The following is a 144,179-nucleotide window of genomic DNA, read 5'->3' as shown; positions in this document are numbered from 1 at the left end:
GCTCTTGCACCATGTTTATATAAGCAATAAGATCCCTCCTTTCTGAGACATCCTGAATAACACTGCTCTTAAAAAACAGACTGATTTACGAAGGATTATTAACAGTCTCAGGACGTTGCTTCCAAACCATTTCATGCAATTTGGTTTGGATTTGAGAAAAGGCTTGTTGGACAATTAAATCTTTGTTACCCCCAGCTCACTCCACGGTGACATTTGTTCTTTGTTTTTATTCATTTCTTCACAGGATGTGGGTGTTGCCTGCAAGACTACCGTTTATTGGGAATCCGAATAGCTTCTAGATGTTAGAGATCATGGGTTTGGAAGGTGCTGTCGAAAGAACCTTAGTGAGTTTCTGCAGCGCATCTTGTAGATGGTATACGCGGCTGCCACTGTGTCGGTGGTGGAGAGAGTCAACTTTGAAAGTGGTGGATGGGGTGCCAATCGACAGGGCTGCTTAGTCCTGGATGGTGTTGAGTTTCTTGTGTGTTGTTGGAGCTGCAAGTGGGAAGTATTCCATCACACTCCTCCCCTGTGCCTTGTAAATGGTGGACAGGCTTTGGGCAGTCTGGAGAAAAGATTTACCAGGATGTCGCCTGGTATGAAGGGCATTAGCTATGAGGAAAGGTTGGAGAAACCTGGTTTGTTCTCACTGGAACGACGGAGGTTGAGGGGAGACCTGATAGAAGTCTACAAGATTATGAGGGGCATGGACAGAGTGGAGAGTCAGAAGTTTTTTCCCAGGGTGGAAGAGTCAATTACTAGGGGGCACAGGTTTAAAGTGCAAGGGGCAAGTTTTAAAGGAAATGTACGAGGCAAGTTTTTTACCCAGAGGGTGGTGAGTGCCTGGAACTCGCTGCCGGGGGAGGTAGTGGAAGCAGATACGATAGTGACTTTTAAGGGGCGTCTGGACAAATACATGAATAGGATGGGAATGGAGGGATATGGTCCCAGGAAGGGTAAGGGGTTTTAGTTCAGTCGGGCAGCTCGGTGAGTATTATTGTGTCAGGATGTTGCTTGACTAGACCATGTGACAACCTTCTCAATTTGTACACAGGAGCCCAGATATTAGTGAGAAGGACTTTGCAAAGAAGACTGGGAAAGGAGTGCTTTCATCATTTTTTAAATGAAACCCAGGATAAAGTGGGCTTTGGTGAGACCACATCTGGTGTATTAGGTGCAGTTCTAGTCGTTGTATTAAAGGAAATATATAGCTGTACTGGAGGTGGGCGGTACAGCAAAGGTTCACTTGATTGGTCCTTGGGATGAGGGGGTTGTCCAATGATGAGAGACTGAGTAAATTGGGCCTATACTCTCTGGAGTTTAGAAGAAATAGAGGTGATCTTATTGAAAAATGCAAGGTTCCCATCTCCTGTATTCAATGTTCTGACCAATGAAGCCAAGCATGCTGAATGCCTTCTTCACCACTCTGTCCATCTGTGACTCCACTTTCAAGGAGCTATGAACCTGTACCCCTTTGATCTCTTTGTTCTGTAACTCTCCCCAACGTCCTACCATTAACTGAGTAAGTCCTGCCCTGGTTCAATCTACCAAAATGCATCACCTCGCATTTGTCTAAATTAAACTCCATTTGCCATTCATCAGCCCACTGGCCCAATTGATCAAGATCCCGTTGTAATCTGAGATAACCTTCTTCACTGTCCACTATATGCCACCAATCTTGGTGTCATCTGCAAACTTACTAACCATGCCTCCTATATTCTCATCCAAATCATTAATATAAATGACAAATAACAGTGGACCCAGCCCTGATCCCTGAAGCACACCGCTGGTCACAGGCCTCCAGTTTGAAAAACAACTCTCTACAATCACCCTCTGGCTTCTGTCAAGAAGCCAATTTTGTATCCATTTAGATACCTCACCCTGGATCCCGTGAGATTTAACCTTATGCAACAACCTACCATGCGGTACCTTGTCAAAGGCTTTGCGGAAGTCCATGTAGATAACATCAACTGCACTGCCCTCATCTACCTTCTTGGTTACCCCTTCACAAAACTCAATTAAATTTGTGAGACATGATTTTCCACTCACAAAGCCATGCTGACTGTCCCTAATCAGTCTTTGCGTCTCTAAATGCCTGTAGACTCTGTCTCTCAAAATACCTACCAACAACTTACCCCCACAGATGTGAGGCTCACTGGCCTGTAGTTCCCAGGCTTTTCTGCAGCCCTTTTTAAACAAAGGCACATTTGCCACCCATGACCTCCTGACTAAGAGGTGAGGGTGTCAGCAGCTGGGCCAAGGCTGACACTTGTCAGATGCTTCGAAAATCTCCCTCTAGAGCCCTCACCAACGTGCTTGAACTCCATGCCCTCTCCCCCCACCCTATCCCTGCAACCCCATGTTAATCCACCTAACCTACACATCTTTGGACATTAAGGCCAGAATATTACCGCCTCGCCCACCCCAGAATCGCCCGAGCGAGGTCATAAAATCCCACACTCAGGGGCAATTTAGCATGGCCACTCCACCGAACCAGCCCATCTTGGGACTGTGGGAGGAAACCGGAGCACCCGGAGGAAACCCACACAGACACGGGGAGAACATGCAAACTCCGCGCAGACAGTGACCCAAACTGGGAATCGAACCCAGGTCCCTGGTGCTGTGAGGCAGCAGTGCTAACCACTGTGTCACCATGCCGTTGATGTGGATTCAACGCCCACCAAGCTGTTTTGCCACTGCGTTTGGAATTTGCTGAAAGTTTCTAGCTGAGGGGCTGATAAAGAAACACACATGTACTTGTTAGATTTGGGCCAGGATCCCTGAGTCTCTCAGTTTATATTGGCTTAATTTTAATTAAACTTCTCTGTTTGGCCATTAACATTTTATAAACAGCTGTCATGTCACCAGAAGTAAAATCATCTTTATCATATTTTTATTTCTTAGATAAATAATCAACAATTCTTCTGCACTAATTGTTCTTTCCTGTGAGGCTCCTCTGGAAAATGAGTTTTATTGCCAGGTCGTTTTGTTTCTCTGCTTCGGGCTTGCGTGTGTCTGAGCTTCAATCGATTTTGGCAAAAGCTTTGGGTCTTAATTTTATCCTTGTGCTTGGAGAGAAACGGGGACCTCACCTCAAGCCCTCTCACGGAATGCCGTGCCACAGAAGGAGGCCATTTGGCCCATCGTGCTTTTTTTTCTGGCACTTTGAATGGGATGCCCCAAAGCAGTTGCCCTCCTCCCTGCTCTCTCCCCACATCCCTGCGAATATTTCCTTTCTAACTTACCCAACTCCCTTTCGAGAGTTACTGTTCAATCTGCTTCCACCATCCTTTCAGGCAGCGCCTTCCAGATCACAACAACTCGCTGCGTTAAAAAAAACATTCTCCTCATCTCCCTTTCTGAGTCGTTTGCCAAGTATCTTCAAGTTCTGCTCTCTGCTCGCACAGCCTCCTGCCAGTGGAAACAGTTTCACTCCGTGCACGGTGTTCTTATCCAAACCCCTTGTGGGTGCGATCTTACCGCCTCACCGCACCTGTCGATCGGCTTGGTGAACTGGCAAGATAGGGAAAGAGGCGGAAAATCGGCCTTGTGACCTTGCCAAGCCCGGGAAGAGCACAAGGCTGATTTCGCCAGCAGAATCTTAGAAACCCTACAGCACAGAAAGAGGCCATTCGGCCCATCGAGTCTGCACCGACCACAATCCCACCCAGGCCCTACCCCCATATCCTTACATATTTACCCACTAATCCCTCTAACCTACACATCCCAGGACACTAAGGGCAATTTTAGCATGGCCAATCAACCTAACCCGCACATCTTTGGACTGTGGGAGGAAACCGGAGCACCCGGAGGAAACCCACGCAGACTCGAGGAGAATGTGCAAACTCCACACAGACAGTGACCCAAGCTGGGAATCGAACTCAGGTCCCTGGAGCTGTGAAGCAGCAGTGCTAACCACTGTGCTACCCTGGGGCTGACAAGATCGCAAACCCCATTTTGACATATTAATGACATGCTTAGCATGTTGTTTGGGATGCGATTGGAGGGAGAGGGGCTTGGGGCATTGTCTGTTGGGGATGGGGGGGGTGATGTTGTCTGTGGAGGTGGGGGGGATAGTGACGAATTTCCCAGTATACTGCGTACACTGTGTACACACTATACTGGGAGATCGGAGCACCTGCGCAATGACACTTCGAGAACTCAGCAGCCGGCGTCTGGGACAAGCTGAGACTCCACCCCCCCCCCACCCACTGGCGAGATTCACATTACGGCCTCTGCATCACATGGAGTGTTGTGAATTCCCATGACTTACCTCTCTGAAAAAAACAGCAAAGAATCCTCCCGTTTTATACTTAGAATTTCTTTGAGAAAATTCCGCCCATAATTTTTAAGATGTGGAGATGCTGGCATTGGACTGGGGTGGGCAGAGTAAGAAGCCTCACAACACCAGGTTAAAGTCCAACTGGTTTATTTGGAATCACGAGCTTTCGGAGCGCTGCTCCTTCATCAGGTGACTCACTTGGTGAAGGAGCGGTGCTCCGAAAGCTCGTGATTCCAAATAAACCTGTTGGACTTTAACCTGGTGTTGTGGGACTTCTTACATAATTTTTAACACTTCTATTCAATCTCTCCTTAAACCTCCTCTGCTTGAAGGATGTCAATCCCAGCTTCTCCAAGTTGCTGCACATCAAATCTTCCAATTCTGATGCAATGCCCATTGCTGGAAAGTCAATTTGTTCAGTCCCACCCAGCTGAGGAGCAATGTCAGAGAGTGACCCTGTTGTTCCCTCGCACTTCCTTTGTCTAAACCACCGAGAGGGTGTCCAAGCAGAACCTGATGGAGTGCCGTTATAATTGGGTGCTGGTTCTCCTATGGTTAATTGGAGGATATATCGGGGAATGGGGGGTGGTGGGGGTAGGGAGGCTGCAGAGCCAGCTCGTTGGTCTAAGGGTATGATTCTCGTTTAGGGTGCAAGACGTCCCGGGTTCAAATCCCGGATGAGCCCTCGTTTTGAGGGCAGCTCGATAGCACAGTGATTAGCACTGCTGCCCCAAAGACACGGGTTCGATTCCCAGCTTGGGTCACTGTCTGTGTGGAGTTTGCACATTCCCCCCGTGTCTGCGTGGATTTCCTCCGGGTGCTCCGGTTTCCTCCCACAGTCCAAAGATGTGCAGGTTAGGTGGATTGGCCATGTTAAATTGCCCCTTAGTGTCAGGGGGGACTAGCTAGGGTAAATGCATGGGGTTATGGGGATAGGGCCTGGGTGGGATTCTGGTCGGTGCAGGCTCGATGGGCCAAATGGCCTCCCTCTGCACTGTAGGGATTCTATGATTCTATGATCTGTGCTAGTGCACAGAAATTAGCATTGCCCCATGGGCCGTATGCTTGGAATAATATTTGTTCTGTTGTCACTTCCTCAGCCCCCTCTGTTTGATAACGTTCCTACAGAAAGATATTTTTTAAAAACAATTATTTTCACAAGTGGGTGTCAGTTGTCCCTGAACTGAATGGTTTACATGGCTATTTCACAGGGCCAGAATTGTTTTTCCCTTCATGGGATGTGGGCATCGCTGGCTGGGCCATTATTGCCCATGCCTAATTGCCCCTGAACTGAGTGACTTATTAGAGCCATTTTCAGAGCTCATTTATGAGACACATGTAAGGCCAGACCAGGTAAGGACGGCAGATTTCCTTCGCTAAAGAACACTGGTGAACCAGATGGGGTTTTCCGACAATCATTCATAGTTTTACGGTCACTGTTACTGAGAATGGCTTTTAATAATTGAATTTAAATTCCACCAGCTGCCGTGGTGGGACTTGAACTTGTGTCCCCAGAGCATTAGTCTGGGCCGCTGGATTATTAGTCCAATGACATTACCACTGCACAGTCTCCCCATCATTGTAAATATTAAATACATAATTGGCTGTAAATGTGTTTTATATAGAAACATAGAAACTAGAAGCAGGAGGAGGCCATTCGGCCCTTCGAGCCTGCTGCACCATTCACTTTGACCATGGCTGATTATCGAATTCAATATCCTGATCCCCCCTTCCCCCCCATATCCCTTGATCCCTTTAGCCCCAAGAGCTATATCTAATTTCTTCTTCAAATCAGACATTTTGGCCTCAACTACATTCTGTGGTAGTGAATTTCACACATTCACCACTCTCTGGGTGAAGAAATTTCTCCTCACCTCAGTTTATCCCTTATCCTCAAACTATGACCCCTAGTTCTGGACTCCCCCACTATTGGGAACATTCTTTCTGAATCTACCTTGTCTAACTCTGTTAGAATTTTATAAGTTTCTATGAGATCTCCTCTCACTCTTCTAAACTCCAGTGAATATAATCCTAACCGACTTAATCTCTCCTCATATGACAGACCTGCCATCCCAGGAATCAGCCTGGTAAACCTTCGCTATATTCCCTCTATAGCGAGGACATCCTTCCTCAGATAAGGACACCAAATCTGCACACAATACTCCAGGTGTGACCTATAAAATTGCAGCAAACCATCTCTATCCCTGTACTCAAATCCTCTCGCTTTGAAGGCCAACATACCATTTGTCTTCTTTACTGCCTGCTGTACCTGCGCGCTTACTTTCAGCGACTGATGCACGTGGACGCCAAGGTCTCATTGAGTATCCAATGTGTTTTGGGATAGCCTAATTTTGTGAAAGTTTCTATATAATTGTAAATTCTTTCTCATTTTTAACCTTGGATGCTCCCATTCTGGGAATAAATTTGGAAAAAGTCCCCAGGATGCTTGAGAGACATGGGAATGCAGAGTGTTGATCCATTTCTTTATTAAGAGCACATTATTCAGTTAGCAATTTATTAATACATTGACATGCCAGCTTTAAACATGTGGCATCAGCAATTATGCACAATAACGTGGAAAGCGTTATGGCAAAGAAGCAGCCCATTTGGCCCATTGAGTACTGGCCAAAATGGAGCTATCCAGTCGAAACCCACATTCCAGCTCTTGGTCCATATCCTGGAGCTTATGGCACCCCCAGTGCGTATCCAATTGGTTGTTATGTGCAATGAGGTTTGCTGTCTCTCCCACCCTTTCAGGCAGTGGGCGGGATTTTCCAGCCGCGCTCACCCCAAAGCCGGATTCCCTGCCCGAGGTCAACTGGTCTTTGCATGGTCCGCCGTCGCCCACTCCGATTCCCGCGGCGGGCGGGACTGGATAATTCCACCCAATGTGTTACAGATCACTCAACTTCCCTCCAATCCTTCTGCCAATTCCTTTCATTGTCCCAACGACCATTAGTTTATTGGATGCATGTTTCCACTTGTAATAGATCGAGGGCAACTTGATGAAATTTGAAACTAAAAGGCTTTATTGCCCATATTTATATACATGTACAATAGGGGGTAAGACTAGATTACAAGTGTGACTGCTCTTCTGGACACTTGGGCTCCAATTGCCACTGCCTCCTTGACCTGTGGTCCCTGTCCTCCTGCCGATTGGTTCAGCTTCCCACCAGAGCAATCCATAGGGTCCTCGCTGATCATGTGGCCCTCAGAACACACCCCTCCATTCAAGGACCCCTTGTAGGCAAGACCAAAGCTAGATGTCATAAGTATAAGATATCAAAAGAGAAAATGCTGGAAAATCTCAGCAGGTCTGGCAGCATCTGGAAGGAGAGGAAAGAGCTGACATTTCGAGTCCAGATGACCCTTTGTCAAAGGGTCAAAGCCCCAGTAACGTTGACAGAGAATCCAAGCATTAGCTAACCATTCACGAGCCGCTCTCTATTTAATCAGCATAGTGTTCACCACTCTCTCCACCCACTCCCTTTGTCTCTTGCTGCTTAAAGACTTTAATGCTTCAGGAATCTTATTTAAACTCACACGCTCAAGACAGTGAGCACCAATCAGCCAATTCAAACAAGGGTATTCATTGCAAACTGGCCAATGAAAACACAGCCAGGCGCCAGCACTTTCCCAGAATTAGCCAATGGGTGGGGCAAGTCAAGAGGAAGAGCAAAGTAGTTAAGGAAAGTGTTTTAAAGTTATTTCTTTATGAGGGAGGCAGAGGGGTCCAGAATATAAATTCAGGTCCAGAACATTAAGAACAGTAGGCCATTCCGCCCCTCCAGCCCATTCCACCATTCTGGTAGATCATGCCTGACATGTTCCTGAAACCCATTGACCCAACTTTGCTCCACATCCCCTGCTGCCCTTCACCCCATCCAATAAACGTAGCCCAGTCCATCACTCAAACCAGCCTCCAATTCATTGACTCTGTCTACACTTCCCACTGCCTCGGCAGAGCAGCCAGCATAATCAAAGATCCCACGCACCCCAGACATTCTCTCTTCCACCTTCTTCCCTCGGGAAAAAGATACAAAAGTCTGAGGTCACGTACCAACCGACTCAAGAACAGGTTCATCCCTGCTGCCATCAGATTTTTGAATGGACCTACCTTGCATTAAATTGATCTTCTCTACACCCTAGCTATGACTGTAACACTACATTCTGCACTCTCTCCATTCCTTCTCTATGAACGGTATGCTTTGTCTGCATAGCACCCAAGAAACAATACTTTTCACTGTATACCAATACACGTGACAATAATAAATCAAATCAAATCAAATCAAATGAATAAAAAGCCTCTCAATCTCACTCTTGGAAGGTCCAATTGGTCCACAGCCACTTGAGTGGGAGAATCCCAGTTTCCGACTCCTCTTTATGTGAGAGGAAGCTTCCTGATTGCAGTGCTGAAGGATCAGAAGAGCAGATTGTGGTAATGTCATTGGATTAGTAATCCAGAGACCCCGGTTAATGTTCTGATGGGATTTGAATTCAATTAATAAATCTCATCTCCTTACCTGAGGAAGGATGTTTTTGCTATAGAGGGAGTGCAGTGAAAGTTCACCAGACTGATTCCAGGGATGGCGGGACCGACGTATGAGGAGAGACTGACTCTGTTAGGATTGTATTCACTAGAGTTCAGAAGGATAAGGGGAGGGATCTCGTAGAAAGCTATAAAATTCTAACAGGACTAAACAGGGTCGATGCAGGAAGGATGTTCCCGATGGCGGGGCAAGTCCAGAACCAGGGGTCACAGTCTGAGGATACGGAGTGAACCTTTTAGGACTGAAATGAGGAGCCATTTCTTCACCCAGAGAGTGGTAAATCTGGAATTCGCTACCACAGACAGCAGTTGAGGCTAAAACACTGGGACCGAAGCGTTACCACCGTTCACTCCGGCGGGAATTTCCCACCCTGCAGCAGTGAACGGTGATTTGACTGGCCGCCAAATTCTCTGAATTCGCTGCAGCGGGAGCGTGGCGTGAATGGCCGGTTAGATCGCGCCCTGTATGTTTTCAAGAAGGAGTTAGATATCGCTCTTGGGGTGAAGGGGATCAAAGGATTTGGGGAGAAGGCGGGATCAGGCTATTGAGTTGGATGATCAGCCATGATCATAATGAATGGTGGAGCAGGTTTAGTCGAAGGGCCGAATGGTCTACTCTCGTTCATATTTCCTATGTTTCTCTGTTTAATACGGAATTGAAAGGTAGACTCAGTATTGGTGATCTTGAAATGATCCTTGGTTGTTGTAATATCATTGCTCACTAATGTCCTCTAGGGAAGGAAATCTGCCGTCCTTACCCGGTCTGGCCTACATGTGACTCCAAACAACTTGGTTGATCCTTAACTGCCCCTCTGAAATGAGTGAGACACTTAGTTGAAGAGCAGTTAGAGATGGGCAACAAGTGAAGCAAGGGTGGCATGGCGGCACAGTGGTTAGCACTGCTGCCTCACAGCGCCAGGGACCCGGATTCAATTCCGGCCTCGGGTCACTGCCTGTGGGGAGTCTGCACTTTCTCCTCATGTCTGCATGGGTTTCCTCTGGATGCTCCGGTTTCCTCCCACACTCCAAAGCTGTGCGGGTTAGGTGGATTGGCCATGCTAAATTGCCCCTTAGTGTCAGAGGGACTAACGAGGGTAAATAAGTGGAGTTATGGGGATAGGGCCCGGGTGGGACTGTGGTCAGTGCGGACGCGATGGACCAAATAGCCTCCTTCTGCTCTGTAGGGATTCTACAAAGTGCTGGCTTTGCCAACAACATCCCCATCGGATGAAAGAATGAAGAAAGAAATTTCAAGATTGTGACTTGATTCCCTCTCCAGACTCGGTATCCAGACTATTGAATCCTTTCACTGTTCACACAGAGCTACAGGGCCACTGAGGAGAATATTATGTTGGCGGATTACAGGGAAGTATGTGTTAAATGAGGAATCTGGCTGTGTTTCCATGCCCGCACGTTGTGTGAGACCTGATTGCCTGTCTGAGTGAAACACCAGGGGCTGATAGACGGCCATTAACAGAAGTGAACTCCAGCACTGTCAGGTGGGCTGCCGGCAGGGGTCTACGTGCCAAAGGTGGTGATGGGTCACTGCAATTGATTCACATTTGAAAGGCTCAGTGTCTTCATTACAGCACGGAAGCTGCGATCGGGTTACACCCTGAGCAGTGTGAAGTGGGGGGAGAGGTGGCGGCAGAGTTTGGGTATAAACAGACGACAGCTGCAGGCGGGACGAGGGTCCTTACCTTCTGCCCCGGCCCCTTTCCACTGTTTATTTTTAAATTATTCTTCGCATCTTGTCGCTAAAATAAACACCAGCCCCCAACCTTCAGCACTGTGCCCAGGATCTGTTTATTCAAAGGAAAGCAGCCACACAATTCAAAGCAGCCGCTGTTGGTTCAGACTGGGCTCTGGACTGAACAATCTTCTCAAACTCCCAACCCTGCGCCAGCAACAGAAAGAAAATGCCGCTTTGCATTTACATGGCGCCCCTCACCACCCTCCGGATGTCCCAAAGCACCTCACGGCCAATGGAATGTTTCTGAAGTATGGTCACTGTTGTGATGTAGGGCAGTGGTTCTCAAAATGGGGTCTACAGCCCCCCCTACCCCCAACCCCCGGGGGGGTCGTCAGACAGTTTCCAGGGGGTCCACAACTTAATGCCCAAGTGTTTAGGCGGGCAGTCAAAGCGGTGAGCTCAGGGTGGCGGTCTCACCTGGGTGGGGGGGGGGGGGGGCTCGCATGGATGGGAGCATGAAGATGGCTGTGTTTGTAAGCGATCTGCAAGTAAATCGATAAAATAAAGTTTATTTATTACACAAAGGCTTACATTGTCATTTATCTCAAGAGGCTTGGAATACAAAAGCAGGGATGTACTTCTGAGGCTTTATAAAGCACTGGTTAGGCCCCATTTGGAGTACTGTGAGCAATTTTGGGCCCCACACCTCAGGAAGGACATACTGGCACTGGAGCGGGTCCAGCAGAGATTCACACGGATGATCCCAGGAATGGTAGGCCTGACATACGATGAACGTCTGAGGATCGTGGGATTATATTCATTGGAGTTTAGGAGGTTGAGGGGAGATCTAATAGAAACTTACAAGATAATGAACGGCTTAGATAGGATGGACGTAGGGAAGTTGTTTCCATTAGCAGGGGATACTAGGACGCGGGGGCACAGCCTTAGAATAAAAGGGAGTCACTTTAGAACAGAGATGAGGAGAAATTTTTTCAGCCAGAGGGTGGTAGGTCTGTGGAATTCATTGCCACAGAGGGCTGTGGAGGCCGAGACGTTGAGCGTCTTCAAGACAGAAATTGATAAATTCTTGATTTCTCGAGGAATTAAGGGCTATGGGGAGAGAGCGGGTAAATGGAGTTGAAATCAACCATGATTGAATGGTGGAGTGGACTCGATGGGCCGAATGGCCTTACTTCCGCTCCTATGTCTTATGGTCTTATTAACACTGCAATGAAGTTACTGTGAAATTCCCCTAGTCGCCACAGTCTGGAGCCTGTTTGGGTCAATGCACCCTAACCAGCACGGCTTTCAGACTGTAGGAGGAAACCGGAGCACCCGGAGGAAACCCACACAGACACGGGGAGAATGTGCAAACTCCACACAGACAGTGACCCAAGCCGGGAATCGAACCCGGGTCCCTGGCGCTGTGAAGCAGCAGTGCTAACCACTGTGCTACTGGGCTGCAATAAATTGTTCAATTAAAAGCATTTTTAAAACACTCTTTGCGAGCAGCACTTTAAGGCGACAGCGATTATATTACATTCTGATTTCCAAAGCAGGATCTGTGATTACTACACAACAGAAAATGCTGGAAAATCTCAGTGGGTCTGGCAGCATCTGTGGAGAGAGAAACAGAGTTAAAGTTTCACTTCTGGATGACCCTCCGTCAGTGGTTGCTATTCCATTTGAAAATGAATCCTCCCAATGAAAATGTTTGTGAACCAATGCTGTACAAAACTGTTGTGATACAGTGGGTAGTGTCCCAGCCCCTGAACCAGGAGCTCTGGGTTCAAGTCCCAGTCCAGGACTGTGCGGCCAAATTCCCCTCCAACTCAATTTTTAAGTTTGCTGACGACACCACCGTAGTGGGTCAGATCTCAAATAATGACGAGACAGAGAACAGGAATGAGATAGAGAATCTGGTGAACTGGTGCAGCAACAATAATCTCTCCCTCAATGTCAACAAAACAAAGGAGATAGTCTTCGACTTCAAGAAGCGTAGTGGAGGACATGCCCCTGTCTACATCAATGGGGATGAAGTAGAAATGGTCGAGAGCTTAAGGTTTTTAGGTGTCCAGGTCACCAATAACTTGTCCAGGTCCCTCCATGCTGACACTATAGTTAAGAAAGCCCACCAACGCTTCTACTTTCTCAGAAGACTAAGGAAATTTGGCATGTCAGCTGCGACTCTCACCAACTTCTACAGATGCACCATAGAAAGCATTCTTTCTGGTTGTATCACAGCTTGGTATGGCTCCTGCTCTGCCCAAGACCACAAGGAACTACAAAGGGTCGTGAATGAAGCTCAGTCCATCACTCAAACCAGCCTCCCATCCATTGACTCTGTCTACACTTCCCGCTGCCTCGGCAAAGCAGCCAGCATAATTAAGGACCCCACGCATCCCAGACATTCTCTCTTCCACCTTCATCCATCAGGAAAAAGATACACAAGTCTGAGGTCACGTATCAACCGACTCAAGAACAGCTTCTTCCCTGCTGCCGTCAGACGCCAGACTACCGTCAGAATACACGGTAGCACAGTGGTTAGCACTGCTGCTTCACAGCTCCAGGGTCCCGGGTTCGATTCCGGCTCGGGTCACTGTCTGTGTGGAGTTTGCACATTCTCCTCGTGTCTGCGTGGGTTTCCTCCGGGTGCTCTGGTTTCCTCCCACAGTCCAAAGATGTGCGGGTTAGGTTGATTGGCCAGGTTAAAAAAATTGCTCCTTAGAGTCCTGGGATGTGTAGATTAGCGGGTAAAATATGTGGGGGTAGGGCCTGGGTGGGATTGTGGTTGGTGCAGGCTCGATGGGCCGAATGGCCTCCTTCTGCACTGTAGGGTTTCTATGATTCTATGATTCTATGACTTTTGAATGGATCTACCTTGCATTAAGTTGATATTTCTCTACACCCTAGCTATGACTGTAACACTACATTCTGCACTCTCTCCTTTCCTTCTCTATGAACGGTATGCTTTGTCTGTATTGTGCGCAAGAAATAATACATTTCATTGTATGCTAATACATGTGACAATAATAAATCAAATCAAACTTGATAGCCAGGGAAGGTGTGTTTATAACTTGGTCAGTTAGCAACCTGTAAATTCTTCTGATTGTGCCTACGGCAGGTGGTAAAAGCAGCATGTCTCCTGGTCATCTGTACTTGATGTGGACTGGCACCCCTCTGACAACTGGCTGCTGATCTGTTCTGAGAAGCACCAGTTATAACAATCTCACACACCTCTCGGTGCCAGTCGAGAATTGAGAAGGTGTTAGCAATGTACAGCCAATAGGAAAGACATTGATAATCTGCTAAGAGTGCAGAGAAGGTTTAGGGCCTGAGTTACAGGGAAGGGTTGGCCAGGCTAGGACTTTATTCCTTTGGAACGTAGGAGAATGAGGGGTGACTTTATTGAGGTGTATAAAATCAGGAGGGGCATCGATAGGATGAACGCACACATAGGCCGGAACTCTACAACCTCACCCACCAGAATCGGAGCAGGCGAGGGTCCGACAACGGAAATCTCCATTGACCTTGGGCGGGAATTTCCATAAAATCACACCCATAGTCTTTTTCCCAGGGAAGGGGAATTGAAAACCAGAGGGCACAGGTTTAAGGTGAGAGGGGAAAGATTTAAAAGGGACCTGAGGGGCAACCTCTTCACGCAGAGGGTGGTGTGTATATGGAATGAGCTGTGTTGCAGGGTTTTGCAGAGACTTGGTATTGCCACAAACTTCAGCCAATACACAGACTCGCGAAGTCAGTGTCCTGGTTAAAGCCGTATCTTTATTTGACCAACGATCCCTGGGAGAGATAGCATTGGGGGTCCAACACCTCTCTGACAGAGAAAGCCCTGAGCATTCCAACACCACTCTGAAGTCACAATACATCAGACAGGACAATTATACATTTTCGAGTTCGCTTTTTCCGTCTTGCTGTTAGTTATGAACCAATCATCATTAGCACAAATCAATCATTGTTAACAGTTGTCATATACCTTAGCCAATTACATTCTACCCTCTGACATCATTGGTCCATAGAATCCGGATGCTTCTTCCCCTGTCACTTGGCACCCCCTGACGCTTAACTATAGAGTTCAGAGGTTCTGTCCTCGCCAACTCTCAATTACGTCAATGGTCAAGTCAGACAGTTGATATCCCCATGTCTAAGAAGCACTGTCTCATCAGTACAACTTGGACAGCTCTATTCATACTGTGGCTTTGGAAACCCATATTATCCATATCTTAAGCTGATAAGAATATATCAGTGGTTTCATTGTTCCAAAGAATGTGGTTCGTCTCATCCAGTGTCTTCAACCCATCATGCTGTTGGACAGTCTGCTTTTGGCTAAAGTGCACAGACATTTTAAAAATAAATCTGAAATACATTTCAAAATCCAAAATACATGTTTAGATCAGAACTGCTTGTTCAAAACTTATTTATTTAAATCTCTTACTGTGATTATACTGTCTTTATGGATGTGGTAGCTCTGTTAGTCTGTAGGTCTGATCTGGAGTCATTCCACGCAGTGCTGATAGTTTTATTAGTGTCTTAAACCCCTGATTATTTGAAATTTATTTAACAAGCTGCCAGAGAAAGTGGTTGAGGCAGATTCAATAGCAGCATTTAAAAAGCATTTGGATAAGTACATAATTAAGTGTATAATTAAATACATAATTAAGCATAATTAAGGACCCCACGCACCCCGGACATTCTCTCTTCCATCGGGAAAAGATACAAAAGTCTGAGGTCACGTACCAACCGACTCAAGAACAGCTTCTTCCCTGCTGCTGTCAGATTTTTGAATGGACCTACCTTGCATTAAGTTGATCTTTCTCTACACCCTAGCTATGACTGTAACACTACATTCTGCACTCTCTCCTTTCCTTCTCTATGAACGGTATGCTTTGTCTGTATAGCGCGCAAGAAACAATACTTTTCACTGTATACTAATACATGTGGCAATAACAAATCAAATCAAAAACATGGATGGGGAAGGATTAGAGGGATATGGGCCAAACGTGGGCAATTGAGACTAGCTGGGAGGGCACCATGGTTGGCATGGACTGGTTGGGCCCTAGGGCTTGTTTCCGTGCTGTATTGGTCTATGATTCTATAACTGATAATGACCTGGATAATCGGTGTTTGTTTTTAGATATCGCTTCAGGGTTAAGTACCAGCCACTGTACGTCAGGAAGGAATCCTTTAAAAATCTTCAAAGTTTCCTCTGTGGGATCTTCCACAGCCACGTGAGACAGGGCCGTGCATTAACATCTCATCCAAACGGTTCCACCATCTGTCAGTGTCCCTCAGCTCTGCACTGGAATTTCAGCCTCGTTGCTGGGAGATTGGAAGGAATTTTCCCACCACGCCCACCACTGCAACTGTAGCTGGTGGTTTGTGGACAATGTCCATTGACAGTCAGTGGGGAATTTCCTGCTTTTAGACCAATGCGGCTGGAGAATTCCGCCTGTTGTGTTTCCCCCTGTGGGAGAGTCTAGGACGAGAGGGCATCATCTCAGAGTGAGGGGATCGCCTATTTAAGACAGAGATGAGGAGGAATTTCCTCTTTCGGAGGGCAGTGAATCTGTGGAATTCGTTACCACAGAGGGCTGTAGAGACTGGGCCATTACGTTCAAGGCTGAGGTAGACAGATGTTTACTCAGTAAGGGAATCAAGGGTTAGGAGTGGAGTTCAAAGTGGAGTTGAGGGTTATCGTATCAATTCAATCATGATCTCATTGAATGGTGGAGCAGACTCGATGCATCGAATGGCGTACGTCTGCTTCTGTGTGTTTTGGTCTTGTGGCCTAGGTTTTCTGCTGATGTCTCAGGCACAGGAATTGAGCCCACCTTCTGGCTCCGAGGCACGGATACTGCCCACTGGGGGCATGGCGGGACAATTGGTTCTTTGGTGTCCCTGAGCTGTAAGAGAGAATGGATTCAAGGATGGGGCAGGTTTCCTGCTCCTGACCGGTGTTGAGGGATCCAACGCTTGCAGACGTTGGTCAGGTATGGGATTGGGCTCAACAAAGGCAACCCACAGTCAAATAGCCCACTCAAACTGGCAACATGAGGAATGCCTGAGGTAATAAAGATGGCTGCCAACTATCGAGTGGGAGGGTGATACAGGGAGAAAACACAATGTCATTCTAGGTTGGCTTTTTGTTCATTCAATGGTCCAGAATTCTGTGCTTCGATCAGAGTTCAGTTCGATGGCTATGGTTAGCCGTTCTCTGATGGTTAATGAGGCAGAATCTCCCCACTCACTGGAGAGCTTCTCTCCAATGATAAAGATAGAGGAGTGTTTAATCCCAGAATTGCAGAGGGCAGGAGGAGGACACTGTGTTCCTGTTCCACTGTTCACACACCCGCCCTGGCCTTGCCCCATAGCTTTCTAATACTTTCCCCTTCAATATTCATCCAATTCCATCAAATTACAACCAAATCCTCTTCCACCGCCCATTTGGGACTGTGTAGATTATGTAGCAACCAACTCAAGGACAGCTTCTTCCCTGCTGCCATCAGACTTTTGAATGGAATTACCTCGCATTAAGTTGATCTTTCTCTACACCCTAGCTATGAGTACATTCTGCACTCTCTCCTTTCCTCCTCTATGAACGGTATGCTTTGTCTGTATAGCGCGTAAGAAACAATACTTTTCACTGTATGTTCATACATGTAATAATACTAAATCAAATCAAAAAAGATCGCTCATAAAATGTGAATCCACTTTTGCTCCTGTTGCAGTAACTATGGAAACAGTGAGAGGAACTGGTGTGGGATTGCTCTAACATCTGTCGGTGTCCATTCAGGCCTCTCACCACAGGAGGGATCCAACTCATCCATCACCATCCCGGTCACCCTGCTGGACTCTGGACACAGTTCACAAGCTCGGCTCCAAGCGGCTACCATTGCTTTTTTTGATCAAAGGTTGTTCTTTACAACTGAACTTAACAGATGAGCCCTGCGGGTAGCACTTATACAAACATATCTCCTGACCGAGAGAGAGAGGGGGGGGGAGAGAGAGAGAGAGAGACAGAGGGAGAAAGAGGGGGAGGGAGAGTTAGAGAGAGAGAGGGAGTGGGGTAGAGAGAGAGGGGGGGAGAGAGAGAGACAGAGGGAGAGGGGTAGAGAGAGAGAGAGAGGGAGAAAGAGGGGGGAGAGTTAAAGAGAGAGAGGGAGTGGGGTAGAGAGAGGGGGGGAGAGAGAGAGAGACAGAGGAAGAGGGATAGAGAGAGAGAGAGAGGGGGGGAGAGTTAGAGAGAGAGAGCGAGAGGGAGAGGGGTAGAGAGAGAGAGAGGGGGGGGAGGGTAGAGAAAGATAAAGAGGGAGAGGGGTAGAGAGAGGGAGAGGGGGAGAGAGGGGGGGGGGAGGGGAGAGTGAGAGAGAGAGGGGGAGAGAGAGAGTGATGGGGGTGGGAGAGTGACAGAGAGAGGGGGGAGAGTGAGAGGGAGAAGTGTAGAGAGAGAGAGAAAGGGGGGAGGAGAGAGAGAGAGAGAGAGAGAAGGGGGGAGAGGGAGAGAGAGAGGGGGAGAGGGGGGGAGAGAGAGAGAGAGAGAGGGGGCGAGTGAGAGAGAGAGAGTGAGAGAGAGAGAGAGATAGAGAAGGGAGAGAGCGAGAGAGAGAAAGGGAGAGAGAGGGAGATAGAGAGGGAGAGAGGGGGAGAGAGAGAGGGGGGAGAGAGAGAGAAGGGGGGAGAGAGAGCGAGAGAGAGAGAAAGAGAGAAAGGGGGAGAGAGAAGGGGAGAGAGAGTGAGATAAAGGGAGGAGAGTGAGAGAGAGCGGGGGAGAGAGAAGGGGAGAGAGAGTGAGATAAAGGGAGGAGAGTGAGAGAGAGCGGGGGAGAGAGAGCGGAAGAAAGAGGGGGAGAGAGAGAGGGAGAGAGAGGGGGGGAAAGAGAGAGAGAGTGAGAGTGAGGGCGAGTGAGAGAGAGGGAGAGAGAGCGAGAGAGAGAGAGAGAGGGAGAGAGAGCGCGAGCGAGAGAGAGCGAGAGGGAGAGTGAGAGAGAGAGCGAGAAATCATAGAAATCATAGAAACCCTACAGTGCAGAAGGAGGCCATTCGGCCCATCGAGTCTGCACCGACCACAATCCCACCCAGGCCCTACCCCCACATATTTACCCGCTAATCCCTCTAACCTACGCATCTTAGGATTCTAAGGGGCAATTTTTAACCTGGCCAATCAACCTAACCCGCACATCTTTGGACTGTGGGAGGAAACCGGAGCACCCGGAGGAAACCCACGCAGACACGAGGAGAATGTGCAAACTCCACACAGACAGTGACCCGAGCCGAGAATCGAACCCAGGACCCTGGAGCTGTGAAGCAGCAGTGCTAACCACTGTGATACCGTGCCGCCCCGAGAGAGAGAGAGTGAGAGAGAGGGGGAGTGAGAGGGAAAAAGCACAAACATTGTCCTTTGTGACTGCCACCACCGCACGCTGCCATCATCTTTATCGCTCCCTTCAAACCTCACTCTCCCCACAAACCCCCCACCCCCTGAAACCAACACAACCCCAACGCTGACCCCAATCCCGACCCCAACCCCGGCTTCAACCCCACACTCAGCCCGCACAGCTACTCAACACCCTAGTCCTGTCACAGAGTCATCGAGCAATACAGCACGGAAACAGGCCCTTCAACCCAACCGGTCCATGCTGACAATGGAGCCCTCCCGGCTAGTCCCAATTACACATGTTTGGCCCTGTCCCGTCTCATCCTTTCCCTCCATTGGAAGGATACAAGATGGAGTTAGGATTTGACAAGTTTCGGGAGGGGGGGAACGGCAATAGCATGCCAACCTTTCCTTCTTTCTGGCAGATTAATTGCACCTCTCTGTCATCCTATTGTCGCTAACCATCCTTTAACTCTGCAGCACACATTTCAATCTGGTGAAGGGACACCGGTCTCGGAGGATTTATTTCAGGGTGGGCCTAGTCCCCCGGAGAAACTGAGTTCAAATCCCATCGGCTTTCAGTCTTAAAATTCAGGCTTTGGCAAAAGCGATCGTGAAGTTGTTGAATTGGTTTTCGGGGTCCCAGAGCCAGAGAGAAAATGAATAAAAAGATAAAGCCGGGTTTCCTGCTCCTGACTGCAGTTTAGTCATCCAACAGTTTATAAACTGTAGGAAAACTCCAGCTGGTTCACTGCTGTCTTTCTTGGGAAGGCTGTCGGCTGCTCTGATCCAAATAACTTTCCATTCCCACACAGACGCGGTCAGGTGAATCAGCAAAGCTTGACAAGACCTTCCGAAGGTGGTTCAAAATGGAGCTCCGTCAGTTGTCTGGCATTGCTCGGTTGGCTGTGTTTGCACCTCTGCACTCCACGAAAACCAGAGATAATAGAAACCTTACAGCACAGAAGGAGGCCATTTGGCCCATCTTGTCCATGCCAGCCCAAGGACACCCAGCTGCCCTTTCTAACCCCATCTCCCTGCACCCGGCCCATAGCCCTGTAGCTTGCGCTCTTAAGGTGCAGATCCGGGTACTTTTTAAAAGAGTTTAGAGTCTCTGCCTCCACCACCAACTCAGCAGTGAATTCCAGACACCCACCACCCTCTGCGTAAAAACATTCTTCCTCATGTCCCCTTTACACCTGCTGCCACTTATCTTGAATCCTGGTTCCCTGGTTCCAGAATTCTCCGCCAAGGGAAACAATTCCATCCTGTCCACTCTACCTCTTCCCCTCACCATTTTGTACACCTCGATCAAGTCACCCCTCAGCCTTCTTTGTTCCAAGGAAAATGACCCCAGCCTATCCAATCTCTCCTCACAGCTACACTTTTCCAGCCCTGGTGACATTCCTGTAAACTTCCTCCGCACTCTCCAGAGCAATTACGTCCTTCCTGTAATGTGGTGACCAGAATTGCACACAATACTCCAATAGTGGCCTCACCAGTGTGTTATACAATTCCAACATTAGATCCTTACTTTTATATTCTCTCCCTTTGTCAATGAAGGACAGCATTCCATATGCCTTTACAACCTTATCTACTTGAGATTTTGTCATCAAGTTGCGCCCGTTTTTGGGCACGAAAACTTGGTAAAGTCAGGCGTGAGGCGAGTAGCGCGATCCATGCCCGCCTCTGCGCCCGTTCCCCCTTTACCAAGACTCAAAAAATGGCCATGATCAGGACTGCGCCCGTTTCATTTGCATGCATTCAAATTGACTTAATGAGCTGCACGCCCAAGTTTACCGGCACTTCCCCCTTTACCACCGCGTTCGCCCATCCAGAATCACCGCGAAACAGACATACTCCATATAAGTCCGAGGGTTAGTGAGGAGCCTAGTGTCCGGCGGCTCTCTGCTTGAGATCGGTGGGTGGGGGGAGGGGGAAGGTGGGTCCGCTGCCACGCTGCCTGTGATCGGTGGGGGGGAAGGGGGAGAGTGGCCTGCGATTGGTCTGGGTGGCAGAGGGGATGGGGAATAAGGGGGTCAGTAATGTTGTGGGAATGGGGCAATATCTGTGGGGGCCAGGGGGAGGCATTATCCGGCCCGGGAGCGATGCGGCAGGGGAGCAGCATTTATCATTTTTTTCTGCGCATGCGCAGTTGGAGGCGCCAATCAGAGCTACAGGGTTTTGGGCGTGTTAAGCCCCGCCCACAGGCTTGCGCAGCGCGATTTGGACTCGCTGATATTTTTGCAGTCAGAGTGCGTATGGGGGCGCCTCAGAACGAGTCTAAAAGTTGGATCTGAAACACTGCCAGTTTCAAGTCTGCCCAGCACTTAGAATCAAAATGGTAAAATAGGGCCTTGTGGATTCCAGATTCACTCCAGAGACCCGGATGAAAGACTGAGGCTGGCGTTCTCCGTGCAGGACTGAGGAGGGAGTGCTGCATTGTCGGAGGTGCTCTCTTTTGGATCAGATGTTGGATCTATGCCAGGAACCCAATGTTCACATTGTATATTAGTGATTTGGAAGAGGGAGCTGAAATTTGCAGATGATATAAAGTTGGGTGGGAGGGTGAGCTGTGAGGAGGATGCAGAGATGCTTCAGCGTGATTTGGAAAGGCTGAGTGTCTGGGTATCATACAAACAGAATCCCTGCAGTGCAGAAGGAGGCCATTCGGCCCCTCAAGTCTCCAACGACAACAATCCCACCCAGGCCATATCCCCGCAACCCCACATATTTACCCCACTAATCCCTCTAAGCTACGCATCCCGGGACACTAAGGGGCAATTTAGCATGGCCAATGCACCTAACCTGCACATCTTTGGACTGTGGGAGGAAACCGGAGCACCCGGAGGAAACCCATGCAGACACGAGGAGAATGTGCAAACTCCACACAGACAGTTCAATGTTTATCCCTCAACCAAGATCACAAAAAAAGACAATCTGTTTATAATCACATTGCTGCTTGTGAGAGTTTGATGAGGGCTGATTGGCTGCTGTGTTTCCTGCAGTACAAGAGTGATTTCATTGGCTGTAAAGTACTTTGAGACCACAAGGCTGGAATTTTACTGACACGCCTGCCCCAATTTCGGGGGCGGGTGAAGCTCGAAGAACATTCTCCGTTGGTCTCGGGCGGGATCGGACGAACCTCGGGTGGACGTGCCAGTAATATTCCACCCCAAGAACCATAGTTATAGAGTCATAGAGGTTTACAGCATTGAAACAGGCCCTTCGGCCCAACTTGTTCATGCTGCCCATTTTTTACCACTAAGCTAGTCCCAAATGCCCGCGTTTGGCCCAAATCCCTCTGCACCCATCTTACCCATGTCTAAATGCTTTGATTTGATTTGATTTATTATTGTTACATGTATTAGTATACAGTGAAAAGTATTGTTTCTTCCACGCTATACAGACAAAGCATACTGTTCATAGAGAAGGAAACGAGAGAGTGCAGAATGTAGTGTTACAGTCATAGCTAGGGTGTAGAGAAAGATCAACTTAATGCAAGGTAGGTCCATTCAAAAGTCTGATGGCAGCAGGGAAGAAGCTGTTCTTGTCGGTTGGTACGTGTCCTCAGATTTTTGTATCTCTTTCCTGATGGAAGAAGGTGGAAGAGAGAATGTCCGGGGTGCGTGGGGTCCTTAATTATACTGGCTGCTTTGCCGAGGCAGCGGGAAGTGTAGACAGAGTCAATGGATGGGAGGCTGGTTTGAGTGACAGACTGGGCTACATTCACAACCTTTTATAGTTGTAGCTTTTTAAAAGTGGTTGTGAAAAGTGTTATATGAATGCAAGTATTTCTTTTCCTTTTTTAAATTAATTTTGGATGTACACACGGTGGGAGCAACCTGTAGACACCACATGAAAGAATCATTTATTGAGTTTTTATTAACGTTGTTAATACTGAGTTAATATTCTTCCATTTTGTGGTATTTGAGTTGTTGAAACGGATTAAAATTGCCGAACTGGAAGTCTATAACTGCGTGAACATTTAAAAACTGATGCTTTCTCGTACCCTTTACAGCTTGTTTATATCCTGCGTACATCCAGAAAGCTGCACAAAAATGTTGAAACACTCGGTGGGATTATACGATTCCGGGGTGGCCGGGCGGTAGAATTCCAGCCTCAGAATTTATTGATGCAGTGGGACTCTCTGCCAATCGAACAACTGCTTCAGAATTGGCAAGAGAGGGAGGTGAAGAGAAAGGTGTTTGCGTGCCGAGTTGTTGTGATCTGGAACGCAGTGACAGTAAGGGCGGTGGAGGTAGATTCAATAAGAACTTTCAAAAGGGAATTGGATAAATACTTGGACAGGAAACATTGATGGGGGTGGGGGTGGGGTGGGGGGGTGGGTAGTGTGATTCTAATTGGATAGCTCTTTCAAAGAGCTAGAACAGACATGATGGGGCGAATAGCCTCACCCTGTGTTGTATATAATCCAGTGACTACTGCCTTTGTCCTGTCTCAGTCTCATTAGTGTTTGGAGTAGTTTGCTCTGTATGCTTATATTGCGGGTACAGAATGTTTAGATTTAATTGGCCCTGTAATGAAGTCTAGAATGTTCTGAATGTTTTTTTTTTGCTGTTACCCTGGAAATATAAACTGTCTCGTCTGATTTCAAGTGTAAATTTGGAACGCTTGCATAAACGCGACTGTAAATTTTCGTTTGATCTCCGTGTGCCCTCATCAATCTGGGGGGAATTAGTGCCAGAGAAGAAAGCTGTTTCCTAACTCAAGATCACTTGGGCCTATTTTGACTTTGCAGCCTTAAAACCCTCCGAGACCTCCACACTCCTCTAACCCTGACCTCTCGCTCTCCACCAGACTTCCTTCATTCCATTATCGGTGGCCGTGTCTCCAGCTACCTAAGCTGGGTAATTCCCTCCCAAAACCTCTCGGGCTCCCTACCTCTCCTCCTTTTGGGTGACCCACTCTTTAAAGGCTACAACCAAGTGCTGGAAAGTGGGATTAGAATATTTGGGTGGTTGTTTTTGACCAGTGCAGATGTGATGGACTGAAGGGTCTTTTCTGTGAGGTCTAAGACTTTACGGGATTGATTTTGAATCCGTGCTCTCTGCCCGCGGGAATGAGGCTGAGAGATTCGGAAAGCACGATTCACGCCCGCAGGTTTCAGAGTTCCGAATTCAAGCAATATTCCTCTTACGGACTTAAAATCCCCCTTCAAAATCAGTTAGCAAAAACCCAGGATTAAGTACTTGCACTTGTTAATATTTCTAGAGCTTTTCAAACACCTCTGGAGAGAGAGACAGAGAGACACCTGTCTTCTATAGCACTGAACAACAGCCTCCAGAGAGAGAGACAGAGAGACATCTCTTGCTTCTTTCAGAGCCAGACAAATTCATAGAATCCCTACAGCCCATCGAGTCTGCACCAACCACAATCCCACCCAGGCCCTATTCCTGTAACCCCATCTATTTACCCTGCTGATCCTTCTGACACTAGGGTCAATTTAGCATGACCATCTAACCCACACATCTTTGGACTGTTTGAATTGACAGTTTTTTAAAAAACTGTATCCTTCCTGCAAGCTGAGCTCCTCCCATTAACACATGTCAATCAAGCTAATCAAAACCCGACTCTGAAACCTTGAGGGAAACCTAAGTAAATACAAAAGGATCAACTCTGTTTAGACAAACACACCATTAGCTAAAATCAGTCATTATCTTGCATTCTCAACACTTAGGCTGCCTGGTGCAGACATATCGGCACTGTGTAAAACAGAGCTGAATTTTAAACATACCCCTAACAAGAAACATATTAAAATTACATTTCTTAAAGATGCAGTATCATCACACTGGGCAGACTAAGACCCGTACAGTTCGTAGTGTGGGCCAAACCAGTTGTTCCTGTCCTGAAGCTGGTAAGTCACACCAGCTTCTTGGAGACTAAAAGTTTACAGTCAGTGTCTGTGTGCAGTTTGCACATTCTCCCCATATCTGCGTGGGTTTCTTCTGGGTGTTCCGGTTTCCTCCCACACTCCAAAGGTGTGCAGGTTAGGTTTCATAGATCCTAGATCATAGAGGTTTACAGCATGGAAACAGGCCCTTTGGCCCAACTTGTCCATGCTGCCCCTTTTTTTAAATCACTAAGCTAGTCCCAATTACCCGCGTTTGGCCCATATCCCTCTATACCAATCTTACCCATGTAACTGTCTAAACACTTTTTAAAAGACAAAATTGTACCCACCTCTATTACTACCTCTGGCAGCTTGTTCCAGACACTCATCTCCCTCTGGACCCTTTTGTATCTCTCCCCTCTCACCTTAAACCTATGCCCTCTAGTTTTAGACTCCCCTACCTTTGGGTAAAGATGTTGACTTCGGACAAGATGAAGATTACTGTTCCCAAACCTGGTGGGGAGGGTGGAGTCCCAACAAGAGACCCAGAGGAAGAACTAGGATTCTGTAAGGACAGAAAGAATGTTCAAAACCAGCGACCAGGTCCATGTGAGGAACTTTGGGGACATCCTCAGTTGGATCCCTGGGACTGTAACGGAAAAAATGGGGCTTGTGTCTAATAAGGTCCAAGTGCGGGGCAAAGTTGTCAGGAAACACCTGGACCACCTCAGGAGGAGGGAGTCCATGCCAGTGCAGACCTCATTACCAGCCAGGGGACGACCATTACCAGTGTTAAACCATGACTAAAGGTTGACCCCACACCTGCCCCTCTGGGTGATGAGGACACAGATTCCAAGATGGAAGGGGAAGAAACCGACTCCTCAACTGAAGTGAGACCTCAGGAAGAACCAGAGTCGCTGGCTTTACGGTGCTCCCTTCGGAAGTGAAGGTTTCTAATCCCTGCATTCCGCCTTCCGCCTAGCTCACCTCCTGACTCCCCAAAGCCTGTCCACCATCTACAAGGCACAAATCAGGAGTGTGATGGAATACTCCCCACTGGACTGGATGGGTGCGGCTCCAACAACACTCAAGAAGCTCAACACCATCCAGAACAAAGCAGCCCCGCTTGATTGTCACGCATTCACTGCCATTTAATGTTCAATCCTTTCACCGCTGGTGCACAGTAGCAGCTGTGTGTACCATCTACAAGATGCACTGCAGAACTCACCAAGCTTCCTTCAACAACACCTTCCAATCCCGTGACCTCTACCATTAGTAGACAGCAGATACATGGAAACACCAACACCTGGAAGTTCTCCTTTAAGCCAAACACTGCCCTGATTTGGAAATATATCGCCGTTCCTTTCACTGTCACTGGGTCAAAATCCTGGAACTCCCTAACAGCACTGTGGGTGTACCTACACCACATGCACTGCAGAAGGCAGCTCACCACCACCTTCTCAAGGGGCAATTAAGGACGGGCAATAAATCCTGGCCTTGACAATGGCGCTCAAATCCCAAGAACAAATGAAAAATGAAAATGGGGCATAAGATCATTGGAACATAGGAATTCCGAATTAGGAGCAGAAGTCGACAAATTCAGTCCTTCGAGCCTGCTCCGCCATTCAATCAGGTCATGGCTGATCTCTCCCTGGTTTCAAATCCACCTCCCCACCTGTTCCCCAAATCCCCTTATCCCTTTTTATTAGAAATATATCTATCTCCTTCTTGAAACCATTCAACAATTTAGACACCTTGTGAAGGAAATGGGTGGAAAATGAATCTCAAAGTGATATTTGGAAACAAATATTTGTGATAAATTTATCAAATCAGGTAACAGAAGCTATAACATTGATTAATTCACAAAAAGGTTAGATGTCGTTATGAGTCCATGGGCCATAAGATACAGGAGCAGAATTAGGCCATTCGGTCTATCGAGTCTGCTCAGCCAGTCAATCATGGCTGATATGATTCTTATCCCCATTCCCCTGCCTTTTCCCCATAACCCCATATCCCCTTATTGATCAAGAACCTATCTACCTCTGTCTTAATGACCTGAACTCCACAGCCCTCTGTGGCAACGACAGATGCATCACCCTCTGGCTAAAGAAATTCCTCCTCATCTCAGTTTTAAAAGAGCATCCCTTCACTCTGAGGTTGTGCCTCTGGTTCTAGTCTCTCCCACTAGAGGAAACACCCTCTCCATGTCCATTCTATCCAGACCTCTCAGTATTCTGTAAGTTTCAATTAGATCTCCCCTCATCCTCCATCGAGTATGGACCTCAACCGCTCCTCATATGACAAACCCTTCATTCCTGGGATCTATCTTGTGAACCTCCTCTGGAGCCCCTCCAAGGCCAGCACATCCTTCCTTTGTATGAGGCCCAAAACTGGGTCAGGTGAAGTGATGATTTTTGATCTGGAGAATGTATTTCGCTCGTTCCTAAGTCTCCATATATTTTTTATTTTCTTCTGCATGTTTATTTTATCTGCATGTTGCAGTGACGGGATGAAAGTAGATGATCTTTCACAAGCTAATGATACATTGTTGGCCTGCTCTTGGTAACTGTACTGTAAAACTTTCCATTGGAATCTGGCTCCTAAGCAAAACAGATAACTTATATCTTGTTGTCCTTTTATGAGCCAGAACTCAGTGGGAAGTTTTATAACCCAGGTGGAGAGTTTTTACAGGACAGGTTGAAAACACGGTGATGTCATCCAGTAGTAAACAAGCCTCAGAAGGTAAATGTTTAGCTCTTAAAGGAAAAGTCCAACCGTCCTTAGCCAATGCCTTATCTGAGTGACCCCTCCTTCCTGTCCAGAACTGAACCTCCCATAGCAGCGAGATTGTAATCCTTTGATTAGTCAGCAGAATATAGAGGAACTTCACAGGGATGTTTGGGATAATACATTGGATGGAGAGTGTTACATATTGAACAACCTGTACACTGGAGCATGTTATATAGAATATCCCATAGACAAGAGAGTGTTATATAGAACATCCTATACACTGGAGTGTTATACAGAATATCCTATAGAGTGGAGGAAGTTATATAGAATATCCTATAGGCAGAAGAGTACTATATAGTCAATCTAGTGTTAGGAGAGTGTTATATAGAATATCCCATAGACTAAAGAATGTTATATAGAACATCCTATGGACTGAAGAGTGTTATGTAGAATATCCTATAGACTGGATGTTATATTTATTGGCACAAGAAGGTGCTATGTAGAATATTTTATAGACTGGATGTTATATTTATTGGCACTGGAGGGTGTTATGTAGAATATCCTATAGACCAGCGGTTATAGGTAACTATGAATGATAGGCCAGTTCGGTGCTTCCGGTGTGGGATGTGGGAGTTCCTGGAAACACCTAGCCTCCCGGAGGTTCACATTTGCGCCAGGTGCGTGGAACTGCAGCTCCTGAGGGACCGCGTCACGGAACTGGAGCTGCAGATTGCTGACCTTGGTCTAGTCAGGGAGAACGAGAGAATAATTGACATGAGTTATAGGGAACTAGTTACACCGGGGCATCGGGAGGAAGACACGTGGGTCACAGTTAGGAGGAGTAAAGGTCAGAAGGGTAACGTACCAGAGAGTATTCCAGTGGCTGTCTCTCATAATAGGAAGGGCTCGGCGACAGGTGTGAGAGGGGAGGGGAGTGAGCAATTAGTGGAGGGGTCACCTGTGGTGGTCCCACTCCAAAACAAGTATAATGTTTTGGATAGTATGGAGGAGGATGACTCTCCAAGGGTAAGCCACAGTGACCAGGTCACTGGCACAGAGTCAGGCTCTGTGGCCCGGAAAGGAAAGAGAGGGGTTAGGAGAGCAATAGTGGTGGGGGACGCGTCGGTTAGAGGCACGGACAGGCGATTCTGTGGATGCGAACGGGACTCCAGGATGGTAGTCTGCCTACCTGGTGCTGGGGTAATGGATGTCACCGAGCGGATAGGAGGCATCTTAAAAGGGGAAGATAAAGAAACGGATGTCATTGTACACATTGGTGCAAATGACGTAGATAGGAAGAGCAGGGGGATCCTACGAGAGCAATTCAGGGGGTTGGGAAATAGACTAAAAAGTAGGGCCTCCAGGGTGGCCATCTCTGGGCTGCTCCCAATGCCTTGTGCCAGTGAGGCTAAGAATAGGGAGTTGGTACAATTGAATGCTTGGCTAAAGGACTGGTCCAGGAGGGTGGGCTTCATTTTCCTAGGTCAATGTGAAGTTTTCAGGAGAGGATGACACCTGTACAAGAAGGACGGGTCACAACTAAGTTGGAAGGGCATGAATATCCTGGCTGGGAGTTTTGCTAGTGCAGTTCGGGGGGGTTTAAACTAGTATGGCAGGGGGGTGGGGATCAAAATATTAGGTCTACAAGTGTAGAGGCTGGGGACGAGCTTGGGGCTGGGACAAGGCTGGCAAAGAAGAAGAGCACTCTGGGGGAGGATGACCTCACTGGGCCTGGAGGTCTGGAGTGCTTATACTTCAATGCAAGGAGCGTAGCAGGTAAGACAGACGAACTTAGGGCCTTAATGCTCACGAGGAATTTGGATGTGGTTGCTGTGACAGAGACTTGGTTGAAAGAGAGACAGGACTGGCAGCTGAATATTCCAGGGTACAAGTGTTTTAGGCGAGACAGAGGAGGGGCCAAAAGAGGTGGGGGAGTAGCAGTATTAGTTGGAGAGCATATTACAGCGGTGCAGAGGGAGGACAATTCAGAGGGGTCGTGTAACGAGTCACTCTGGGTGGAGCTTAGAAACAGGAAGGGCGCAGTCACTATGTTGGGGGTATACTACAGGCTCCCCAACAGCCCAAGGGAAGTGGAAGAACGGATATGTCAGGAGATACTGGATAGGTGCAGGAAAAATAGGGTTGTTGTAGTGGGAGACTTCAATTTCCCTGGTATAGACTGGAAATCGTTGAGAGCTGGGACAGCTGGGGAAGAATTTGTAAAATGCGTACAGGAGGGTTGTTTGGAACAATATGTAGATAGCCCGACTAGAGAGGGGGCTATACTGGACCTAGTACTGGGGAATGAGTCCGGTCAGGTCTTCAAAGTTTCGGTAGGGGAACATGTGGCAAATAGTGACCACAATTCTGTTAGCTTTAGGATAGTGATGGAAAAGGATGAGTGGTGTCCCAAGGGTAAGGTGTTGGATTGGGGGAAGGCTAATTTTAGTGGGATTAGGTAGAAATTGGCAGCTGTTGATTGGGAGAGGCTGTTTGAGGGTAAATCCACATCTGGCATGTGGGAGTCTTTTAAGGAACAGTTGTTAGGGCTGCAGGACAGGCATGTGCCTGTAAAAAAGAGGGATAGGAAGGGTAGGATTCGAGAACCGTGGATAACCAGGGAAATTGAGGGACTGGTCAAAAAGAAAAGAGAGGCGTATGATAGGTCCAGGCAGCAAAAAATGGAGGGAGCTCTGGAGGAGTACAAAGAAAGTAGGAAAGAACTCATTCGGGGAATTAGAAGGGCAAAAAGGGGTCACGAAATGTCCTTGGCAGACAGGATTAAGGAGAATCCCAAGGCATTTTATTCATACGTTAGGAACAAAAGGGTTGTCAGGGAAAAAATCGGACCTCTCAGGGACAAAAGTGGGGACTTATGTTTGGAGCCCAAAGAAGTAGGGGAGATCCTAAATGAATACTTTGCGTCGGTATTCACAAAGGAGAGGGATGTGTTGACTGGGAGTGTCTCGGAGGGGAGTGTTGAACCGTTGGAGAAAATCTCCATTACAAAGGAGGAAATGTTAGGTTTGTTAGAGAATATAAAGACTGACAAATCCCCAGGGCCTGATGGAATCTATCCAAGGCTGCTCAGGGAGACGAGAGATGAAATCGCTGGGCCTCTGACGCAAATCTTTGTCTTGTCACTGGCAGGTGAGGTCCCAGAGGATTGGAGGATAGCTAATGTGGTCCCGTTATTTAAGAAGGGAGGGAAGGATAACCCGGGTAATTATAGGCCGGTGAGCTTGACGTCCGTGGTGGGGAAGTTGTTGGAGAAGATTCTTAGAGATAGGATGTATGCGCATTTAGAAAGGAATAAACTCATTAACGATAGTCAGCATGGTTTTGTGAGAAGGAGGTCATGCCTCACTAACCTGGTGGAGATTTTTGAAGAAGTGACCAGAATGGTTGATGAGGGAAGGGCCGTGGTTGTCGTCTATATGGACTTTAGTAAAGCGTTTGACAAAGTCCCTCATGGTAGGCTGGTTTAAAAGGTTGGACCTCATGGGATAACGGGGGAGGTGGCTAGATGGGTGGAGAACTGGCTTGGTCACAGAAGACAGAGGGTGGTAGTGGAAGGGTCTTTTTCTGTCTGGAGGCCTGTGACTAGTGGTGTTCCGCAGAGCTCTGTATTGGGACCTCTGCTGTTTGTGATTTATATAAATGATCTGGAAGAAGGTGTAACTGGGGTGATCAGTAAGTTTGCTGACGACACAAAATTGGCAGGACTTGCAGATAGTGAGGAGCATTGTCAGAAGTTACAGAAGGATATAGATAGGCTGGAAATTTGGGCAAAGAAATGGCAGATGGAGTTCAATCCTGATAAATGCGAAGTGATGCATTTTGGTAGGAATAATGTAGGGAGGAGCTATACGATAAATGGCAGAACCATAAAGGGTGTAGATACGCAGAGGGACCTGGGTGTGCAAGTCCACAGATCCTTGAAGGTGACGTCACAGGTGGAGAAGGTGGTGAAGAAGGCATATGGCATGCTTGCCTTTATAGGACGGGGCATAGAGTATAAGAGTTGGGGTCTGATGTTGCAGATGTATAGAACGTTGGTTCGGCCGCATTTGGAATACTGCGTCCAGTTCTGGTCGCCACACTACCAGAAGGACGTGGAGGCTTTGGAGAGAGTACAGAGGAGGTTTACCAGGATGTTGCCTGGTATGGAGGGGCTTAGTTATGAGGAGAGATTGGGTAAACTGGGGTTGTTCTCCCTGGAAAGACGGAGGATGAGGGGAGACTTAATAGAGGTGTATAAAATTATGAAAGGCACAGATAGGGTGAACGGTGGGAAGCTTTTCCCCAGGTTGGTGACGTTCACGAGGGGTCATAGGTTCAAGGTGAAGGGGGGGAGGTTTAACACAGATATCAGAAGGACATATTTTACACAGAGGGTGGTGGGGGCCTGGAATGCGCTGCCGGGCAAGGTGGTGGAGGCGGACACACTGGGAACGTTTAAGACTTATCTAGATAGCCATATGAACGGAGTGGGAATGGAGGGATACAAAAGAATGGTCTAGTTTTGACCAGGGAGCAGCACGGGCTTGGAGGGCCGAAGGGCCTGTTCCTGTGCTGTATTGTTCTTTGGTCTTTGTTGTTCTATATTTATTGGCATTCGTCCAAGTGAATTCGTCCAAGTGAAATCCAATAAAGAACAATAAAGAGGGTGTTCTTTATTGGATTTCACTTGGACGAATTCACACTCTGCAAGCTCCCACAAATAGCAATGTGATTTTGTTTTGAATTATTTCCTTTTAATTCTGGCTAGGCGAGAATTAATTGCTCTTTAATTGCTCTTGTGAATGTGGTGTTGGACCACTGCAGTCCATGTGGTGAATATGAGAAGAATTTGATGTGTGTTTCTTTGTGGGGGAGGATATTGAGGAGTGAGTACTGGCTGGGATGCTGTGATAATTCCCCTGCCCTTCCCCAGTGTAACAGGATGGAATCATTCACATGCAGCTGAAAGGGCAAACATGGTCTCAGCTTAATGTCTCACCTGAGAGATGGCCCCTGTGACAGTGCAGTCTCCCTCAGTACTGCACCGGAGTATCAGCTAAGTATCAACCAACTTTTACAGATGCACCACAGAAAGCATCCTTTCTGGTTGTATCTCAATTTGGTATGGCTCCTGCTCTGCCCAAGATCGCAAAAACTACAAAAGGTTGTGGACATAGCCCAGTCCATCACTCAAACCAGCCTCCCATCCATTGACTCTGTCTACACTTCTCGCTGCCTCAGAAAATCAGCCAGCATAATCAAGGACCCCACGCAGCCCGGACATTCTCTCTTCCACCTTCTTCCATCGGGAAAGAGATACGAAAGTCTGAGGTCACGTACCAACCAACTCAAGAACAGCTTCTTCCCTGCGGCCATCAGACTTTTGATTGGACCTACCTTATATTAAGTTGATCTTTCTCTCCACCCTAGTTCTGACTGTAACATTACATTCTGCATTCTCTCTTTTCCTTTTCTATGAATGGTATGCTTTGTCTGTATAGCGTGCAACAAACAATACTTTTCACTGTATGTTAATACATGTGACAATAATAAATCAAAGGCTTTATGCTCAGTTCTCTAGACTGTGACTTGGGCAGAAGAGGCGGCTACTCTCTGAGCTAAGGCTGAAGTTCTTACACTTTACTCTCTGGCGTACCGAGTGTGTAAGCATCACAAGCTCACACCCTTCATAGATTTGAATGCCAAACCTCTCAGTGACGTGCTGGTGAAGTGGAGTTCATGGAGGAATTTGTGAATGGCGTCCAGTGGAAATTGTCTGGGCCCTTGAGGAAAACAAACTTCTGTGGCTCACAGGGAAAGAATGAGGGAATGGAACTGACTGGATTGCTCTGCAGAGAGCTGGGATGGACCAGAGGACAGAATGGTCTCTTTCTAGTCATAATAACTCTGTGACTCTATGAACTCAGGCAGCAACTTCTGGAATTCCAGGGAATTCCTTGGGCTGATATGTGACAAGCAACATTTGTACCACACAAGGCTCCAGTCAATGACCTCTTCAACGAGGGAGAATCTAACCATCACCCCTTGACCTTCAATGGCATTACCGTCACTAAATCCCCAACTATCAACATCCTGGGGGTTACCATTGACCAGAAACTGAACTGGACCCAGCCATATAAATACTGTGGCTCCAAGAGCAGGTCAGAGGCTGGGAATTCTGGGGAGAGTAACTCACCTCCTGACTCCCCAAAGGCTGTCCACCATCAACATGATGTACTGCAGCAACTGGGGAGGTGATGGCCTGGTGATATTATCACTAGACATATTAATCCAGAAACTCAGCTAATGTTTTGGGGACCCGGGTTCGAATCCCGCCACGGCAGATGGTGGAATTTGAAATTAAAAATATCTGGAATTAAGAATCTACTGATGACCATGAAACCATTGTAGATTGTTGTAGAAACCCACCTGGTTCACTAATGTCCTATAGGGAAGGAAATCTGCCAGTCCTACCTGGTCTGGCCTACATGTGACTCCAGGGTTGACTCTCAACAGCCCTCCAAGGGCAAGTAAGGATGGACAATAAATGCTGGCCAACCAACAACGCTCATGTTGCTTGAATGAATTAAAACAAACTCATTGAGACTCTTTCGACAGTACCCTCCAAATCTGTGACCTCCGTCACCTTGAAGGATCAGGGCAGCAGACAAATGGAAAAACCTTCAAGTTCCCCTCCAAGCCACACACATCCTGACTTGGAAATATATCGGCCGTTCCTTCACTGCCACTGAGTCAAATTCCTGGAACTCCCTCCCTAACAGCACTGTGGGTGTACCTACACCACATGGACTGCAACGGTTTAAGAAGGCAGCTCACCACCACCTTCTCAATAGATTGAGGGGAGACTTAATAGAGGTTTATAAAATGATGAAGGGGATAGATCGAGTGAACGTTCAAAGACTATTTCCTCGGGTGGATGGAGCTATTACAAGGGGGCATAACTATAGGGTTCATGGTGGGAGATATAGGAAGGATATCAGAGGTAGGTTCTTCACGCAGAGAGTGGTTGGGGTGTGGAATGGACTGCCTGCAGTGATAGTGGAGTCAGACACTTTAGGAACATTTAAGCGGTTATTGGATAGGCACATGGAGCACACCAGGATGGTAGGGAGTGGGATAGCTTGATCTTGGTTTCAGATGAAGGTCGGCACAACATCGTGGGCCGAAGGGCCTGTTCTGTGCTGTACTGTTCTATGTTCTATGTTCTATGTTCTAATTAGGGATGGGCAATAAATGCTGGTCTAGCCCACATTCCATGAAGAATTAAAAATAAGCAGACAGGATAGCATGTAGACCAGAGAGTGCTGCTGACAGATTTACACTGCGCCATTTGGTAAGAGGGGAACATATTGAAGAATTCAAATTCCATCAGAAACCACAAGAATGACACTGAACTCCTGCCAGGGCATGTTTCCGTTCTGAACACACACCAGCCTGTACATTCTCTACAGCTAATAAAAGTGTTTATCATTTTAAAGTACATTCTTCAGCAGACATGGCTCATAAATGGCAGCAGATCCTTTGATGGGACCATGAGGGCGGCACAGTGGCACAGTGATTAGCACTGCTTCCTCACAGCGTCTGGGACCTGGGTTCAATTCCTGGCTTGGGTCGCTGTCTGTGTGGAGTTTGCACATTCTCCCCGTGTTGCATGGGTTTCCTCCGGGTGCTCCGGTTTCCTCCCACTGTCCGAAAGACGTGCTGGTTAGGTGCATTGGCCGTGCTAAATTCTCCCTCAGTGTACCCGAACAGGCGCTGGAGTGTGGCGACTAGGGGATTTTCACAGTAACTTCATTGCAGTGTTTATGTAAGCCTACTTGTGACACTAATAAATAAACTTTAAAAAAATGAGAATCAAAATGAGGTCATTTCCAGTGAATCGCAATGTATTGTTTTTATTTTTTCATGGGATGTGGGCACCGCTGGCAACCCCAACACTTGCCCATCCCTGACTGCCCTTGAACCGAGTGGCTTGCGAGGCCATTTCAGAGGGCAGTTAACCACATTGCCGTGGGCCTGGAGTAATGTTTAGTCCAGAGCAGTAACTTTCGTGAACCAGATGAGTTTTTATGACTAACAGATGTAGTTTTATGGTCATCACTGAGACTAGCTCTATATTCCAGATCTATTAGCAGGATTTAAATTCCACCAGTTACCATGGCGGGATCTGAATCCATGTTCCCAAATCCACGGCAATTAGGCTAGATTTCTGGCTAACATGCCCAGTGATATGACCAATACAAAACCAACTGCCACAATAACCTTCTAAAGGGAATTTGATAAATGCTTGAAAAAGAAAATAGATCACAGGGTTATGGAGAAAGAGGACTGATTGGATAGATCTTTCATAGAGGTGGCACAGGCACAATGGGCTGAATGGTCTCCTTTTGTGCTGTAAGGTTCCATGGTTGTTTTTGTAATTTGGTAAATCTTTTAGCATTGTGGGACGTGCCTTGTAATTTCTTATTACTCCAGAGGATCATTGTGAAGGAAAATGTAACACTGCATCGCATCAGGCGATATTAGAGTGGGTGGCCAGGAACGTAATTAGGGGAAACAGGTTTTAAGGAGTGTTCTAGAGGAAAGAGAGGCAGAGAGGCTGATGGGCAGCACGGTGGCACAGTGGTTAGCACTTCTGCCTCACAGCACCAGCGACCTGGGTTCGAGTCTCGGCTTGGGTCACTGTCTGTGGGGAGCCTGCACGTTCTCCCTGTGTCTGCATGGGTTTCCTCCAGGTGCTCCGGTTTCCTCCCACAGTCCAAAGACTGCATTGGGAGGTGCATTGGCCATGCTAAATTCTCCCTCAGTGTACCCGAACAGGCGCCAGAGTGTGGCGACTAGGGGATTTTCACAGATATGGTTCAGGTTAGAAACTCCAAAGTGTTTTATGAAGTGGCCTGAATCGTAAGTTTTGCATCTTGAATTTGGCTAGGATAAGCATGAGATGTTCCACTTCAGGTGTGATTCAAGTAACCCACTGGGGAGATTTTCTCAAACAAAGTTTATTTAAGAATATAGTTAACATGTATGGAAAGAAAATTAGCAATAACTTTTATCAATTACAAACAAGAAACAAACAATCATGATGATGTATAATCCTTAATGAATATATATTAGCTGTCCCAATCAAACCAACCTCCATAAACAACCCAACAGGTTCAGCACAGCATAGACTAATGCTCACGTGATACTGGAATCGAGGCCATTAGTTGAATTCTGCAGTCAAATGCTCTTGAGGCTCAGAACAATGTGAAGACAAGTGAAGATGTGGAGATGCTGCCGTTGGACTGGGGTAAGAAGTCTAACAACTCCCACCCACCTGACGAAGGAACAGCCTGTTCCGAAAGCTAGTGGCTTTTGCTACCAAATAAACCTGTTGGACTTTAACCTGGTGTTGTAAGACAAGCGAAGACAGCTTCCCCCAAACACCAGAGAGACTCTGGTCCAGCCCCCAACAACAGCAGATTTTCATCCTTCAGGAAAACAATTTCTTGTTTTCAGCTAACCAACAGATTTCTCAAAACAATAGGGTGAGAGGGAAAACATTTCTTTTTAGCTTGCTGGTCCTTCTAAAACTGAAACTCAAACCTTAAACTCACTGGGAAAAAACTTGTCCAAAAACACATGACAGTCCTCCTAACAATGCAGGATCGTAAAACTGATCCCAAAGTAAACACAAATAACCACATTTAAACCACGTACGTAGCAACAACAGGACTCATCGTAGTCAGCCTAGCAACAATGACATCACTGAAGCTGCGAGTTAAGAAACCACCGACTGTGAGAGCTGCAGGGATCATGATTTTTAAAAAAATCTCTTAAAGGTACACTAACGTCGCACAGTAACTTCATTGCAGTGTTAATGTAAGCCTACTTGTGACTAATAAATAAACTTTAAAAGATGGCGGGAGTTCCTGAGCTTCAGGCTCAGGCAGCTGAAGGCCCCACCATCCATGGTGGAACAATTAAAATTAGGTACACGCAAGACCCCACCAGCACCCAAGCACAGGTAGCTGAGAGAGTGAAGGGGTCGGAGGAGATTTCAGAGAGAGCAGGGGAGAGGTCACGGAGGGAGTTGGAATCAAGGATAACAGTCTTCAAACTGATTTGTCTTTATATGACTTAAGTCAACTTATCGGACAAAATGTTTATTCTTCTTCTGCTCGAAAGTGACGGGATCAGCACAGCTGTCCGATTTGCAAGCTGCAGGCTCTTACACAATTTTACTTTGTATTAAACTCAATGGAAATGGTCAGGAAGGAATGTCACTAAGACAAGCGCCCGCTCCCATCCTGTCAGTGCCCAGTGAGGACGGTTAGTTTAATTTTACTCTCAAAGGTTACTGATTAATCACCACAGCACGACTCACCCCTTTAAAATTACAAAGCTATCCGGTGTGATTGGCACGGTAGCACAGTGGTTAGCACTGCTGCTTCACAGCTCCAGGGTCCCGGGTTCGATTCCCGGCTCGGGTCACTGTCTGTGTGGAGTTTGCACATTCTCCTCGTGTCTGCGTGGGTTTCCTCCGGGTGCTCCGGTTTCCTCCCACAGTCCAAAGATGTGCGGGTTAGGTTGATTGGCCAGGTTAAAAATTGCCCCTTAGGGTCCTGTGTTGCGTAGATTAGTGGGTAAATATGTGGGGGTAGGGCCTGGGTGGGATTGTGGTCGGTGCAGACTCGATGGGCCGAATGGCCTCCTTCTGCACTGTATGGTTTCTATGATTTCTATGATTTCTATGATTGCTCTCCAAACCATCCAGCAACTCAAATCATCACTGCTTCCACCACCAAGGCCGCAGGATGTACCACAATGGTTCCCGACCAGCGTGCCGTGAAGACACCCCCATGTGGGCAGTGAAAAATGATTCAAAATCCATGTAATTAAACTAAAACTAACTTCAGTTCTGTGGTGGCAGCTCCAAGACCCGGTGAATCTTGGGTCTCTTGCGCAGGCGCCGGCTGGGATGGAGTCCCACGTGCACGGTTCAGATTTTTAAAATGTTGGTCAGTCCATCACACAAACCAACCTCCCATCCATTGACTCTGTCTACACTTCCCGCTGCCTTGGCAAAGCAGCCAGCATAATAAAGGACCCCATGCACCCCGGACATTCTCTCTTCCACCTTCTTCCTTCGGGATAAAGATACAAAAGTCTGAGGTCACGTACCAACCAACTCAGACTTTTGAATAGACTTACCTTGCATTAAGTTGATCTTTCTCTACACCCTAGCTATGACTGTAACACTACATTCTGCACTCTCTCCTTTCCTTTTCTATGAATGGTATGTTTTGTCTGTATAGCGCGCAAGAAACAATACTTTTCATTGTATACTAATACATATGACAATAATAAATCAAATCAAATCAAACCAAATCAGAGGAGGTGGTGGAAGCAGGCACATTAGCAACATTTAAGAGGCATCTAGATGGGTGCATGAATAGGGAAGTCTGATGGCAGCAGGGAAGAAGCTGTTCTTGTTTGGTTGGTACATGAACTCAGGTTTTTGTATCTTCTTCCCGATGGAAGAAGCCGGAAGAGAGAATGTCCGGGGTGTGTAGGGTCTTTACTTATGCTGGCTGCTTTGCCGAGGCAGCGGGAAGTGTAAACAGAGTCAATGGATGGGAGGCTGGCTTGAGTGATGGACTGGGTTTCGTTCAAGATCCCGGGACCCACCACTCTCTGCATGAAAAACATCCCCCACACATCTCCCTTAAACTTTCCCCCTCTCACCTTGAACCTGTGCCCCCCTTGCAATTGACACTTCCACAGTGGGAAAAAGCATGTACAATTGTGCATGCAAAGGCTGACTCTCGGTTAGATTCAAGGTTTAGGGGTGGCCCTTGAGTTCTGACTGTGTGAAGGAGATCTAACAAGGTCATGAAGAAAAAAACACGCTGACAATTTTTAGCTTATGCGGTGAGCACAGCTAATTAAATATCAATCTCTGACTAGCTCTGTTTACAATAAACGGGATTAAAACCACACAGAAAATTGCAATCGCAGATGTTTGCAAGTAAACGTCGATCTGTTCTGCATGTGTGTTTAGATCCCCCTCACACGTTGGCCATAACACAGATGGGGACCTGTTTATTAACAGGAAATTTAAAAAAGAAATAACAGCAAGGAAATGGACAGATGAGAAATATTGGAAAAAATCAGCCATATTCACCCAATGGAACAGCCAAATCAATGCCCCAATTGCATTGCAGGAGTAACTTCACTTTGCAAGCACTTCATTGGCTGTAAAGTGCTTTGGGACATCCTGAAGTCATAGAATCATAGAAACCCTACAGTACAGAAAGAGGCCATTCGGCCCATCGAGTCTGCACTGACCACAATCCCACCCAGGCCCTACCCCCTTATCCCTACATATTTACCCGCTAATCCCTCTAACCTACACATCCCAGGACACTAAGGGCAATTTTAGCATGGCCAATCAACCTAACCCGCTCATCTTTGGACTGTGGGAGTAAACCGGAGCACCCGGAGGAAACCCACGCAGACACAAGGAGAATGTGCAAACTCCACACAGGCAGTGACCCAAGCCGGGAATCGAACCCAGGCCCCCGGAGCTGTGAAGCAGCAGTGCTAACCACTGTGCTACCGTGCCGCCCTCAAGTCATGAAAGGCGCTATGCAAATGTAAGTTATTGTTACCCCCACTACCACCCTGAAGGCACAGAGATTTGTTGGGATATGACTAACTCCGAAACCCACTGATACCTCCCTGCAGCAACGACGGCACAGTGGCACAGTGGTTAGGATTGACCATGGTAAATTGACCCTAGTTTCAGGGGGACTGGTAGGAGTTGAGTGGAGTTAGGAGGTATATGGAGTTGGGTGGTATGTGGAGTTACAGGGCCTGGGTGGGATTGTTGCTGGTGGTGCAGGCTTAATGGGCCGAATGACCTTCTTCTGTACTGTAGGGATTCTATGTCAAAGATCCCATGGTATGACTCTGAAGAAAAACAGGACTGTTCTCCCTGGTGTCCTTCAACTACCATCACAAAAGTAGATAATCTAGTCATTATCTCAATGCTGTTTGTGGGATCTTGCTGTGCACAAGTTGGCTGCCTGCATATACTACATGACAACAGTAGATATGCTTCAAAAAGCACTTCATTCAAAGCAGTCTTTCGGTTGTATCACAGCTTGGTATGGCTCCTGCTCTGCCCAAGACCGCAAGGAACTACAAAAGGTCGTGAATGTACCCAATCCATCATGCAAACCAGCCTCCCATCCATTGACTCTGTTTACACTTCCCGCTGCCTTGGCAAAGCAGCCAGCATAATTAAGGGCCCCACGCACCCAGGACATTCTCTCTTCCACCTTCTTCCGTCGGGAAAAAGATACAAAAGTCTGAGGTCACGTACCAACCGACTCAAGAACAGCTTCTTCCCTGCTGCTGTCAGACTTTTGAATGGACCTACCTCGCATTAAGTTGATCTTTCTCTACACCGTAGCTATGACTGTAACACTACATTCTGCACTCTCTCCTTTCCTTCTCTATGAACGGTATGCTTTGTCTGTATAGCACGCAAGAAACAATACTTTTCACTGTATGTTAATATATGTGACAATAATAAATCAAATGAAATGATTGGTGGATAAACATTGTGAGCTGCCCTGACGGTTGTGAGAGGTGGGATGTAAATGTAAGCTCACTGATTGTCGTACTTTGCCATTGTTTGGAGCAGAGCAGACTGCACTTCTTGTGGGGAGGACGGATGAACATTTGAAGCAGGGATAGCCATGCGACGGAGCCAGGCAGTGGGATCGCACAAAATAAGGATCTACCTTCTGCACTTTCCAACCGGAGCCACGTGATGCAGCCAGGAATGGGATCCCTGTCCGATTTTGGCCCCCACAGTGGTCAGCTAACTCCGCACACAACACAAATGATTGGTGAACAAAACTATCCTTCAGGTAATAGGTGGCTCGGTGTCAGTCTGGATAAAAAACAGGCCGAATGGTGGAAAACAGTGAGTCATATAGACGGTTGTTGTGTGGACTGGAGGATGATAGACGGTAATGTTTCCCAAGTGCCAGGGCTGTTGGTTATTCTTAGAATCATAGAACCACCTCCAGTGCAGAAGGAGGCTATTCAGCCCATCGAGTCTGCACCGACAATAATCCCATCCAGCCGATATCCTTGTAACCCCACATAAGACCATAAGACATAGGAGCAGAATTAGGCCACTCGGCCCATCGAGTCTGCTCCGCCATTCAATCATGGCTGATATTTTTCTCAACCCCATTCTCCTGCCTTTTCCCCATAACCTTTGATCCCCTTATTAATCAAGAACATATTTACCCTGCTGGTCCCCCTGACACTGAGGGGCAATTTATCACGGCCAACCAACCTAACCCACACATCTTTGGACTGTGGGAGGAAACCACTGCATCTGGAGGAAAAGCAGACACGGGAAAAATGTGCAAACTCCACACAGACAGTGACCCGAGGCTGGAATTGAACCCGGGTCCCTGGCGCTGTGAGGCAGCAGTGCTAACCACTGTGTCACCGTGCTGCCTAATATTGATATATACATCTCAATAAGCTCATAAGTTCATAAGATATCGGAGCAGAATTAGATAATGTGGACATTAGAATGCCGAATAACATTGCAAAGATTGCCGATGGTATCAGTCATGTCAGACAATGAGGACCAATCAACTGCAACAGATTTTCCTTGTCTACCTTAACTAAACATGCCATAATCTTGTCCACCTCTGTCACATCCCCCCTCACTCCTCTTTGCCCCAAGGAAAACCAGGGGAATCAGCTCGGGGAAATGGAAGACAAGAGGCAGATTAAATTGAACACAGAAGTATCAATTGAAGGATTTGGGTGGAAGGGACAGGGAGAGGCAATGTAGACAATAGCGCAGTTCTAAGACAGAGGGATCTGGGTGTTCATGTACATTGTTCTTTTAAAGATGACAGGACATATTGAGAGAGTGGTTAGCAAAGCATATGGGATCTTGGTCTTCATAAATAGAGACATTGGGAGAGGCGATGGCCTAGTGGTGTTGTTGCTAGACTATTAATCTATAAACTCAGTTAATATGCTGGGGACCCGGGTTCGAATCCTGCCATGGCAGGTGGTGCACTTTGTATTCAATAAAAACTGTCTGGAATTGAGGATCTACTGATGACCATGAAACCATTGTCGATTGTCGGAAAAAGCCATCTCGTTCACTAATGATTTGATTTATTATTGTCACATATATTAACATATAGTGAAAAGTATTGTTTCTTGCGCTCTATACAAACAAAACATACCGTTCATAGAGAAGGAACCGAGAGAGTGCAGAATGTCGTGTTACAATCATAGTTAGGGTGTAGAGAAAGATTAACTTAATGCAAGGTAAGTCCATTCAAAAGTCTGACAGCAGCAGGGAAGAAGCTGTTCTTGAGTTGGTTGGTACGTGAGCTCAGACTTTTGTATCTTTTTCCCGATGGAAGAAGGTGGAAGAGAGAATGTCCGGGGTGCGTGGGGTCCCTAATTATGCTGGCTGCTTTGCCGAGGCAGTGGGAAGTGTAGACAGAGTCAATGGATGGGAGGCTGGTTTGCATGATGGATTGGGCTACATTCACGACCTTTTGTAGTTCCTTGCGGTCTTGGGCAGAGCAGGAGCCATACCAAGCTGTGATACAACCAGAAAGAATGCTTTCTATGGTGCATCTGTAAAAGTTGATGAGAGTCGTAGCTAACATGCCAAATTTCCTTAGTCTTCTGAGAAAGTAGAGGCATTGGTGGGCTTTTTTAACTATAGTGTCAGCATGGGGGGACCAGGACAAGTTGTTGGCGATCTGGACACCTAAAAACTTGAAACTCTTGACCATTTCTACTTCGTCCCCATTGATGTAGACAGGGGCATGTTCTCCACTACGCTTCCTGGAGTCGATGACAATCTCCTTCATTTTGTTGACATTGAGGGAGAGATTATTGTTGCCGCGCCAGTTCACCAGATTCTCTATCTCATTCCTGTACTCTGTCTCGTCATTGTTTGAGATCCGACCCTCTACGGTGGTGCCATCAGCAAACTTGAAAATTGAATTGGAGGGGAATTTGGTTGCACAGCCATAGGTGTATGAGGAGTATAGTAGGGGGCTGAGAACACAGCCTTGTGGGGCACTGGTGTTGACGATGGTCATGGAGGAGGTGTTGTTGCCTTTCCTTACTGATTGTGGTCTGTGGGTTAGGAAGTTCGGGATCCAGTCGCAGAGGGAGGAGCCGAGCCCCAGGCCATGGAGTTTGGGGATGAGTTTCGTGGGAATAATAGTGTTGAAGGCTGAGCTGTAGTCGATAAATAGGAGTCTGACATAGGTGTCCTTGTTATCTAGGTGTTCCAGGGTTGAGTGCAGGGCCAGGGAGATGGTGTCTGCTATGGACCTGTTGTGGCGGTGGGCAAACTGTAGTGGATCCAGGCAGTCTGGGAGGCTGGAATTGATTTGTGCCATGACTAACCTTTCGCAGCATTTCATAATGATGGATGTCAGAGCCACCGGCCGAGAGTCATTAAAGCACGCTGCTTGGTTTTTCTTAGGTACCGGGATGATGGTCATCTTCTTGAAGCAGATAGGGACTTCAGATTGTTGTAAAGAGAGGTTGAAGATGTCTGTGAATACCTCCGCCAGCTGATCCGCGCAGGACCTGAGTGCACATCCGGGTACCCCATCCGGGCCAGTTGCTTTCCGTGGGTTGACCTTCAAGAAAGCTGCTCTGACATCTGCACTGGAGACCCCATTGGAGTCCTTTAGGGAAGGAAATCTGCCGTCCTTACCTGGTCTGGCCTACATGTGACTCTGGAGCCACAGCAATGTGGTTGATTCTCAACTGCCCTCAGGAACTCGGGATGGGCAATGAATGCTGGTCAGCCAGCGATGCCCATGTCCCGCGAATGAATAAAACAATACACTGAGTACAAAGGCAGGGGAGTTACTCTAAGCCTTTCTAAAGCTCTGGCTAGGCCCCAATGGGAGTATTGAGTCCAGTTCTGGTCACCACACTTTAGGAAGGATGTGAGGGTCCATGAGAGGGTGTGGAGGGGGATTTACCAGAAATGTTCCAGGGATGAGGGATTTGAGGTTGGGTTTGGAGAGGTTGGGGTTGTTTTCCTTGGAGTGAAGGAGAGTGAGGGGAGATTTGATCGAGGTGGACAAGATAATGACAGCATTGGATAAGGTAGACAAAGACAAGCTGTCTCATTGGCTGATGGTGCAGGGGCTCAGGGGGAGACAGGTTTAAGGTTTTGAGGGAGAGATACAGGGGGAATGTGAGGGGGAATGTTTCTACACAGCGACTGGGAATGAGCTGGAACTTGCTGCCCACGAGGGGGGGTGGAAGCGGACACGTTGATTTTAAAAGATAATTGAATAGAAACATAGAGAATAGGAGCAGGGGAGGCCATTCGGCCCTTCGAGCCTGCTTCACTCTTCACTGTGATCATGGCTGATCATCCAACTCAGTCACCTGATCCCACCATTCCCCCCGTATCCTTTGATCCCCTTCACCCCAAGTGCTCGAACTAACTCCTTCTTAAAAATATTCAATGTTTTGGTCTCAACTACATTCTGTGGTAGCGAATTCCACAGGCTGGCCACTCTTGTTGAAGTGGAAACTTTCCTGCTTCTTGACTGTGATAGAAAGACTCAACAAAATTTGTTTCAACTAAATAACTTTGTCTTTATTTACGAAAGACTGCATGCAGTATATGGCTGAAACTTGAGGTCAGAGAGCAGTTGGTACAACTGCTGATTCTTCCACAAATCCGCAATTACACAAAGAATCAGTTCAGTATTTATACATAATCATTATCAGTTTGCGTGACCAGAGCATATTCAGGAATTCGATTAGTAATAGAATCATAAGCAATGTCATTAATCGTGTCATAACTTGCTGACCTCCTAGAACTCTTTGTCTCATTATTCATACCCTTATCTTGTCCTTTGATGTAACAGAAGAGGTCGGTGACTCCGTCATCCCTGACCTTATCTTGTTTTATTTACTCATACAGCCTTAAGTTATGCGGAGTCAGTCTTGTTTATATTGTACAAAATAGCTGACCAATTTTCCCATCATGCTATTCCCTATTTCGTACAACTTCACACTCTCTGGGTGAAGAAATTTCTCCTCATCTCCTAAACAGTCTACCCTGAATCCTCAGACTGTGACCCCTGGATTAGAGGTGGATTCTTTTTGAAGAATTGGGGATTGTGCCAGCTATCAGGAGAGTGAGCACGAGACCCACAGTGGCTTGTTTCAGGAAGGCCTGTTAAAGCAAAGAACAAAGGAACAAAGAACAAAGAACAGTACAGCACAGGAACAGACCTTTGGCCCTCCAAGCCTGTGCCGATCATGATGCCCTAACTAAAAAAAACCTTCTGCCCTTACTCGGTCCGTATCCCTCTATTCCCTCCCTGTTCATGCACCCATCTAGGTGCTCGACCTGGAGGCACGTCTCAGTCGGCCTGACGCGGACCCGGCCCTGCGTTCGGAGTACAGGGAGAAGAAGGACGCGCTGCGGGACCTGCAGCTTGCCAGGTCTCGCGGCGCGTACGTGAGGTCGCGGCTCCAGTTCCGGGTGGACCTGGACCGCGGCTCCCCCTTCTTCTACTCGCTGGAAAGAGGGCGGGCTAACCGTCAGCAGCTCCTTACGATGCTGGCCGACGACGGTTCCCCCGTCTCGGATCCAGAGGGCATCCGGGCCATTGCCCGGGAGTATTACACCTCGCTCTTCTCTCCGGATCCGTCCAGCGAGGATGCCCGCAGACTTCTGTGGGAGGACCTGCCGCAGGTCAGCCCGGAGGGCGTCGGCAGGCTCGAGGCCCCTACCACCATGGCCGAGCTGACCGGCGCCCTAAATGGGCTCAGCCGGGGCAAGGCCCCTGGGCTGGACGGGCTGACAGTAGAGTTCTTCAGGGCGTTCTGGGACGTCCTGGGGAGCGACTACGCGGGGGTCCTGGGGGAGAGCGTCGCTACCGGGGAGATGCCCCTTTCGTGGCGCAGGGCCGTCATTGCCCTGCTGCCCAAGAAGGGGGATCTCCACCTGCTCAAGAACTGGCGCCCGGTCTCCCTCCTCAGCACGGATTATAAAATCTTTGCCAGGGCTATGGCTTCACGCCTTGGATCCGTGCTGGACCACTTGATCCACCCTGACCAGTCCTACACGGTCCCGGGCCATTGTATACATGACAATCTCCACCTGGTCCGGGACCTAATCCATCACACCCAGAGGGCTGGTCTGTCGGGCGCCTTCTTGTCATTAGATCAGGAGAAGGCGTTCGACAGGTATTTGCTCGGGACTCTGCGGGCATTCGGGTTCGGGACGCATTTTGTCGCCCGGATCCGATTACTGTACTCTGCCGCAGAGTGTCTGATTAAGGTTAACGGGTCCCTGACGGCGCCCCTTCGCTTTGGGAGAGGAGTACGGCAGGGCTGCCCCTTGTCCGGCCAACTGTATTCCGTATGCGTGGAGCCGTTCCTGCGCCTCTTGCGGAGGAGGTTGTCAGGTTTGGTCCTGCGCGGACCGGACGTAGGGGTGGTCCTGTCAGCTTACGCCGACGACGTGCTCCTCATGTTCACGGACCCGGCTGACCTGCGGAGGATGCGAGAATGCCAGGCGGTGTACTCCGCCGCGTCCTCCGCCAGGATCAACTGGGCCAAGTGCTCCGGACTCCTTGTCGGTCCTTGGGAGACGGACCCCCTTCCGGAGGAGCTCAGGCCTTTCACCTGGAGCAGGACCAACCTCCTCTACTTGGGGGCCCATCTCTGCCCAGCCGAGGAATCCTGGCCGGCGAACTGGCGGGAGCTGGAGGCCAAAGTCTCCGCCCGCCTGAGTCGCTGGACAGGACTGCTCCGCGAGCTCGCGTCATAAACCAGCTGGTCGCCTCCATGCTGTGGTACCGGCTGGTCCCTTTGACCCCTCCCCCTGGCTTTGTCACCGATATGATGTGGAGATGCCGGCGTTGGACTGGGGTAAGCACAGTAAGAAGTCTCACAACACCAGGTTAAAGTCCAACAGGTTTATTTGGTAGCAAATACCATAAGCTTTCGGAGCAATGCTCCTTCGTCAGATGGAGTGGTCTCTGTTCTCAAACAGGGCACAGACACAGAAATCAAATTACAGAATACTGATTAGAATGCAAATCTCTACAGCCAGCCAGGTCTTAAATGTACAGACAATGTGGGGGGAGGGAGCATTCAACACAGGTTAAAGAGATGTGTATTGTCTCCAGACAGTACAGCTTGTGAAATTGTGCAAGTCCAGGAGGCAAGCTGTGGGGGTTACTGATAATGTGACATAAATCCAACATCCCGGTTTAGACCGTCCTCATGTGTGCGGAACTTGGCTATCAGTTTCTGCTCAGTGACTCTGCGCTGTCGTGTGTCGTGAAGGCCGCCTTGGAGAACGCTTACCTGAAGATCCAAGAGCGGTGTTCATTCATCCGTGTTGATGATCCGGCACGTCTTGCAGAGGTTGCCTTCAAACAACCACGGAACCTCAAACAGACCATTGTCCGCAGCAAACTACCCAGCCTTCAGGAGAACAGTGACCACGACACCACACAACCCTGCCACAGCAACCTCTGCAAGACGTGCCAGATCATCAACACGGATGCCATCATCTCACGTGAGAACACCATCTACCAGGTACACGGTACCTGCTCTTGCAACTCGGCCAACGTTGTCTACCTGATACGCTGCAAGAAAGGATGTCCCGAGGCATGGTACATTGGGGAAACCATGCAGACGCTACGACAACGGATGAATGAACACCGCTCGACAATCACCAGGCAAGACTGTTCTCTTCCTGTGGGGGAGCACTTCAGCAGTCACGGGCATTCAGCCTTGGATCTTCAGGTAAGCGTTCTCCAAGGCGGCCTTCACGACACACGACAGCGCAGAGTCACTGAGCAGAAACTGATAGCCAAGTTCCGCACACATGAGGACGGTCTAAACCGGGATGTTGGATTTATGTCACATTATCAGTAACCCCCACAGCTTGCCTCCTGGACTTGCACAATTTCACAAGCTGTACTGTCTGGAGACAATACACATCTCTTTAACCTGTGTTGAATGCTCCCTCCCCCCACATTGTCTGTACATTTAAGACCTGGCTGGCTGTAGAGATTTGCATTCTAATCAGTATTCTGTAATTTGATTTCTGTGTCTGTGCCCTGTTTGAGAACAGAGACCACTCCATCTGACGAAGGAGCATTGCTCCGAAAGCTTATGGTATTTGCTACCAAATAAACCTGTTGGACTTTAACCTGGTGTTGTGAGACTTCTTACTTTGTCACCGATATCCAGAGAACGCTCGTGCGGTTCTTCTGGGGCAATCGACTGCACTGGGTCCCTGCTGCGGTCCTGTATCTCCCGCTTGAGGAGGGCGGACAAGGTCTGGTGTGCCTCCGCACTCAGATAGCGACCTTCCATCTCCAGGCCCTGCAGAGGTACCTTTACGTTGAGCCCCCTCCACAGTGGTGTGCCATGGCGACGTATTTCTTCCGCCAGTGGCACGGCCTCAATTATGACGTGCAGCTCCTGTATATCGAACTGGGGCGTGCTTCGACCGCCCTGCAGGAGTTGCCCGTCTTTTACCAGGACCTCCTCACTGTCTGGAACAAGGTCGCCTCGCGACGCAGCTCTCCCCCGTCAGGAGTAGCGGCTCTCGTGCGAGAGCCGCTGCTCAGGAATCCACTCCTCCAGCCGTATAACTTCAGGTGGCTGGCGGAGAGGGGGGCTGTGGACGCCGGGGTGACCAGAATCGGGGACGTGCTCGATGGCGGAGGGGCGGGCTGGATGAGTCCCCGCGTGCTGGCTGAGCGCGCGGGGACGTCCGTCTGGCGCGCGGCCAAAGCCATCCTAGACCTTAGGACGGTCGTGCTCGGCCCCGAAACTGCACGCAAACTTGAGACGGCGCAGGCGTGCGGTGGGATCCCGCCCGAGCGTTCCCCTGTTCGGGCGGAATTCCACATTGGCCCAAAGCCTCAGCCCCCTCCCCTGGGTGAGGTGCCCCACAGCCTGAGCCGCCTCGCGGAAATGCCCTCCGTGCCTTTTTCTACCGCGCGGAGGCGTTTCCTGTGCGGGCTGCTGCTGCACACCCTCCACTACTGCCTCCTCGCCTGTCGCCCGGATACACCTTGGCGGGCCTTGTTGCCGCCGGGCGGCGGAGGTCCCCGCTGGAGGTCCCTCTACGGAGGGATCTCCCCCAATTACGTCGGGGACCTGGGGTGGAGGGTGATGCATGCAGCAGTTCCGCACAACCGTAGGATTCACTGGTTCACGGGCTCCGAAGACTGCCCTTTCTGTGGCCTTGTGGAGTCCGTGGACCATGTCTATGTTGAGTGTCTTAGGCTGCACTCCCTTTATGTTTTTCTAAAGAACCTTTTATTGATGTTTTGTTTGCACTTCAGTCCCACGCTCCTGATCTACGGACACCCGGTGCGGAGAGGGGAGGGTCGGGATGGCGACCTCCTCGTGAACCTGCTCCTGGGCCTGGCGAAACGCGCCATTTACCGGTCCAGGCTGCGGGCGATCGAGGGGGCCGTCCATCCTGACTGTCTTCCCCTCTACCGCGGCTACGTTCGCGGCCAGGTGTCCCTGGAGAGGGAGCATGCGGTGTCCACGGGCGAGGTTGACGCTTTCCGCGCCCGCTGGGCACCGCAGGGGTTGGGGTGCATTATTGACCCTAATAATCACATTTTAATTTGATGTTTTTAAGTTTCCTTTGTATTTTGATTTCTGTTCGGGCTGTTCCCCCTCCTTTTTGGGGAGCTGCCCCTTTTACTTTGTCCTGATTTAATCTGAGTTTGTTTACTTGGTTTGGTTTGACCTAAAAAGAGGTCTAGATGCCTCTTAAATGTTGCTAATGTTCCTGCTTCCACCACCTCCTCTGGCAGCGCGTTCCAGGCACCCACCACTCTCTGCATGAAAAACTTCCCCCACACATCTCTCTTAATCTTTCCCCCTTACCTTGAACCTGTGCCCCCTTGTAATTGACACTTCCACCCTTGGAAAAAACCTCTAACTATCCACCTTGTCTATGCCTCTGATAATTTTGTAGACCTCTATCAGGTCTCCCCTCAGTCTCCGTCTTTCCAATGAAAACAATCCTAGTTTATTCAACCTCCCCACACTGCCAAGACTCTCGAGACCAGGCAACGTCCTGGTGAACGTTCTTTGCATTCTCTCCAAAGCTTCCAATTCTGGTAGTTTGGTGACCAGAACTGTACGCAATACTCCAAATGCGGCCTAACCAATGTCTTATATAGCTGCAACATGATTTCCCAACTCTTGTACTCAATGCACCGGCTGATGAAGGCAAACATGCCATATGCCTTCTTAATCACCTTGGCTACCTGTGTTGCCACTTTTATGGAACTGTGGACCTACACTCCCAGATCCCTCTGTATGTTAATGTCCCTAAGGGTTCTGCCATTTACAGTATAATTCACACCTAAATTTGATCCTCCAAAATGCATCACCTCGCATTTGTCCGGATTAAACTCCAAGTGTGCCCAAGTCTCCAATCTATCTATATCCTGTTGTATCCTCTGACAATCCTCGGCACTATCAGCAACTCCACCAATCTTTGTGTCATCCACAAATTTACTAATCAGACCACCCACATTTTCCTCCAGATCATTTATATATACTACGACAGAGGTCCCAGCACTGATCCCTGTGGAACACCACTAGCTACAGATCTCCATTCTGAACAACACCCTTCCACCGCTACTCTCTGTCTTCTATAACCAAGCCAGTTCTATATCCATTTGACCAACCCACCCCGAGTCCCATGTGATTTTAGTTTTTGTACCAGTCTGCCAATGTGGGACCTTCTCAAATGCCTTACTAAAGTCCATATAAACTACATCCACAGCCCTTCCCTCATCAATTATCTTTGTCACCTCTTCAAAAAACTCAATCAAGTTGGTGAGATATGACCTTCCCCGTACAAAACCATGCTGCCTGTCACTAACTAGTCCATTTTCTTCCAAATGTGCATATATCCTGTCCCTCAGTATCTTCTCCAAAAGCTTCCCCATCACTGATGTCAGGCTCACTGGCCCATAATTTTCCGGATTATCCCTGCTTCCTTTCTTAAACAAGGGAACAACATTGGCTATTCTCCAGTCCTCTGGAACCTCACCTGTGGTGAAAGAGGATGTGAAGATATCTGTTAAGGCCCCAGTTATTTCTTCTCTTGCTTCCCACAGTAACCTGGGATAGATCCCATCCGGCCCCAGGGACTTGTCTACCTTAATGCAATTTAGGATACTCAATGCTTCCTCCATTGATACATTCTAGAGCGTTCACACACCTATCCCTGACCTCAATATCCATCATGTCCTTCTCCTTGGTGAATACGGACACAAAGTTCTCATTGAGTTCCTTCCTACTTTCATAGAACATAGAACATAGAAAAAATACAGCACAAACAGGCCCTTCAGCCCACAAGTTGCGCCGGTCATGTCCCTACCTACCTGGGCTTATATATAGGCTTACCTATAACCCTCAATCCTATTCAGTCCCATGTACTCATCCAGAAGTCTCTTAAAAGACCCTATTGAGTTTGCCTCCACCACCACTGACGGCAGCCGATTCCACTCACCCACCATCCTCTGAGTGAAAAACTTACCCCTGACATCTCCTCTGTACCTACTTCCCAGCACCTTAACCTGTGTCCTCTCGTAGCAGCCATTTCAGCCCTGGGAAAAAGCCTCCGAGAGTCCACTCTATCAGTACCTCTCAACATCTTATACACCTCTATCAGGTCACCTCTCATCCTTCGTCTCTCCAAGGAGAAAAGACCGAGCTTCCTCAGCCTATCCTCATAAGGCATGCCAACCAATCCAGGCAACATCCTTGTAAATCTTCTCTGCACCCTTTCAATCATTTCCACATCCTTCCTGTAATGAGGCGACCAGAACTGAGCACAGTACTCCAAGTGGGGTCTGACGAGGGTCTTATATAGCTGCATCATTATCTCCCGACTTCTAAACTCAATCCCTCGATTGATGAAGGCCAGCACACCATACGCCTTTCACTGTATTCCTCAAGGGCTTTGTTAGTTTTCAGATGCCTAGACCTATCGTATGCTTCCTTTTCCCTTTTGACTAAGCTTACAATTTCCCTTGTCGTCCATGGTTCCCGAATCCTCCCAATTCTATCCTTCATTTTTGCAGGAACATGCACATGCCAATCAGACAGCAGTGAGGCCATATGTGGGCCTTGCCCAGAATCAAGACCCCGGGGGCAGAAGTCCCACCTAATGAAGGCTGTCAGCCAATCAAAGGCTCTCTGAGGAGACTGTGGCTCCTGGTGGAAGGAGACACCCTAGATTCCCAGGATCCCAGAAGCCCGAGGTTACAGGTAGGTAATGTGGGATGGGATGGGTTTTGGTAGGTCACAGGGAAATGAGATTATGGGGATTGAAAGCAAGGACAGAGGGGTGGCTCTAAACAGTTCCTCCTTCTTCCTGATGCCTAGTGCCTCAATCAGGCACCGAATGCTATTCATCAAAGGGCCTCCCACCCCTCCAGGAGGTTCATTTTATTTGTTGAGGGGGATGTGGGCATCGCTGGCTGGGCCAACATTTATTGCCCATCCCTAATTGCCCTTGAACTGAATGTCGCGCTCGGCCATTTTCAGAGGGCAGTTAAGAGTCAACCACATTGCTGTGGCTCTGGAGTCACATGTAGGCCAGACTGGGTAAGGATGGTCGATTCCCTTCCCTAAAGGACATTAGTGAAGGACATTGAAGAACATTGTCTTTACAACAATGGTTTCATGGTCATCAATTCCAATTCCAGATTTTCTTTTAATTGAATTGAAATTTCACAATCTGCCGCGGCGGGATTCGAACTCAGGTTCCCAGAGCATCAGCCTGGGCCTGTGGGTTACTAGTCTAGTGACAGTACCACTATGCCATTGCCATTCTCTTACAAACGACCTGCACATGTTTACCTGTCATGCCGGCTGCAACAGGCTCGCTTACTATTGGGTTAATGTCAATGGCAGTGGGATGAGACATTTAACTGGTCATTAGTTGGCCTTTAATGTTGACCTTTCTGGGCCTTCCTGCCCAGGACCTAATTCTGGTGGAGGCAGATAGAGAGTGTGGTTCAGGAATTCTGACATTTGCCCAAGTAACTGCTCTTCCCACCTCACCGCTCGCCACAAGTGAGGACAGAAGATTCCGCCCAATTGGGAAAAAGGTTTATTTATTAGTCCCAAGTAGGCTTACATTAACACTGCAATGAAGTTATTGGGGAAATCCCCTAGTCCGGTGCCTGTTCGGGGATACAAGGGAGAATTTAGCATGGCCAATGCACCTAACCAACACGCCTTTGGACTGTGTGAGGAAACCTTCGCAGGCACGGGGAGAACGTGCAAACTCCACACAGACAGCGACCCAAACTGGGAATCGAACCCGGGTCCCTGACGCTGTGATGCAGCATTGCTAACCACTGTGCCACCGTGCTGGCCACAATTGTCTGGGGACAATTAATTTCCTCCCTTCAGCTTGGGGCAGCTAATTCTGAAGGTTTCCTCGTGAAAGATTATCTGTGTTATGTTACAGGAATTCGCCAGATCCCATACTCCAATGTAGAACAACAACAACAACAAAGAACAGTACAGCACAGGAAACAGGCCCTTCGGCCCTCCAAGCCTGTGCTGCTCATTGGTCCAACTAGACCATTCGTTTGTATCCCTCCATTCCCAGACTGCTCATGTGACTATCCAGGTAAGTCTTAAACGATGCCAGCGTGTCTGCCTCCACCACCCTACTTGGCACAACCACAAGTCACAAGCCACAGCCTCCAACACCTTCACTCTCTCAATCCCTTTAGTACATAGCAGCTCACTCCCATAGCATCATAGAATGGTTACGGCGCATGTGGCAAACAGGTCAATTATCAGCCTGTAAATCTTTCCAATCTGCCTGATTGCCGGCAGGAAGAGTGGGAGAGTTCCCTGGTCAGCCACACTGCAGAAGACAAGGGCAAACCACTGCAGGAATCATGGACAAATCCAATGGAAATTCATGGTCGCCAATGCCCTCTTAGAGCCTGGTGGTGGAAGGGTGTTAAGTGTCAGGGAGACTAGCAGGGTAAATACATGGGGCTACGGGGATAGGGACTGGGTGGGATTGTGGTCGGTGCAGACTTGATGGGCTGAATGGCCTTCTTCTGCACTGCAATGATTCTATGAATATGGGGATAAGCCAGGTGGTTGAAGTTAAGATACAGGGGCGGCACGGTAGCACAGTGGTTAGCACTGCTGCTTCACAGCTCCTGGGTCCTGGGTTCGATTCCCGGCTCGGGTCACTGTCTGTGTGGAGTTTGCACATTCTCCTCGTGTCTGCGTGGGTTTCCTCCGGGTGCTCCGGTTTCCTCCCACAGTCCAAAGATGTGCGGGTTAGGTTGATTGGCCAGGTTAAAAATTGCCCCTTAGAGTCCTGAGATGCGTAGGTTAGAGGGACTAGTGGGTAAATATGTGGGGGTAGGGCCTGGGTGGGATTGTGGTCGGTGCAGACTCGATGGGCCGAATGGCCTCCTTCTGCACTGTAGGGTTTCTATGATTCTATGAGATCAATCAGTAATGATCTCATAGATTCTCTACAGTGCAGAAGGAGGCCATTTGGCCCATCAGGTTTGCACCGTCTCTCTGACAGAGTATCTTGTCCAGGCTCTCTCCCTCGCAACTTACATTTACCGTGGCTAATCCACATAATCTGCACATCTTGAGCCACTAAGGGGCAATTTAGCACGGCCGGTGCACCTTTGTATTGTGGGAGGAAACCGGAGCACCCGGAGGAAACCCACACAGACACGGGGAGAATGTGAAACTCCACAGAGAGTGACCCAAGCCGGGAATCGAACTCGGGTCGCTGGCGCTGTGAGGCAGCAGTGCTAACCACTGTGCTGCCGTGCCAGCCTCCTGTGGAATAGAAGGTGCCGGTCCTATTAAGAAACATGTAGGGACAGTGCTGTGGGTGCATCTACGCCACATGGATTGCAGCGGATCTGGAAGACGACATCACCTCTGCAAGGATAATAAATTCTAGCCTTGCCGGTGATGCTCAAACCCTACGAAAGAATGAATAAAAAACCTATTCCCAGTCAGAATGGAAATGATTAGAGAGAATTAAACCTCCTGTCAATCTGGGCCGCTGAAAAGTTCTGCACATCATTTGTATTCTGGCCCCCATCCTCCAGTTTGCATCCTGAGGGGAGAAAAGCCTCTTGGTCGCGTCTAGGATATGAGCTTGAGACTCTTGTTAGTTTATGAGTTTGCTGCAGAGGTTTTGTTTGCTGGGCAAATAGACTGTTTGCAGTAGTTTATGAGTTAAATTAAAACCTACAAGTCTCACCCCACCTCCAACATATGGCCAGGCAGAACAGTGTCACTATTCGCTTCATTCCAGCAATTGCAGTTAGACTCCAGTCTCGGAGGGTGACCGCAATCCACCTCCCCCTCCCCCACCCCCACTCCCTCCCCCTCCCCACCCCCATTCCCCCTCTCCCCACCCCCACTCCCTCCCCCCCACCCCCCCCCCCCCCCACCCCCACCCCCACTCCCTCCCCCCGTCAACACAGCCTCTGTGTTTCCACCGCAGCTACAAATCCCAGTAACGGTGCAGGAATCCGGAAATAAGAATCTGGGATCAGTAGAATCAACCGTGAAGTTGCCGAATTGTCGTACAAACCCACTGGTTCACTAATGTTCCTTCAGGGAAGGAAATCTACTGCCCTTACCCAGCCTGGGTCTCCGGATCCCACAGCAATGCGGCTGACTTAACCACCCTGGGCAATGGCCTTGTTAGCTGCTCAGTCACATCGAACTCAGGTCAACTCACCATGGTAACACCAGAAAGAGGCCACTCGGGCCTCTGTGCATATGCTGGTTCTCGTCTGAGAGAGCTATTCCATAACTCCCTGCTCTTTCTCCACCATGATGGAATACTCCCCACTTGCCTGGATGGGTGCAGCTCCAAACAACACTCAAGAAACTCGACACCATCCAGGACAAAGCACCCACTTGATTGGCACCACATCCACAAATATCCACTCCCTCCACCACCTCAGTAGCAGCAGTGTGTACTATCTACAAGATGCACTGCAGCAATTCACCAAAGATCCTTAGGCAGCGCCTTCCAAACCCACGACCACTTCCATCTAGCAGGACAAGGGCAGCAGATACATGGGAACACCATCACCTGCAAGATCCCCTCCAAGCCACTCTCCATCCTGACTTGGAAATATATCACCGTTCCTTCGGAGTCGCTGGGTCAAAATCCTGGAATTCCCTCCCTAATGGCATTGTGGGTCAACCCACAGCACGTGGACTGCAGCGATTCAAGAAGGCAGCTCACCACCACCTTCTCAAGGGGCAACTAGGGATGGGCAATAAATGCTGGCCAGTGTTGCCCCTGTCCCATGAATGAATAAGAAAAAACATCCCGACTTACATTCTACTTCAATTTCTGCTCTGAAGGCTACTAATGGAGTTGCTTCCACCAGTCTTTCAGGCAGCGCCTAAAAAATTGCAACAATAATGGGGTCTTGCTAGCGATGCCTGCAAGCCAGTATCGTGTTTTTATAAATATAAGCGAATGGGGTTCAGTGGAAATCCTGTGACAATCCTGTCTGTGCACTGGCAGTGAGCAGCATGCCAGACAGAATGCCCTCGCATATAGTTTCATCCAACCGGGAGTGCCCCCAGTCCTCCAGATGTGAGAGACTTCAATGCCACAGTGCGGTAACAAGGATATAATTTCCTACAGCATTTCCCCCATTTCACTGAACGTCGACCAGGTTGTTTTAAACTGCATTAACTATTAACTTCACCCAGCTTTATTGGGCAATTTATTGTAATGATGTGGAGATGTCGGTGTTGGACTGGGGTAAGCACAGTAAGAAGTCTCACAACACCAGGTTAAAGTCCAACAGGTTTATTTGGTAGCAAATACCATAAGCTTTCGGAGCACAGCTCCTTCGTCAGATGGAGTGGATATCTGTTCTCCTGGGAGAACAGATATCCACCCCATCTGACGAAGGAGCTGTGCTCCGAAAGCTTATGGTATTTGCTACCAAATAAACCTGTTGCAATTTATTGTACACAGCTTTATCAGGAGCTTTGCATCGATAGTTTCTCCACTGCTGCATATCTGCACTATCTTTGAAACCGTCATGGGGTGCGTGACTTCTGCCAGCCGTGACACAGCAAACTCAGCCATTTTAACATTCTCAAACTTGGCTCCAGTTCAGCCAAGGGCCTCGTCCAGTCCTATCTTTGAAACCTCCTCCACTCCCACAACTCTCTGAGATATCTGCGTTCCCCTAATTCTGGCCCCCTGTCCTTTCCCAATTATACATTTCTTACCACTGGGGGCCATACTTCCAACTACCTACGTACCATGTTCTGGAATTCCCTCCCTAAACCTTTCCATCTCTCCTTTTGCTTTTAAAGACTGATTCCTTAACTTGAGTTCAAGGGCACTATATGAACGTGAGTTGTTGTTGCTGCCGTTAATTTCTTTTTCATACATTCAAGGCTAGGCCAGCATTTATTGCCCATCCCTAATTACTCTCGAGAAGGTGGTGGTGAGCTGCCTTCTTGAACCGCTGCTGCAGTCCATGTGGTGTAGGCACACCCACAGTGCTGTTAGGGAGGGAATTCCAGGATTCTGACCCAGCGACAGTGAAGGAACGGCCGATATATTTCCAAGTCAGGATGGTGAGTGGCTTGGAGGGGAACTTGCAGGTGGTGGTGTATCTGCTGCCCTTGTCCTTCTAGATGGTAGTGGCCATGGGTTTGGAAGGTGCTGTCTAAGGAGCCTTTGTGAGTCACTGTAGTGGATCTTGTAGATAGTACACACTGCTGCTACTGAGCGTTGGTGGTGGAGGGCTTGAATGTTGTGGATGTGGTACCAATCATGCGGGCTGCTTTGTCCTGGATGGTGTTGAGCTTCTTGAGTGTTGTTGGAGATTCATCCATCCAGGCAAGTGGGGAGTATTCCATCACACTCCTGATTTGTGCCTTGTAGATGGTGGACAGGCTTTGGGGAGTCAGGAGGTGAGTTACTTGCCCCAGTATTCCTAGCCTTTGAGCTGCTCTGGTAGCCGCAATATTTATATGGAGAGTCCAATTCAATTTCTGTTCAGTGGTAACCCCCAGGGTGTTGATAGTGGAGGAATCAGTGATGGTGATGCCATTGAATGTCATGGGGCGATGGTTCGATTCTATCCTGTTGAGATGGTCATTGCCTGGCGCTCGTGTGACACACATGTTACTTGCCACTTGTCAGCCCAGTCCTGGATATTGCTCAGGGAAGAGAGGCTAAACTCTTCATTTCTTTTCCTACTCTTTGAACCAAACTCCATGGGCTGGATTTTCCGGCCTCACTCGTCCCGAAATCGTAAAATCCCACCCGAGGTCAATGGATCTTTCCATGGTCCGCCCCTCGCCCGCTCCGATTCCCGTGGCGGACAGGACGGTAAAATTCTGGCCACGTTTACATCTCATAAATGGGGTTTCTGCTGGAGTTATATCGACAGAGACAGAGAAGCCTTGAAGAAAGCCAGTCCCTAAGACCTGCCAAAGCAGCCACTATGTTTTTAACATGAATTTTCCTGCGGGACAGTAAGCAGCCTTTCCATATATTTCCCTTCCGTTTTCAGCCAAGCGCTCTCTCAGGGTGGATGGAAGTGATTTTGTGGCCACTCTTTGGAGGACAGCAGGGAGTTCTCCTCATTCTCCCAGTCAATGTTTATCCCTCAACTGACATCACGGAAACAGATTATCTGCTCACAATCACATTGCTGTTTTGTGGGATCTTGCTGTGCACAAATTGGCTGCCATGTTTCCTACTTTGCAATGAAAGTATTTCATTGGCTTTAACGCTCTCTGGGATGCCCTGATGTTTTGAAAAGTACATCATCGATGCAAGTCCTTTTTGTGTCTGAGTCAGGGTCAACTGGAGCTCAGCAGGGTTCTACTCTGCGTCTAACCCAGATCACACTGAGTTTCAAAGCACCAGGCACAAAACCTAGGGACGGGAAATAATGTTCCATTGCTCATCACCGACAGCCCTCAATTTTTTGAATTTTAAAGTATTAAAATGAAAGTGTTTGCATGGTGAGAAAGTTCAAACCACAGTGTGTTTGTTGGCTGGTGCCATTGTATGTCTACCGCAAGTATTCCCCTGTGACTGACAGCTCGTAGGTGCGTGTGCATCTGTGTGTGTTGGTGAGTGTGTGTGTGTGGGTGAGTGTGTGCGTGTGTGTGTGTGCATGTGTGTGTGAGTGCGTGTGTGCATATGTGCGTGTGCGTGCATGTGTGTGTGTGCATGCATGCGTGTGTGTGTTTGAGTGCGTACATGCATGCGTACATGTGTGTGTGTGTCTGTGTGCGTGTGTGCGTGTGTGTGTGTGTGTGTGTGTGTGTGTGGAAACCGGAGCACCCAGAGGAAACCCACGCAGACACGGGGAGAACATGCAAACCTCACACAGTCACTCAAAGCCAGAATGGAGCCTGGGTCCCTGATGCTGAGAGGCCACAGTGCTATGGGAGGCAGTACAGCGACGATTCACTAGATTGACCCCTGGGATGAGGGGGTGATATTCTCTGGAGTTTAGAAGAATGAGAGACGATCTCATTGAAACCTAGAAGATTCTGGAGGCGTTTGACAGAGGGACACTGATTGTTTCCGCTGGTCCGGGAATCTGAAACACGGGGGCGCAGGCTCAGGATAAAAGGCCAAACATTAGGACTGAGATGAGGAGAAATTTCTTCAGTACAAAGGTTGTGAATCTTTGGAATTCTCAGAGGGCTGCGGGTGTTCCATTCTGGAATATATTTAAGGCTGGGATTGACTGAGTTCTAGTCTCTTAGGGAGGGTTACGGGGAACAGGTGGTAAAGTGGAGTTGAAGCTGAAGATCAGCCACGATGGCAGAGCAGGCTCGATGGGCCGAATGGACCACTCCTGCTCCTGTCTCATCTTGTGGGACTGAGCAGATATGAGTTAATAGAATGACTGTGTGGGCTCGAGGGGCAGAATAGCTTTAACCCCATTCCAATCACCTGTGGATTGCAAAGGACATGAATTCAGCACAGTGCTTTGTGAAAGTGCATCTGAAATCCCGGGGCTTGACTCGCTCAGCCTCTGGGGTTTGGGATTTTATAGAGCTTTATCTTCAGGGCAACATGACAAGCTGTTGTTTGACTTCTTCTGGGGATTAAATGGGTTGGTTAGATGAGAGAGCAGATCACTTATAATCTGTCCTTCAGTGGATGGGTAGACCTTTCTCTGTCTGTTGGTTCTTTGTCTAAAGGCGGCATGGTGGCACAGTGGTGAGCACCACCAGGGACCCGGGTTCGATTCCTGAGGTCACTATCTGTGCAGAGTCTGTACATTCTCCCCGTGTCTGCGTGCGTTTCCTCCGGGTGCTCTGGTTTCCTCCCACAGTCCGAAAGATGTACTGGTTAGGTGCATTGGCCATGCCAAATTCTCCCTCAGTGTACCCGAACAGGTGCCGGAGTGTGGCAAGTAGGGGATTTGCACAGTAACTTCATTGCAATGTTAATGTAAGCCTACCTGTGACACTAATAAATAAACTTGTTTCTATTTGTCTGGGTTGGGGGGAGGTTTACACGGCTAGCCGGTGCTAGGAGGTTTTGTAAATGGGGGCGACTAGGGGATTTTCACAGTAACTTCACTGCAGTGTTAATGTAAGACTACTTCTGACTAATAAATAAACTTTAACTTTAACAAACAGATGCAGCAGTGACTTGGAGAACGAGAAAGGTTCAAATTTACCCCCTGCCCCCACCTCACCTCAGCTACTTCCTCCAATAAATTATAGCCACCATTATCCGCTGAACCCCACTGCTTCCCCGGATGTAAATGAGACCTATAACCTTGAGAAAGCAAACCCCTCTGTATAATATGGCCATCAGCACAGCAACAAAGGGCAAATGGTTATTTAACGCCCTGCAGAAAGTGATCATTAATGCCAAGATAAACATTCTCAGCAGCCTTTTCCTGTACGTAACCCTGGTATGGGACTGGTCATAAAATGACTGATTTGATCCTTCACGCGTTGTGCTGGAGGTTGAGGTCACCCTGTCTGGAATGGCCACCGGAGCTCTTCCTCCAGTGCCCAACAGTCAAGACAGAGATTTCTTTGTGGTTTCTCTGGATGGGTGAAGCTCTGTTCGTTTAAGCGAGCGTAAATCTTAGCTTCAGAAAAGACAAAGAAAGGAGAATCCATGTCAGTTTTTGCCGATAAAACCATCTCTTTGACCAAACTTTCAGTCATCTCTCCTTCTTTCAACACTTTTCGTCTGAGATCATTTTTCTACCAGTAAAGGTGGCCTAGTGGTATGTCACTGAACGAGCAATCCAGAGGTCTCAGGCTAATGCTCTGGGCGACACGGGTTCAAATCCCACCACGGCATCTGTGGGAATTTAAATTCACTTTGGAGACAGTGACTCTGGTTCCCTTGTGCAGGGAAGGAAATTTACCATTCTTCCTCACCTTATCTACATCGTCCCTCAGCAATATGGGTGACTCCTAATGGCCCTCTGAGATGGCTGAGCAAGCCATTCAGTTGTACCGAGCCATTCCAGAAAATTCCAGACAGATGCTCTGCAGTGGTTCAAGAGAGTGACTCAACACCATCATCTCAAAGGCAACGAGAGATGACCAACAAATGCTGGACTTGTTGCACCGAGATCCCATTGAAAATTAATAAAATACATAATACAAATTGTTGTTGTCGAGTTCAATGGATTTTTCATAGAATCAAAGGATCTACGATGCAGAAGGAGACCATTCGGCCCATCGAGTCTGCACTTACTACAATCCCACCCAGGTCCTGTCCTATCCCCATAACCCCATACATTCAGCCTCCTAATCCCCCTGACACTAAGAGGCAATTTAGCATGGCCAATCAAACAAACTGGCACATCTTTGGACTCCCACGTAGACACGGGGAGAATGTGCAAACTCCACACAAACAGTGACCCGAGGCCATTATCGAACCCGGGTCCCTGGCGCTGTGAGGCAGCAGTGCTAACCACTGCGCCACCGTGCCACTCCTATTTTTAAGGAGGTTCTTCAAGTAGGTGTGTGTCATGGGATCATCAGAGAGGATTCTGTTTTTACTCCCATGCATTTTGATTTTGAAAGTTTTTAAGTTTATTTATTAGTGTCACAAGTCAGTTTACATCAACACTGCAATGAAGTTACTGTGAAAATCCCCTAGTCGCCACACTCTGGCGCCTGTTCGGGTACACTGAGGGAGAATTTAGCATGGCCAGTGCACCTAACCAGCACATCTTTCAGGCTGTGGGAGGAAACCGGAGCACCCGGAGGAAACCCATGCAGACACGGGGAGAATGTGCAAACTCCACACAGACAGTGACCCAAGCCGAGAATTGAACCCGGATTGCTGGCGCTGTGGGGCAGCAGTGCTAACCACTGTGCCACCGTGCCACCCATGAGATTCCAGGGCATCACACATCTCAGTAAAATATATTGTACTGTGGTTTTCATAAAGTTTCTAAACTAACATCTTGCTCACTGATCATGATAGAAGCTCTGAGAGCGAACCACCAAATCTGGCATTTTCTTGGTGATCCAGATGTAGCTGCTTTGCTGGGGATTTGCAGATCATACTGAGATCAATATGGATGCTGTGATGGTTCACCACACTCCGTTTTCTCCGGCAGATCAGGAGTTGGGGGAATGGAGCAGTGACAGGTGAATGATATTTAATTTGGGAAAGTGCAGTGTTGGGCTTGTGAGCGAGGGCGAACGTGCAACATGTGCAAATCTTCAGAAAAAAGTATTAAAGAAATACAACAACCTCCAAAGATTCATAAGCAGTTTTGTAGTAGCATGGCCCTTTAAGGAGGGGGAGGGTGTTTCCCGGAGGACCACATGTGTTAGAATGTAACCGGTGACAACTTTCTATCAGACACAATGTGACCAATGGTAACAAGCTGTAAGGGTCAGCTGACCCAGTAAACCATGGAACCAATTACAGTGTGATGTGATGGTCAGCTGACCAGCCAACACACGATAAATAAGAACCTGTTGGAAATTGCAGACAGCTTGGATTGGCCCAGGACGTGGCCTCAAGTTTGGAGTAAGGATGTTTCTTTATTAAACCCTTTCTTTGATTTATAAGTTGGAGTAAGTTTTGTTATATTTTTATTGTCTGTATTTGAAGAGTTCCTTCTGAAGAAACAACATGATCAGTGAGGACTCTATGGATCGCTCCGGCAAGAATCTGAGCCAATGGGCAGGAGGGCGCAGACCATGAGTCGAGGAGGGACTGGCAGTGGGAGCCAGGGAGTCGAGTAGAGCAGTCGCCTTTGCAATCTAGTCTGACCCTGTTGAGCTTACATATAATTATTCTGTTGGCAATAAAGCCTTTATTGCTAAAGTGGCACCGAGTCCCCCTCGACTTATTACACTGGCGACGAGGCAAAACATAAGTCATTGGGGATCGCAGTGGTTCAGTTTCCAACCGGGATGTTCCATAGGGTCCCCGCCCATCACATGGCCCTCAGGAAATGCCCCCCCCCCCGCCCCCCCCCCCCCCCCCCCCCCCGCAACCCCATCCCTTCATCCCTTTAGCCCCAAGAGCTATATCCAATTTCTTCTTGAAATCAGACAACGTTTTGGCTTCAACTACTTTCTGTGGTAGTGAATTCCATACATTTGGCATGATGGCACAATGGTTAGCACTGCTGCCTCACATCACCAGGGACCTGGGTTTGATTCCCAGCTTGGGTCACTGTCTGTGTGGAGTTTGCACGTTGTCCCCGTGTCTGCGTGGGTTTCCTCCGGGTGCTCCGGTTTCCTCCCACAGTCTGAAAGACGTGCTGGTTTGGTCCATTGGCCGTGCTAAATTCTCCCTCAGTGTACCCGAACAGGCACCGGAGTGCAGCAACTAGGGGATTTTCACAGTACCTTCATTGCAATGTTAATGTAAACCTACTTGTGACACTAATAAAATAAATACACATTCATTACTCTCTAGGTGAAGAAATTTCTCCTCACCTCAGTTCTAAAAGGTTTACCCCTTATCCTCAAACTATGACCCCTAGTTCTGGACTCCCCCACCTTTGGGAACATTCTTTCTGAATCTACTATGTCTTACCCTGTTAGAATTTTATAAGTTTCTATGAGATTCCCTCTCACTCTTCTAAACTCCAGTGAATATAATCCTAACCGACTTAGTCTCTCCTCATATGACGGACCTGCCATCTTCTTTGAATGGTGCTGATGGGGGTTTTTGACCTTCACCTGAGGGGCATCAGTTGGACATCTCATCTAAGAGACGGCACCTCCAACAGTGCAGGACTTCCTCAGTATGGCGCTGGCTGTATCACCCTGGGGTACTAATTACCCAAAGCTAGACATGAACTCACCATTCAGTATAGATGATAGAAAGTAGAGAGAGTTGTTGTGTGATAGTTTAAAGTTTTAAAATTTATTTACCAGTGTCCCAAGTAGGCTTACATTAACACTGCAATGACGTTACTGTGAAAATCCCCTAGTCGCCACACTCCGGGCACACTGAGGGAGAATTTAGCCTGGCCAATCATTGAATCATAGAATCCGTACAGTGCAGAAGGAGGCCATTTGGCCCATCAAGCCTGCACCCCCAGGCTCCTATCCAGGGAGCCTCCCATCCCATTCCACAATCCCACCCAGGCTCTATCCCCGAAACCCCATATATTTACCCTGCTAATTCCCCTGACATTAAGGGACAATTTAGCATGGCCAATCCACCTAACCCACACATCTTTGGACTGTGGGAGGAAACCGGAGCACCCGGAGGAAACCCACGCAGACACAGAGAGAACGTCCACACAGACAGTGACCCAAGTCGGGTATCAAACCCGGGTCCCTGGTGCTGTGTGGCAGCAGTGCTAACCACTGTGCCACCGTACCGCCCTTAGACCACTTCCTGCTACACCATCACCTAACAGAATTTGTAATCCTAGCGCGTGACTTGCTTATGAAAACCAGCCTCCCATCCATTGACTCTGTCTATACTTCCCGCTGCCTCAGCAAAGCAGCCAGCATAGTTAAGGACCCCACGCACCCCGGAATCCTCTCTTCCACCTTCTTCCTTCGGGAAAAAGATACAAAAGTCTGAGGTCACGTACCAACCGACTCAAGAACAGCTTCTTCCCTGCTGCTGCCAGACTTTTGAATGGACCTATCTTGCATTTAGTTGATCTTTCTCTACACCCTAGCTATGACTGTGACACTCTGCACTCTCTCGTTTCCTTCCCTATGAGCAGTATGTTTTGTCTGTATAGCGTGCAAGAAGCAATACTTTTCACTGTATGTTAATATATGTGACAATAATAAATCAAATCAAATCAAACCCAGTGCAAACTTCAAGCTTCCTGTGATTATCCAAGTGTTCGATACAAAATTACAACCAGAAGCAAGGGTACAGTGTGGAGATCAACACTGGCCAGATTTATACGTGTGTGTGTGTAAGAGTGTGAGAGTGAGTGTGTGTGTCAGTGTGTTCAGTACTCCAGATGAATTGCTGAATGAACGGTTAAATGAGCCGTGTTACAACAGCTTCCAATCAGTTATTTTGAACTGCAGTTTTACTGTGTTTTTGATTCATGCGTTAAATTTCTTGGCGGCGTTCCTTTGTCTGTTCTTCCAGGCTAGCGGCCCGGGTTTTTGAAGCTATTTCTCTGCTACATTGCCAGATTTTCTCCCTGGAGATCATTCAGTCAGCAGATAACGGTGCCCATCTGATGCTGACCTTCAAGCCCCTTGAAACCGCTCAACCTGCCAGTGCCTACTCTTTGAAAGTGCCATTTAACAAGTCCCACTCCCTCTCTGCTCTTTTCGCGTCACTGAGACTCCCTCCTCCTCAGTTATTGACATTATTGAATGTGTTTCTACTACCATTTCGAGCAGTATGTTTCACATCGCAATTCCTGGTGTCAAAGAAAAATTATCTTCATCTTCCCCGCTGGTTCTTTCGCTAATTATCTTAAAAATCTGTGTCCTCTGGTTACTGACTTTCCTGCCAGTTTCTCCATATTTAACTAATTAAAACCCTTCATTATTCAATAAAATCTCCCCCTGAACCTTCTCTGCACTAAGGAGAACAATCCCAGCTTCTCCAGTCTCTCTGCGTAATCCCTGGTACTATCTTGCTCAGCCTCCTCTGTACCCTCTGGAAGACCTTTGCATCCTTCCCAATATGTAGTGCCCAGAATTTAAATTGTTCCATAAAATCTTTGACCACGTTTTTGGTCACCTGTCCTGTTTGGTTCAATGAGTTGGATAGTCAATATATTTTCCAAAAGACAGGAGAGTCTAAATCTAGTGGACATAGGTTTAAGGTGAGAGAGGAGAGATACAAAAGTGTCCAGAGGGGCAATGTTTTCACACAGAGGGTGGTGAGTGTCTGGAACAAGCTGCCAGATGTAGTAGTAGAGGCGGGTACAATTTTGTCTTTTAAAAAGCATTTAGACAGTTACATGGGTAAGATGGGTATAGAGGGATATGGGCCAAATGTGGGCAATTGGGACTAGCTTAGTGATTAAATAAAAAAGGGCAGCATGGACAAACAGGCCGAAGGGCCCGTTTCCATGCTGTAAACCTCTATGAATCAATGGTTTAATGCTTCTCTGCTTGATTATGTGAGTCTGGTAACTCATCTAAGCTCACTGTGCTAGAAAGACCAAGCATGAGTGTAGATGTTTGGCCACACCAGCGGTGTAAACTCTGACATCATTTCATTCGACACAGCGCTGTTACGGGCTTCTTACCAATCGTGATTGCCTAAAACTCGGTCCATTTAGACAACCTCCCTTCTGTCACTGTGCAGAGGGGCCGAGGGTCCACCCCTTCGCCCAGAAAGTAAATCATTCCTGATCAACCTAATTTCCAGATCTCCCTGGTCAGTGTAGCTTTTTCAGTTTAAGGCCTCTTATCAACCTGACACCAAGGTTTGCCTTGGGTGAATGGGCGAAACAGCTTGCCCACTGTTACCTGCAAATATACTATCGCCCCCCGCGTCAGCGTTTTGGCATACTGATTCTGCTCCTCTTAACGATGACTTAAGTTTAGTTTATTTATTAGTGTCACAAGTAGGCTTAGATTAACACTGCAATGAAGTTACTGTGAAAATCCCCTAGTCTCCACACTCCGGCGCCTGTTCGGGTACACTGAGGGAGAATTTAGCATGGCCAATGCGCCTAACTGTGGGAGGAAACCGGAGCACTCAGGGGAAACCCACGCAGACACTGGGAGAACGTGCAGACTCCACACGGACAGTGACCCAAGTCGGGAATTGAACCCGGGTCCCTGGCGCTGTGAGGCTGCAATGCTAACCACTGTGCCATTATGGGCCCTCATTCCTCAGTGAGGGAGATGAGGAGACTTTCCTTCACTCTCAGAGGGTTGTTAGTGTTTGGAACACCCTTCTCCCAGACAGCAATGGAGAACATTGAACATATAGAGGCGGCACGGTGGCACAATGGTTAGCACTGCTGCCTCACAGCACCAGGGACCCGGGTTCGATTCCAGACTTGGGTCACTGTCTGTGTGAAGTCTGCACGTTCTCCCCGTGTCTGCGTGGGTTTCCTCCCACAGCCCAAAGATGTGCGGGTTAGGTGGATTGGCCATGCTAAATTGCCCCTCAGTGTCAGGTGGACTAGCTGGGGTAAATGCATGGGGCTATGGGGATAGGGTCTGGGTTGGATGGCGGTTGGTGCAGATTCGACAGACCGAGCGGCCTCTTTCTGCACTGTAGGATTCTATGATAAAACCATGGCTGAATTCCTCTGGGCAGCTAACATTAAAGTGTGTAGGTGAGGTCCCAGATGGTTATTGGTGTCAGTGGCAGTATAATATCTGTTGGTTGTAATCGAGAAAATCCCTTTATGACCAGCGATAGAGTGGAGGTGTTAGGGATAGCTGATGAGGTTAGAGTTACAGAGAAAGAGAGACGTACACACACTATAAGACTAGAATTGCTAGATAAGCGATGTAAGACATCTTACGAATTTAAGTAACAAAATAAGAAATAGTCTGACGTTTTAAAAATGTATTTATTTAAAAGTCTTTCAAAGAAAAAAAATAGGACACTGTTTTCACAAAAACCTTTATATTTAAGTCTCCACAAAAAAAAATTCTAAAGTCTTATAAATATTAATGTTTTTCAGATTTTTAAAAATTATTTGGTAGCCAGGAGTAGAAAATATATGTACAGATTATATATCTACAGTCACTGCTGGGGCACTGTGGAAACGCCATTGCCAACAATGCCAGGGCCACTGTTCAGGAGAGCGGCAAATGTCTGATTCCGTGTTGAAATTCCGATCCTGTACCTGGAGAGGTCTTGGAGGAACCTGGAGACGTGCGATTTCCTGCACCCGGAAAGGTGAAACCGGGATGCATCCCTGAACCTGTTGTGTTCAATTGCGTCGCCCATCAGTTTTTTGCCAGGACCTGATTAGAAGAGCCATTCTGGGGGAGCTTGTATCCACGGGATGCACCTCACCCTCCTCCTCCCCCCTTCACCCTTCCCCCACTCCCACCCTGCTGTGGCTTCCTGCATGCCAGATCTCCACCTTCTCTAGTGCACGTCCACCACCCGCCCATTGTTTGGTCTCCTTGGTTCCTCCAGCGCTTGAGACAAAACTCAAGTGTCTCTTGGCCAAAATTCACCAATCCTTAAAACTTGTCCAACCCCCAGCTATCTTTTTACCTCATGTGAGGGAAAGGGGAGGGGGGTAGGGAAAGGGGAGGGGGGCATGCAGAGGCGCTAAAGCGAGTGGGTGCTTCCTTCCCCCAAGCCTGGAGACGGGTGACAGAACCTCACCCGGACAGACCAGAGAGTTGTCAGCGCCGCAGCGACCGTGTCCCCTCATCGAGGCTTTCCCGCTTCCCATCCTCTTCAAATCCAGTGGGAAACAGGGCCAGGCTTTTTGAAAGAATGTCACTCAGCCCAGGTTGCACTGACAGGTCCATCGTGTTGACAGCTGGAAGGCAGCGCCTGGATTCGACACAGCCTGAACCATCAGGGTAAGGTAAAGTTCGCTTTGTCAGCAAGGTTCTTCATTTCGTCCAATCTCCCTGCGTGTGTCTTTGTGGAGGGGCATTGGGGGTGGGGGGAATGGGTGGGGAGGGCAAAGGAACCTGGGGGGGAAGGAGGTGTGGGGGGGGTGGGGGGGACAGCCGAGGAACTCACTTGCAGACGTATCTTTCCACTATCCTCTCACACTTCTTGCACGTTACATAGCAACACCAGTGGTACTTGCAGTGACAGCGTTCCACCAGCTTCTCCATGTACGGGTTGTAACCCCTGCCACAGCACATCAGGGTGCAGCTGTCGCTGCCATTGGATGTTTTGTTGCATTGTCTGGAAAAGAGGAGAAGGGAGTGGGAAAGAAGCAATGCGAAGAATAAATCAGAAATCGCTACTAGTTAAAGCAGCCAGCATAATCAAGGAGACCACACACCCTGGACGTCTCTTCCACCAAAGTCTGAGGTCACGTACCAACCGATTCAAGAACAGCTTCTTCCCTGCTGCTGTGAGACTTTTGAATGGACTTACCTTGCATTAAGTTGATCTTTCTCTATACCCTAGCTGTGACTGTAACACTGCATTCTGAACTCTCTCCTTTCCTTCTCTATGAACGGTATGTATAGTGCGCAAGAATCAATACTTTTCACTGTATGCTAATACATGTGACAATAATAAATCAAATCAAATCAGATCCTGAAGAGCCGTCTTGTTCACTTTCCACAATGGATTGATTTTTAAAAATCATGCATGAGATACGGATACCTCTGATAGGGCCAGCATTTCCTTTATGAATTCGTGGGACATGGGCGTCGCTGGCTGGGTCAGTATTTGTTGCCCATCCCTAATTGCCCTTGAACTGAGTGTCTCACTCGGCCATTTCAGAGGGCGGTTAAGAGTCAGCCACATTGCTGTGGCACTGGAGTCACATGTAGGCCAGACCGGGTAAGGACGGCAGATTTCCTTCCCTAAAGGACATTAGTGAACCAGATGGGTTTTTCCCTCAATCGACAGTGGTTTCACGGTCATCAGTAGCTTCTTAGTTCCAAAGAAATAATTTGTTTTCCCGTTCCCACCAGTGGGATTTCCGGTCCTGCCAACAGTGACCCCCCCCCCCCCCCGCCCCCCCCCCCCCCCCCCCAACCCCACTGCCGACGGGTTTCCCGGCAGCGGAGGGAATCCACATCGACAGCGGGGGGACAGGAAGATCTCACCATCAGCCAATGGCGGGCCACTATCTCTGCCGCAAAATGCACCCGGGGGATGGGGGGGCTCAAAAATGCCGCCTAATGATCTGGGTCAGGAGTCACATGTAGGCCAGACTGGGTTAGGACAACAGATCTCCTTCCCTAGAGGACTCTAGTGAATCAGATGGGTTTTAACAACATTGGTAGGTTTTTTTGGTCACTGGTTTTGCATTCAATTCCTGATTTTATTCATTGGATTTAAACTCATGGGTAATAGATAATGGAATGCTAGCTTCTATTTCAAGGAGGGGTTGGAGTGTAGAAGTAAAGAGTGTTGCTGCAACATGACCCCAACTTCCCACCTCCCCCACCCTCCCAAATTGGGTATATGGGAATATCAAGAACAGCTCATTCAACTCCTCCAACCTGCTCTGACATTCAATGAGACCACAGATGGTCAATACCACAACTCCATTCACCCTCCATTAACCAATATTCTTTAATACCCTCCTCCAACAAAATGTCCTGATCTAATCATAAAAGCTCATTTGTTCCCCAGCATTGTAGGGTGGCACGGTGGTTAGCACTGCTGCCTCACTGCGCCAAGGACCTGGGTTCGATTCCCGGCTTGGGTCACTGTCTGTGTGGAGTTTGCATGTTCTCCCCGTGTCTGCGTGGGTTTCCTCTGGGAGCTCCGGTTTCCTCACACAGCCCAAAGTGTGCGGGTTAGGTTGATTGGCCATGCTAAATTGCCTCTTAGTGTCAGGGAGTTTAGCAGGGTAAATAGAAGGGGATAGGGCTTGGGTGGGATTGTTTTTGATGGGCCGAATGGCCTCCTTCTGCACTGTAGGGAATTCTATGATCCATTATCTTTAGCGAGACCAGAGTTCCAAACCTCTATTGACATTTGTGTTCCCTGGTTTCTCTCCCAAAGCGGTCTCTGATTTTAAGATTCGGTTCTCTTGTTCTTCCCCCAGCAGAGGAAATAATCTCTCCACATCAATCCTATCGAATCCTTTCAACATTCTGAACACCTCAAATCAGCCTAACCCTTAATCTCCTCTATTTAAGGGAATACAAGCCAGATTTATGCAACCTGTCTTTATAATCTAATCCTCTTATCGCTGTATTATTCATTCCTTTATACTGCATCAGAGCTTGTTTTATAATTACTCCTAACCTCACAAAGAGTTTCTTGTTGTGATTGTTGTGTTGTGCAGTTGGAGCATATCCACTCCACAAAATGACGGGAAACAGAGTACAGAGATAAACTTAGCAAATGTGCGAATGTTAGAATTCAATAAAACTCTCAAGGACAAAGTGCAATTCATATATGTCATTGACACATATGTTAGACTGCACATGCAACCAATAACCTGTCAAGATAGGATTGTCACAGCTTCTAACTCTTTTCTTGTGTTCCTATAAAAGTTAAATTCACTGGAATTTAGAAGAGTGAGAGGGGATCTCATAGAAGCTTATAAAATTCTAACAGGGTTAGGCAGGGTAGATTCCGAAAGAATGTTCCCGATGGTGGGGGAGTCCAGAACTAGGAGTCATAGTTTGAGGATAAGGGGTAAACCTTTTAGAACGGAGGTGAGGAGAAATTTCTTCACCTAGAGAGTGGTGAACATAGAATCCCTACAGTGCAGAAGAAAGCCAATCGGCGCATCGAGCCTGCACCGACCACAATCCCACCCAGGCCCTATTCCCTTAACCCCATGTATTTGCCCTGCGAATCCCCCTGACACTAAGGGACAATTTAGCATGGCCAATCCACCTAAGCTACACATCTTTGAGTGTGGGAGGAAACCGGAGCACCTGGAGGAAACCCACGCAGACACAGCGAGAACATGCAGACTCCATACAGACAGTGATCCAAGCCGGGAATCGAACCCGGGTCCCTGGCGCTGTGAAGGCAGCAGAGCTAACCACTGTGCCACCATGCCCGGGTCCCTGTGGAATTCACTACGACAGAAAGTAGTTGAGGCCAAAATGTTGAGAGATTTCAAGAAGAAATTAGATATAGCTCTTGGGGCTAAAGGGATCAGGGGTTAGGGTGGGGGGAAGGCTGGATCAGGATATTGAATTTGATGATCAGCCATGATCAAAATGAATAACAGAATAGGCTCGAAGGGCCGAATGGCCTACTCCTGCTTCTAGTTTCTACGAAAGGGTTGGAACAGACCCTCAAACTGGTCCAAACTAGACCATTCTTTTGTATCCCTCCATTCCCACTCCGTTCATATGGCTATCTAGATAAGTCTTAAACGTTCCCAGTGTGTCCGCCTCCACCACCTTGCCTGGCAGCGCATTCCAGGCCCCCACCATCCTCTGTGTAAAATATGTCCTTCTGATATCTGTGTTAAACCTCCCCCCCTTCACCTTCCAATTGCTCTCCCTAAATGCTCCCTCGGGAAGCAGGAGGCAGGAAGAGGTTCTATCTCCCAAATCATCACCTATAAATCCTCAAAGCAGCCTTTGAGGACAGAGTCATCAGCCCCACCCTGGTTACCCATGAACCAGGTCCAGTTTGGACAGCGTGTTTTAGGTGTTTGACTGTCTCGGAGTCAGCTACATTCCAGGGGTTTCACGGGGCTGAGAGGATCCTCACTCACTGCTGATACTGAGGCCGTCCTCACTGGCTTGGCTTCAGGTTCAATTCCCGTGGTCTCTGTTCACACAACTCAGTAAAGTTGACAGCAGTGGTAGTTTTGCTCTATTCCTTCACGTGATGTGGGTGGCGTTGGCTGGGCCAACATTTATTACCCATCCCAAAGAGGGAAGATAATGGTTAGCTGTATTCCTGAACCGCTGAGGTTTATACATATATTGGCCGGAATTCTCCCATCCCACCCGCCACTGGAATTCTAGCGGGCGGGAGGGCGGACCATGTAAAGATCCATTGAAGTCGGGCAGGAATCTCCGGATTTTAGGGGAGCGCGGCCGGAGAATCCTGCCCATTGTTTTAATTCATTTGTGGGACATGGGCGTCGCTGGCTGACCAGCATTTATTGCCCATTCCTAGTTGCCCTTGTTCAGAGGGCAGTTGAGAGTCAAGCACATTGCTGTGGCTCTGGAGTCACATGTAGATCAGACCAGGTAAGGATGGCAGATTTCCTTCCCTAAAGGACATTAGTGAACCAGATGGGTTTTTCCAACAATCGACAACTTCCGAATTCCAGATTTTTTTTATGTGTTAACAGTGACGAAAATTTCTTCATTGACTGTAAAGTGTCTCCGACAAACTTGTATTTTGGCTCTTTGAGATCGAACTATTTTAAACACCCCCTCTCTTGAGCATGGGTGAATTTGCATGGTGTACCCCACCGCTCCAGCTTTGGTAACTGTGAGTCTACCTGGCTATCTTCCTGCCACACTCAGTGCCTCCCCCCTACAGCTGAGACAGCCTAGCCACTCGGTGACAGTTGCATTCTTTCTCTCACCTCCAGATTCACACCAAAGAGAGTCAAAATACAGTGCGGTCCCGTTATAACGCGATGGTTGGGGTCCATAAAACGTTATTGCGAAAAAAGCGGGGTCGCGCTAAATTGGGGTCGCGCTAAATTTGCCAATCATGAGCGGAAAAAAAAGGGGATTCATTGCGTTATATCCGAATTCGCGCTAAATCGGGGCGCGTTAAATCGGGGTTCCACTGTATATGTTTTCCCAAAGTACTTTACAGCCAGTTATGCGACTTACACCATATACAAGGTGATGGCTAGTGGTATTATCGCTAGATTATTAATCCAGAAACTCAGCTAACGTTCTGGGGACCCGGGTTCGAATCTCGCCACGGCAGATGGTGGAGTTTGAATTCACTAAAAAAATCTGGAATTAAGAATCTACTGATGACCATGAAACCATTGCCGATTGTCGGAAAAACCCATCTGGTTCACTCATGTCCATTAGGGAAGGCAATCTGCCGTCCTTACCTGGTCTGGCCTACATGTGACTCCCAACCCACAGCAATGTGGTTGACTCTCAACTGCCCTCTGAACAAGGACAACCAGGAATGGGCGATAAATGCTGGCCAGCCAGTGACGCCCACGTCCCACAAATGAATTTTTTAAAATGTGGTGGTATCTTCCAGTTCTGTCCACAGGTGTTGTCAGACCAGCTGAACATTTCGAGCTGTATCTGTTAGCGTTTCAAGTTCCCAGGATCCACAACAGTTTTGCAACTTTTCCCCACTTAGATCATTGGAAAATGGTCAAACTCCTGCCAAACCGCAATCTCACAAACAGAAGCCTGATTTTGAAATCTTAATTAAGTTTTGTCTAAAATATATGCTTTTGTAAAAGCATTTTCTATTGTGTTTTAGCCTCGGTTGAGTTACAGAAAGATATATGTATACGAATATGTGCAAATTGGCAAGTTATATCAGCGGTTGGTAGAAATCTCAGTCCATGCAGAAAGTGCCTTGACAATGAGTTGGTACTTTGACCCTTGTTAGACCTCTCCTGATGCAGGAGTTAGTTGTCTGGTAAATGAGTAGTTTAAGAACAACAGAACTCCCTACCACCCCATAACTTGGCACAGATTGCTGCTGGTACCAGACATGAAGACTCCAAATGGTGTCTTTACTGGAGAGTGAGGCACAGAGAGGGGCGATGATCAGGTCTCAGCTCTTGACCGGGGTGCTAAGGGCTGTACTCGTGCCTTGCTGTTTTGATTGTGTGTCAGTAGCTACCGCTCTAGTCTACAAGTCAGTTTGAGTCCCACTCCGGAGGGTTGAATACATAATTCTAATGTTCCTTAGGGAAGGAAATCTGCCGTCCTTACCCGGTCTGGCCTACATGTGACTCCAGATGGACAGCAATGTGGTTGACTCTTAAATGCCCTCAGGGATGGGCAATAAATACTGGCCCAGGCAGCGATGCCCACATCCCATGAACAAATTAAAAAGAATCCAGGCTCCCAGTGCCAGTGTGTAGGAACACAGGAACAGGAGCAGGCCATTCAGCCCATTGAGCATGTTCCACCATTCAATGAGGTAAAGTAATTTATACAGTAAATGGCAGAACCCTTAAGAGTATTGATAGGCAGAGGGATCTGGGTGTACAAGTACACAGGTCACTGAAAGTGGCAAAGCAGGTGGAGAAGGTAGTCAAGAAGGCATACGGCATGTATCTTCATTGGCCAGGGTATTGAGTTTAAAAATTGGCAAGTCATGTGGCAGCTTTATAGAACCTTAGTTAGGCCGCACTTGGAATACAGTGTTCAATTCTGGTCACCACACTACCAGAAGGATATGGAGGTTTTGGAGAGGGTACAGAAAAGATTTATCAGGATGTTGCCTGGTATGGAGGGCATTAGCTATGAGGAGAGGTTGAAGAAATTTGGTTTGTTCTCACTGTAATGACGGAGGTTGAGGGGAGACCTGATAGAAGTCTACAAGATTACGAGGGGCATGGACAGAGTGGATAGTCAGAAGCTTTTTCCCAGGGTGGAAGAGTCAATTACTAGGGGGCATAGGTTTAAGGTGCAAGGGGCAAGGTTTAAAGGAGATGTACGAGGCAAGTTTTTTTACACAAAGGGTGGTGGGTGCCTGGAACTTGCTGCCGGGGGAGGTAGTGGAAGTAGATACGATAGTGGCTTTTAAGTGGCGTCTTGACAAATACATGAATAGGATGGGAATAGAGGGATATGGTCGCCGGAAAGGTAGGGGGTTTTAGTTCAGTCTAGTTTAGGGCAACATGGTCGGTGCAGGCTTGGAGGGCTGGTTCTGTGCTGCAATTTTCTTTGTTCTTTGTTCTTTGAGGTCATGGCTGATCTGTGGCCTAACTCCATATTCCTTTGGCCCTCGACGTAACAAAAATGTAATCTATCTCAGATTTAACGATAGCGACAGATCTAGCATCAACTGGCAGTTGTGGAAGAGAGTTCCAAACCTCTCCCACTCTTTGTGTGTAGGTTCTGAGGCACTGCTGCATTGTCACAGATGCTGTCCTTCAGATGAAATGTTGAACTGACCTCTCTCAGCTGGACCTGGACGATTCTGTGACCAGTGTTTCGCAGAACAGTTTCTCCAGCTGTTCCAGCCAATTATTGACCTGCAACCAACAACAGATTATCTGGCCATTTTCACAGTGCAATTAAGGGGGAAGCTAATGGCGTAGTGGTACTGTCACTGGACTAGTAATCCACAGACCTAAGGCAATGCTCTGGGGACCTGGGTTCAAATCCAACCACGGCAGATGTTGAAACGTTACGCATTTCATCATTAGTGTAGTGGTTAGAATCCCCGCCTCTCACACGGGAGACTGGGGTTCAATTCCCCGACGGGGAGCTGTCAAGTTCCATGGAAGTGAGGCGGCAGCATGTGTTTGAACGAAGGGGTCATAGTTTGAGGATAAAGAGTAAACAATTTAGAACTGAGGTGAAGAGAAATTTCTTCACCCAGAGGGTGGTTGGCCTACTCCTTCTTCTGGTTTCTGTGTTGTTGTGCACACATTGGTTGCTGCGTTTCCTGAATTACAACAGTGACTACACTTCAAAAGTATTTCCTTGACTGAAAAGTACTTTGGGATGTTCGACTGTTGTGAAAAGTGTGATAGAAATGCAAGTTCATTCTTACCAAAAAGTGTTGGATAAACTCAGCAGGTCTGGCGGCATTCTGTGGAGTCTCTCTCTCTCTCTCCACACACACCGCCAAACCTGCTGAGTTTATCCAGCATTCTCTGTTTTTAGTTCAGATTTCCAGCATCCAGCTGAGTTTATCCAGCATTTTGCTTTCAAGTCATTCTTACCAAGTTCATTCATGCTTACACCCACTTTGCCTTTTGTTCTTTCAGCTCTCTCGCTCTCTACCCTATCCCAGACCTTCTCTTTTATGTCTTCCCCCTCCCTCCTTTGAAAAGTATAAAGCTCATTACATTTCCACCCTCTTTCAGTTCCAAAGAAAAATTATATTCAACTCAACCCATTAACTCAGTCCACAGTTGCTGCCAAACCCATTTGGTCTTAATGCAGGATTTTCTGTTTTTATTTCAGTTTTCCAGCATCCGGAGCATTTTGCTTGGATTCATTCCGACCCTTTTACTCCCTAGGCAATCTAACAGGTGTGCTTAACCCAGAAGGACCCCTTCCTTAATAGGCAAGGGGAGGTGATGGCCTAGTGGTGTTATCGCTAAACTATTAATCCAGAAACTCACCTAATGTTCTGGGGACCCGGGTTCAAATCCTGCCATGGCAGATGGTGGAATTTGAATTCAATAAAAAATATCTGGAATTAAGAACCTACTGACGACCATGAAACCCTTGTCGATTGTTGGAAAAACCCATCTGGTTCACTGATGTCCTTTAGGGAAGGGAATCTGCCGTCCTTACCTGGTCTGGTCTACATGTGACTCCAGAGGCACAGCAATGTGGTTGACTCTCAACTGCCCTCTGAAATGGCCGAGTGAGACACTCATCTTAAGGGAAACTGGGGATGGGCAACAAATGCTGACCCAGCCAGCAATGCCCATGTCCCACGAATGAGAGAAAGCCATGAACTTAACATAAAAGCAAATTACTGCGGGTGCTGGATCTGAAACAAAAACAGAAAACGTTGGAAAATCTCAGTCGGTCTGACAGCATCTGTGGAGCGAGAATAAAGCCAACGTTTTGAGTCTGTTTGACCCTTCGCAGAGCTCAATTTAAAATGTATTTAAATTGAAAATTTAAATTTAAAATTTAACTACATAACCAATAGTGTGTATGCAGGATTATAGGGTCTGCTCCATGACAGCTAATCATGCACTACGATTCAAAGTCATTAGCGACTTAACAATAAACCATAATGAGTCCCTTCTCCCCTTTCCACATTAATCACAAACTTTATACGTTTACTAATTTGCATGAACATTTAGCTCATTGAGTCATTGTGACTCTATTAACTGACTGTGATCACTAATTAATCTGCAGACAGCCTCCAGTTACAACAAGTCGTTGCTTGCACTGTTGCCGTCATTGTTAGCCACAATAGGGCATTCAGGGGATAGTGCTGTACAAGATAAGCACTCACATCACACACACCCTCAACAGGGTCAAATGTCCCAAAGTATTTCACCGGAGGGTCAATCAGTCAGAGACCTGACACCGGGTTACACAAGGGAGCTGTTAGAACAGGTAACCAACAGTTTAATCAGAGTGGGTGGCATGGTGGCACAGTGGTTAGCACTGCTGCCTCACAGCGCCAGGGACCCAGGTTTGATTCCCAGCTTGGGTCACTGTCTGTGTGGAGTTTGCATGTTCTCCCCGTGTCTGCGTGGGTTTCCTCCGGATGCTCCGGTTTCCTCCCACAGTCCAAAGATGTGCGGGTTAGGTGCATTGGCCACGCTAGATTGCCCCTGAGTGTCAAGGGGACTACAGAAAGAAGTTTACTGTGTTTACCCCAGTCCAACGCCGGCATCTCCACATCATGTCAAGGGGACTAGCAGGGTAGATACGTGGGGTTATGGGGATAGGGCCTGGGCGGGAGTGTTACTGGTTTCAGGCTCAATGGGCTGAATGGACCTGTACTATAGGGATCCTATGATTCTAAGAGTGGTAGAGAGAATTTTAAATGGGGAGAGATAGAGATGGCGAGGTGGGAAGATTTAGGGGGAGAATTCTCGAGCTTTTAAGTGCTGAAGACACAGCCACCATTGGTGGATTATAAAATTAGGCCGTCCCAGCAGGCTGGAGTAGGAGTGGGGCCTTTGGCCTTTCAAGCCTGCATTGAATTTAGTTAATTAGACTAATTTAAACAAACCGAGGGACAAATTCAAGGGAAGGACCCTCAAAGGGATGCTGCCTTAAATAAAAATAAATCACAAATCAAACCAAAAGGTGATTCAAAGGGTCGATGAGGTTCCCTAGTCCCTGCAGTGCTCTGAGGTAAAGTCGTCATAGTTCCAAATAGAACCCCTACAGTATAGAAGAAGGCCATTTGGCCCATCGAGACTGCACCAACCACAATCCCACCCAGGCCCTATCCCCACAAATTTACCCTGCCCTCTACCATATGTTACTCTTCCCTTTGAGGTGATTAGTGATGATTTAACCTGAGAATCACCACACCTCAGGCGAGGGGCAAGGTTGAGAAGGCGGGGCCTTCATGAATAATCGCAGCCAGTATGGGAATTGAACCAGTGCTGTTCGCATTGCTCTGCATCACTAAGCAGCCATCCAGCCAACTGAGCTGAACTGACTCACAGAACCTGCTCTACCCTTCATTATGGTCATGGCTGATCATCCAACTCAATAGCCTGATCCCAGAGAGAGTTGTAGGACAGGAAGAAGTTACAGAGATCGAGCGGAGTGGGGTCACGTTTGGAGGGAATTGAAAATTGCGAAGTGTTAGTGCGGGATATAACAGGAGAGGAGGTAACTGCAAAGTGAATGGTTTGTATGTTAGTGACTACACCCATTGACCTGGAAGTTTGGTTCAGTCATTTAGCTTAGAGAAAGAAACAGGATATTCATTAACACAGAGATTCGTCTCTCTTTAATCACTATTTTCCCTTATGAAAGGCTTCATTTAAAATGTCACTATCAATGAGTGATTTAACAAGTGTTAGGTATCATTGTGATATTATTACCCAGTCACAAAAGGTTGCTAATGACCTCTCCACAGCTCGTCAGTTCATGCAAGCTACTTCCTCTCAAACCAGTTCTTCCTGTCCCCTCTGCTCCTATTTACTTACACACTCAGCCCATTTGTCCCAAAGAGGATTTGCCCCAACATGTCTATGGTGGCATTTACGCTCGACATGAGCCTCCTCCCCGCAAACCGCCCCCCCCCTCCCCCACCTTTCCTCAATTCACTAGAAACATAGGAAATAGGAGCAGGAGGAGGCCATTCAACCCTTTGAGCCTGCTCCGTCATTCATCACAATCAGGGCTGATTGTCCAACTCAATAGCTTAATCCTGCTTTCTCCCCATAACCTTTGATCCCATTCGCTCCAAGTGCTATATCCAGCCGCCTCTTGAATACATTCAATGTTTTGGCATCAGCTACTTCCTGCGGTAATGAATTCCACAGGCTCACCACTCTTTGGGTGAAAAAATGTCTCCTCATCTCCGTCCTAAATGGTCTACCCTGAATCCTCAGACTATGACCCCTGGTTCTGGACTCCCCCCACCATTGGGAACATCCTCTCTGCATCTATCTTGTCTAGTCCTATTTGAATTTTATAAGTCTCTATGAGATCCCCCCTCATTTGTCTGAACTCCAGCGAAAACAATCCTAACCTAGTCAATCTCTCCTCACACATACACTACCTGCGTACCTTGCTATAACATTCTCCCTCATGTGCTTATCTCGCCTTGCCTTAAGTGCATTCATGTTATTAGCCTCAATCTCACCAAGTTGTAGTAGGGTCTGCTTCGAGACTGTCAGAGTGACCCCAGCATTTCCTGTTTGTAATTCACCATCTCTCCACTGTCTGGTCATTAGCCAATTTTGAATCCATGTTGCCACTGCCTCTTTATTAATCTCATGTACCTCAATTTTGGTAAATCAAATACCTGTTTAAGTCTATATTCACATCAACCTCACTACTTTCATCAGCTATTTCTTCTATCTAGTGCTAGAGAGAGTAGGAATAGGAAGATTAGGCAGATGAATGCGTAGCTTGAGAGCTGGGGCAGGAGGCAGGGATTTAGATTTTTGAATCATTGGGATCTGTTCTGGGGAAGGGCTGACCTGTTCCAGAGGGACGGGTTACACCTGAATTGGAGGAGGACTAATATTCTGGCGGGAAGATTTGCTAAAGTCACTAGGGAGGATTTAAATTAGTTTGGCAGAGGAGGTGGGACAAAAAGCAGTAGGGAGACAGAAGAGGAGGTTGAGGACAGCACAGAAGTTAAAGAGAGCACATTAAATAGTAAAGGCAGTGTCAGTAACCCTAGCACTAGACAAATCAGGCAAAAGCAAGACAGAGAGCAAGGGAAGTCCAGATTAAACTGCATTTAATTCAATGCAAAAGGCCTGACAGGCAAGGCAGATGAGCTCAGGGCATGGATGAATACATGGGACTGGGATATTATAGCAATTACTGAAACATGGCTAAGGAAAGGACAGGACTGGCAGCTCAGTGTCCCAGGGTACACATACTATAGGAAAGATAGAACAGGGGGTAAGAGAGGAGAAGGAGTTGCACTTTTGATTAAGGAAAACATCACGGCCGTACTGAGAGGGGATATATCCGAGGGTTCGGCCACTAAGTCTATATGGGTAGAACTGAGAAATATGAAGGGGGAAATCACTTTGATAGGGTTGTACTATAGACCCCCAAATAGTCGGCCGGAAATTGAGGAGCAAATGTGTAAGGAGATTACAGATAGCTCCAAGCAAAATAGGGTGGTAATAGTAGGGGATTTTAACTTTCCCAACATTGACTGGGACAGCCATTGTATTAGAGAGTTGGATGGAGAGAAATTTGTTGAGTGTATTCAGGAGGAATTTCTCATTCAGTATGTGGATGGCCCGACTAGAGAGGGGGCAAAAGTTGACCTCCTCTTGGGAAATAAGGAAGGGCAGGTGACAGAAGTGTTAGTGAGGGGTCACTTTGGGACCAGTGACCATAATTCCATTGGTTTTAAGATAGCTATGGAGAATAATAGGTCTGGCCCAAAAGCTAAAATTCTAAATTGGGGCAAGGTCAATTTTGATGGTATCAGGCAGGAACTTTCAACAGTTAATTGGGGGAGTCTGTGGGAAGGCAAAGGGATGTCTGGTAAGTGGAAGGTTTTCAGAAGTGTGTTAACCAGGGTTCAGGGTAAGCACATTCCTCTAAGAGTGAAGGGCAAGGCTGGCAGAAGTAGGGAATCCTGGATGACTCGGGATATTGAAGCCCTGGTCAAGAAGACGAAGGAGGCACATGACATGCATAGGCAGCTGAGATCAAGTGGATTCCTTGAAGAGTATAGGGGGTGTGGGAGTAGAGTTAAGGGAGAAATCAGGAGGGCAAAAAGGGGACATGAGATTGTTTTGGCAGATAAGGCAAAGGAGAATCCAAAGAGCTTCTACAAATACTTAAAGGGAAAAAGAGTAACAAGGGAGAGAGTAGGATCTCTTAAAGATCAACAATGTCATCTATGTGCAGATCCACAAGAGATGGGCGAGATCCTAAACGAATATTTCTCATCAGTATTCACTGTTGAGAAAAGTATGGATGTTAGGGAACTTGGGGAAATAAATAGTGCTGTCTTGAGGAGTGTATATATAACAGAGAAGGAGGTGCTGGAAGTCTTAAAGCGCATCAAGATAGATAAATCCCCGGGACCTGATGAAGTGTATCCCAGGACATTGTGGGAGGCTAGGGAGGAAATTGCGGGTCCCCTAGCAGAGATATTTGAATCATCGATAGTCACGGGTGAGGTGCCTGAAGATTGGAGAGTGGAAAATGTTGTGCCTTTGTTTAAAAAGGGGTGCAGGGAAAAGCCTGGGAACTACAGGCCAGTGAGCCTCACATCTGTGGTGGGTAAATTATTAGAAGGTATTTTGAGAGACAGGATCTACAGGCATTTAGAGATGCAAGGACTGATTAGGGACACTCAGCATGGCTTTGTGAATGGAAAATCATGTCTCACAAATTTGATTGAGTTTTTTGAACGGGTAACCAAGAAGGTAGATGAGGGCAGTGCAGTTGATGTTGTCTACATGGACTTTAGCAAGGCCTTTGACAAGGTACAGCATGGTAGGTTTTTGCATAAGGTTAAATCTCACAGGATCCAAGGTGAGGTAGCCAAATGGATACAAAATTGGCTTGATGACAGAAGACAGAGGGTGGTTGTAGAGGGTTGTTTTTCAAACTAGAGGCCTGTGACCAGCGGTGTGCCTCAGGGATCTTGATCAATTAGGCTAGTGGACTGATAATGGCAGATGGAGTTTAATTCAGATAAATACGAGGCGATGCATTTTGGTAGATTGAACGAGGGCAGGACTTACTCAGTTAATGGTAGGGTGTTGGGGAGAGTTACAGAACAAAGAGATCTAGGGGTACAGGTTCATAGCTCCTTGAAAGTGGAGTCACAGGTGGACAGAGTGGTGAAAAAGGCATTCGGCATGCTTGGTTTCATTGGTCAGAACATTGAATACATTGGGACGTCAAACGGTCATCTGGACTCGAAACGTCAGCTCTTTTCTCTCCTTACAGATGCTGCCAGACCTGCTGAGATTTCCAGCATTTTCTCTTTTGGTTTCAGACTCCAGCGTCCGCAGTAATTTGCTTTTATTTTGATCACCTTATAACCTCATCTCTCGAATAGTGACTAGATCAAAGTCAGTTTGCACATTCTCCCTCTCTTTGTACCACTAGCTACCTATGTTATTACGAATGCTTTGTGCATTCAAATAAAAACCTCTTAAGTTTTTTTTACTTCTATCTCTGTACAATTTTTGTTTAACTGTCTGTCCCTTCCTGATCTGTGGGACATGGGTGGCACAGTGGTTAGCACTGCTACCTCCCTGCACCAGGGACCTGGCTTCATATTCCGCCCTCGGGTCACTGTCTGTGTGGAGTTTGCACCTTCTCCCTGTGTCTGCGTGGGTTTCCTCCGGGCGCTCCACTTTCCTCCCACAGTTCAAAGATGAGCAGGTTAGGTGGATTGGCCATGCAAAATTGCCCCTTAGCATCCAAAAATGTGTAGGTTTGGGGAATTAATCAAGGTAAATATGTGGTGTTATGGGGATGGGGTGTGGGCGTTGGTGAGATGCACTTTCAGGGAGTCGGTGCAGACCCGATGGGCTGAAAGGCCTCCTTCTGCACAGCAGGGGTTCTATGATTCCACTCTCTTTGGCTGTATCCACATCACTTCACTGATCAGATACATCGATCTTTCTTCCTTTCAGTTCTCGGTCTTCATTCACCCGAACCCTCCACCCCACCCCAGTTAACTTACAATCCTGTCCACAGCCCTAGTTATAGAATTGGCCAGACCACTGGTCCCAGCCCCAGTTCAGGTGGAGCCCATCCCAGTGGAATAGCTCACTCTTCCCTGAGTACTGACGTCAGTGCCCTGTGAATCCAAACCCCCTCTTCCCACACCAGTCGTTGAATCATTTGCTTATTTCTCTAATCTGCTTGATGCCATGCCAATTGGCACACGGCTCAGGTAACAGTCCAGAGATTTTTTTACCTTTAATGTTCTGTGCAATAATTTGGATCTTAACTCCTCACATTTTCCACATCATTCTTGGCTCTCCCAGTGTCATTGGTTGCCATGACAACAAGATCCTCTGCCCCCCTCACTCCAAGATCCTCTCTGGCCGCGAGGAAGTGTCTTTATCCTTGGCAGTGGGCAGCGAACACAAACTGTGCATCTCCTGGTCACAGCTTCAGAGAACAGTATCTATCCAACTTTTACATTCGCACCATAGAAAGCATTCCTTCTGGTTGTATCACAGCTTGGTATGGCTCCTGCTCTGCCCAAGACCGCAAGGAACTACAAAAGGTCGTGAATGTAGCCCAATCCATCACGCAAACCAGCCTCCCATTCATTGACTCTGTCTACACTTCCCGCTGCCTTGGCAAAGCAGCCAGCATAATTAAGGACCCCACGCACCCCGGACATTCTCTCTTCCACCTTCTTCCGTCGGGAAAAAGATACAAAAGTCTGAGGTCACGTACCAACCGACTCAAGAACAGCTTCTTCCCTGCTGCTGTCAGACTTTTGAATGCACGCAAGAAACAATACTTTTCACTGTATACTAATACATGTGACAGTAATAAATCAAATCAAATCAAATCAAATCAAATCCCCCTGACTATACAGTCCCCTATCCTCCTCCCTTCCCCCTACTTGAATAACATCCTTCACCATTGTGCCTGATAATCCACCTTGTAGTCCTTCTCCTCATCCACACAGGAGGCAAGTACCCCAGTCTTGTTGGGCCAGGTCAGTGGCTAAGGCGGTTCCATCACTACACGCTAGTTCCCCATTATCTGCCTGACATGCAGTCAAAGTCCCTCACCATTGACCAAGCTGCTTAACCTAACAGGCTCTACCAAAGCGTCATCCAGACTCGAAACGATGGGTCTATTCTCTCTCCACTGATACTGTCAGACCTGCTGAGATTTTCCAGCATTTTTTGCTTTTGTCTCTAATAGGGGGCTGCCTCCTGGAACACGATGCCCAGGTAACTCTCCCTCCCGCCCCCTACAAACAAAGAACAAAGAACAATACAGCACAGGAACAGGCCCTTCGGCCCTCCAAGCCCGCGCCGCTCCCCAGTCCAGGATTGAATCCTGAATCCAGGATCCCCACCCAATTTTCCAGCCTATCTACATACCAATATCCTATCCACCGAGCTGTCCCTCACAGCTACGATGCTTTGTTCATTACAACCTATTAACTTACCCCCACCCCCCCATTCCAGACCATGTGATCTCCAGGGAGAGGCGAAAACCCAGAGTGAAAAACCCCAGGGCCAATATGGGGAAAAAAAAATCTGGGAAATTCCTCTCCGACCCCCTGAGGCGATCGAAACGAGTCCAGGAGATCACAATGGCCCCGATCGGAAAATGCTTCCCAACCCTAGTCATTTCCACTTCCACGAACACCATATGAATCCCCTGCCCCCGAGACAGGTTCCCAACTATCCGCAGTATCACTCTGTACTGGCACCAGCAAGATGATCGTAGAATGAAGCCTTGAAACGAGAAACCAGGAACAATTAGCCCGCGCCGCTCCCTGGTCCAAACTAGATCACTCTTTTGTATCCCTCCATTCCCACTCCGTTCATATAGCTGTCTAGATAAGTCTTAAACGTTCCCAGTGTGTCCGCCTCCACCACCTTGCCCGGCAACACATTCCAGGCCCCCACGACCCTCTGTGTGAAATATGTCCTTCTGATATCTGTGTTAAACCTCCCCCCCTTCACCTTGAACCTATGACCCCTCGTGAACGTCACCACCGACCCGGGGAAAAGCTTCCCACCGTTCACCCTATCTATGCCTTTCATAATTTTATACACCTCTATTAAGTCTCCCCTCATCCTCCGTCTTTCCAAGGAGAACAACCCCAGTTTCCCCAATCTCTCCTCATAACCAAGCCCCTCCATACCAGGCAACATCCTGGTAAACCTCCTCTGTACTCTCTCCAAAGCCTCCACGTCCTTCTGGTAGTGTGGCGACCAGAACTGGACGCAGTATTCCAAATGCGGCCGAACCAACGTTCTATACATCTGCAACATCAGACCCCAACTTTTATACTCTATGCCCCGTCCTATAAAGGCAAGCATGCCATATGCCTTCTTCACCACCTTCTCCACCTGTGACGTCACCTTCAAAGATCTGTGGACTTGCACACCCAGGTCCCTCTGCGTCTCTACACCCTTTATGGTTCTTCCATTTATCGTGTAGCTCCTCCCTACATTATTCCCACCAAAATGCATCACTTCGCATTTATCAGGATTGAACTCCATCTGCCATTTCCTTGCCCAAATTTCCAGCCTATCTATATCCTTCTGTAGCCTCTGACAATGTTCCTCACTATCTGCAAGTCCTGCCAGTTTTGTGTCGTCCGCAAACTTACTGATCACCCCAGTTACTCCTTCTTCCAGATCATTTATATAAATCACAAACAGCAGAGGTCCCAATACAGAGCCCTGCGGTACACCACTAGTCACAGGCCTCCAGCCGGAAAAAGACCCTTCCACTACCACCCTCTGTCTTCTATGACCAAGCCAATTCTCCACCCATCTAGCCACCTCCCCCTTTATCCCATGGGATCCAACCTTTTTCACTAGCCTACCATGAGGGACTTTGTCAAACGCTTTACTAAAGTCCATATAGACAACATCCACGGCCCTTCCTTCGTCAACCATTTTGGTCACTTCTTCAAAAAACACCACCAGGTTCGTGAGGCATGACCTCCCTCTCACAAAACCATGTTGACTATCGTTAATGAGTTTATTCCTTTCTAAATGCGCATACATCCTATCTTTAAGAATCTTCTCCAACAACTTCCCCACCACGGACGTCAAGCTCACCGGCCTATAATTACCCGGGTTATCCTTCCTACCCTTCTTAAATAACGGGACCACATTGGCTATCCTCCAATCCTCTGGGACCTCACCTGTGTCCAGTGACGAGACAAAGATTTGCGTCAGAGGCCCAACTATTTCACCTCTCGTCTCCCTGAGCAGCCTTGGATAGATTCCATCAGGCCCTGGGGATTTGTCAGTCTTTATATTCTCTAACAAACCTAACACTTCCTCCTTTGTAATGGAGATTTTCTCCAACGGTTCAACACTCCCCTCCGAGACACTCCCAGTCAACACATCCCTCTCCTTAGTGAATACCGACGCAAAGTATTCATTTAGGATCTCCCCTACCTCTTTGGGCTCCAAGCATAAGTCCCCACTTTTGTCCCTGAGAGGTCCGATTTTTTCCCTTACAACCCTTTTGTTCCTAACGTATGAATAAAATGCCTTGGGATTCTCCTTAATCCTGTCTGCCAAGAACATTTCGTGACCCCTTTTTGCTCTTCTAATTCCCCGTTTGAGTATTTTCCTACTTTCATTATACTCTTCCAGAGCTCCCTCCGTTTTTAGTTGCTTGGACCTAACATACGCCTCTCTTTTCCTTTTGACCAGTCCCTCAATTTCCCTGGTTATCCACGGTTCTCTAATCCTACCCTTCCTATCCTTCTTTTTTACAGGCACATGCTTGTCCTGTAGCCCTAACAACCATTCCTTAAAAGACTGCCACATACCAGATGTGGATTTACCCTCAAACAGCCTCTCCCAATCAAGAGCTGCCAATTTCTGCCTGATCCCAATAAAGTTAGCCTTCCCCCAATCCAACACCTTACCCTTGGGACACCACTCATCCTTTTCCATCACTATCCTAAAGCTAACAGAATTGTGGTCACTATTTGCCACATGTTCCCCGACCAAAACTTTGAAGACCTGACCGGGTTCATTCCCCAGCACCAGGTCCAGTATAGCCCCCTCTCTAGTTGGGCTGTCCACATATTGTTCCAACGAACCCTCCTGTACACATTTTACAAATGCCTCACCATCCAGAGTCCCTGCCCTCAGCGATTTCCAGTCTATACCAGGGAAATTGAAGTCTCCCACTACAACAACCCTATATTTCCTGCACCTATCCAGTATCTCCTGACATATCCATTCTTCCACTTCCCTTGGGCTGTTGGGGGGCCTGTAGTACACCCCCAACATAGTGACTGCGCCTTTCCTGTTTCTAAGCTCCACCCAGAGTGACTCGCTACACGACTCCTCCGAATTGTCCTCCCTCTGCACCGCTGTAATATGCTCTCCAACCAATACCGCTACTCCCCCACCTCTTTTGGCCCCTCCTCTGTCTCGCCTAAAACACTTGTACCCTGGAATATTCAGCTGCCAGTCCTGTCCCTCTTTCAACCAAGTCTCCGTCACCGCAACCACATCCAAATTCCTCGTGCGCATTAAGGCCCCAAGTTCGTCTGTTTTACCTGCTACGCTCCTTGCATTGAAGTATAAGCACTCCAGACCCCCAGGCTCAGTGAGGTCGTCCTCCCCCAGAGTGCTCTTCTTCTTTGCCAGCCTTGTCCCAGCCCCAAGCTCGTCCCCAGCCACCACACTTATAGACCTAATAGTTTGATCCCCACCCCCCTGCCACACTAGTTTAAACCCCCCCGAACTGCATTAGCAAAGCTCCCAGCCAGGATATTTGTGCCCTTCCAACTTAGTTGTGACCCCTCCCTCTTGTACAGGTGCCATCCTCTCCTGAAAACCTCCCATTGGTCTATGAAAATAAAGCCCTCCCTCCTGGACCAGTCCTTTAGCCAGGCATTCATTTGAACCAACTCCCTATTCTTATCTTCACTGGCACGAGGCATTGGGAGCAGCCCAGAGATGGCCACCCTAGTGACCCTACTTTTTAACCTATTTCCCAACTCCCTGAATTGCTCCCTTAGGACCCCCCTACTCTTCCTATCTACGTCATTTCCACCAATGTGTATAATGACATCCGTTTCTTTATCTTCCCCTTTTAAAATGCCTCCTATCCGCTCGGAGACATCCGTGACCCCAGCACCAGGTAGGCAGACTACCATCCTGGAGTCCCGTTCGCCCCCACAGAATCGCCTGTCTGTCCCTCTAACTGACGCATCCCCCACCACTATCGCTCTCCTAACCCCTCTCTTCCCTTTCCGGGCCACAGAGCCTGACTGTGTGCCAGTGACCTGGTCACTGTGTCTTACCCCTGGAGAGGCACACTCCTCCACACTATCTAAAACAATGTACCTGTTTTGGAGTGGGACAACCACAGGTGACCCTTCTTCTAACTGTCCACTCCCCTCCCCTCTCACACCTGTCACCAAGCCCTTCCTATTTTGAGACACCTCTGGAGACCTCCCTTGTACTTTACCCTTCTGCCCTTTACTCCTCCTAACTGTGACCCACGTGTCATTCTCCCGATGCCCCGGTGTAACTAGTTGCACTAGGTCCCCAACTCAATACTCCAGCTCAGTAACTCTTAGCTCAATTTGTGTGAGTTGCAGAAACTTGCTTTAGATATTGCTCCGAAGAAGAGTCATATGGATTCAAAAGTTTTTCCAATTTTATTTTTTAAGTTTATTTATTAGTCGCAAGTAGGCTTACATTAACACCACAATGAAGTTACTGTGAAAATCCCCTAGTCGCCACACTCCGGCGCCTGTTCGGGTACACTGAGGGAGAATTTAGCATGGCCAATCCACCCAACCAGCACATCTTTTGGACTGTGGGAGGAAACCGGAGTACCCGGAGGAAACCCACGCAGAAACAGGGAGAACGTGTAAACTCCGCACAAACAGTGACCCAAGCCGGGAATCGAACCCGGGTCCCTGGCGCTGTGAGGCAGCAGTGCTAACCATTGTGCAATCGCGCTGCTATACTGTGCCACTGTGCTGAAACATTAACTCTGTTTCTCCACAGACCTGCTGAGATTTTCCAGCATTTTTTGTTTTAATTTCACATTTCCAGCATCTGCGGTGTTTTGCTTTTGCTTTAGATACAATTGTCTGGGATTGCAGTGCATTGCACAGATCTCCATGTGTTCCAGTCATGGTACACTTCCAGCCCCACCATTTCTGTCCAAACTTATTTATTTAATTAGTCAATTAGATAATAATTTACACAGATAAACTAATAGATAGTTTCACTCTCCTATCTTGGAGGCTGGAATGACTTTAATCAGGCAATTGAGGTGGGCCTGTTAGAATATGAGCTCCCTGATTAAGGGCCAAATTGATGGGCCAATCAGGGAGCCTCTTGCTTTGTATTTAACCAGGCGTGTCAGTTCCTCTGGGACTCCGAGTGCTGACTGAAATCACTCTGTATGCTGTTGTCAGACTTGTAAATTAAGGGATTTTGGTGAAGGGACTTCTGCCTCTGAGGACTTATTACAGAGGAAAAGGCAGAAAGGAAGAGTTAGGCCACAGATTAGCAATGATCTTATTGAATGACAGAGTGGGCTCGAGGGGCTGAATGGCCTACTCCTGTTCCTATGAAAATTCATCAACTACTGGAAGCTGAAAAGAAAGCGAACCTCTTTGCACTAAATTCCCACCCAAATCAAATTCCCAACATTACACTTTGTGTGTGATTCATCTGCTCTCCGTGCGTCCCCTTACTATGTGTAATTTGAAAACCATATCTGCTTCTATGATGAGTCACTCTAACGAGTCATAGAATCCCTACAGTGCAGAAGGAGGCCATTCAGCCCATCGAGTCTGCACCGACAACAATCCCATCCTGACTCTATCGCCGTAACCTCGCGTATTTATCCTGCCATCCCCCTGACACTAAGGGGCAATTTAGCATGGCCAATCAACCTAACCTGCACATGTTTGGACTATGGGAGGAAACCCACGCAGACATGGGGGGAATGTGCAGTCAGTGACCCAAGGCCAGAATCGAACCCAGGTCCCTGGCGCTGTGAGGCAGCAGTGCTAACCACTGTGCCACCGTGCCACCCACAAGTCACTATCTACCTTAGCTTCCTGTTACAGTAATTAACACCAATTGAACCAACTAATTGTGGCTGATTGGCACATCGCAGCCTCAGCCAGGTCGTCCCCAGTTTAACAAGGCTATTTAACTCACACACTTGAAGGTTGGAAGTTCAATGTCAGGCCCTGACCCATAATCTAAAGTTCAAGAGGACTTTAATAAGAGACTCAGATCCAAAGGCATAGCCTCAGTCAACCCTTCAGAACGGAGATGGGGAGGAATTTCTTCAGCCAGAGGCTGGTGAATCTGTGGAACCCTTTGCCACAGAAGGTCGTGGAGGCCTGGTCTTTGAGCGTCTTTAAGACAGAGATAGATAGGTTCTTGATTGTTAAGGGGATCAACGGTTACGGGGAAAAGGTGGGAGTATGGGGTTGAGAAACATATCAGCCATGGTTGAATGGCGGAGCAGGTATGATGGGCCGAGTGGCCTAATTCTGCTCCTATACCTTATGGTCTAAAGTTAAACTTGAGGAAAAACCCAACCAGAACTTAATACCCGAACCAAATTCCCAAAAACACACTGGACGGAATTTTTCCATCTCGCCCGCCACAGGAATCAGAGCGGGCGAGGGGGCGGACAATGGGAAGGTCCTTTCACTTCAGGCGGGATTTTATGATTTTGGGACGAGCGAGGCCGTAAATTCCTGCCCACTGTGACACAGCCTCCTCTCCGTGCATCCCCTTACAATTACAAGGGGGCGCAAGTTCAAGGTAAGGGGGGAAAGGATAGTAAGAGATGTGTGGGTGAAGTTTTTTTACACAGGGTGTGGGGGTCTGGAATGCACTGCCAAGTGAGGTGGTTGAGGCAGACACGTTGCCACATTTAAGACTTATCTGGATAGACACATGAACAGACGGGGAATAGAGGGATACGGGCGGTTGGTCTAGATAGGACAATGTGATCGGCGCAGGCTTGGAGGGCCGAAGGGCCTGTTCCTGTGCTGCACTGTTCTTTGTTCTTTGTACTCCTTGGATGAGAGGTGGGAGGGGTGACTCCATTGTTGGCCCCTTTCCAGATCCGGCACCTACCCAAGGTCTACCCCCCCCCCCCCCCCCCCCCACCCCCAACCCCATCCCCCCCCACCCACCTTCCTTCCCACCTGGATTTGTTATCAGGAATTTACCCCCTCACCTCCAAATGCCCCGCCCCCATGACATCCCCCCCCTCCCCCACCCCCACCTATCCCTACCTCCATCCCTGTTCTGAGAATTGGAGTCTACAGATTGATTGTAGTCCCAGGAGTGGCTACTGCCCCTGGTGATGCTGCCAGGGCTACAGGGCTGCTGGCCAATCAGATTGATTGCCTACTCCCTGAGATGCACCTCCTCTAGATGGAGGGGTGGAAGTCTGACCTCCAGCCAATAAAACTTCTCAGTCTGTTTAAGTGGTAGCTAGTATGTAGATCAAGGAGAAGTATACTTGGATTTCCTAAAGGCATTTGATAAAGTGCCACACAAAAAGCTAATATAAAAGATAAAGGGCCTCATAAGATAGGGGCAATATATTAGCATGGATGGAGGACTTGTCCCTTGAGGTTAAGCTCAGACATCTGTCTGGCTGTGTCAAGGTTTTGATGGATGGTTAGTTTGTTGGCACTGTTGTTCAGTGGAATTTCATTATGAATGCTTGGCTGCCTTCCAAACTATTAGGTTATTCTGATCAGCAGGAATTGTTGGCACAGCTGTGAAGAAGAATGTGAGCTTCTTTATTTTGCCAAATTGATTAACCTTTATGAGGATATTTTTAAAGTATATATCCATGGAACGTTTGTTTATTTTGGTAGATTTGTGTATTTTTCAAAGAGTTTCAGATGTCATTATCGGCTTGTGAGTTCTGCTTATATTGGATACTGGGTGAGTTTGTGGGGATCTGTGGGATGTATGAGGCTCTGAGGGGAAGTATACATGGTGAGAGGGGATGGGTGCTTGAGGGAGCATGGTATGAAGGCGTTGAGGTGGGCTTATGGTGGATTTCAGAGGTAAAGGGATGAGGGTTAGAGAGGCCTCACACTCATTTCTAGAACAGGGCCGATATCTCAAGAAACAACCTGGCTATCCCAGCATCACCCTGCCTTCCTTTCTGTCTTGTGCCTGCTACTTGAGGTGGCATGCTGAACCCTAGGGCATCGCTGCCTCAGCCAGATGAAAATAATGTGAGCGGGCACTGCCAGGTAGCAGGCGAAATTGCAGTGTGGAGAAATCTCCTGACTCGATTCCCACCTCAAAGAAGAAAATCAGGCTCTTATTATTTTACATGGCAACATTTGACTCCAGTCTATCTGGGCCAGGTCCCATTTTATCTCACGGTAATTAACCTGCCTCCAGGTGTATAATTTCACATTTGACTTCTTCTTGTCAACTTCCACACATAAATGTCTATTTCTAAACCTAATGGTGTTGTGATCACTGTTTCCCCAGATGCTCCCCAGCAACTGAAACCTGCTCTGCATGCTCCAGCTCATTCTACAGGATTAGATGCAGCCCTCCTTCCTCTGCCCTGCTGGAAATACGCTGAGAGAAATGGGTACACATTTCAGGAGTTCCTCCCCCTCTTTGCCCTTTACACTATCATGGTCCTGGATGGGATATTGAAGCTTCCATTATCTTTAGTTTTAGCAACTTTCTGTAATTACCTACAAACTTGCCTACTCAATGTCAGTAAAATGAAGGAGATCTTCATTGACTTCAGGAAGTGTAGTGGAGGACATGCCCCTCTCTACATCATTGGGGATGAAGCGGAAATCATAGAATCCTTACAAGGATTCTAGGTGTCCAGACCGCCAACAACCCTGTCCTGGTCCCTCTATGCCAATGCTATAATTAAGAAAGCCCACCAACTTTCTCAGGAGGCTAAGGAAATTTGGCATGTCTGCTACAGCTCCCACCAATTTTTGCAGGTGCACCATAGAAAGCATCCTTTCTGGATGTATCACAGCTTGGTATGGCTCCTGCTGTGACCAAAAGCGCAAGAAACTACAAAGGGTTGTTGGACGTAGCCCAATCCATCACGCAAACCAGTCTCCCATCCATTGACTCTGTCTACACTTCCCACTGCCTCGGAAAAGCAGCCAGCATAATCAAGGACCTCGTGAACCCCCGGACATTCTCTCTTCCACCTTTGTCTGTGGGGAAAAAGATACAAAAGTCTGAGGTCACGTACCAACCGATTCAAGAACAGCTTCTTCCCTGCTGCTGTCAGACTTTTGAATGGACCTACCTCATATTAAGTTGATCTTTCTCTACACCCTAGCTATGACTGTAACACTACATTCTGCACCCGCTCCCTTCCTTCTCTATGAACGGTATGCTTTGTATGCACGCAAGAAACAATACTTTTCACTGTATCCCGATATATGTGACAATAATAATTCAAATCAAATCAAATCAAATCAAAAACACACTTGGGCGGGCATAAAATGAAGCCTGAGATTTTAATCTGAGGCCCTACCAGGTCGGCACAATACCCGGCGTGGCATTATTCTGAAGATGCCCAGGAGTGGTTGCTGCAGGGTAGAAGTGAGGTTCTTTGAGGGAACTATAGGCGGATACAGCACAGAAAGGCTATTCCTCCATTATTATGGTGCCAGCTCTTTGGGAAAGTTAGTCCCTCTCTCCACCACCCCCTCCCCCCCACCGAAACATGTACTCTTTCCCCATAGTCCTGCAAATATTCCTTTTTAATATTCATCCAGTTAACTTTTGATGGTCCCTGCTGAATCTGCTTACGCCGCCCTTTCAGACAGCACATTCCAGATCGCAGCTCACTGTGCAAAATAAACTCTCCTTGTGTTGCCTCTGGCTCTTTTGCCGATTACTTTAAATGTGTCCTCCGGTTACCGACCCTCCTGCCAGGAGAAACACTTTCTCCTTATTTAGTCTATTAAAACCCTTCATGATTTGGCACGCTTTGATTTAATCTCCTCTCAGCTTTCTTCGCTGTCAGCAGAACAAACTCAATCTTTCTATTCTCAACACGTAACAAGAGTATTTCATAGAGTCATAGAGGTTTACATCATGGAAACAGGCCATTCGTCCATGCTGCCCCTTTTTTAAACCACTAAGCTAGTCCCAATTGCCCGCATTTGGCCCATATCCCTCTATACCCAATGTACCCATGTAACTGTCTAAATGCTTTTTAAAAGATAAAATTGTACCCGCCTCTATTACTACATCTGGCAGCTTGTTCCAGACACTCACCACCCTCTGTGTGAAAAAATTGCCCTTCGGGACACTTTTGTATCTCTCCCCTCTCACCTTAAACCTATGCCCTCTAGTTTTAGGCTCCCCTACCTTTGGGAAAAGATATTGACTATCTAGCTGGTCTGTACCCCTCATTATTTTATAGACCTCTATAAGATCACCCCTACTTCATCCCAGGCATCATTCTAGCCAAGATTCAAATGGGGTTGGATTGATTAGACTGCATTCTACTTGAGCTCCCATCTCACAATCGGTGCTCTATCGAAGATCGAATGGATGAAAGCGTACTTCATTGGCAGCCACTGCTCATTGGGCAGCGCTGTCATCCTCTTTGGCAGAAACTTGTGGATTCAAGTTCCACCAAAGAGGCTGGAGCACAGAAATCCACACCGACACTCCCTGTGTGACTGGGGGACTGCTGGACTGTTGGAGCGGGCATTACACTGAGCTCCTATCCGCCCCTCAAATTGTACACGAAAGATCTCACGTCACTATTTCGAAAAGGATCAGGTGAGTTCTCCCTAGTAATCTGGACAAAATATTTATCCCTCCACCAACATCATTATAAAACTAAAGATCCGGTCACTCGAAGAAATGTCCTTTAGGGAAGGAAATCTGCCATCCTTACCTCGTCTGGCCTACATATGACTCCAGAGCCACAGCAATGTGGTTGACTCTCAATTGCCCTCAAGGCAACTAGGGATGGGCAATAAATGCTGACCAGCCAGTGACGCCCATGTCCCACGAATGAATAAAAACTATCAAGGGGAGACGATGGCCAAGTGGTATTATCACTAGACTGTTAATCCAGAAATTCACCTAATGTTCTGGGGACCCGGGTTCGAATCCCGCCCCGGCAGATGGTGGAATTTGAATTCAACTTTAAAAAATCTGGAATTTAGAATCTACTGATGACCATGAAACCATTGTCGATTATTGGAAAAACCCATCTGGTTCACAAATGTCCTTTAGGGAAGGAAATCTGCTGTCCTTACCTGGTCTGGCCTACATGGGACTCCGGAGCCACAGCAATGGGGTTGACTCTCAACTGCCCTCGGACAACTAGGGATGGGCAATAAATGCTGGCCAGCCAGTGACGCCCATGTCCCACGAATGAATTAAAAAACAAATCACATTGTTGTTGGTGGGAGCTTGCTGTGCACAAATTGGCCTCCACATTTCCTACAATATAATACAGACTACCAAAAGTATTTCATTGTCTTTAAAGCACTCTGGGGCATCCCAAAGTCATGGAAGGTGCTACACAAATGCAAGTTCTTCTTTTAATGATCTCACCTCTCTTGCGTTCCATTGGAGCCCAGTTTCTCATTCTTTGTGCAGAAGTCCGGCGAGTTCTGCAGGTACACCAGCTCGTTCTCACGGATGGGCCTGACATCGATGTCTTTCGGCACCAGCTGCTTCCGTGTGCCCACGGGCCGGTGGACCACCCTGGTGGCCGACAGGTACTTCAGCTTGAGGTCCTGGGCAATGCTGCCCAGTTCTTGCAACCCCTTCCAGCAGGTCTTCACCGAGCACGAGCCAGAGACTCCGTGACATTTACACTTTATCTCCAGCGACGCCTTCAGAGCCTGGAAGATGCAGAACTGTGTCAGATATATTCCCAGCTGCAACTCAGCCGAGCTCGTACACTCGCCTCCAAGTCAGAAGGTCCTGGGTCCAAGTCCCATTCCATAGGCTTGAACCCAGAATCTAAGCTTGCACTCGCGGTGTAGTACTGAGGGAGTGTCTCACTGTGGGAGGTGGTACCTTTCAGGGTGAGACATTAAACTGAGTTCCTGTCTGCACCCGCCCAGCGCCCCCCCCCCCCTGCCCCCCCCCCCCCCCCCCCCCCCCCCCCCGTCCCATTCCCGGTTCGATGGATGTTAAAGATTTCATTTGGTCTTATTTGGCAAAGAATATTCTCCTGGCCAATCCCTCATCTAACACCATTGAAAGAATCCTTCATCATTAGCTTTATCACCCATCCTTCATCAGAATCAAAACCCGAATCCTGGGATACGGGGCAAGTCAAAATGGAACCATATCTTCCCAAGTCATCCTTCCAACCATCGGAAGCTACTCTCCAGGACCAGGTTTGGGATCGCTGGTCGTGTTTTACTCTGACAAATCAAGTTTAAAAGTTATAACCAACCCAATGGCTTCATTGTGGAAATGTCACTGCTTGTTGGAGCTTGCTTACACTCAAGTTGGTCACATTATAGTCGGTGCAGATTCAATGGGTCGAATGGCCTCCTTCTGCCCTGCAGGGATTCTATGATTGCAAGATTGACTGTGCTTCAGGAAGGACATGATTTCAGGATGTTCTGAAGTCACGAAAAGGGAGGGGATGGCCTAGTGGTATTATCACTAGTATATTAATCCAGAAACTCAGCTAATGCTCTGGGGACCCGGGTTCGAATCCCACCACGGCAGCTGGTGGAATTTGAATTCAATTGTTAAAATCTGGAATTCAGAATCTACTGATGACCGTGAAACCATTGTCGATTGTCAGAAAAACCTACCTGGTTCACTAATGTCCTTTAGGGAAGGAAATCTGTCATCCTTACTTGGTCTGGCCTACATGTGATTCCAGAGCCACAGCAATGTGGTTGACTCTCAACTGCCCTCCAAGGGCAACTAGGGATGGGTAATAAATGCTGGGCCAGCCAGCGATGCCCATGTCCCATGAATGAATAAAGAAAAATGAAAGGCTCAAAAAAGCCTTCTCTTTATAAATTCTCCAGAAATGGAATTCCCGGGGAAGCTCGGCAGGTGTGGTGTGTAGTTTCACACCTGGGGAAGAGCCAAAGAAGACAGAACATAATTGGTCTCACCGGCCATCTTTATGTGAGTCACCTGACAGCCTGGGTTTAGTTGTTGTTAGTGGATGTAATTGGCAGCAGCAACTCAGTTGGCCTAGATTGGTAACTCGAGATGTAGCCAAGTTCAAATATCCTGACCTAGCCATTTGAGAATGCAACCATGAAGCTGTCAGAATGTTGGAATAGGTCAACTGGTTCATTAATATCCTTTAGGGAAGGAGATCTGGCATTTAGACCTGCTTTCACCAATTTGTGACTCCAATCCCATATCAACATAAATGACCAACTAAATACAGCACAGAAGCTGTAGGGCAGCACGGTGGCACAGTGTTTAGCACTACTGCCTCACAGCAACAGGGACCCGGGTTCAATTCTGGCTTTGGGTCACTGTCTGTGCATATTCTCTCCGTGTCTATGTGGGTTTCCTCCGGGTGCTCCGGTTTCCTCTCACAGTCCAAGGATGTGCGGGTTAGATTGATTGGCCATGCTAAATTGCCCCTTAGTATCAGGGGGGACAAGCTAGGGTAAATGCATGGGGTTATGGGAATAGGGCCTGGGTGGGATTGTGGTCAGTGCAGACTCGATGGGCCGAATGGCCTCCTTCTGCACTGTAGGGATTCTAAGCTGGCCATTTGTCTAACTGGCCCTTCCACACAAACCTCCTCCCAACTCTCTTCAACTAACCTTCCTTTCTCCCTCATGTATTTACATGGCATGTAGTCAGAGCAGGGCGACTAGGGAATGGACAAAAAATGCCACACAAAACCAGCGAGGGATTGATTGATATATTTGAAAAAACAGCTAAGAAATGTAACCTTGCTGTAGCCACTCACATCCCTCAGTTGAAAATGAGGAAAGGATTTGATGGAGTCGGTATTGAGAGGATATTTCTTTACGTGGAAGAAGGTCAACAATACAAGGTAGTCACCTGGAAATCCAATCGGGAATTCAGGAGAAACGTCTTTACCCAGAGAGTGGTGAGAGTGTGGAACTCACCGCGACAGGGTTTGTTTGAGGTGAACAGTGTAGACCCATTTAAAAGGGAACTAGACAAGCCTATGAGGGGAAAGGGAATAGAGGGTTACGATGATGGATTTGGACACAGAAGGGCAGGGGCTCGAGTAGAACATCAACAGGGTGGGCCGAACAGCTGGCTTCTGTGTAACATATAGAATAATTCCAGAGCCACCCCCAACTAGTGGGCCACTTGATGGTTGCAGACATAGACCGGGATTTTCCAGCCCCCACGCAGTGTGATTTCCCACGGCAGATGTGGCCAGCCATTGGTCACTGGTGGGATCTTCCTGTCCCACCAAAGTCAATGGACTTCTGCATGGCTTGCCCGTCCCACCATGAGGGGGCTGATTTTGGCGGGACTGGAAGATTCTGTCGGTGAGGAGTGGCTGGAAAATCCTACCCATCGTTTACAGAGAGATCCTCAACTTGCTTACCTGGCGTCCCACCTCACTGTTGTGCAAATTCATCAGCTTGTTCGCCTGCGATCTGGATTTTTTCATTTTCATCGGAGAATCGGAGAATTTGGATCCCAGCACGATCCCATAATTCAGGTTGTCATTGCAGCCGCCCCATCGGAATCCCGGTCCGGGTGCCTCGGAGGCCATTGGACCACAGGAGCAGCCGGGTAGATCCCCCGAGGTGCAGGCTCTGGCTATGGTGTGGCTGATGGCTGCAGCTGAGAGAGCGTAGACAAACGCTGACTCTCTGGTACCTAGAATGAGAAGCGAGAGGCGATGAAGTCACCCATCGTACAGGTTCAAGTACCAACCCGCCACTCAGGGAGGAGGAGGGAATAGGTTGTGCAGGATTGAATCATAAAATAGAATCCCGACAGTGCAGAAGAGGCCATTTGGCCCATCGAATCTGCATCGACTCCTGACAGAGTATCTTAGAAACATAGAAAATAGGCACAGGAATAGGCCATTCGGCCCTTCAAGCCTGCTCTGCCATTCAGTATGATCATGGCTGATCATGCACTTTCAGTATCCCACTCCCATTTTCTCTCCATACCCTCTCCCTCTCCCCTGCCCTATCCCCATAATCTCACACATTATCCATGGCTGATCCATCTAACCTGCACATCTTGGGACATTAAGAGACAATTTATCAATTTACCATGGCCAATCTACCTAGCCCGCACATCTTTGGACTGTGGGAGGAAACCGGAGCACCCGGAGGAAGCCCACGCAGACACAGGGAGAACGTGCAAACTCCACACAGACAGTGAGCCAAGCCGGGAATCGAACCCGGGTCCCTGGCGCTGTGAGGCAGTAGTGCTGACCACTGTGCCACCGTGCCGTGGATAACATCAAGGAACTCCATTCCATCACCAACATGGCGTTGTATTTATCTGAAGCTTTTTACAAGAGTAAAACACTGCAAGGCACTTCACAGCAACATTATGTGGCAAAATTTAACAGCAAGCAAGGGGGAATTAGGACAAGATGGTGACTGAGCAGTGGAAGTTTAAACGGCAAAGATTTGGGATGAATGTTTGGATGAGGGTGGTTAGGTGGATGGGTTAATAGATGAATAAATGGAGGAGTGGACGGATAGCTGAATCAACAGATCAGGGTAGGTGGATTGACAAATGGATTGACAAATGGGCTGATGGATGACAGGGTTGAAGGTTATAATTGAATAAACTATGAATATTTCTTCAAAACTAACTGGGGAAAATACAACTAAACGGCACAAATATAAATTAGTGAAAAATATTTTTATTATGAATAAAGCTTCACTCAAACACTTTCTCCAGTAATGCTGAGAGCAGTTTGACATATTGGAGTTGGTTTCTAAGTCACTTTGGAGGATAAGGTTAGAGTCAAAGGCCGGAATTTTACCGGCACACCCACCCCGATTCCGGGGGCGGGCGAGGCTCAGGGAACGGCATTCTCCGTTGGCCTCGGGTGGGATCGTACAAACCTCGGGCAGACGTGCCGGTAAAATTCCGCCCAAACTGTCAGGTGTGTGGTTGGGAGTCACATACAGGTCAGATTGGGTCAGGACGGCAGGTTTCCTTTCTGGAAGGATATTCGTGAACCAGTTGGAGTTATCTGACAATCCAGCAGCTTCCCGGCGACTTTTACTGGTCCTTTCTGTTATGAAGTAAATTCAAATCTGCCGAAGGACAAGTGTATTTGTGGGGCAGTAACATAAACACTGTGTTAGCACACCATTATCTCTTAGCTCCATGACAACTGTGACTGCCATTACCATCGTAAATCACCAGTTGTGCAACACTTTGGAGTGTCCCAATTGATGATAGGGTTTTAGGGAAAGACTTGCAGCTTTATAGAACCGCACTTGGAATATAGTGTTCAATTCTGGTTGCCACATTACCAGAAGGATGTGGAGGCTTTTGAGAGGGTACAGAAAAGATTTACCAGGATGTTGCCTGGTATGGAGGGCATTAGCTATGAGGAGAGGTTGGAGAAACTTGGTTTGTTCTCACTGGAATGACGGAGGTTGAGGGGCGACCTGATAGAAGTCTACAAGATTATGAGAGGCATGGACAGAGTGGATAGTCAGAATCTTTTTCCCAGGGTGGAAGAGTCAATTACTAGGGGGCATAGGTTTAAGGTGCGAGGGGCAAGGTTTAAAGGAGATGTACGAGGCAAGTTTTTTACACAGAGGGTGGTGGGTGCCTGGAACTCGTTGCCGGGAGAGGTAGTGGAAGCAGATATGATAGTGACATTTAAGAGGCGTCTTGACAAATACATGAATAGGATTGGAATGGAGGGATATGGTCCCCGGAAGGGTAGGGGGTTTTAGTTAAGTCGGGCAGCAAGGTCGGTGCAGGCTTTGAGGGCCGAAGGGCCTGTTCCTGTGCTGTAATTATCTTTGTTCTTTGTTCTTTGACTTCCTTCAATTATATCAGGGGAGGTGATGGCCATGTGGTATTATCGCTAGACTATTAATCCAGAAACTCAGCTAATGTTCTGGGGACCCGGGTTTGAATCTCACCAATAAAAAAAATCTGGAATTAAGAATCTATTGATGATCATGAAACCATTGTCGATTGTCGGAAAACCCACCTGGTTCATTGATGTCCTTTAGGGAAGGAAATCTGCCATCCTTACCCGGTCTGGCCTACAGGTGACTCCAGAGCCACAGCAATGTGGTTGACTCTTAATTGCCCTCTGAAATATCCTAACGAGACACTCAGTTCAAGGGCAACTAGGGATGGGCAATAAATACTGACTGGCCAGCGACGCCCATGTCCCACGAATGAATAAAACAAGCATCAGCAAACATGATTTACCTCTCTCCAGGTCTGGTGAGAAGTGTGGTGTCAGCTCAATGGAAGTACAGTTCCACCTCATATCAGAGAAGGTTTTCTGGCAGGTTTTTTTGACCTCTCGTGCTGCCTGGATGATGCTCTGCATGAGGTCCAGGTTACTCCGACACAGCTGCTGCTGAGCTGAGACCAGGCCTTCCAAGTGCTTGCAGTTCTGGGTCTGATTGAAGGGCATTGATGGGTCAGCCTTGGCCAGAGCACTGGATGGAAGGGAAGGACCAGGGTTAGCTACTTTCAAATATCAACGCGGAAAACGCTAGAAAAAACTTCAGCAGGTCAGACAGCATCTGTGCAGAGAGAAACAGAGTTAACCTTTCGAGTCCAATATGACTCTTCTTCAGAACACAAAACCATCTTCAAACTTGGTCCCTCGGAAGACACAGATGTTCACATCCAATAGAGAGTGGTTCAGCTGGGAGAGTTCTTACCTCCCAGTCTGCAGATCTTGGGCTCACTTCTCACACCAGAGGCTTAAACAAAAAATCTAGGCCAACACCTCAGTGCTGAGGGAGTTGGGATGTTGGAAGCTCTGCCTTTTTGATGAGAAATTAAACCCCCTCCCATGAAGATGCAAAACAACAACTTGAAGAACAACAGAAGGAACTCTCCTGGTGTCCAATATTTATCCTTCAAAGAAGGGGTACCTTGGCACTACCCACCGGGCATTGGCCATAAGACCAGAAGACCATAAGACATAGGAGCAGAATTAGGCCACTCGGCCCATCGAGTCTGCTCCGCCATTCAATCATGGCTGACTTTTTTCTCATCCCCATTCCCCTGCCTTTTCCTCATAACCCCTAATCCCCTTATTAATCAAGAACCTATCTCTGTCTTAAAGACAGGGAGTGGGGCCAGAGGGGGTAGGGCCTATTGGGGGCAGGGCCTGTGTGGAGGGGAGATCAGTGATGGTGGGGACGTCCTGCTGCCACTCTGCACTTGGGATCGTTGGCAGAGGGAGGGAAGGGACTGGCTGGGGCTGGTCATCGAGGTGGGGGGGGGGGGGTTGGGGGGCATGGGGGTGGTGGGGGGTGATAGGACCGCCGGGAGTGGGAGTGGGGGGATGGGACGGCTGGTCCAGGAGACCAGCGATCGGGTGTTGGGGGGCTCGCACAGCCAGTGATTGGGTGGGGCGGGGGGGGGGGGGGGGTGGTGGTGGTGGTGGGGGGGGGGGGGGGGGGGGGGGGAGGGGGAGGGGATCGGAGGGGCAGCGATGCGTGGTTGCAGGGCTGGCCAGCGATCAGGAGGCCGGCAGTGCGGGGCTACTGTGCATACACCAATCTTGGCGCTGACAGATCAGCGCATCATAGTGACCCGCTCAGCGCTATGCTGCCGGCCTCTCCAGCGGGAATAGGTCCTGACCCCGGATTTTCATTGCGAATCTCGCCAGTGTACAGAGTGTGGGAGATTCATTTTGAAAACCCTGCTAAAAAACCCAGAGGGATTTACTCCAAGTTTTTACGCGAATTCTTAGAATTCTTTTGGGAGAATCCCAGCCCAACTTAATGCAAGGTAGGTCCATTCAAAAGTCTGACAGCAGCAGGGAAGAAGCTGTTCTTGAGTCGGTTGATACGTGACCTCAGACTTTTGTATCATTTTCTCTACGAAAGAAGGTGGAAGAGAGAATGTCCGGGGTGCGAGGGTTAGCTGTGGCTCTGGTGCTTATCTCTTGAGTTGCAAGGTTCTTCGTTCGAGTCCCAATCCAGGTCTTGAACATAAAATCCATAGGTGTCACTCTAGTGCAGTACTGAAGGAGTGCTAAACTGTCAGAGGTGCTGTCCTTAAACTGAGATGTTAAACCAAGCCAATCAGTGGCACAGTGGTTAGCACTGCTGCTTCACAGCGCCAGGAACCCGGGTTCGATTCCCAGCTTGGGTCACTGTCTGTGCAGAGTCTGCAACTTCTCCCCTTGTCTGCGTGGGTTTCCTCCGGGTGCTCCGGTTTCCTCCCACAGTCCGAGAGATGTGCTGGTTTGGTGCATTGGCCAATGCTAAATTCTCCCTCAGTGTACCCGAACAGGCGCCGGAGGTGGCGACTAGGGGAATTTCACAATAACTTCATTGCAGTGTTAATGTTAGTCTACTTGTGACACTAATAAATAAACATAACTTTAAAGCCCCTTTCTGCACTCTTTGGAGGATATAAATGATCCTAAGGCACCATTTTCAAGTCCAGGTTCATACTGAACCCTGACCCTCCCTGGTGTCCTGGCCAATATTCATCTGTCAACCAACATCACAAAATACAGATAATCTGGTCATTATCACAGCACTGTATCTGGGATCTTGCTGTGCACAAGTAGGTGGCTGTGTTTTCCACACTGTGACAGTGACTACACATCAAAAGAACCTCACTGCATTGGCTGTAAAACGCTTCCGGACATCCCATGGATGTGAAACATGCAGTAGAAATGCATAAACCCTGAGAATGGTAATACAGACCGCACCCCAGTGTCAGTGCTAAGGGAGTGCTGCACTGCCAGAGGCGCCGTGTTTGAGATGAGATTAAACTGAGACCTAAGGGCTGTTCTCTCTGGAGCGGAGGAGGCTGAGGGGAGACTTAATAGAGGTTTATAAAATGATGAAGGGGATAGATAGAGTGAACGTTCAAAGACTATTTCCTCGGGTGGATGGAGCTATTACAAGGGGGCATAACTATAGGGTTCGTGGTGGGAGATACAGGAAGGATATCAGAGGTAGGTTCTTTACGCAGAGAGTGGTTGGGGTGTGGAATGGACTGTCTGCAGTGATAGTGGAGTCAGACACTTTAGGAACATTTAAGCAGTTATTGGATAGGCACATGGAGCACACCAGGATGATAGGGAGTGGGATAGCTTGATCTTGGTTTCAGATAAAGCTCAGCACAACATCGTGGGCCGAAGGGCCTGTTCTGTGCTGTACTGTTCTATGTTCTATGTACCCTGGGTGGGATTTTCCAGCTGCGCTTGCCCCAAAACTGGAAAATCCCGCCCGTGGTCAACATTGTCTACCCCTGCCTGCTATGATTCCCATGTTGGGTGGGACGGGAAAATTCCCCCCCCCCCCCCCCCCGCCCCCCACCCCCCCTTATCCCCGCCCTGTCTGTAAATTGATCCCATAACACAAAGAAGCAAAAAGGAATTCTGGTCAATGTTTATTCCTCAGCTAACATCGCTAATAAGATTAACTGATCATTTTCATGCTACTTGTTAGTGGGAGTTTGCAGTGTGGAAATTGGCTGTCGCATTGCCTGTACTCCCTACAATTCAAGGGTATCTCCTTGGCTGTAAAGCATCCTGAGCTCCTGAAAGGATCGACACTCATTTCATACTTGTTTTCCTACTTTACTCACCGCCCTGCATGAAGCCCTGTGATTGGATGTCAGCTCCTGGGTGTATGGCATCAAGCTTCTGTCAGCAGCAGTTAGCAGCCAGGAGAACTCTGGCCAATTTTAACCTCTGGGAGAGTAAAAGGCAAGTTGCAAAGAAGCTACTTCTGAGATCTGCGAACTCAACACAGCCCTGGGGCATGGAACAGAACTCCTTAACTCTTCATTTCCACAACTAATCCCATTGAAAGAAACTGACAAATTCGATTCTGCTGTTTTAAAGAAATGTGTCCCAGATACAACACGAGGATAGGATTTTAACTAATTTGGTGGTATCAGGTATTTGGAGACCAAATGCCACTGTGGGCATTTTTTCTTTATTCATTTCTGGATGTAGGCGTTATGATGTGGAGATGCCAGCGTTGGACTGGGGTAAACACAGTAAGGAGTCTAACAACACCAGGTTAAAGTCCAACAGGTTTATTTGGTAGCAAATACCACTAGCTTTCGGAGCACTCGCTGCTCCTTCCTGACTCACCTGACGAAGGAGCAGCGCTCCGAAAGCTAGTGGCGTTTGCTACCAAATAAACCTGTTGGACTTTAACCTGGTGTTGTTAAACTCCTTACTGTGTTGGCATTATGGCCAGTTATTGGCCATCCCATCGCTCTCTAATGCCATCCTGTGTGAGGGTGACAGAGAGAAACTTTCCCTTCTTGTCCTTCTCCAGCTATCTGCAGTTTGTGACCCAGTGACCCCATCCTCCTGCGACCCACCCCCCCCCCATTCCCCTGTCGCCCAGCTAGGTGGCACTGCCCTCCCCTGCTTCCATTCTTATCTATCCAATCAGAGCCAGAGAATCACTGGCAATGGCTTCTCTTCCTGACCCCACACCGTTCTGTTCTTATTTCAGGTTTCCAGGATCCGCAATATTTTTGGTATCCCCAGAGCATTAACCCGAGCCTCTGGATGACTAGTCCAGTGACATTACCAAGTCATCACCATCTCCCCCAGTACAGATTACAGCAATCCGGAACCTGCAATGGATTCTGCCCTGATCCCCACTTTTAATTTCCAGAAGTTTTCAACAAAATTTGAATTCTCAAACGACCCTTGCAGGATTTGAACTGATATTCTGTGACTATTAGCTCAGACCTCTGGATTACCACAGAATAACACAACCAGTGCACCACCATATCCAACCAACCAGTCCCAAACGCATTTATTTATGGCTCTTTCTAACCAGCTCAGATATCCTTGTTCTGAATCTCCATCATCATTCAGGTATGATTCCATCATAACTGAGGTCCCTCTGGTGTAAAATATATGGAGCGGCGAGAATTAAGTGCCAAAGCTGAGGTTGCCTATGGCAGGCACTATCTGTCACCTTGGCACGGTGGCACAGTGGTTAGCACTGCTGCCTCACAGCGCCAGGGATCTGGGTTTGATTCCTGGCTTGGGTCACTGTCTGTGTGGAGTTTGCACGTTCTCCCTGTGTCTGTGTGGGTTTCCTCTGGGTGCTCCGGTTTCCTCCCAGTCTGAAAAATGTGCGGGTTAGGCGGATTGGCCGTGCTAAATTGCCCCTTAGTATCAAGGGGACTAGCTAGGCTAAATACATGGGGTTATGAAACTAGGGGCTGAGTGGAGTTGTGACCGGTTCAGACTCGATGGGCTGAAGGGCCTCCTTCTGCACTGTAGGAGTCTATGATTCTATGAATACACTGGTAGTGGGTGAAGGGGGCCGTAATGGCCGAGCTATCAGCAGAGGTCCAATTCAACATGGGAGGCAGAATTTTCCTCTCCCACCTGCCACGGGAATTGTAGCAGGACCATGCAAAGGTCAGTTGACCTCAGAGTAACAGACCATACATCTGGGATCTCACTCCCAGTTGAGCCTGTTGGGTTGTGAATCATTCTATAAATTTTGGTAACTGCTGGTTCCAACAATGACATAAGGGTTTTCAATTCATAGCTCTCAATTCACTGAAACGTTATAAATACACACTTAAAATGCAACCCTACAACCCTACATGGTGCGCGCTCATACATATACACACGCATATTATAACATGTAAACATCATACGTATGCATACACACGTGACACATCTTATAAACTCATGCATACATGTATGTCATATATACATGCATGGCACACGCATGGAGATACTTACAGCCATCGAATAGCATGACAGATTCTTGAGTTGAGCAGCAGGGCACAAGCAGAAGCTAGCACGCAACAAACAGCCAGTCTCATTCTGCTGCCAGGATGAGTCGCCCCAAAGTGTCTGCAAATCCGATTTGACCCCTCGTCCACTCAGTGCCAAGTCCCAGAAACAAAGAGATGATCTGGAAGATAGAAGGTGGGTGACGCCAGTCAGTGAGCAAACACTAATGAAATGCCATTAAAACGCGGGTTTCTAATTTTCTTCCCTGGAGGACTGACTAGAACTGACGTGGAGTCCTACACGCACCGACAGCCTTGCGCTGCTCATCCAAGTGATGCTTCATTACCTTCCAGCAAAGCAGCGAGGTGCAGTATCCCTCCCCCAAGCACCAGCCCAGCAGCTGGCTTCGTGCACAGTGTGCAACGCTTGGAGTCAGAAAGCTGCAGTTTCAAGGTGATGCGCTATCAATTAGGCAAAAGACTACTTGTGTGCCAATACAACTGTAGGCTTTTATTCATAACAGAACCAGGAGCACATCCCAACAGATAACCGACCCGAACTGAACAAGGGGGAGGAAACAGCCACCTTTATACTAGGTGACAAGGGGAGGAGCCGGCAGGGGATGTGTCCAGGCATGACAAACACACAACGGTGGTCCAGGCAGGACAAAGGCGCAACTGAAGTCCACCACACAAGGCCCATTCGAGAGGCGGGGAGGTGTTTGTAAACGAGACTGATGAGCCAGCACCATACCGAGCTGAACCCAACCTACACATTCAGCTCAAAAAGGCCATTGAAGGGAAAGAATCACACAGAATCCCCAGCAATATTTTTCCCTGTATCAAAGTCGTGAAGCTGGGAAGAATCCCCACAGTGCAGAAGAAGGCCATTCGGCCCATCGAGTCTGCACTAACTCTCTGACAGAGTATTTTACCTAGGCCCTACACCTTGCCCTATCCCTGTAACCCCATTCTTTTACCAAACTAATCCATCAAACCTACACATCCTGGGGCACTGAGGGACAATTTAGAATGGCCAATCCACCTAAATATACATCTATGGACTATGGGAGGAAACCGGAGCACCCAGAGGAAACCCACACAGACATGGGGAGAACGAGCAAACTCCACACGGATAGTGACCCAAGCCGGGAATTGAACTCAGGTCCCTGGCGCTGTGAGGCAGCAGTGCTAACCACTGTGCCGCCGTGTTTTGGGGAGTTTTTCGGACATGAAAGACCCTCCATAAATGCAAATTATTTATTTATTGAGCTGATGAAGAGGCGGTAAGTTTAGAATGTTAGCGTTAAAGATGCCTGAGCTTTGTTTTCGAGTCACTGACATGGGACTTGGATACACAACCTCCTGACGCAGGAGCAAGAATGGCACTGAGCCAAGGCTGACACGATTTTAACTCGACACAATTAATTTTAATTTTAAGTGATGGTGTTTCACAAAAGCAAAACATCTGGACAATGATGAAGGGGTCAGATTTTTACATAGCTGTTGTTGTCGGGGAGGAGATGGCCTAGTGGTATTATCGCTAGACTATTAATCCAGAAACTCAGCTAATGTTCTGGGTACCTGGGTTCGAATCCCGCCATGGCAGCTGATGGAATTTGAATTCAATTATAAACAAATATATCTGAAATTAAGAACCTACTGATGACCATGAAACCATAGTCAATTGTCCGAAAACGCCATCTGATTCACTAATGTCCTTTAGAACATAGAACATAGAACATTACAGCGCAGAACAGGCCCTTCGGCCCACGATGTTGCACCGACCAGTTTAGGGAAGGAAATCTGCTGTCCTTACCTGGTCTGGCCTACACATGACTCCAGAGCTACAGCAATGTGGTTGACTCTCAATGCCCTTGAGTAACTAGGGATGGGCAATAAATGCTGGCCAGCCAGTGACGCCCGTGTCCCACGAATGAATATTAAAAAAAGAGTTTCCCTTAATTTCTCAAGGTGGCCATTTCTTGTGTGTGTAGAATCCTTTGTGATGTGTTGCCTTTTTCCCTTAGCTGCCAGTAAGCAAGGAATTAGAGCCACAAGTCCTTGACCTTTAATCTTGGCCGACCTCACAGCTGGTATCCAAGTTTAAGTAGAGAGCTCCTTGGAGATTTTAATGCCAGTGCAATGTTAAATAAAGGCTTTCTGTACAGATGTAGGCCGCGATTTTCCAGCCCCATCAAGGCGAGACCCACCACGGGAGGTTCAGCAGCTCAGCCAAAAGTCCATTGACTTTCGGCGGGACTGGATAATCTGATGTTGGGTGGGCCTGGAATATCCTGCCTCTCGCTTTTGTCACAATGAATGAATTACATTTGGAGAGAATACTTTGAACTGTGTAACACTGGAGTGAAGTCCTGGTAGTTACAGGATTGTCATTCAGAAGGGCAAGTCACACAGCCGATCTCATGGGACACAACCAGCCTGATTCCTGGGATGGCAGGATTGTCGTATGAGGAGAGATTGGGTCGACTGCGCCTACATTCACTGGAAACTAGAAGAATGAGAGAGGATCTAATTGAAATGTATAAAATTCTAACAGGGCTGGACAGACTGGAAGCAGTGATGTTGTTTCCTCTAGCTGGGTGGGAGGTCTGGAACAAGGGGGTCATAGCCCCAGGATAGGGAGTAGGGCATTTGGGACTGAGATGAGGAGAAACTTCTTCACTCAGAGGGTGGTGGTGGGAATTCTCTCCCACAGAAAGGAGTGGAGGCCAAATCATTGATTATATTTAAGAAGGAGATAGATAGATTTCTGGTTCTAAAGGTGTTAAGGGATATGGGAGAATGTGGGAGTGTGGCATTAAGATAGAGGATCAGACATGACCATATTGAATGGTGAAGCAGGCTCGAAGGGCCGAATGGCCTACTCCTGTTCCTAGTTTCTAGGAGGGTGTTAAATCTCAGGGAGCAAATCTCACAGCATTAAAGTCACTCTTGGGATTGACACCAAATAATGATTATTAATAATATTATTTCATTATAGTACCAAGTACTGACTGAATGCTGGGTTACAAAGAACAGAGAACAGTACAGCACAGGAACAGGCCCTTCGGCCCTCCAAGCCTGTGCCGATCATGATGCCCTAACTAAAAAAAACCTACTGCCCTTACGTGGTCCATATCCCTCTATTCCCTCCCTATTCATGTATACATCCAGATGCCTCTTAAATGTTGCTAATGTACCTGCTTCCACCACCTCCTCTGGCAGCGCATTCCAGGCACCCACCAGTCTCTGTGTGAAAAACTTCCTCCGCGCATCTCCCTTAAACTTTCCCCCTCTCACCTTGAACCTGTGCCCCTTGTAATTGACACTTCCACCCTGGGAAAAAGTCTCTGACTATCCACCCTGTCGATGCCTCTCATAATTTTGTAGACCTCTATCAGGTTTCCCCTCAGCCTCCGTCTTTCCAGTGAAAACAATCCTAGTTCAATCTCTCCTCATAGCCAACACCCTCAAGGCAACATCCTGGAGAACCTTCCTTGCTTTCTCTCCACAGCTTCCACGTCCTTCTGATAATGTGGTAACCAGAACTGGACGCAATGCTTCAAATGCGGCCTGACCAATGTTTTAATATAGCTGCAGCATGATTTCCCAACTCCTGTACTCAATACCCTGGCTGATGAAGGCAAGCATGCCATGAAATCGTCATAGAATCCCCACAGTACAGAAGAAGGCCATTCAGTCCATCGAATCAGTACCAATCCCACCCATACCCTATTCCCGTAACCCTCATTTACCCTACTAATCCCCCTGACATGAGGGTCAATTTAGCATAGCCAATCAACCTAACCGCCACATCTTTGAATTGTGGGAGGAAACTGGAGCACTCGGAGGAAACCCATGCAGACACGGGGAGAACTTGCAGACTCCACACAGACAGTGACCCGAGGCTGGAATTGAACCCAGGTCCATGGTGCTGTGAGGCAGTAGTGCTAACCACTGTGCCACCATATGGCATATGCTTTCTTAATCACCTTGGCCACCTGTGTTGCCACTTTTAGGGAACTGTGGACCTGCACGCCCAGATCCCTCTGTATATTAATGTTCCTACAGGTATTGCAGTATAATTCATCGCTAAATTTGATCCTCCAAAATGTATCACCTCACATCAGTGTGGGCAACAGTGTGTCATAGTGATAAGCAGCGTGAACCAGACACTGTTCTAGTCACGTGGAACAAGTTTAGTAGAAAATGCCCATTGCACAATACAGGTAAATAACAATAGAAAATTCCGGATAAACTCAGCATGTCTGGCAGCATCTGTGGAGAGAGAAAGAGAGTTAACCTTTCAAGTCTGTATGTCTCTCCCAAATGCTGAAGAGTCACACGGATAAAAACGTTAACTCTGTTTCTCTCTCCACAGACACTGCCAGACCTGCTGACCGGAACACCGCCATCTCACCTGCCACGGAACCGGAGTGGGTGAGGTTCCGACAACGGAAATCTCCATTGACCTCGGGTGGGAATTTCTGGTCTCGCCCGAGTGAGGCCATAAAATTCCGCCCACTGTATTTTTCCAACATTCTCTGTTTTTGTTTCAGATTTCCAGCATCCGCAGTATTTTGCTTTTATTAGGCTGATTCCGGGGATGGCGGGACTGATGTATGAGGAGGGATTGACTAGGTTAGGATTGTTTTCACTGGAGTTCAGACGAATGAGGGGGGATCTCATAGAGACTTATAAAATTATAACAGGACTAGACAGGGTAGATGCAGGGAGGGTGTTCCCAATGGTGGGGGGAGTCCAGAACCAGGGGTCACAGTCTGAGGATTCGGGGTAGACCATTTAGGACGGAGATGAGGAGACATTTCTTCACCCAAAGAGTGGTGAGCCTGTGGAATTCATTACCACAGGAAGTGGTTGATGCTAAAACATTGAATGTATTCCAGAGGCAGCTGGATATAGCACTTGGGGCGAATGGGATCAAAGGTTATGGGGAGAAAGCAGGATTAGGCCATGATCATAATGAAAGGTGGACCAGGCTTGAAGGGCCAAATGGCCTCATCCTGCTCCTATCTTCTTTCTTTCTATTACAATACAGGAAAACGTGACTGATGCCTTTATTAACAACCGTTCATTAATCATGGAAATAAAGCCCTGACAACCACTAATGAACAATCCAACACTTTGCTTTTTTGTCTTCCCAATTTTATGGACATATGCTTGGAAAAGAAAAGCAAAATACTGCAGGTGTTGGAAACAAAAGGTCACGGTTCTGAAATGTTTTTCTGCATCGATGCTGCCTTACCTGCTGAATATTGTCAACATTTTCTGTTATTATTAATGTTTCGAAAGGTTAATTAATGTTCCTGTGCATGCACCTTGCAAATGTGAACACTGGGATCTCATGATCAATGGCACTCAATTTTTATTAACAAATTATAAATGCAATTAGCCACATATGAATTCCTAATGAGCTACAATTCTGATCTACCATCAAGTCAAATAACCTGGCATTGATTAAGCAGAGGAAAATTCAAATATTCAAGACTTTCAAATGCATAATTGATAATATCTTCGAGTTCTCACAAACTCAAAGTCTCAAGATCAGTGAGGGTAAGTTACCCACCACAAATACTCGAGTAGACAATCTAGGTTGGCACTCCCGTTGGCACACCACTGAGAGAATGCTGCATTATCAGTGGTACCATTTTTGGATGAGACTTTAAACTGAGTCAGCCCTCTTAGGTGAATGTCAAAGCTCCCATGACACCGTTTCAAAGGGGAAATTGTTCTCCTCAGTGTCCTGGCCAATATCTATCCAAAAACTAACATCCCCAAAACAGACTATCTGATCATTTATCTCGCTATTGTTTGTGGGAGCTTGCTGTGCATAAATTGGCTGCTGTGCTTTCCCCATTGCAACAGTGAACCCACGGTGGCACAGTGGTTAGCACTGCTGGCTCACAGCACCAGGGACCCGGGTTCAATTCCTGGCTTGGGTCACTGCCTATGTGGAGTCTGCACATTCGCCCCGTGTTTATGTGGGTTTCCTCCGGGTGCTCCAGTTTCCTCCCACAGTCCAAATATGTGCTGGTTAGGTGGATTGGCCATGCTAAATTGCCCCTTAGTGTCAGGGGGACTAGCTAGGGTAAATAAGTGGAGTTATGAGGATAGGACCTTCGTGGGATTGTGGTCAGTGCAGACTCGATGGGCCAAATGGCCTCTTTTTTGATTTGATTTATTATTGTCACATGTATTAGTCATGATGTGGAGATGCCGGCGTTGGACTGGGGACTTCTTACATGTGTTAGTATACAGTGAAAAGTATTGATTCTTGCACGCTATACAGACAAAGCATACCATTCATAGAGAAGGAAACGAGAGAGTGCAGAATGTAGTGTTACAGTCATAGCTAGGGTGTAGAGAAAGATCAACTTAATGCAAGGCAAGTCCATTCAAAAGTCTGACAGCAGCAGGGAAGAAGTTGTTCTTGAGTCAGTTGGTACGTGACCTCAGACTTTTGTGTCTTTTTCCCGACGGAAGAAGGTGGGAGAGAGAATGTCCGGGGTGCGTGGGGTCCTTAACTATGCTGGCTGCTTTGCCAAGGTAGCGGAAAGTGTAGACAGAGTCTATGGATGGGAGGCTGGTTTGCGTGATGGATTGGGCTACATTCACGACCTTTTGTAGTTCCTTGCGGTCTTGGGCAGAGCAGGAGTCTGCACTGTAAGATTCTATGATTCTACTCCATTGACTGTAAAGTGCTTTGGTTGAGGTTGTGAAAGATGCTAAATTGATACGAGTTTTTCTTGTGCGATAGAGTGCAAGAATGCAGTTGTGGTGATGTACACGTTTAGATTTGGTCATTATTAATCATAGGAAAATAGCATTAAAGGAAGATGCGGTGAGATTGCCCATTGTCCATTCACATATAGAACCAGTCTCAATTTCAACTTGATCTACTTTTATCTTCACACTCAAACTGGATCTGATTTTTGGACTATGGACCTCTGCAATCCACCGTGTGCATTTACCCGGGCCTGGCTTTGTAGCTGACTGGGTCTCTGTACAGTCAGTGGGGAATACATCCCCACAGACACTGAGTGTGAGTGCCCCGCAGATATTTCACATTCAAATGAGAGTTAAGGGGCTGCGGACAGGTCACCTGTCCTGCACTCAGGAGGAAGTCCCACCTTCAAGAGCTGCCAGCCAATCAGATTGGCCGTCAGCCCATCACTCCTGCAGCAACAAGAGGTGCAGTTGATGGACAAGTTAGTGCATGAGGACACCTGTGACTAAGTCTGGCCACCAGAGGCCAAGGTCGGTTCAAGGGGTCCCTGGGCAAGGCGGGTAAGGAAGGGGGCGGCATGGTAGCACAGTGGTTAGCACTGCTGCTTCACAGCTCCAGGGTCCCAGGTTCGATAGCCGGCTCGGGTCACTGTCTGTGTGGAGTTTGCACATTCTCCTCGTGTCTGCGTGGGTTTCCTCCGGGTGCTCCGGTTTCCTCCCACAGTCCAAAGATGTGCGGGTTAGGTTGATTGGCCAGGTTAAAAATTGCCCCTTAGAGTCCTGATGCGTAGGTTAGAGGGATTAGCGGGTAAATATGTGGGGGTAGGGCCTGGGTGGGATTGTGGTCGGTGCAGACTCGATGGGCCGAATGGCCTCCTTCTGCACTGTAGGGTTTCTATAAAAATTTCTATAAAAAGGCTAAAGGGGAGGGGGGGGGGGCAATCGGGGTATGGGGGGGGGGGGGCAATCGGGGTATGGGGGGGGGGGCAATCGGGGTATGGGGGGGGGCAATCGGGGTATGAGGGGAAGAGGCTGATGGAGCAGGAGGTCAGGAGGCCATCAGATCAAAGATGGCTGTCACGGTCACCACTAGCTTTCAATTCTAGATTTATTGGTTAATTAGTTGCTGTGGTGGGATTCAAACCCGTGCCCCCACAGCATTAGCCTGGGCCTCTGGCCTAGTCCAGTGACATTACCATTGTGCCACCGTCTCCCCCAGGATCAATGCCCCAATTATCAGCCGACTTGGCACAGACCAAGGACCAATCAAAGAAGCCGCGACTAGGACTGATTCTCCTGCTCCCTCTTGCCCAGTCTGAGTGAGGGCCAATCACAGCAGCCCTTCATTGGCACCCTGCCCTCTCCATTTACAAAGCTAAGAGAGACACCCTCTGTGTGGAATAAGGAAGCTGGAACCCCCACAGCCACCCCACCCAGCCCCACTCCTTTGAGTCGGCTCAAAACCATAGAATCCCGACAGTGCAGGAGACCATCCGGCCCATTGAGTCTGCACCGACAACAATCCCACCCAAACCCTATCCCCGTAGCCCCACACATTTACCCTGCTAATCCCCCTGACACTAAGTATCAATTTACCATGAATAATCCACCTAACCTTCACAGCATTGGAGTGTGGGACCCACGCAGACATAGGGAGAATGTGCAAACTTCATACAGTCAGTTACCCAAGCCGGGGGAATTGAACCCGGGTCCTTGGCGCTGTGAGACAGCGGTGCCAACCACTGTGCCGCCGTGCCGCTCTCCTCATGATGCCCTATGTAATGATGCTGTTGGACACACATCCGTAAATATTCTCTCCCTCCACCACCAGGGCAAAGTGGCAGCAGAGTGTCCCACCTGCAAGATGCACTTCAGTAACTCAGCAAGGTTTCTTTGACAACACCTTCCAACTCTGTGGTCTATGGGAAGCATGGCCTGCTGAAAATTCTCCTCCAAGCTAATTGGAACAGATATCACTGTACTTTCATTGTCACTGGGCCGTAGAAATAGGAGCAGGAGTAGGCCACTCGGCCCCTCAAGCCTGGTCTACCATCCACTAAGATTATACTTGATCTGATCTTGGCCTCAACCTTATGGTTCCCCATAACCTTTGACTCTTCTTTCATTCAAAAATCTGTCCAACTCACTCTTGACTATATTCAATGAGTTGGCTTCCACAGCTGTCCAGGGTAGAGAATTCCAAAGGTTCACAACCAAAGAAATTTCACCTCACTCCCCTCTTTAAATGGGTGATCCCTTATTTCTAAACTGTGCTCCTAGTTCTAGGTTCCCCCCAAGTTTGTTTTTATTCATTCGTGGGACATGGGTGTCACTGGCTAGCCAAATTTTATTGCCCATCCCTAGTTGTCCTTAGAGGGCAGTTGAGAGTCAACCACATTGCTGTGGCTCTGGAGTCACATGTAGACCAGACCGGGTAAGGACAGCAGATTTCCTTCCCTAAAGGACATTAGTGAACCAGATGGGTTTTTCCGACATCTGACAATGGTTTTCTGGTCATCAATAGATTCTTAATTCCAGATATTTTTAAATCAAATTCAAATTCCACCATCTGCCGTGGTGGGATTCAAATCCGAGACCCCGGAACATTAGCTGAGTTTCTGGATTAATAGCTGAGTGATAATACCATGAGGCCATTGCCGAGGATGCAGAAACATCCTCTCAGCATTCGCCCTCTCAGGGCCCCTCTGTATCTTATATGTTTCAGTAAGATCACGTCTCAATCTTCTCGACTCCAATAAGTATAGATAAGCTCAACCAGCTCAACATTTTCTCATAAGACAAACTCTTCATCCCGGGAATCAAGCTAAATCCCAGAAGACCCGACCTAACAGCACTTTGGGAGTGCCTTCACCATCCCGACTGCAGCAGCTCAAGAAGAAGGTCCACTATCCCCTCCTCAAATGCAGCCAGGGCAATGATCGTCCAGAACCTGTACTGGTACCACTGTGCCAACAAAAGAGATGGGGACAGAGAGGGTTTATGGCACTTAGTAGTGCCCAGGACAAGGGGAGCACTCCCTTGCTATTCTTTGAATTGTATCTTGGACTTTCAAACCCCTGAAGACAGGGTCTCAGTTGATTATCTCATTCAAAAGGCGGTACTTCCGACAGTTTAGCATTCCCTCAGTACTGTGTTGGGAGTGTCAAGAAACTAGCCATTCATTTTAATCCCATTTTCTAGCATCCGTAGCCTTGAGGTTCCAGCTCTTCAGATACAGATCCTTCTGTAATGATACATGTGGAGAACATGCCCCTGTCTACATCAATGGGGGAGAAGTAGAAATGGTCAAGCACTTCAGGTTTTTAGGTGTTCAGATCACCAACAACCTGTCCTGGTCCCCCCATGCCGACACTATAGTTAAGAAAGCCCACCAACATCTCTACTTTCTCAGAAGACTAAGGAAATTTGGCATGTCAGCTGCGACTCTCACCAACTTTTACAGATGCACCATAGAAAGCATTCTTTCTGGGTGTATCACAGCTTGGTATGGCTCCTGCTCTGCCCAAGACCGCAAGGAACTTCAAAGGGTCGTGAATGTAGCCCAATCCATCACGCAAACCAGCCTCCCATCCATTGACTCTGTCAACACTTCCCGTGCCTCGGAAAAGCAGCCAGCATAATCAACCCCACGCACCCCGGACATTCTCTCTTCCACCTTCTTCTGTCGGGAAAAAGATACAAAAGTCGGAGGCCACATACCAACCAACTCAAGAACAGCTTCTTCCCTGCTGCCATCAGACTTTTGAATGGACCTACCTCGCACTAAGTTGATCTTTCTCTACACCCTAGCTATGACTGTAACACCACATTCTGCACTCTCTCCTTTCCTTCTCTATGAATGGTATGCTTTGTATAACGCGCAAGAAACAATACTTTTCACTGTATGTTAATACATGTGACAATAATAAATCAAATCAAATCAAAGATCTAGGTTCCTTTTAAATGAGTTGAGCATTTGTTCCTCAACCTCCAACTTAGGCAGTGAGTTCCATACACTCCCACCCTCTGGGTGAAAGTGCTTTTCCTCATGTCCCCTCTAATCCTTCTACCAATCACCTTAAATCTGTGCCCCCCCCCCCCCCCCCTTACCCCACCCCTGGTAATTGAGCCCATCACGAGGAGAAACACGTCTTGTCTACTCTGTCTAGGCCTCTGAATTAAGTCACCTCTTCGCCTCCTCTGTTCTAAGGGAAACAACCCCAGCCTATCCAATCTCCCCTCATAGCTGCAAATTTCAAGCTCTGGCAACATTCTTAGAAAAGCAAATTACTGCGGATGCTGAAAACTGAAACAAAAACAGAAAATGCTGTTTTTGCAGATCTGACAGCGTCTGTGGAGAGAGAATAGAGCCAACGTTTCGAGTCTGGCTGACCCTTCATCAGGGCTCTTTCTTATTAATTTTCTTTACACTCTCTCCAGAGTAATTATGTCCTTCCTGTAATGTGGTGACCAGAACTATACACAAAACTCCAGCAGTGGCCTATAACCAGCATTTCATACAGTTCCAGCATTACATCCCTGCTTTTGTATTCAACACCTTGCCCAATAAAGGAAAGCATTCCATATGCTTTCTTGACCACCTTGTCTACCTGACTTGCCACCTTAAAGGACCTGCGGACACACACTCCAAGCTCTCTCACTTCCTCAACCCCTCTCAATATCTTCCTGTTTTGTTTTGTTTGCCTTCCCCAAATGCATTAATTCACATTTTTCCAGATTAAATTCCATTTTCCACATCTCTGTCCATTCAGCCAAATAGAAATCTCACAACACCAGGCTAAAGTCCAACAGGTTTATTTGGTAGCACAAGCCACAAGCTTTCAGAGCACTGCCCCTTCATCAGGTGAGTGGGAGTTGTGTTCACAAACAGGGCATGCAAAGACACAAACTCAATTTACAAAATAATGGTTGGAATGCGAGTCTTTACAGGTAATCAATTAGGTTGATTGGCCATGCTAAAATTGCCCCTTAGTGTCCTGCGATGCATAGGTTAGAGGGATTAGTGGGCAAAATATGTATGGATATGGGGGTAGGGCCTGAGTGGGATTGTGGTCGGTGCAGACTCGATGGGCCGAATGGCCTCTTTCTGTACTGTAGGGTTTCTATGATTTCTATGATCAAGTCTTAAAGGTACAGACAGTGTGAGTGGAGAGAGGGTTAAACACAGGTTAAAGAGATGTGTATTGTCTCCAGACAGGACAGTTAAATAATTGATTACCTGTATAAAGACTCGCATTCCAACCATTATTTTGTAAATTGAGTTTGTGTCTTTATATGCCCTGTTTGTGAACAGAACTCCCACTCACCTGATGAAGGGGCAGTGCTCTGAAAGCTTGTGGCTTGTGCTACCAAATAAACCTGTTGGACTTTAACCTGGTGTTGTGAGACTTCTTATTGTGCTTACTCCAGTCCAACGCCGGCATCTCCACATCATTCAGCCAAACCCATTGCAATCATTCTGGAGTCGACAGCTATCCTCTTCACTACCAACTTCAAGGCCAATTTTTGTGTCATCTGCAAATTTCCCAATCACTCCAGCCACATTTCAGTTTAAATCATTAATATACACAGCCAATAGCAAGGGTGCCAAAACTGAGCCCTGTGTAACACCACTGGAAACCATTTTCCATTCCCAAGAACATCCATTGACCATTACCCTTTGTTTCCTGTCACTGGGCCAATTTTGGATCCAACCTGCCACCTTCCCCTGTATCGCATGAGATCTTACTTTTATAACCAGTCTGTCATGTGGGACCTTGTCAGATAGCTTGCTGAAATCCATGTGGATAACATCCACTGCACTACCCTTATCAATCCCCCTGTTACTTCCTCAAAAGTTTCTATGAAGTTAGTAAGACACAACCTTACCCTAACAAAACCATGCTGACTATCCCTGTATCAAACTGTGCCTATCTTAGTGATGGTTTATCCTGTCTCTCAGAATTGTTTCCAATAATTTACCCACCACTAAAGACAGACTGATCGGTCTATAGTTTTCTGGCCAATCCCTCGCACCCTTTGTAAATAATGGTGTCATTCGTAGACCTTCAATCCTCGGTGCCTCACCTGTATCGAATGAGAATTGGAAAATGATTCTTACAGCATTCATTATTTTTCCCTGGCTTCCTTCAGCATAGCATCCCTGCAGTGCAGAAAGAGGCCATTCGGCCCATTGAGTCTGCACCGACAACAATCCCACCCAGGCCCTATCCCCTGAATACCACATATTTACCCTGCTAATCCCCCTGACACTAAGGGGCAATTTAGCATGGCCAATCCACCTAACCTGCACATCTTTAGATTGTGGGAGGCAGCCAGAGCACCTGGAGGAAACCCACGCAGACACGTGGAGAATGTGCAAACTCCACACAGACACAGTAAGAAGTCTCACAACACGGGGTTAAAGTCCAACAGGTTTATTTGGAATCATGAGCTTTCGGAGCGCTGCTCCTTCATTAGGTGAGTGAGGGCATGTAAATTCCAGTAGGCAGCCTGCGCGCTGCTACCCCCATTGAGTGGGTTCATTAAGATCATTCCACTGTGCTGCTCTGAACTCAGGGAGAACGAGGGTGAATGCATTTGAGTGTAGACAACCTACCGGATCCCACTTTATTTGCTCAATGACCCTATTGGGTCCTGACATGTTGCGTAATAAAGCTAACATTACAGCAACAATGTATTACTACAAAGAACCATCAGGTGCTGATACAGACCTTCCTGCTTCGAGTTAATTGTTCCCCTATCCCTCTGTGTTGACATCAACTTGACCCTGGTTAGTAAATGAGCTGCTAAGGTGCTGTGGAGACACTACAGCACCTGGCCAAGGTGAGGTTCTACATCACAACAGTGACTACATTTCAAAAGATACTTCTTTGGCTGTAAAGGATTTTTAGATGTCTGATTGTTGTGAAAAGCATGAGGTAAATGTAATTTTGTAAACAACACCTACGGGCGGCACGGTGGCACAGTGGTTAGCACCGCTGCCTCACAGCACCAGGGACCCGGGTTCGATTCCCGGCTTGGGTGACTGTCTGTGTGGAGTTTGCACATTCTCCTCGTGTCTGCATGGGTTTCCTCCGGGTGCTCCGGTTTCCTCCCACAGTCCGAAAGATGTGCTTGGCTCAGTGCATTGACCGTACTAAATTCTCCCTCAGTGTATCCGAACACGCGCCAGAGTGTGGCGACTAGGGGATTTTCACAGTAACTTCATTGCAGTGTTAATGTAAGCCTACTTGTGACAATAATAAATAAATAAATTTTAAAAACCTAATCCCACCACCTTCTGACTGCTGAGTAAGAATGTTACCACGGAGTCACCCTGACTCGGTAATAGATAAGGATGGTGACTTACTCTGACTGGAAAGTGCTGCCTGTAAGAGTGATGGAAGCAGATTTATTAGCAACTTGCAAAGAGAAATTGGATAAATACCAGAAGGAGGGAAAATTTGCAGGGCTTTGGGGCAAGAGCAGAGGGAAAGTGGATATTTCTTTCAAAAACATCATGGGAGGAATGGCCTCTTCCTGTGCTGTAAGATGCGATGGCGATGATTCTCGGAACAATCCGAGACATAAAACAAAGAAAATAAATGGTGACATGTTCCAAAATGAATTGCAACATGGTGCCACCATTTTAGCTCAATACCTTTTCACTCTACTCCTTCTTTCTTTTCAAGACACAATTTACTACTTTGAGGTTGATTGGCCATGCTAAAAAATTGCCCCTTAGTGTCCTGAGATGTGTAGGTTAGAGGGATTAGTGGGTAAAATATGTAGGGATATGGGGGTAGGGCCTGGGTGGGATTGTGGTCGGTGCAGACTCGATGGGCCGAATGGCCTCTTTCTGTGGTTTCTATAACTTAAGATCTAGGAGCAGGAGTGGCCATTCAGCCCCTGAGTCTGCTCTGCCATTCCATACGGTCATGGCTGATCTCATCTCGGCCTCAAATCCACTTTTTACCCGTTCTCCATAACACTTCAACCCCGTTATATCTGTCTCCTCCTTAAATTTACTCAATGTCCCGGCATCCACTGCGCTCTGGGGTAGCGAATTCCACAGATTCACCACCCTTTGAGAGAAATAATTTTTCCTCATCTCTGTTTTAAATTTGCTAACCCTTTTCCTAAAACTATGGCCTCTAGATTGCCCCACAAGGGGAAACATCCGCTCTGCATCGACCGCTTTAGCATCTTACAAACCTCAATTTGATCCCTTCTCATTCTTCTAAACTCTGCAGAGTATCAGCCTAAACTGTCCAATCTCTCTTCATAAGACAAACCCCTCATCTCTGGAATCAGTCCAGTGAACCTCCTCTGAACTGCCTCCAATGCTACATCACTGCTCAAGTAAGGGAACCAAAACTGTACCCAATACTCCAGGTGTAATCTCACTAATGTCTTGTATATTGCAGCAACATTTTGTCACCTTTATATTCTATTCCCTTAGCTATAAATGCTATGACTGGTTGGTGAAACAGCACCCTATCTGCTGAAGGATGAACAAGTGTCAGCAGATTGCTGAAAAATGGACATAACCAAGTCCCAAACCCATCCTCAGTCAATATCCACATACACACACTGGCCGGAATTCCCTAACCTTGCCCACGGATCTAATTATCCGTTCCCGCTGCTATCAGTGGTAGAGGGGTGAGCGAGACCGGAGAATTCCAGCCACTGTACCAGTGATGCCTGTTCAGGGATAAGGGTGTGATGCATTACAGAATCGTGCAATGCACCATTGAATGGGTGCAGCACAGAAGGAGGCCATTCAGCCCCTTGTGTCTGTGTGGGCTCTCTGCAAGTTGCCAATCCTCCCTGAAGTCGATTGAAGATGAACAGGAGGAGATGGTGTCATTGTGGTCTAGTAATCCAGGCTGATGCTTCAGGGATAAAATCAGACCCTGCTGGGAAACTGAACCGTTTTGGCAGCGTCTCATAGAAATCATAGAACCTCGACAGTGCAGAAGGAGGCCATTCGGCCCATCGAGCCTGCACCAACAACAATCCCACCCAGGCCCTATCCCTGTAGCCCCATGTATTTATCCTGCTAATCCCCCTGACACGAAGGGCCAATTTATCTTGGCCAATGAACCTAACTCGCACACCTTTGGACTGTGGGAGGAAACCGGAGCACCCGGAGGAAACCCATGCAAACACGGGAGAATGTACAGACTCCGCACAGACAGCGACCCGAGGCAGAAATCGAACCCGGGTCCCTGGCACTGTGAAGCAGCAGTGCTAGGCACTGTGAAGCAGCAGTGCTAACCACTGTGCCACCGTGCCACCCTGTGGAGAGAAACAGAGTTCACATTCTGAGCCCCGTATGGAGAGTCTTTTGGTCTCAACTCTGCATCTCTCGCCACAGATGCTGCCGGATTGGCTGGTTTTTCCAGCATTTTCTGTTTTCATTTCAGATTTCCAGTTTTTTGCTTCTATTTTCATATGGCTATGTGGGCCATGGGTTCAAACCCCACTGTGGCAGCTTGGTTGAATTCAAATTTGATTAACAAAATCTGGAATTGAAAACTAGTCTCAGTAATGGTGACCACGAAACTATCATCGATCGTCGGAAAAACCCATCTGGTTCACTAATGTCCTTTAGGGAAGGAAATCTGCCATCCTTACCTGGTCTGGCCTACATGTGACTCCAGAGCCACAGCAATGTGGCTGATTAACTGCCCACTGAAATGGCTGAGCGAGACACTCAGTTTAAGTGTAAGGAATGCTGACCTTGCCAGTGGCACCCACATCCCATGAAAGAATTTTAAAATTCTGCAGGGCACTGCTACAGCAGGGGGAAAATCATCAGGCATCAAACAAAATTGTTTCATTTCTCATTTTCTCTGCTTTATTAGTCATAAAGTTATTGGAGTTTATGAACACAAGAACTAGGGATAGGAATAGACCCTTCGAGCCTGCTCCGCCATTCAGTGCGATCATGGCTGATTTTGGGCTTAAACTACACTTTCCTGCCCATTCCCAATTTCCTTTGGTTCCCTGAGGGAACAAAAATCTATCCCAGCCTTGAATATATTCAACAATGGAGCATCCACAACCCAGAGAATTCCAAAGATTCACAACCCTTTGAATGGAGCTGATCTTTCTCTACACCCTAGCTATGACTGTCACACTAATTCTGCACTCTCGCCTTTCCTTCTCTATGAACGGTATGCTTTGTCTGTATAGTGCGCAAGAAATAATACTTTTCACTGTATGTTAATACATGTGACAATAATAAATCAAATCAAAAAGTAATCTCACCTCATCTCAGTCCTAAATGATTCGTCCCTCATTCTGAGACTGTGCCCATCCCACCATCCGTGGTTTAGACTCCGCGATCAGCAGAAACAATCTCTCAGTGTTTATCTTAACAACCCCTTTCAAAATCTTGTACGTTTCAATCAGATCGCCTCTCATTCAAATTCAGAGAAATTAGACCCAATTTTCAGCCTTTCGTCAAGTGACAACCCCATCTTCCCAGGGGCCATTGGCAAGGTGGCACAGTGGTTAGCACTGCTGCCTCACAGCGCCAGGGACCCGCGTTCGATTCCCGGCTTGGGTCACTGTCTGTGTGGAGTCTGCACATTCTCCCCGTGTCTGCGTGAGTTTCCTCCGGGTGCTCTGGTTTCTTCCCACAATCCAAAAGACGTGCTGGTTAGGAGCATTGGCCATGCTAAATTCTCCCTCAATGTACCCGAACAGGCGCCGGAGTGTGGCCACTAGGGTATTTTTACAGTAACTTCATTGCAGTGTTAATGTAAGCCTACTTGTGACACTAATAAATAAAGTTTAAAACAATCTAGTGAACCTTCACTGTACCATCTCCAATGCAGGCATATATTTTCTTAAATGTGGAGACCAAAACTGCACACAGTATTCCATATGTGGTCTCAACAAAACCCTGTACAACCCGAGCAAAGGCTCTTTATTCCTGTACTCCAATCCCTTTCCAATAAAAGCCAACATGCCATTTGCCTCCCCAATTGCTTGCTGTACCTGCATGGTAACCTTTTGCATTCCTTGTACAAACACACCCAACTCACTTTAAACATTAATTTGCTCTCTTTTTTAAAACTATTCAGCTCTTCTTTCAACTAAAATGAATAACATCACAATTCCCTACATTATACTTCATCTGCCATCTTGTTGTCCATTCACTTAACCAGCCTGTGTCCTCCCCACAGCTTACCTTCCCACCTAGCATGGTTTCATCAGCAAACTCAGATACATCATTCTTCGACTATTCATCTAAGTCATTAATATAGATTGTAAATAGCTGAGGCTCAGTACTGATCCTTGTGGCACTCTGCTATTCATTACCTGCCAGCTTGATAAATGCTTCCTGTCTGTTAACCAATCCCCAATCCATTACTTCCAACTCCATGCACACTCATGTTGCCTATTATTTATTTATTAGTGTCACAGGTCGGCTTACATTAACACTGCAATGACGTTACTGTGGAAATCCCCTAGTCGCCACACTCCAGCGCCTGTTCGGGTACACAGAGGGAATTTAGCACGGCCAATGCACCTAACCAGCACATCTTTCGGACTGTGGGAGGAAACCGGAGCACCCGGAGGAAACCCACGTAGACACGGGGAGAATGTGCAAACTCCACACAGACAGTGACCCAAGTCAGGAATTGAACCTGGGTCCCTGGAGCTGTGAGGCAACAGTGTCAACCACTGTGCCACCGCGCCGCCAGGTACAGTGGCACAGTGGTTAGCACTGCTGCCTCACAACCCCAGGTACACTAAGGGAGAATTTAACATGGCCAATGCACCTAACCAGTATGTCTTTCGGACTGTGGGAGGAAACCAGAACACCCGGAGGAAACCCACGCAGACAAGGGGAGAACGTGCAAACTTCGCACAGACAGTGACCCAAGCCGGGAATTGAATCTGGGTCCCTGGCGCTGTGAGGCAGCAGTGCTAACCACTGTGCCACTGCTGTGTGGTAGCTTATCAAAAGCCTTTTGGAAAGCCACGTTCCTCATCATCTAGCTTCCTAGTTACATCCTCAAACAAACTCCAATAATTCATTCAACAGGAACTCCCTTTTGTAAAATCAAGATGAATCAAATTGGGTAACAAAGCTGTATAAGACTTTGGGAGTATCGTGTATAATTCTGGTCACCATGCTACCGGAAGGATGTTGATGCATTGGAAAGGGTGCAGAAGAGATTTACCAGGATGTTGCCTGGTTTGGAGGATATGGACGATGAAGAAAGGATGAACAAACCTGGATTGTTTTCATTGGAGCGTCGGAGGATGAGGGGGGATCTGATAGAGGTTTACACGATTATCATAGGCTTGGATAGAGTGGATAGTCAGAATCTTTTTCCCAGGGTCAAAGGGTCAATTACTCAGGGTCATAGATCAGCCCATAGATCAGCTCAATAAGATCAGCCATGATCTTATTGAATGGCGGAGCAGGCTCGAGGGGCCAGATGGCCTACTCCTGCTCCTAGTTCTTATGTTTTTATGTTCTTATAGGTTGAAAGTGAGGGGGACAAGTTTAAAAGAGATGTAAGGGGCAAGTTTTTCACACACAGAGGGTGGTGAAAGCCTGGAACGTGCTTTTGGAAGCAGATTCTATAACAATGTTCAAGAGGCATCTGGATAGATACATGAATAGGCCGGGTATAGAGGGATATGGACCATATAGAGACAAGAAAATATTAGATTAGAGAGGCATCTGTGTCAGCACAGACGTGGTGGGCTGAAGGGCCTGTTCTTGTGCAGTACTGTTCTTTGTTCTAAAAGAGCCTGTGCCATTTCCAATTGGCCATGGGAAAGTATTAGGATTGACCAATGGCAGGCATGTAGGGGTGGTAAGCTGCGGGGGTTGCGGGAGAGCACGGGGGAGAGGCTGAGGAATTATATGATGCAAACTCCAGGAATGTACCCAGCCAGAGTTGGCAACCCTACAATATATAGGATGTTCTGGAGTCTCTATGTTGAATTGGGTTGAGTAAATTGTCACAAGAAGACAATGAAAATATCAATACAAAAGGAGGTTTATTATGGGGGAAGGCTGAAAGTAGGCCACATGGGAGGGAAGAGGAAACATTGTCTGAAAAGCTATAATAGTGAGATAATACAATCAGGCTAATTCCTGCCCAGCGAGATGTGAATTACGAATCAAATGTGATTAGCCCCAAGGTACTGATGATTCTAATTGTGCAGGCAAACCTGCAAACTCATTAGCTTACTTAACGATGTGAAAAGTACCATGTCCTTTACGAAAATGCGAAGGTTTGTGTATTGCTGAGCTGCTGGTCCCCATCAGATGAAATACTTGCCATTGACGAATACTGAGGGTTACAGACAAAAGAAAGGATTGGGCTGTGCTTTGTTGGTTTGATGGAAGCTTTGTTGCTTACGTTTTGTCCAATATTTTATCAGCATTGAGGACAAAAGCAAGGAAGTCATTGTGGCAGCTCGATATTCATCACTCGCTGGGGCCTCAGCTGGAGTATCATGTCCAATCCTGAGCACCAGAATTTAGGAAGGCTCTCAAGGCCTGAGGGGAGAAAAGGCCTCAGAGAGGCTGCAAGAGGAGGTTTGCTGACAGTCGGAATGAGGGCCTTGAGTTATGTGAAGAAGTTTGAAAGACTCTGATTGCTGTCTTCACAGTAAGGAGTCTCACAACACCAGGTTAAAGTCCAACAGGTTTATTAAAGTCCAACAGGTCCAAGCTGTCTTCACAGCAGAGAGGGCTAAGGAGAGATTTAATGGAGGCATGAAAATGATTGGATGTTTTGATTGTGTGGATAAGAATAATTGTTTCCAATTGCAAGAGGGTCAGTAACAAAGAGCGGAGTTTCCCCCATTCTGAGACTAAGTTAGCGGCTCTGATGTAGCCTGCCTGGCTGACCAGAATGGCAGGATCCCAATCTCGTGCCAGATTGTGCACTTGAAACCTTTTGGGCGGCAATGTGGCACAGTGGTTAGCACTGCTGCCTCACAGCAAGAAGTTTAACAACACCAGGTTAAAGTCCAACAGGTTTATTTGGTAGCAAAAGCCACACAAGCTTTCGAGCCTCGAAAGCTTGTGTGGCTTTTGCTACCAAATAAACCTGTTGGACTTTAACCTGGTGTTGTTAAACTTCTTACTGTGTTTACCCCAGTCCAACGCCGGCATCTCCACATCATGACTACCATAGCCTCACAGCGCCAGGGACCCCGGTTCGATTCCGGCCTCGGGTCACTGTCTTAGTGGAGTTTTCACTTTCTCCCCACATCTGCGTGGCTTTCCTCCGGGTGCTCCGGTTTCCACCCACAGTTCAAAGGTGTGCGGGTTAGGTGGATTGGTCATGCTAAATTGCCCCTTAGTGTCAGGTAGATTAGCAGGGTAAATTTGTGGGTTAGGGGAATGGGGCCTGGGTGGAATTGTTTTTGGTGCAGGCTAGAAGGGCCGAATAGCCTCTTTCTGCACTTTCTGCATAGTAGGGATTCTATGATTCTAACCTCATTAATTATGCACAACTCCCCTGGTGGGCTGATAGCGGATTGGTCTGCCCACCATCAGCTGGCGGGCTCAAAGATCCCGGCACCATATATACACACCAGCCCAGCATGTTCATACCACTCTCTCCAACCGCCTGTCTTCACCAGACCACACAGGGTGTCAGCAAACCAGAGGGGAAAGGCTAGGAACCTCAAGAAGCCTATTCCTCAATTCAAGCACCCTCGCCCTGAGACACCATCTGCGAGACGCTCTTGCCCCACCTGGACCTCTACCCACCACACCTGGGGTCTTCATCCATCCCCTTCCAGTAAACAACGTGGTGTCCCCTTGATCTCCCCCCCCCAACCACTATGCCCTTGGCTCCTGCCAGATTCTCCAATCCCATTCGCCACCAAACCTGCAGAAGGGGAGAATTCTGCCCCAAAGGACACAAATTAAGCTAATTGACCATAGCTCCAGAAGGGGATGAGGAGAACTGACCTGCAATAAACTGTGATGTGGAATGCTCTGTCTGAAAGGAGGTGGAAGCAGATTCTGTGGCAACTTTCAAACTGGAATTGGATACATACGGGGCAGGGTTACCGGGAGAGAGCAGGGGGAGTGAGTCTAATTGGACAGCTCTTTCAAAGTGGTAGCACAGGCGTGATGGGCCAAATGGCCTTGCTCTGTGTTTCTAAATTCTATGCTCCATTATACACAGAATTTACAGATGAATCAGACCATTCGACCCAAGTGGTTGATGCTGGGTTTTTTTTTACTCATGGCATATGGGCACCTCTGGCTGGGGCAACATCTAGTGCCCATTCTTCAGGGCAAGTCAACCACATTGCTGTGGCTCTGGAGTCACATCTAGGCCAGGCCGGGTAAGGATGGCTGATTTCCTTCCCTAAAGGAGATTAGTAAACCAGATGGATTTTTCCGACAATCAACAATGGTTTCAGTCATCAGTAGACGTTTAACTCCACATTTCTCTTGAATTCAAATTTTCACAATCTCCCGTGCCAGGATTCGAACCCAGGTCCGCAGAGCATTAGCCTGGGTCTCTGGATTACTAGCACAGTGACAATGCTAGTCATAATCATAATCCTCTCACTCCATTTATGTCATCTCGACCTTTTACCCTTCCTTGCTTTTTTAAAATTTTCATAGAATCACAGAATCCCTACAGTGCAGGCGGCCATTCGGTCCATCGAGTCTACACCGACAACAATCCCACCAATTTTGACCCACTTTCATATCTGATTAATTTCCCCCAAACCCATTTGAGATGTTGCTAATGCAAGGCTCTCTTTTCTTTAAGATACTGATTCAAAGGGTAAAAATTGATCCATAGAATCTCTACAGTGCAGAAGGAGATCATTTGGCCCATCGAGTCTGCACCGACCACAATCCCACTAGGCCCTATCCCCATAACCCCTCATATTTACCCTGATAATCCCCCTGACACTAAGGGGCAATTTAGCATGGCCAATCAACCTAACCCGCACATCTTTCAGAGTGTGGGAGGAAACTGGAGCACCCGGAGGAAACCCACGTAGACATGGGGAGAACGTGCAGTCTCCACACAGACAGCGACCCAAGCCAGGAACTGAACCTGGGTCCCTGGCGCTGTGAGGGAGCAGTGCTAACCACTGGGCCACCTTGCCGCCCATGTTGGCAATGTAAATAAGAACATATAAAATAAGAATAGGAGCAGGACATTAGGCTCCAGCCAGTCAATAAGATCACGGCTGAATTTTTAACCCAACTCCACCTTCCCACCCTATCCCCATATTGATTTCATTCCTGCCCACAACCAGAACCACTCAGATCATATTCCTCTTTTGGCATTTTATGGAAAAGGCGAATCAACCGGTTTGGCCGGATGGATTGCGATGTTCTTTCCTGGTCCTTCATGTTCTTAATCTGCCTCTGTCATTCCCGCTCCATTATTGTATCGGAAAAATGTAAATGGAAAAGGCCTGTGTTAAAATATTTGATGTGTGGAATTTGATACAAGCATGTTAAGCATTTGCGTAATGTCACTGACAGTATTAGTCAGGCACAAGCCCAGCAAGGGGCTGGGGGTCGCTGGGGTCCCACATGCAATGACCCCTCTGGGCTTAGATCCATTAAACTTTGTGCTACAATTTTTCTGTCAGTGTAAGAGTCAAAGAAAATACGAATATGGGGAAGGAGAATCTCGCATCAGAGCCTCAGGGACGAGGGTTTAATTGAGTGCAAAGCACAGTCGCACCATAAGGAAGCGTTGAATTTAATTGAGACGTTTTGTGTAAGCATTTATACATTGTACAAAATTGGCCCGTTTTCAATAAACCAAGATCAGCCTCAGGTTTTAGGTTTCTACCCAGTGGAACGGCGAGCATTTAATGCCTTATTTAATCCAAACCATTGGTGGTGGGCCTTCTATCTCAAACTGCTGTTAACCAATGGCTTGCCGGGTGATTACAGAGGGTAGTTGAGAGTGAACAATGTTGGCGTGGGTCTGTAGTTACCTATAGGCCAGGCTGAGTAAGGGCAGCAGATTTCCTTCCCTAAAGAACATGAGTCATTAAGATGAGACTTTTTTTTTGCAACATAACTTCACGGTCACTTTCTGGCTAATGGTTTCAGCTCAATGGCTGACTCTCTCTCCTCTGCACACAGAGGTTGTGGATTCAAGTCCTACTCAAACAAATTGGGCAAAAAAGTCTTGGCTGACAATTTAGCATTGTACTGTACTGAGGGAGTGCTACGCTGTCAGAGATGCCATCTTTCGAATAAGATGATAAACTGAGGCCCCATCTCCCTTAGACAGAGCCATAGATGTTTACAACGTGGAAACAGACCCTTCAGCCCAACTTGTCCATGCCGCCCAAAAGATGGACGTAAAAGATTCAGTGGCACTAAACAGCTGATGGTGGAGTGGTAATGTCACAAGACCTAATGCCACTTGACTAGAGGTCCAGGCAAATGCTCTGGGGACATGGGTTCAAATCCCACCACGGCAGCTGGCGGAATTTAAATTCAATTGATAAAAAAATCCAGTTCAGTAATGGTGACTATGAAACTGTCATTGATTGTTGCTAATAGCCTATCTGGTTCACTAATGTCCTTCAGGCTTTACCTGGTCTGGCCTACATGTGACTCCAGATCCACAGCAATGTGGTTGACTCTTAAATGCCCTCAGGGATGGGCAATAAATGCATGCCCAGCCAGCGATGCCCACATGCCATGAACAAATACAAAAAAAATCATTGCTGATCCTTATCTTAACTCAAGTCTGTGCCGTGACCATTCTATGGCACACATTCGTAAACAGGGACCCACTCTCTGCAAACTAAAGGAATATGTTCAAGCCTTGCACTTCTTTGAATTACCCCGGAACTTGGGGAGCCTATAGTTCCCCACTGCTATCTCCATGGCAATACCTCAGCCAATCAGTGTTAAATTGCCAACCAATCAGCACCCTTTTCTCCCGTAGTATAAACTGTTGTGATCGTTTGAAATTTGACATTCTTGCATTTGTCCTGATGAGTCCAAAATGAAAAGCTTCAACAACACGTCTCTCTTTTCCGTAAAATGTAACTTTTGTACCAGCAAGTGTCCACCATTCTATGATTTACTTGCCTTGGCCCATGCACCCTTAACAAAAATCGATTCACCTTGGTTTTGAAAGGTTCAGTTGACCCTCTAGCTTTTTCCAGGGGATGGGGGTTTGGGAGGGAGAGTTTTTAAATATTGTTACTTTTCCACTTCCCTTTGTACTTCCTGCCATCATGCCTTAAGTGGCACAGTGGTTAGCAGTGCTGCCTCACAGCGCCGGGGACCCGGGTTCGATTCCCGGCTTGGGTCACTGTCTGTGTGGAGTCTGCACGTTCTCCCTGTGTGTGTTTCCTCTAGGTGCTCCCATTTCTTCCCACAGTTCAAAAAACGTGCTGGTTAGGTCTATTGGCCGTACTAAATTCTTCCTCAGCGTACCCGAACAGGTGTCAGAGTATGGCGACTAGGGGATTTTCATAGTAACTTCATTGCAATGTTAATGTAAGCCCACTTGTGACACTAATAAATAAACTTTAAACTCAGGACTGGTCTCTAATTTCAAGCCAAAAGAGGAAATGCTGGAAAATCTCAGCAGGTCTGGCAGCATCTGTAAGAAGAGAAAAGAGCTGACGTTTCGAGTCCAGATGACCCTTTGTCTAATTTTAAGGGTTTGCCCCCATGCTAGAAGTAAAGGTTTGCATTTGGAAGGGGCGAAGGATATTTATAGACTAAAGGTTCACCCCCCCCCCCCCCCCCCCCCCGCAATCTCCAACAAGCGACTCTGCAAACTCTGAAAACCACGGCTTGGTGACACCAAACCATTCCTGTTCCGGACATCAGTTCATCTCCTCCAGTCACCATGGGTGGCAAGGTGACACAGTGGTTAGCACTGCTGCCTCACAGCTACAGGGACCCAGGTTCAATTCCCGGCTTGGGTCACTGTGGAGTTTGCACGTTCTCCCTGTGTCTGCTTGGTTTCCTCCGGGTGCTCCGGTTTCCTCAGTTTGAAAGATGTGCTAGTTAGATGCATTGACCCAAACAGGCACCGGAGTGCGGCACCTCGGGGAATTTCACAGTAACTTAATTGCAGTGTTAATGTAAGCCTTACTTGTGGCACTAATAAATAAACTTTCACCAGTTTCACTTACTAACTCCAAGTTTTACAATGTTAAAAATAAGTTCGCAGTTTTACAGTGTAGCTTTATGGGGAAACCTCTCTTTCAAAGGAAAGGGTCAGTGTGTGGGGAGGTTACAGCAGCAAGACCCCCCCCCCTCCCCGACGTACGCACTAAAATGCTGAATATTGGGATAGTTTACAGAGGGTTTGAACGGGGCAAGTTGCAGACAAGGGTTTGCCAAGTTGCACCTTGCTTTAAAGAACGCAGGAAGCGAGTGGCCCGGAGAGGAACCGAAACACCTTCAAAGGGTCAGCCCTCCAGACTCATTCACCCGCAACCCTCACAGCTTCAGACACCGGCCCTTCGGCCCAACAGCCCCATGCCAGCCCCCTCCCCACGCTGCGCCTAATTCCAAGTTCAGTCAAAGTTTTGACCCAGTTTTCGCCTCGCTCCAGTCCATTCCACAACTCAGAATAATGACCCCAGTGATTTATCACCGAGAAAGGGGGAGAATAATCTCCGCCAAAGGCGGAGGGTGGGGGGAATGATTTTGAAAATTTCAATTGAATTGGAAATGTTAAACCGAGAGGGAAAGGCTGAGGGTTTGCAGGTTCGATCCCACTCCGGCTTGCAAGTGTTTGGGGAGAAGGGAGTCATTCCATTGTATAATATGCATGGTACACACTTTTTATAAGCAGCACCCCCCCCCCCCCCCTCATATATCTCCTGTAATATCAGTCAGTTGAATATCGAATAAGAAATGACCTGGCAAATAACCAGGTAAAAGAGTTTGTGTGTTTTTTAAAAATACTAAAAAGAATCGATTCTGGAAAAAGTTTTAACTGTATGGAAAATAAAAGTTTCTGCTTGGAATCAGTGTGTGTTCCAGAATAAAATTCGGACTCAAGAGCTCCTATTTCTCCCTGCGTCTCTCTCTCCTTAACCCTCCAAGGTTCTTTAGGCTCCTGTGTTTAAGAAATATTTTACCCTCCACTAGTTATGGACTTTTATTTTCATTCACGGATCCAGCAACGGAAAATGCGGATTTTAACTTAACAGCGTGGAAAATACACACACACACACACACATCGCATCATCTAGGGTGCAATTCATTAAAAAATGTTACATTGAGCAGACAGAAAGTGGGCTGACTCTCCCCACACTCACTGTAAATACAGGACAGGTACAGCATTCCTCAAGTACTGTGAAACTCATATGGAAGTTGACAAATTGGGGAGCTTTGTGGGGACTGCTATGGATTCTTTACTGGGAAAAAGCGACACATCTTTAGCGGGCATGGTGAAAAAATGAGGGTTACAGACACTCAGGGAAGCAGGGATATTTTGGGGGGGAGGATATTTAATGGGACATTTCCTCACCCCATCCAGTCAGGTAATCAGGAAATTTTTTGGGGGGGAACGTTAATAGAACATTTTGCTTCCCCTTAAATTATCCCCTTCCCAAAAAATCCCTGTTTCTCTGACTATGGGGGGGGGGGGGGTGGATTTAATGGAACATTCCCCCCCACACACTCACCAGTCAGGGAAGCAGGAAATTCTGAGAGCAAATTTAATAGAGCATTAGCCCCTTCCCCACAGTCAGGGATAAAGGGAATTCTTTTTTTTGGAAGGGTGGGGGAATTTAATGGGACATTCCTCCCCCCAAGTCAGGGAAGTAGGGAATTATTTTTTGGGAGAAAATTTAATAGAACATTCCCCCCCCCTCCCCTCCAGTAGGGAAGAAGGGAATTCTTTTTTGGGAGAAATTTATTGGGACATTTTCCTTACCCCTCCAGTCAGGGGAGCAGGGGATTTTTTGGGGGGGTGAAATTTATTGGGACATTTTTCTCCTTCCCCCACTCCCCCCAGTCAGGGAATTCTTTTTTTGCAGGAAACTTAATGGAGCATTTTCCTTCCCTCCCTCTCCCCAGCAACCACTCTTACCTTCAGTTCCAGCGCTGTCCCAGTGAGCGGATCCCGGGAATGTCTGCGGATTTTCGCACAGGGAGGCACCAAGTGATTGAGCCGAAATCCAAAATTAGTCCATCAGTTGGGGATTTATTGCTGAAATCAGTCCCCGGACACACACACACACCCTCACTCACTCACTCACTCTCCCCCCTGTCTTATGCACTGGTAGTTTTTCTCTCTCTCTCTGGTGTCAGATCCTGTTTATATGGGCTCTTACAACCACCTTTGAAGTGAGATGATGTCAGGCTGATGTTGTTAGCATAACAAAGGCGCCCCTGAGTTTTCGCTATATAAAAAGAGTTGGAATGTTTGATCGCAAGGAGCAGCATAAGCCCCGAGCCCTTTATTCCCCTCCCCTCGCACTGGCCATGTCCTCACCACACCAGGGAGCCAGGTAGATACTGCTAGCTTCAAGTTTCTGATTGCAAAGCCACGGGAGAGAACAGCCCCAAGTTTCGATCAATCAATTCATTAACGTTCTGTTAACATCGCAACTCTCGCAGGAGAAACTCTCGCAGGAGAGAAGTAACACCTAACCCAGAAACTCTTTATTACAAACTCAATCAACAATGTCTCTTTCTCTGGGTCTGTATCCCCCCCAGTTGGAATATCTAATTGTGTTTTTGTATCTCAGTCTTCCAGACACTCAATGTCTCTCTCTCGCTCCTTGCTGCCCCACTCTCTGCAATTCTCAGTCTCTGTGTCTCACTCTCTCCCTCTGCATTTGTCAGTTTTAATGTTAGCCAGTCTCTCTGAGCGAGTGTTCTCCGCACTGAAGCCACCCCACTCTGAAGTTTCTCTGTGAATTTCTCGATGAGAGAATGCCTTTCTGCAAGAGTTCAGATCTCTGCTTCGGTCGCTCTCCAGATTCGTGTCTGTGATTCTGTCAACAACTTGGATTGATATAGCGCCTTTAACAGCAAGTTGAATTGATATAGCACACACACACTCACACTCACACACATTCACACACACTCACACTCAGACACACACACACTAACACTCACTCCAATGTTACCAACTGTAAAAGGTGATCAACTGTCCTGCATTTTAAGTACCGGTCCCTTATACTGACTGATGTCCCACATTTCGAAGGTATGCCTTTTGTCCTGTAATTATAAGAAACCCTGTGGGACAATGAGTCTGGGAGTCTCAATGGAATGATTTGAGTGGGACAGCAAGGCTGGGTTGAGTACCAGAGTGCTGGTAACAATGTTATTCTGCAGGACATGGTCACTTTAACCTTCCCCTGGCCCCCACACACTGTTCTTGTGAATATCAAGATCGATCCCTCTTCCCAGCTCCACCCTCCCTTATTTTATTTCAGAAGAGTTGGTCACCCTGGGCGTTGGGGGCAAAGGGGAATGTTGACCAGGTGAAAGGAATGGAGGGATAAGTCACAGCTTGGGTGACTGAGTGTCCTCCTCTTTATCCCCAAGCTTCTCCTCAATTATGGGCGGCATGGTGGCTCAGTGGTTAGCACTGCTGCCTCATAGCGCCAGGGACCTGGGTTTGATTCCCGGCTTGGGTCGCTGTCTGTGTGGAGTCTGCACATTCTCCCTGTGTCTGCATGGGTTTCCTTCGGGTGCTCCGGTTTCCTCCCACGTTCCTAAAGACTTGCTAGTTGGGTGCATTGGCCATGCTAAATTCTCCCTCAGTGTACCCGAACAGGCACCGGAGTGTGGTGTCTAGGAGATTTTCAAAGTAACTTCATTGCGGTGTTAATGTAAGTCTACTTGTGACACTAATAAATAAACTTTAAACTCTTCAACCTCCTCTTCAGAAATCTCCAGAGCAAATACCCTTCCAATACCAGCATGGGGAAGCATAGAGAAAATGGTGATGAAATGGCAATCAGTTTCTCAGCTGGACTGAAGGAGACATCCAGACTTGTTCAGACCGAGCAGAACCATTACCAGAGGACAGTAATTCTCTAATGTTTTTGTTTGAAGACCCTCTTTCCAAAAGGATTAGTAATTACAGGTCAGAGATTGGGAATACTGCAGTGAGTAACTCGCCTCCTGACTCCCCAAAGTCTGTCCCACCATCTACAAGGCACAAGTCAGGAATGTGACAGAATACTCCCCACTTGCCTGCATGGGTGCAGCTCCAACAACACTCAAGAAGCTCGACACCATCCAGGACAAAGCAGCCCATCCACAAACATCCACTCCCTCCACCACTGATGCTCAGGGGCAGCTGTGTGTACCAACTACAAGATGCACTGCAGGAACTCATCAATGCTCCTTAGAAAGCACCTTCCAAACCCATGTCCTCAATATTTGAGAAGGACAAGGGAAGCAGATACCTGGGAACACCACCACCCGGAGGTTCCCTCCAAGCCACTCATCTTCCTGACTTGGAAATAAATTGCCATTCCTTCACTGCCACTGGGTCAAACTAGAACTCTCTTCCTAACAGCATTGTAGGTGTACCTACATCGCAATGGACTGCAGTGGTTCAAGGCAGCAGCTCACCTTTTACAGGTGCATATAGAAAGCATTCTTTCTGGTTGTATCACAGCTTGGTATGGCTCCTGCTTTGCCCAAGACCGCAAGGAACTACGAAAGGTTGTGAATGTAGCCCAATCCATCACGCAAACCAGCCTCCCATCCATTGACTCTGTCTACACTTCCTGCTGCCTCGGCAAAGCAGCCCGCATAATTAAGAACCCCACGCACCCCGGACATTCTCTCTTCCACCTTCTTCATCGGGAAAAAGATACAAAAGTCTGAGGTCATGTACCAACCGACTCAAGAACAGCTTCTTCCTGCTGCTGTCAGACATTTGAATGGACCTACCTTGCATTAAATTGATCTTTCTCTACACCCTAGCTATGACTGTAACACTACATTCTGCACTCTCTCCCTTCCTTCTCTATGAACGATATGCTTTGTCTATATAGCGCGCAAGAAACAATACTTTTCACTGTATGTTAATACATGTGACAATAATAAATCAAACCATTCTCAAGGCCGTATATTTTAGGCCGAAGATAAACTGAGCAATAGAGTGGCCACATTTTAACCAAAGGTTCCAATGACGTGGGGAATCAGTTGAAGTATTTCTCAGCAACCTCCATTGCTTCCATTGCGGATACAAGATGCTGAAGAATGAGCTAATTCGTGATCATGTGACCATCGGGATGAAAAACTCTGACTTTCTGTAGACCAGAGATGACATTACTTTCGTTCAAGCAGTCCAGCGTCTGAGGCAGACTGAGCTTTAGAGAAATCAAGCAGGCTATATTTCGGCGCGATTCCTCCGAGAGCCCACATGAGTTTGTTTACCGGGTAGACCCATGGGCAGCATCCGCATCCATACAAAGTCCCGCTAAGCCAGGTGGGAAACTCTGTAACCACAGCCATTTCGCAATGGCTATGTTGTGTTGTGAGGAAATATCGCCGGTGCCAGGACCGCCCAGCAGGGGGCGCAGAATGTTTCCAATGCTGGAAGACTGGACAGTTCTGACATCAATTCACAAGGTCCAATGGCACAAAGCTTCCAATCAGAAGCAGCATAATTGCTTCTCTTGGTTATAGGGAGGTGACAGATGATTGATTCTCTCTTTGTTGTTCACAACCAATGAGCATCCTTATTGAGTGGTGTACTTGTCAGAATTCTGGAAAAAACGGATAATGACCAGCTCTTGAACGTCCCGTCCAACATGCGAATTGGAGTGGGCGAGGGGTGGGCACTGGGAAGGTCCATTGACCTTGGGTGGGATTTTACGGTTTTGGGATGAGTGAGCCCGTAAAATCCCAGCCAATGTCTTTCCTGGGAAAATACCACATCATCCACTAGAGCCCGGGCGCATGAGGTCATGAATCTTTCAGTTTTTTGGTAAGTTGCGCAAGAGTTGGTAGATTGGGAAGGCATGCAGCAGACAATGACCAACCGCATGGAGAGATGCGGCATCTGAGTTGGCTCAATGCTGAAGGAGGTAATGAGAAGTCACAGCACGAGGAGTGATCTGTAGGAGAATGAGGTTCTTGAGAGTTGGCCCTTTATTCCAATCGATCGATACACCACATGAAGATTCTTGGCACAGTGGTTAGCACTGCTGCCTCACAGCACCAGCGACCCGGGTTCCATTTCTGGCTTGGGTCACTGTCTGTGTGGAGTTTGCATGTTTTCCCCGTGTCTGCGTGGGTTTCCTCTGGGTGCTCCGGTTTCCTCCCACAGTCCAAAGATGTGCGGGTTAGGGTGCATTGGCCCATGCTAAATTCCCTTTCAGTGTACCCGAACAGATGCCAGAATGTGGAGACTAGGGGATTTTCACAGTAACTTCATTGCAGTGTTAATGTAAGCCTACTTGTGACAATAATAAATAAACTTTAAAACTTCATGTGGATGTCTAGTGACATCAGATCGTTGTTGTACTGAACCTACAAAATAATACCTACTCCATCACTGGTTGTCTACGGAATGACTCCAGTCTATGGGAAGATGGGTGACGCGTACCAGTAACCAAGGGTCCACAGATCAGAGGGACCATCCAAAACACTCAATATCGTATATGTTTCAATAAGCATATCTCATTCTTCTAAACTCCAATGGGCATGGGCCCAACTTGCTCAATTTTCCCTCATAGATAACGTCTTTGGAACTGCTTTACAGAGTGGATAGTCAGAAGGTTTTTCCCAGGGTGGAAGAGTCAATTCCCAGGGGGCATAGGTTTAAGGTGCGAGGGGCAAGGTTTAAAGGAGATGTATGAGGCACGTTTTTTTACACAGAGGGTGGTGGGTGCCTGGAACTCGCTGCCGGGGGAGGTAGTGGAAGCAGATACGATAGTGACTTTTAAGGGGTATCTGAACAAATACATGATTAGGATGGGAATAGAGGGATATAGTCCTGGAAGGGTAGGGGATTTTAGTTCAGATGGGCAGCATGGTCGGTGCAGGCTTGGAGGGCCGAAGGGCCTGTTCCTGTGCTGTAATTTTCTTTGTTCTTTGTTCTGCTTCCAATGCAATGGTATCCATTCTTAGTTAAGGAGACCAAATCTGGACACAGTTCTCTAGACGGGATGTCACCAAGGCAGTGGCAATACTTACCAACATTTGTATTTGATCCCCTTTGCATTCAACACTAACATGCCACTTGCCTTCCTAACATTCCTGTTCACTGAACATCACATCGCATTTCCGTTCCGAACCCAGATAATGATTGAAGAAGAGGGCAGATAGGTACTGGTGTGTGTGAACCTGTCGCAACGCAGAGCGGTGGGTATAGACAAAAAGATGGAGAGAAGTGGGGAGGGGAGGTGGCACATGATAGGAGTGGGGGGCCAATACGGTAACATCACACAGACCAGAGATGAGACTTTGAGCCTTGACAATCATCGAATCCCGACAGTGCAGAAGGAGGCCATTTGGCCCATCGGGTCTGCACCTACCACATTCCCACCCGTAACCCCATGCATTTACCCTAGTTAGTCCCCCTGACACCTAGGGACAATTTAGCATGGCCAATCCACCTAACCCGCACATCTTTGGACTGTGGGAGGAAACTGGAGCACCCGGAGGAAACCCACACAGACACGGGGAGAACGTGCAGACTCCACACAGACAGTGACCCCAAGCCGGGAATCGAACCTGGGTCCCTGGCGCTGTGAGGCAGCAGTGCTAACCACTGTGCCACCGTGCTGGCCCTGTGCAGTAGAGTCCTCAACGATATTCTATTCCATTACTAGATATGCTAACAATGGGAATTTAAATATCAGTGATTGTTTTTCCCACACCCACTACACCGTCCCCTTCACTTAGAACAAACAAAGAACAAAGAAAATTACAGCACAGGAACAGGTCCTTCGGCCCGCCGGGCCTGCACCGACCATGCTGCCCGACTGCACTAAAACCCCTACCCTTCCGGGGGAACACATCCCTCGATTCCCATCCTATTCATATATTTGTCAAGACACCCCTTAAAAGTCACTATCATACCTGCTTCCACTACCTCCTCCGGCAGCGAGTTCCAGGACTTGAGTCCCTTCAACAACGAGATCCCATTTGTGTCTTCCAGCCCTGATTATGTCGGTCAGGACAGGAACAGTGCGCGATAACACAGCAATTAGTGTTCACCGCCGGCTATGAAATTTATTTCTCTCGCTCATTGGAACGACTCTGATAAAGCACTTAGGTAGTTGTCACTGAGGGGTGGAACGGAGGGTTATCAGTTCTTCGAGCCTGCCAGGGGTGAGCTCCAAATACCTCGGCAATCCTTGATGTCAAGTCAGTCTAATTTTAGTAATCCAGCTCCCAGGCTGACACAGGCAGTACAGAGCACGATACCTTCAACAAGCACACTTCAACAACACTGTCACTTGGCCAGTTTGCGACTCCATGTTGTTGACAGGTCCACATATTCACAGAATCACAGAACCTACAGTGCAGAAGAGGCCCTTCGGCCCATCGAGTCTGCACCGACGCATGAAAGGCCCTGACCTGCCCACCTAATCCCACTTGCCAGCACTTGGCCCACTTGACTGTATTGGTACAGTCTTGAACAGTAATTCACCACCACAAGTCAATTCTTTCAACATGAAAGTTAGCTGTGCAATGTTCTCCATACTCCAATCCAGCCCTTGCCCCAGACCAGGAAAGAAAATATTTAACCATAGTGGTGGTGTAGTGGCAATGTCACTGGATAAATAATCCAGAGGCCTGGGGTAATGCTCTGGGGATATAGGTTCAAATTTCATGGCAGTTGGTGGAATTTGGAATTAATAAATCTGGCAATGGAAGCATTAGTGATCATAACATTTATCATTGAATGTAAAATCCCATCCAGTTCACTACCTTCAGGTGGCACGGTGGCACAGTGGTTAGCACTGCTGCCTCACAGTACCAGGAACCCGGGTTCGATTCCCGGCTTGGGTCACTGTCTGTGTGGAGTCTACACGTTCTCCCTGTGTCTGCGTGGGTTTCCTCTGGGTGCTCTGGCTTCCTTCCACAGTCCAAAGATGTGCTGGTTAGGTGGATTGGCCATGTTAAATTGCCCCTTAGTGTCAGGGGGGGCTAGCTAGGGTAAATGCATTGTGCTATGGGGATAGGGCCTGGGTGGTCGGTGCAGACTCAATGTGCTGAATGGCCTCTTTCTGCACTGTAGGATTCCTTTAGTGAAGGAAATCTGCCTTCCGTACTTGCTCAAGCCTTCATATGATTCCAGATTCACAACAAGGTGATTCTAAATGGCCCCTGATTTTCTTTATTCATTCACGGGACATGGGCATCACTGGCTAGGCCAGTGTTTATTGCCCATCCCTAATTGCCCTTGAGAAGCTAGTCGTGGTGAATTGTCTTCTTGAACCGCTGCAGTCCATATGGTGTATTTGATTTGATTTGATTTGATTTATTATTGTCACATGTATTAACATACAGTGAAAAGTATTGTTTCTTGCGTGCTATACAGACAAGGCATACCGTTCATAGAGAAGGCATCGAGAGAGTGCAGAATGTAGTGTTACAGTCATAGCTAGGGTGTAGAGAAAGATCAACTTAATGCAAGGTAGGTCCATTCAAAAGTCTGACAGCAGCAGAGAAGAAACTGTTCTTGAGTCGGTTGGTACGTGACCTCAGACTTTTGTATCTTTTTACCGGCGAAAGAAGGTGGAAGAGAGAATGTCCGGGGTGCGTGGGGTCCTTAATTATGCTGGCTGCTTTGCCAAGGGAGTGGGAAGTGTAGATAGAGTCAATGGATGGGAGACTGGTTTGCATTATGGATTGGGC

General features: G+C 47.6%; 1 protein-coding gene across 1 annotated transcript; it reads right to left on the bottom strand.

Moving 5' to 3' along the window:
• Positions 1 to 68,638: 68,638 nt before the first annotated feature.
• Positions 68,639 to 136,527, bottom strand: wnt11 (wingless-type MMTV integration site family, member 11). Its single transcript, XM_078222577.1, has 6 exons — positions 136,426 to 136,527; positions 108,609 to 108,783; positions 103,100 to 103,335; positions 100,269 to 100,546; positions 97,292 to 97,584; positions 68,639 to 69,969 (listed from the first exon to the last, which is right to left on the bottom strand). The coding sequence occupies exons 2-6, from the start codon at positions 108,689 to 108,691 to the stop codon at positions 69,795 to 69,797; spliced, it is 1,065 nt and encodes a 354-aa protein (XP_078078703.1). The 5' UTR covers positions 108,692 to 108,783; positions 136,426 to 136,527; the 3' UTR covers positions 68,639 to 69,794.
• Positions 136,528 to 144,179: the final 7,652 nt, after the last annotated feature.

The sequence above is a fragment of the Mustelus asterias genome, chromosome 10 (assembly GCF_964213995.1).
Source record: "Mustelus asterias chromosome 10, sMusAst1.hap1.1, whole genome shotgun sequence".
Taxonomy (NCBI): Eukaryota; Metazoa; Chordata; class Chondrichthyes; order Carcharhiniformes; family Triakidae; genus Mustelus; species Mustelus asterias.
The sequence above is the reverse complement of the archived record's forward strand: the minus strand, read 5'-3'. Positions and strand labels throughout refer to the sequence as shown.

Bases quoted from the DNA above. Each gene is read 5' to 3' on its own strand.
- wnt11 (XM_078222577.1), bottom strand. From the start codon at position 108,691: ATGAGACTGGCTGTTTGTTGCGTGCTAGCTTCTGCTTGTGCCCTGCTG. The intron at 100,547-103,099 runs GTAAATCATGTT...TTCTCATTCTAG, and splicing joins CTCACCAGACCTGGAGAGAG to GTACCAGAGAGTCAGCGTTT. The intron at 69,970-97,291 runs GTGAGATCATTA...CCTCTTTTCCAG, and splicing joins TCCAATGGAACGCAAGAGAG to ACAATGCAACAAAACATCCA.